We start from the raw sequence: 144,179 nt of genomic DNA on the forward strand, positions 1-144,179 counted from the left end.
TCTCTTTAATAATTAGAGTATTGGGCCTCTCTCTCTGGGTGTAAGAGGAGAGGTTTGGTTTGTTGGGATTTTTTTCTTTGTTTGATGGTAGCAGCTTTTTTGAAGAACAGTTTGGTTAGATAGTCATTGCCACATAGAAATGTGAAAAAGGCACTAAGTGGGAGGCATTAGAGTAAATGTGTCACAGAGTGGAATGTATGTCCTCTGTACTTCTGGCATTCCTGTGAGACTGTGCTCAGCATCTCTGAAAAGAATGGAATTCATTATTTATGAGGAAAATTTCTGAAAAAGTACTTCAGCTAAGAGGTAGAAGAAATTACTCTCTGCAAACTTTACAAGGCTGTTGATAGTGATATGCAAACAAATCATTTATTGATTTGAAAAAATATTACCTTTATTATATAATAAGCAAAGAGTGTAAAGAAAAACTGAAACAAAAAGCGAAATCCTCCAACAAACAAACAAAACTAACACTATCAAAATTGGAAAATGTCCTATGGACTGCATCCTTTTCCCTCTTTCAGTGAGACTGTCACTGTCACTAAAGGCTGAGAACCTTCTCAAGGGATTCATCCTGTGGCTTTCAGCCTCTAGCTGGCTCTGGCACCAGGCACGGGAGCTCTGCTGAAACCTCTGAAAACTCACCTCTCAGGTGAGTCTGCTGCCAGCATCAAGGTCTGCTGAAGCAGAAGGAAAATCAAATTGCCCTTTGGAATCACACACAGCTTCCCAGGACACTGAGAGCCTCTGCCAAGGGAGACCATGGCAGCCAGCAGAGGGCTGAAGCCCTGCCTGCATTTTTGCAGGGGATCAACCTCTTTCCAGTCCCCAGCTTCATTGCTAGACCTGAGAATGAGGTTCTGTTAGTCTCATGTTTAGTTTGAAAGCTTAATTATAATTTGATTGGACTGTTTAAGGACTAAATGGCTGACTGATGAATGAGGATATATTTCTAAAAATAGTTAAGGAAAAATACCCAGAGAAACAGTTCCTTAGTTACACATATATTAGACTGATTAAAATTCCAGTCTGTGAAAAATTAAATACCAGCATACTTTGATCTGCTTTGTTATTTCTGACAGTACAGAAGGATTGTATCTGCCCTTCCCATTGTCCATGCAGAATATGAGCATAGAAATCTTTGGAGGAGATATGAGATGTGATCATTTCTATATCAGATATGAATATTAGTTCTCTGAAATGTGATTTCAATAGCTATTTGCCATCTATGGAACTGACAGTATAATTAAAGTATTCCAAATAAACTTGATATTTTTAAATATCAGCTTCATTTACTGGATTGTCTTTGAGAAGAATTTTAGTTTTTTTTAAAGTAAAAAACTTCAGTTATTTCAGTTACTTTCCCTGGCTTACATTTTGAGTAGTCCTATCAAAGGCAGCTGAAGCCAGTGAAGTGCCTACTCTCTGACTTCAGCATTTTCATGTATAAAGAGAAGTGTTTGTTTACACTATACAAAAAGATAAATGGGAGCAGGGAAACATTTGTCAGTAGAATCCTCTGTATCTACTTTCCTTTATAGTGTGCAGGAGTCAACAGCAGCACTGATGGGTGAAACATTTTCTCTAGGGATGTCAGAAAACCATGTGCATTAAATAGACATGATACAAATTTAATAAGCATTGCAGTTGTAGAAAGAGCCTATCTCCAATCTGTGTTGTTGAAGCTTAAAAAATAATTAATGAGATTCAAATCTAACTTACCTGCAAATCTAACTGTTGGGATGGGAAGCAAAAAACAAGCCTAGCAACACATGCACAGAACTAAGCATGAAGTCATTGTCAGCTATTGATCCATTAGCACAGAGTTTGTAACTATATTAAGCAAGTATTAATTTAATACTTCAGTAATTTCCCCATCATTCACCATCCCCTCTCCCATCTCATCCTCCAGAGTTCTAATTTCTTCCCTGATTAATTCTTACTTTGATAATAATGAAAAATCTTCTGAGTTACCATTTCCATTTCTATCTATAACTACTCACATCCTTCCTTCTATTTATTTCATATACACTCTGATTATGTTACTTGATAATTTCTAAGTTTTAATTATGTTTGCCTGTTTCAAACTTGACATTAATTGCCTGTTTTAAAGTATATTCCCTTCTTTTATCAATTATATTTAATTTATAGGACTTCTACTCAAACATTTACATTTGTAAAGGAAATGTCTATATGATTTTTTTGGCATAAAATATAAACACATGCACACTTTTTCTGATTTATATTTAAGGGAAAACATGTTAACATATGCTACCACATAATATTGCAAAAAGATCAACAGGTCTTTTTTTACTTTCCAAAGACATTTAAAAATCCAGTTCTTAGTTTTTAACCTGGCTACTAAATAATTTGGGCTAAAGGTTATCCAAGTACCAATTTATATTTTAAGGCATCCATTGGAAAAATATGTCAAGTTTTAATTCTTTTATTCATTTTTTATGCTAAGACTTATATTGCCTTCTTCCCTTCCATCCCAAAAGGTTGTTTTCAATAAACATTACTTTCATAAAACTATGATTTAAGTGGAAAAGCAATAATTATCACATTTTTATCACTAAAAACATTTTTGCTGCTAACTTTGCTTTTTCTACTTCTAAATTCTTTAAATGATCTCACTTTACAAGATATTGGGCAAAATGTAATACTAGATCAACAGTAAAGCCCAAACTGATGAAAGCATTAATACTCATGTCATTAAATGCATTTCAAATAAGAAATTAAATTATATAAATTTGTTAAAGCAGATCTTTCTCCTCACCCAGACATCTTTCAGTATCAAATAGTTGTATCTGATGATATTGTTACAGTTCCCCTGTTCAATGGCATTCTTTTCTTGGAAGAAAAGGAATACAAGATCAGAGATTTTCTCCCTTTTGATTTTGGACACTGACTGTTTACAACTCTGACTCTCCAATTTTTCTTAGCGCACATAGATACAATAATTGTTTTGAACAGCTTGAATTATTAATATTATAGAATAAGACTTCTTGTTTGCTATGACTGTGGGTTTTTTGATATTTTATTTTTGGGGAAAATAATTGAGAGTGGTTTGTGTGTACTTTAATAACAGTATTCACAGCAATTATTCTTTTGCTCACTCTAAACTTGCTTGTTTTTTCTTGATTTTCCTGCTTTATAAAATGGCAAGATCACCTCTTGTCTCATGATGGAAACCAACTTTGTATAAATTTGTGATTCTTGATTCTGATTTCTCATTACTGGTTCATTTACAAATGCACTTATCCATCTGTGTTCTCTATCAAGAGATCCTCAATTGTCAGAGCTTTCAGAGTGAACACCTACGAGGTTTCATTCCTCTGCCTGAACACCTATTCTCATAAATTGTAGAGGAAATCAATTATCTCTAAGATTCCTATATCCCACAGACATATCTGGAAAAAAACTGATGAAAAATCTAGGAGGGGGATAAGCAGGAAAGTGGCAGGAGATACAGACACTACAACCACATCCACTTCATTTCCTAAAGAAATTAAGAGAAACAGCAGTGAGTGGAGAAAAAGCATCTGATACCTCAATCACGTGTTTAAGTTATATGACTTTGAACTTAGATTCAGCATTAATTAAGTAACAATTCTTATGTGTAGACTGTATGTCACATATTTCCAGATTTCTAATTTTTTAGTGTAGCTGCCAAAAGATCGAGAGAAATTACATCTCTTTGTATTTTTTATTTTCCAGCAGTCCAAAAAGAGAATACACTTTGAATATCTCTTTTCCATCTGCAATTTCAGAATTATTTCCAAACTGCTCTGTTCCATTTACAAAGACAAGAAACTTAATCTGACACCAGAAACAGAAAATTAGCTAGATGATTGTTCTTTGGAAATATGGCTGAAAAATAATTTATTACAGTGTGATAAATTAAATGACCATTTGCTTTCCTCGGAAAGACATATGAATCTACTATAAATGTAAAGTCCTGATATATGAATTTTCTATAAATTTAAGCATCTGTTTTAGTGGTCAGTAGCCAAAGGAAATATTAATAGCTACAAACCATTCAACAGAGCTTCCAGCACCTTCTAATTGGAATGGTCATTTTTCTCTTACTTTTTTTGCAGCCACATTATACTGCTCAAATTTCAAAGAAGTATTTTACTTAAAATGGTTCAGAAAGATGGGTACAACCATTTTAATGAACTAACCTCTCTATTTTAGCTCTTCAACATGGTTGCAGGATTGCTGTTGCTTCTGTCTTCTATTTTATCTCCTGGAATGCAGAACATTATTTGTTGGAAATATTCTTCCAACTTATACAAGAACTTGGATGCCATTCTCCAGGACACTCTCTATCCATAAAATTCTCTATTTTATCTGACTAGGTTTCAGCTACTTTTCTTCTCTTTCCAGGAAAAAGTGTTTAATGTCAATGCTGTTTAAAAAAAGATAAGCTCAGAATGCAGAAAATTTTGATTTAGCAGTCAGGAAATACTATTTTCAACTAAAAAGAAGTTCAAAAGAGTTTATAAGCATACTGTGTTTATCCAAGTTATTTTATAATTTTTAAATCTAAGTGTTTTAAAATGCAGGTTGCATTATTTTGGATAGGGATTATTTTGTGTCTCTAGAAGTCCTGTTGCTCAATTCTCTTACCAAGCTTAACCAAATAGAAATTTGTGTTCTGTCTCAGACTGCTTTGCCCAATCCTTCAAATGAAATCCCTTGATAAAATGTTTTATTGACAAACGCATTTAATCGTACTTACAGTAAAGTTCTGTCATAAAAAACTGTAAGATTTGGAGTCAGGTCTCACATTTTTAGAACAATCTTCCTGATGGATGGAAGAATTGTTTACTTCCAGACATGTTAGGGATGCCCCTGCAGTCTCACTAAGACTCATTTCGGTATCTTTGCCTCTTTCTTTGCTAAAAAAAAAGAAGGAGAAATAAGCTCAATGAGACTTATTACTTTGTTCAGTAAGAGATTATGTTAGTCTTCCTGTTTAATCCTGTCCATTCTTGATTTTATCTAAGCTTCACTGATACAATTTAAGGTGAAATTAACCTCCATAAAACCCAATGGCATGGTGTGCTTCTATAAACAGAATAATTATAATGTTATCCTTTTGTTACAGCTTCAAGGAAAAATTTATGCTACAAGCAAAACTGAAAAATGACCTTTTCAACATCAGTTTGCCAGGATATGCATTCTTTATGCTGTAAGGCCAGAGTTCTTGGTATGCTTTCCTCACCACTTTAACAGTGTGTTTGGACTGCCAAGTAATGCAAAAAATACCAAAGCTATTTTATTGAGCTCCATATATCCAAACATATTCTAGTACCTGAGTGTCAGGGACTGAAGTGATTCATGCCTTTTTATGAAGGAGTTTTGCCCATTATAGCAAAATCTGTATAAAGAAGTTACAACCACAGAAGCCTACACCTCCTTGAAGATTCCTGACTGGAACCTTGGACTAAGTTAAGATAAAGGAGACAGAACTGTTCAATCATCTCAGGTGAAACAAACAAGGCTGAGGGAAATGAATACATCCACAAGAAAGCCAAACCCAGCAGCTGTGCTGAGAATCATCCCTGGCTGGGTTTGGGGTGGGGGAGACCACAGCCCAGAGAAACCAGATTTACACAGACTCCCCACAACTGCAGGGACAGGAAGAGGTTTTGGATGTGTGGTGTAACCTCTGCTCAGACAGTGAACACCCATCCTCCCTCACACAAACCAGCCCAGCTGTGAAACCCCCAAACCCACAGGACACATCCCTGGGACATTCCTGTGAGAGGCAGCTGAGGGGGTCACAATCCATCAAAAACCCCCAAAGTGCCCCCAGAGGCCTTGAACCACAGCACTGCATGTGATGCAAAATAATAAACAGATCCAGAGTCTGCTGCAAGACACTGGCCCTCCTCTGGGAGAGGTACCTGGGCATTCCCACCTGGCCTGAGTGTATCCAATGGATTCTGTGCTTTTTGGGGGAACCTCACCACCAAGAATACCAGCTGGAGAGGATTATCAGGATGCTGGTGGGATCCATGGGGTGGTGATATTTTCTTTAATCTTTCTCTGTCATTCTGTTCCCCTACCTCTTTTCTATTTATTTATCTTCCTTCTTCTTCTGTCTGTCTATCTAATATTTACTGTCAAATAAAACCCAAATTGTTGACTTTGGCATATGGCCTCGTTTGCACCTTAATTCAGGCAAAGGCATTTCTAATAACTTTAAAAACTGGACTGCAACACTGAGTCAGCTTGTTTATCATTGGCTTGGAGTTCTTCACCTTATTGCAGAGACAGCATTACAGGTAAATCCGTGGTCTCAGCTTCTGGGAAGCAAATCATCAGCTCAGCATCTGTTTTTATAATAGCTGTTTTTTTTTCTCCTAAGAACATTAACAGTTACATCCTTCTATATTTAATCCACTATTATATCCCATTGACTGCTTCTGGGAAACTCCAATGCATCTCTTTATATGCACACTGTAATTTGGTAATTTACTTCAATTAGAACATCCAATAAAATATTCATGAAGGTGGCCTGTTGTTGAGCTAGACCATCCATTTGCTTAAAGATAGGGCTGCAGCACTCACAGGTATAATCTATTAGGAAAGCTAATTGACATTTTGACCAATAGATTTTCTGTGACCTCTCCCCATGAATCCTGACAAAGGCTACTGGTCACAGTATCAATTCTCACACCAACTAGGTGTCAACCACAAGTAAATTAAATGTATTTTTAATAGAACACTCTGTCTAAGTGACCCTATCTCAGTGAGTAGGCACTGCCATGAATATTTATTTAGTACTGCCTTTAATGGAACCTAATACTGAGGGACACTTACATTACAAAAAAGTCAAGCCCTATTAATTATCCAAACCACCACTTCTAATAGATAGCTGGGGAAAAAAAAGATCCTACTGTTTACCAGATTTTTATCTACCACATGATGATTTATTTGTATTAGTAAAATGAACTACATACCAATTTCTTGTGGTACAAATATAAATTACATGCATGGCAAATTTCTTATCTGAGATCAGGTCTTGACTCAGCAAGCTTTACCTTCAGTGTTCACGTTTATGAATGTGTAGCCTCTAAAACAACACATAGGGAATCAGGATAATATCTGTACAGGTGTGGATCAGGAACTTGGATGGGAAAGTGCAAAATCTTACCAGTGTGCTTTGGTTGCACATTCTTAGGAATCATGAAACAATCCATTCAATGAATTAGAGAGACAGTCACCTGTTGCCACTCGGTCCTTACACAGGACACTAACTGGATTGACTGTGGGCTCTTGACCAACACAAGCATCAGTCCCTTATCCAAAAGCTTTCATACCTTTCCCCTGATTGACAGGGGGCTCAAAAGGCTGATGCCAAAGGTGGTAGTAAGCATCAGCAGCTTATTAAAGTCTTCTGGACTTTTCTCTTTTCTCTCATGCAAGCCCATAAGCAGCACCACGCAGCACTGACTCCTTCCATCACAGCACAACCTGCTAGTTCCAACATCTCTCTCCTCCTAACCTTTCATACCTTTCCTCTCACATGCATAACACCTGCATGTCCTTTTACTCCTTTGTGCCAGGTCTATACACATCAGCATTCCATTTTTCTCCTTCAGTGCTGTTCACCATCTCACACAGCTGCACCCCAATAGGGATGAGGCTCAACCACAGCCCCATTCCCAACCTCCCACAATCCATTCTCCTACAGTCACCCACATCCAACAGATAATCTTAAAAAGTAAATTCTGTAAGTCTGAACTGAACTGCTGTATAGTATCTGGTTTTCTTTACCAAGATTAGGAGGATATAATTTCTGGACATATCTGTGAAAGGGTTTTTTTTTTTTTTTAATTTAATGATATATTTTCCTTACTCTTCTGTGAAAAATTATTACCTTAATCAAACACTTCAACAGAATGTGGATATTTCTCCAGGGAATATTCTACAGGAAACTCTCTTGGATGAAATAGAAGTATAAAGATAATCTTAAATTTCTTCCCATAAAGTGTGCTTTAAATGTAAACAGAAGTAAGAGCAAATATAAAATAATAGTCTTTCTTAATCCTAAAATTCTGAGAGTGGTGCAGTTTGTCAACACTCAGCATCATTGCTCATTTGAAATTATGTTAAAAATATACACTTTCTTTGATTTAAACTGTCTACTGAAATATTACTTCTTCTAGTTCATGCTTTTTCTAGACTATCAGACTGTTTCTTTCTACATGGCATTTCATTTCCCCAGTTATAATATCTTGACAGCATTTCCTTTGGAGATTTATTTCTTGTCTATTCTGATAGGATAATAGGGACTTGTGAGTGGGATTCATTCAAGAAGTGTTTACCTTCCAGAAACAGAAAGAATAAATATGTATGTTGTATGCATGGAAAAAAAACCTTTTCCTGTGTTCAATTTCGTGGGCCATCAACTATTGAACTGCTAATAATACTTCATAAAAACAACACAATTTTTTTTCATTTTTTTTTCTTATTTTATTAGGGAATATTAGAGGTATTTTTTTATCCTTAATAAAAGAATCATGGAAAATTCAGCACCTCAGATTTTACTTCTATAATGAAATTCTCAAGCACGTGGCAGAAACACAAATGGGTACCCTACAGGTCCTCTACAGCTCTCTTTTCCATATGCCTGAGTGAGAAGGGGAAAAGAAATGCAGGTCTGAAGGAAGCAACCTCAGAAGTTAGAAAAGGGATTCACAGTTGGCAAAGGAACAAAAACCCTGAACTACAGAAATGAGTAAAGAAGAAACACCATGCTGAGATGCAACAAACAGGGCTCTAGAGAGGAAAGAGAAGAACAGACAGATCTAAAGGATAAAAAATGAACTCCACCTGATACTTAGAGTAATGGAATGATCTAATAGAATCTGTATAAAGAGCTGAATCTCAGGAAGACGGGAACAAAAAAAAAAAAAAAAATAAAAAAAAAGACCTAGTTATTTGTTCTTCACAAAGCTCATAAAGGTTTTAAGCATCTATCAAAAGTCTGGAGGTTGACAGGCACGGCATTGTTTTCCAGTATCCTGGATTTAAAAAAACTATAGTCAAGTCCCAAGGAAAGAGAACGTCTTAAACCAGTACAAAATAAAACCCAAGTAAATAATTTGCATGGAGAAATGCAATCCTGTAGCTCTTGACAGCATCTTCTCCAAAGGGAATATAAAGATTATTGTGTTCTGACAGTCTTTTTGAAATCAAGGTGGGTGATAATTTACCCACAGGTAAATTATTATAAATAATCACACACAGGTATGAAACATACACCATACACCAGGACTACTCATATCTAATTAAGAAAGCAAATTTAAAATAGTTAACCGACACTGATTTATTTCCAAACAAACATAGTGTCTTCTCTCAATTGAACTGAAAGGGGTGGTTTAGAAATCTGTCACTTAGAATCATAGAATCACAGAAAGGTTTGGGTTGGAAGGGACCTTAAGGATCATCTCATTCCAGCCCTCTGCCATGGATAGGAACACCTCCCACTAGGCTGAACTGCTCAGAGCTCCATCCAGTCTTGGCCTTGACTTCAAGAAGAATGTCTCTCTTTTCCTAATCTTTTCATATAAATCTTTTTTCAGAGATTTGAAAATGCCAGGATATTTGGAGAAAAATTAGCCATGATATTTATAGGGGTTTTTAATTTAAAATAAACAAGTAAACTGATTTCCAGACTTGACTACAATTATTTCTGAGCTGTTAAAAAATATTTTTTAGATTAGCATAAGGAAGTTTCAAAGGGAAGAGTGAAATTTTTCAGAATTCCTGGGATGACACTTGTCCTAACAAAGATGGTAAAAATATCCCTCTAAATATATAATATAATAATCTTAATTGCTTCTATGCTAAAAAAGGGAACTGAAAACAGTTTTAAAGAATCAAATACTTTCCCTTTTAATAGACAAAAGCCATATAGATAGTAGTCTCTATTGGTATTTATGTAAATAAATCAGCAATCAAATGTAATGATTTTAACGTTTCCTTTTACTAGATTTAATGACCACCTACTTTTTTAGTATTTTCTAGGGAACTACAGAGAATTTTCAGAAATAAGTTTTCTAATACAACCTAAATACTTTTTAATGAATTTTTTATCATAATGAATGCTTAATATTTATAGTCCAAACATATATCACTTTTCTTCTAGAAGCCTAGAATTACTCTGTAGCCCAAAATAAAAATTACGTCTGGTGTCTGGAGGTTTAAAGAGAATTTCAGAAAAATTAACTTAAAAAAAAAACCAAGCACTTATAACTTTACTAAGAACAAAGATTCTAGGCATATTAGGGCAACATTTAGAAAGTACACTTGTCATGTTCTTTGAAGATATTTGTTCTCTAAATATTGGTAAAACTCCATGTTATGTTTCTACCTTAAGATTCTTTGGAAATATTAAAGGGTTTAGTGTCCCAGCTTTTTTCACATTATATCCCAAGATTCCATTGTTCTGGAGCTTTTTTTCTTCTCTATTAAACCTGCCTTCTTTTAGTATTTAGTCTATTTCTTTTGACTGAGAACCTTGGGAATACAGTGTACATGGAAATACCCATATTGAGGCATAATGGAAAGTGCTCTGAAACAACAAAATGCATAGAAAGGTCCAACACTTTGCCCTGTATTTGGAAGTGCTTATAAAGACCAATAGTAGAAAGTATCATCCTTAAAATAAATCTGCAGCAGGTTATCTATCTAGGATTACAAGCTTTGCCTAAAGACAGAAGTTAAAAAGCCTGATCTTCTAGAGCCTGGTTCCCAGAATTAATCCCCATTGTCCCTGCAGGGAGAAGCATATCACCAGAGGATTATTTAAATTGTTCAGAGACTGAAGGTGGACTAAAACAAACCCTGAGACAGCTCAAGTTTCCTAAACTCCCACATGACTTCCTATTTTATAGTACTTGGAGAGAAAGCAAAACTCCTGGATGAAGAGCAATGCAATATTGCACTGCAGATGCTGCAATAACTAAACCTCTGAACTGATTGGGATGGGAGTTTATATTGAAAATATTGTCTGCAAAGTCTAAATTTTGTGTGCTTAACATCCAGCAAACGTCTTTGTTCATCCCTAAAGTTACAGTGGAGTTCAAATCAAGTCTTGAGCCTTTCACATTGGAATCATTATTCAAGTTCTTCTCTACTCACTGCTCATGTTGCTCTTTCTCACCCTTCTCAACATACTCTGCAAGTCCCACGGTCCTCAAAGATCTAACATTAAATTTTTCTGGCCAGGCAGATTGGTACTAAACATATTTCAGAAGGCATCACAGCACCCAGTTACATACTTGATTTGTCCAAGGTGGCACAGGAAACCTCAAGGTTAAGACATGAACAGATGTTTTCTGAGAATCCAACAGAAGCTTATATGGAAGATGATCTTCTTTCCAAAAAACTACTCCTGCCCCAGCAACCTTCAGAAAAAAGCAACCTTTTGAACAACTCATACTAGGAAAAATAATTACAGTCCAAAGAAGCTAGGAGAAGGCAAGAATGCAGTTCCTGTTTCTTAGAAGTTAAATATTTGGAGACAAAATCAGGGAGATAAAATTTACAAGGCTTAGAATTGTATTTTGGCAGCACAACCTTTTTTTCTTCAGTTTCTCTCTTAAATTTCATCCAAAAAACCTTCTTCCCATTTTACAATCAATGTAAATTAAACAGACCAGCAACAATTCAAAAGATCTAGTCCAAAAGAAATATTTCCATTTCATGTTTTCCCTTGACTTTTCCTCTTCATCATGCTCTTTCCCTTTTCTCTTTTTCATAGCAAGTTTGAAGAGAAAAATAAAATAAAGCCTAAGTTATATCTACTAAGTATGTAAAACACTCATTAAAATAATTATAGTCTCAGAAGAAGTTAATGCTTGTTTGTTTGGATTGTTTTTATATGCACTGAAATATTTTTTTTTTAATTTTAAATAAATTAATGTTGGGCAGTGAAATTCTGTAGTGGCACACTAATATGATTTAAACACAAAGGGGCTTACAAGCAGTTACCAGGCCTTTCTAGAAGCTGCTGCTCCTCATCAACCTCATCAAGCACCTTTTTTCCATGAGAAAGTCCACACCAAAGATCATCTGCAGCCATAAATACCTATGTGAGAATATTTCAACTGGGCTGTGTGGGATGTGTGAGACTGTCCAAGATAAAGAGTAAGAAACACCTGCTATGCCATTTATTTGCTGATTGATTAATCTCCTAATCACTGGCCTTGTAGTTGATCCTAAAACTTGTACATAAAAGAAACATGTAACCGTGTTTTATTGACTGAACTCTTTTTGTGATGGATATGAATTGTGGAGCAGAAGATTTCCAAATAAACATTTCTCACTTAAACTGATTGAGAAACAAACTGGACAAAATAACATTGAAGTTGGCTCAGACATCAAGAAATCAAACAAAATTAATAATACTAAACTGTCCAGATGAGGAACTTATCAGGTGTATGTTGATTGATGGCTGTAAATTTATTCCAAGCTCAGAAAAAAAAAAAAAAAAATCCAAACAAAAACAATCCCAGACCTACTTAGCATTGTGTAGTTGGCAGCTCTACAGATCAAAGCAACAACTCATTGCTCATGAGACAATGATAGGAACTGATGCTGTATTTGACAGGTTCACCAGAGCCAGCTCTGGTGGGAGCACAGTTCAGCTCATGATCATCAGCCAGCAAACTACACTGCTGCTTGTTTGTAGCTCCTGGGGGCATAAACTGCAGGATGAAGATGTGCCACAGGGCATGGGTTTGAGGATGCTGCAGGCTATACATTCTGCAGCTGACATGCTTCTATTCTCAACTGATTTGCCCTTTGACAATTGTTTTTGGACAAAACTGAAAATCTAATAAAATATATTGAACCTCCAGGAAAAAAAGTGCACAAAAACAGAAACAGCAAAAATCCCAAATAATTATTCCAGCTAGAGTAAAAATTATCTGGGAAAGAATTCCAGCTGGTAAAAATATTCAAATACAAAGTAATATATGGCCTCAATAAGCACTGTCATTTCAAGACCAGTATTTCAGCACTGGCATTAGTTTTGATATTGTCAAGATTTATAGGCTGAATGAAATAAAACTTTCTCATTTGCAAGGTGAATATCTTTAGAGAGGCTTAAATAGCTTTTAAAGAGTTATTTTTTATCTTTCTCTGTCATTATTTGTTATTCATATAGTATCTTGCCATCTGCCAGAAGGATCAGAAGCACATAATAAACCAAAGGGAGTGAGGCTCACTAGTACCCTTGTTGACAGGCTCAACAATAACAAAAAAGGATGAAGGAATGAAGATGTGGATCTATAATTCTACTCTTTTAAGTAGTGGAACACCAAAGCAAATTTCTATCAGAATTCATAACACTTTTAAGAAATTAATTCCATGCAAGAGGTTTCCTCTTCTAAAATGAAAGAAATTTCAAACAAATATATATAGTGGATAATTCCATTATGTAAGTAACAATGCAGTAAGAAGGATTCTCTATTATATAAAGAGGTAAGTTAATGGAAAGGAATATTTTGTTTATTATCAACCCTTCAATTTTACAATTATGCAGGCTGTGTTAAAAGCTGGATTGCAAAGATCTGGAAAAACCTCTTGGCATGTAAACATTACAGGTGTAGCTGAAAACTGGAGAAAACCTGCAGAGCAGATAGAGATTTTTATCCAAATCAGCATTATGTTAACATTTTCTGTGAAACACCCAACCTGTCTAAGAATGTTTTTCTGCAAAAGGAAGTCTTATTTTTCCTGCAAGAAAGTCTATTTCTCAGAAAGAGAATTGTATGAAATTACTTCAAATTAGTTTGATTCATTGTTAAACTGTGTTTTCCAACTTGTTCATTGAAAGCTTCCACACCACTCACACACATATTTTTCATCTCTTTGGATTTGTTTGGCCTTTGAGCTCATAAACAAGGTATTAACTTGTTTTCTTGCTGAAACTTCTTTGTATTGTTTTGTTGGTCAAAATTATGCTTTATCCAGCACACAATTGAAGTATAATATTCAAAATTGTACTGAAAATAATTATATATTTTCTTAGTGATACAAACAGGCATGAGATGTTCCACTAAATTCATTGATACACTTATTAAATACTTAAACAGGTAAACTACTTCCAAATAAAACCATATTTTTGTTAAAATCTTACATTTACATGCAACTATAAGTGGTGTTTTGTTGGAATGCAGACATTCCTTTCAACATCCACTTTGGCAGGAATGCCCCTTCACAGGCTGTTGAGCACTGGTAGTTCTGGAAGCCCCCTGAGCTGGAAATCTCTTTGAGATTTGAGGATTTTATCAGATGATCTAGCAAACTAAAAGTACTGGTCAGAATTTGATGCAGGATGTTGCTCCTGAGAGTTAGTACTGATTGTGTAAGAAACACCCAGATAATTTGCAGGCTTCAAAAGAGTGAAAACTTACTTTAAGAACACCATAAAAGGCAGGAGTACAAGGAGTACAAGTACCTGTACAAGGAAATATGCTTTGAACTAACACAAAAGTTAAAATTGAAGTAAAAAAGAAGCTATTGTACATACTAAAAAATGTTGTTTTATTTCCAGTCATTACTTAGTTGTAACCATTTTAGGACTTTTTTTTTTTTAATCTTTGTACTCCAGTAAGTGTATTTTGCTTTGCTTCATAAAAAGTAATGAAGCCTAGAAATATAAAACCTCATTATAGATCTTTCCCATTAAAAGTTTGCTAAGATGTTAGAAGAAAACAGCATTACTGTGTGCAGATTATTATGTCAATGGCTCAGAGAGGTTTCATTGGATACACCTAAAAACCACTCTATTGTTGCATCATTTACGCTGAGGAAAAAGATTAAGCTGAAGTAGGTAATGAGAATAAAAATTAATATCAGTAATAGAACATTTTGCCTTTTTACTTTTCTCTTGAAATTCCACATTTTCTTTTGTTTCTATGGAGCTCTTTACCTGCCTTCTCATTTTTCTTTTAATGTTTCGTATACTTCTCCAGAAGCTTTAAATCTTAATGAATATTTTAATTACATGTTTTGCTTTAGGAAACACGTTCATTCATCAGGCAGCTTCTCCTACATACAGATAGTGCTAATTTTAACTTTTTTCTGTCCTATAAAATTGGTCTGGTTTTTTGAAACAAAAAGTATTCAATAAATTTTTATCTTTTCCCACATCAAAGGCTTATAGATACAGGTATATTACATTTTTAGTCTTAAATTCTTATTTAGTTCTAACATCCCTTATGCCCTTTTGTAACCCATCATTCCTATTATAGGAACTTAATTTGTAAAATGAAACTGCAGTATTAAAAGGCACCACACATCTGCTAGTCATTATTACTCAGGATATACAGACACAGTTTGAACAAACATAATTTTGAATGGAACCATGGTTAATTAAACTAGAGATGAAGAAGACAATACAGTCTTGTTTCTAAAAACAAAAAAGAGAAAATTCAGAAGCAAATCTCAGTGAAGCTCAGTTTAATTCCCTAGGATGATGACCATAGTTGAGTACTTAGTTCTAAAAATTCACATTTAAAATGGAATACAAAACTTTTTTTTCTGCAAAACAATGTGTATTACTAGTGCAACTTTTCCTTCCCTATAGGATTACATTTTGGCATTAGAGAAACCAACATATGCCTGAAAAATTTAACTTCTAACTCACAAATAAAAATCCTCAATTGCCCCCGCAACAAAATTTTCAAATCCTTCACATGGTAGTGAAAATTTTTCCACACAAATTGGTCTACTACAGTGACTGTCTATCAGATGTTTGACACTTTTGTTTTTGTCACCAAAGGACATTTTCTGCCCAGAAAGTCCAGGAACATCCTTTTAATACATAATTCTATTTTTAGTGTTTATTTTCCTGATTATTGTTGTCTTATTTATAAGAACAACCTTTCTAAAATATTTCACTCTTAGTTGATATTATGCACCTAAATAAGCCATCAGAATGCTTCATAAGAAGTATGAAATAAGTAATCTTTTTCCCTACTTGTGCTGAATCTTCTGAACAGAATCACAATTTTCTCTTAGCCTTTTGGCTTCTTTTCTGCTGTACATCCAGGTAACTAAAGCAGAACTAAAAATTATTGCATATCATAAGGAAATGGGTCTGGACAGAAAACTTCATCTAAAATTGTGGGCTGGGAAACAATTGAGATTAATTCTGGGTAATAGCTATAAAAGGTAATTACAGTTTAAAATTACATGATTACATTGTAACATGGCAAAACTCCAGGTTTTGTGTTCTTACAGTCTTTCCAAGTTTAAATATGTGTTATAATTAACAGTCTGAAGATCTGGACCTCCTTATCTACAAAACTAGCTTAATAGATGTAGCACAAATAATTGCAGAATTGCTTTTTTACCTTTCTAGATACTGGAATGAAGAATAATTATTTTTCAGAAAATTCCACTTAAGGGAATATCCATCAATAATCTAGTACCTATTTTCTGGTATTTTCCTATTTTTTGGTGGATAACAAATGACATGGAATGATGTGATCGTGACCCCTGGCTGAAATCCAGTCAAATGAACAATAAACACCCAGAAACAAAGCAACCAACACTAGTGCAAATGGTAATTACTAAGATTCTAACTGTTAACTGTTGAATTAAGATCCCTCCAAAAAACCCACTGATGTACCAGCTTGTATATACCCAATGATGGACCAGCATTTTTATTAAATATTTCGTGGATTTTTTGCTATTCACAATTTGGCAATTTTTGTCAGCATTTCCTTATTTTCCTGCTCCAGATGCTATGTAAGTTTTATACTATTACTCAGTCAACTACTTCTAGAACAGACAAATAGTTGTCTTTTATTCTCTCTTATAAACAAACATTCTGCAACATCCAAGTAGAAACAATGGAAACTAAAATACTAAGAGTCTACTATATATTAAAATAATATATTTAAACAAATTTTTCAGGAGATATTTCATGGGCACAGAGCTAATGCATTCTGCTTGAACACAAATAATCATCTAATTAATTTTTGTCATTAATTTTCCTTTCAGTTTTCTTTATATTAAATATGATTCATTGCATAACCAACCACAAAATGCACTGAATTGCTATTTAACTCTTATGTCCTCATTTCAAAGAACCATTTCTGAATAATCTTACCTCCTTCTAAATCAGACATGTGTAATTGAATTTTTTTTTCATTGTCAAATTTTGAATTTAAGCTACACTTCCCTAAATTTTTTCCCTTAGTAATGCAACTTCTAACATCATACTGGAAATACAAACCTCTGTGGGAAACAAGACTGCTTGGATCCATACAGAACACTGTTTTTCCTGAGCAAAGATGGACATAATTTCACTTTTCTGACCTGTTTATAAGATTTTGCCTTTCTCTGTGAAGAATGGATTAAAAAAAAAAAAAAAAAAAAAAGAAAAAGAAAGAAAGAAGTAAGCTTGCTACACATACTGATGGAATTGTGCAGGGCAGGTTATCAAAGCAAGAGTGTCTAATGTGTCAGGAATTAGATGGATGTGACTTGATTTTACTTCATGAGCATTTGCAAAGGTGATTCAGGATGACAGATCAGTCTACATCTCTTGTACTTAATACTTCAAACATGTGTACTGCCTAGTACAAGCTTTCCAAAAGTATACATAACATGAAAGCATATGAGAACAAAACAAAGGAAATGTTTGGCATTTCTGCAGATAATGAGCTGCTTTATAAAATCAGCTACAAGCATGAAAACATCTGTTTTCTTTCTGTAGGAAATGAAGATTCATGCTTTGTTGTAATCACTGAAAATTTAAAGAAGCAAAAAATTAGAGCTTTTTATTGAAAAGACCCTTTCAAAACTGTCATTTAAGATGTGATCATCATGACATTAAATCCAACAAGTATTTATCACTATCTACTTACAAATAACCTTTACTGGTATTACCCATGATAACAGAAGATGTTTTACAAGTCAAATCAGAGAGCAGCAAGTATGACTGGAATGAGAAAATATTTAAACTTCTTATACATTCTGAAGGTGCTGTCTGCCAGTCCTGAACTGAATAAGCTGCTCCTGATCAGCCCTTACTTAAAAGATAAGAATACTCTATGACTCTAAGTATTGCCTATCTTTTTACTACAATTTATTGCCATGAACAGCACTCTACTCAATTGTACCTGAATTTTGAAAAGAAAAAAAAAACAAAAAATGAAGAGGAAAAAGAAAAGAAAATAGGAAAAAAAAAAAGAGGAAAAAAAAAGAAAAAAAAAAGAAAGAAGAAAAAAGAAAAAAAAAAAGAAAAAGAAAAAGAAAAAGAAAAAGAAAAAGAAAAAGAAAAAGAAAAGAAAAAGAAAAAAGAAAAAGAAGAAAAAGAAAAAGGAGGGGAAGGAAAGGGAAGGGGAAGGGAAGGGAAGGGAAGGGAAGGGAAGGGAAGGGAAGGGAAGGGAAGGGAAGGGAAGGGAAAGGGAAGGGAAAGGGAAGGGAAGGGAAGGGAAGGGCAGGGAAGGGAAGGGAAGGGGAAGGGAAGGGAAGGGAAGGGAGGGAAGGGAAGGGAAGGGAAGGGAAGGGAAGGGAAGGGAAGGGAAGGGAAGGGAAGGGAAGGGAAGGGAAGGGAAGGGAAGGGAAGGGAAGGGAAGGGAAGGGAAGGGAGGGAAAAAGAAAAAGAAAAAGAATAAAATTTCTGGCAAAGGTTCATAGAAGAGAATTTAAAATTATGGTGGGTTTTTTAAAAATTAATTTCTTTCTAATCCTTTTCTCCTTTCTGGTTGTGTCATACTGTATTTTCTCCATCTGCTCCCTTGTTTTTGTCATTCCAGGAAAATTTGCCCTCAAAGGCTACTGTCTAACAGCAGACTTCTCAATTATCAGTGTAGAGATTCAAAATAGCACCAAAATACTCTATGCTGCCAGGAAAAGGATCTGGGTTCCTTTTTTTTCCTGAAGAAATAAGTGTGACTTCTGGCAGAAGCAACTGAGAATCAACAACTTTTTCCTGTGACTTCTGTTTTTGCCAAGATGACAAATAGAAAAGGTTAGTTTTACATTTTGTTTTGGAAATCCAGAGATTAAACAAAAGTAAGCAAGAAAGTGAAAACCCTAAACAACACAGAAGCAAATACAGTTTATGTCAGGAGAATGACAAAATTTTCCATGTTTGCTGTTTATAATTCTTTTTTGTAGGTTCTTATCACTACAGTCTAGTTGTACTTGTCACCTGTGAAAAGTATTCAAATTTTATACCCCCTCACCCTGTCTCTATATGCTATTGTACACAATGTCTCTCCAGTATATTTTGATAATATACAAAATATATTCATGAAGCTACATCTTCTGTTTAAGACAGAGCAAAACCACAAACGGATAAACACACTGCAACTCCTCTCCTCTCCTCTCCTCTCCTCTCCTCTCCTCTCCTCTCCTCTCCTCTCCTCTCCTCTCCTCTCCTCTCCTCTCCTCTCCTCTCCTCTCCTCTCCTCTCCTCTCCTCTCCTCTCCTCTCCTCTCCTCTCCTCTCTCTCCTCTCCTCTCCTCTCCTCTCCTCTCCTCTCCTCTCCTCCTCTCCTCTCCTCTCCTCTCCTCTCCTCTCCTCTCCTCTCCTCTCCTCTCCTCTCCTCTCCTCTCCTCTCCTCTCCTCTCCTCTCCCTGTAATTCCAGAGAAGTGAGTGGCACATATACTCACACAGGTTTGTCAGTTTCCTTGACTCTTTTGAGTGTTTTCATAAGCCAATGTTTTGACTATTTAGGGATGAATTTATTGTTCTTCAATGTGTTAGAATTTTTCAAGCCCATCAATTTTTTTTTCTATTTTTATAAATAAATTAAATACAATTTAATTATCTGTATTTAATTACAGGGAATTTATAAAGCAAAATAAATCCTTCTTCCATTAGAAAAATATATTGTTACAAATTCTCAATTAAAAAATTGTTATTTAGTGTACCAGCTATTAAAGCACTTCAGGCTTTACTGATCAGTTCAGAGTAGAAGATAATCAGTGTTGGTCATATAACAGAAATTTTCCATTTCAGTTGAAAGGAACATGAATCTTACTTTTTTTCCTGTGGTCCATTTCTTTGGTGCTACCAATGCCATGGTAGTGATTACTTAATGCCAAGGGTGCCCAATAGTAAGGGACAAACATTGAAATATTTACTACAGGGACATTGACAAGATGCATAATGAATTTCTAAACTGCATTAGCCTTTTATCTGGTCATTCAGTTATTTGCTTTGTCTGATTTTCTCATACTTTATGTCATGTTTTTAGCATGAAACCTTACCAAAAAAATCTATTGGAGTATACAGGCAGATTTTAAATAGAGAGCAGGCAAATTACTGAAGTGATGTTCCTAATGTGGCTGGAAATGCTCATAATTAGTTTTCATTAGTCTAATTAAAATTGTTGTAATTTGGAATTTAATCACATATGCCATCATTTTAAACAAAGAATTAGTTACTGACAGAACAATTACTTTTTTTATGATCTTGTATTCCATAATGGTTAAGACTAAAATAATTCATTTTATACAGATAAACTATTTTCCTTTGATTTTATATATGGAATACTTACAAGATAGATGAGAAGCACACTCCATTAATCTGTAGTGTTTATGTTGAGGGAGATTTGTGAATTACAAACTAACTAAAGTTTGCTGATATTAGTTAAGGTATGATTGAACAATGTATTTCTGAAGGAAATGTACCCAAAAATCATTACTCTGTTGAATAAAAGCTTGATAAAACTATTTCTATTCCCAGAGTTGACTATAATATGTCATGACAAGACTATTAAGAAGTAAAAAAAATCTACTACTTATTACTTTTCTATTTACATGTACAATTTCTCACTGGAATTTGAGTACATAGAAATGGGAAGGGAAAGATTGAAAAATAAATTCATAAACCAATAATTTAACTAGATTGCTAGTCTATTTTCCATAATTTTTGGAACTATTTTGTTGACCACAGGTTTACCTTTGACAGTTACGCTATACAAGACCTTTTCTACAAGAAAAAATAGCCAGTGGTACCTTATTGTTTCCAAGATTTCAGGAAATATTCTGGGAAGTTCACTACAACTATATTAAGGAGGGAATTCATGTATTACATGACCATTAAACCTACATTATGGAGCACTCTTTGTTTAAATGTCTTTTTCTGACACTGTGTGCAACTCGTAGCATATAGGATTCATTGAAGGCTAATAAAAAATATCCATAAAAATATTGGAGTCATTGTTTTATACAAAGCACTCTGGATAACATAAAAATATTTCCCTCTGATGCAGTTAAAAGTTTCTTAATTCTCTTAGAATACACTAAGTAGCTAGTAAGAGAAAAAATAGCTCTTCTCATTTGAATGAAAATGTCCAAATGAACAAGAGCAGACATTTTAAAATATATATAATGTAAGAAAGTTTAAAAAATGACAGAGTAAACACAGTGTCATTGTTTCTTGTCCAAGTCAAAGTGATTTTGGGCAGTGAGTTAAATAATGATGGCTGGGTGAAACCACCACTATCTTGTTTAGATCTGCCTTGAAGTGAACTCAGGTGTGTAATTCCTTCTCCTGATCTCTCTATTCATCAAATCCTACTGCAAAAACGTTGTTTTCCATCTCCTCCATGGACCAGAAGTCTCCCACACTTTGATCTCAGGTACACATCTTAACTGAGAATATGCTGAGAACAAAGTTCAGCTGCAGCATTTCTGGGGCAACAGAATCCATCTCAGTAGAGTTTAGTAAATCACAAGGAGTCTCTTTCACTGTCTCAGAAACTTCCTTATAGCATATTAAATACCCATAAACAGACCTGTCCACCACCCATCAATACTGCAGTGAAATGAGTTCTACTGTGTTTCTGCCGAGACATTTTAGAAAGGGATGACCAAAAAACAGTGGCTCTAGAACTGCAAGAAAAATGGATTCTCATCAAAATCATTATTTTATGTTTCATCTATACTAAAATAGTTCCTAATCCTGTAAGGACAGTATTCTCATTTTGAGATAACCAGGTATTTTTCAGGTGCATATTAATGTGTTTTCAATTTATGAAGTAAGTAAGCTATCTCAAATTTTGAGATATGAAGGAAATAAGAAGGAAAAAAATTTAAAATCTTAAAATCTTCACTATATTCACCATGACCATTAGTTAACCTGATATGTTTGGGAAAACATTTTTGTACAAGCAAACTAAAATAGAGAAGCTGAATTTCAAAGAACATCATTAATATCAGGTTAACAAAACTGAAAAAGAAAATAAACAAAATTCCCCAAAATTATTATATCAAAAGCACAGAAAACTTAATTTAGCTATTCATGCTATTTTAGTCAATCCATAATTATCCCCAGACCTCCCATTTTTCTGAAAGTTTCACTTCAGCAAAGTTTCTTATAAGCTGGATCTGTATTTCTACATACTCTTTGTTCTGATAGAATGTAATTTTCAACATAATTGGTATTCAGACAAAATACATTAGTAGGAATGCTGGCTGTAGGCCAAGTGCACTGTGGCCAAGTGCACTATTTTGAGATACTTCTATTTGTAAAGTCTTCTATATTATAAATTAATTTTGTGTAGTCTGCAAGAAAATGTATTATTCTTCATTATATAGGTATAGAATTGTCTCAGCCAATAAACCAATTTCTCTGTAACTATTTTGAATGCAAATGGCCTCTAGCTGAAGGCTATTATCAGTCAGAATGCAGGAATTTATGTAAGCATTATACAATCATTCCAAACACTGATTATGCCATTTGATATATTCTGATGGGCCACTGCTCTCAGAACTCTGCACCCATAGTCCCCAAAGTTCTCTGTTTTGGTTCCTGTTAGTGTCTTGTAATCCCATTAAAGCCAAGAGGCCAAACAGAACTAAATTTAAACATAATCTCATGCATTTTAACAGAATTTCCCATGAACGTTCATCACAATAACCTATTTTCAGTTGCTAACAATGACACCAACTTACACTGTTGAGAGTAATATATGATAAACATTCAGATGGGGTTGAAACTCCTTTGATGTAAATATTTATTTCTTCTAAAATAAAAAAGTAAAACATCTATATTTGTAAAGGAAGGCAGGGTAAGAGTTCACCATCAGTACTTCAAACAACATGCCTGCAATGCATTTACATCAGCTGAAACAGAGAGGAACAACTTTCCTTGATCAGTTGTATTGGGCTGGCATGCCAGGTTCTGGTAGCAGCAGGGGAATTACAGGAGTAGCTTCAGTGAGAAGCTGCCAGAAGTTTCCCCATGTCCAACAGAGCCACTGCCAGGCAGCTGCAGGATGGACCCACCACTGGCCAAGGCTGAGCCCATCAACAATACTGGTGACAGTTTGGGATTAACAGATTTAAGAAGGGAAAAAGTAGCTCTGCAGAAAGCAGGCAGAAATGAAGGATCTGTGTAAGAGTGACAAAATATGCTTAAAAAGAAAGGCTATGACCAAGACATGGAAAGCAGGAGACAATGAGACAGCACACAGCCACAGGTGAATGGAGGGAATGGTAGAGCTGCCAGACATGCAACTAAAACTGGATGGTTAAAAAGTCTGGGGCAAGAAGAGGGAGCAGGGGAGGGAAGTTGCACTGAAGTCTTAAAAAAAATGAAGCAAAATTGATGAGCTGAGATTATCAAGCTAAGAAACATATTATGAAATGGGGGAGTATCAGAGGCATAATGAGAAAGTGTCATAAGGAGGTACTGGATTGAGATAAGCAGCTGGCAGGAAGATCTGAGTCTAGGCAAATTGGAATGGCAAAAAGAGCATAAAGAGCTGGAGAAACAGGCAGACTGCCTTTTCTGGAGCTGCACACCCTCAGGAATTGAGTCTGGAACTAGATCCTGCCCCTCTCCACCTCCAGCCAGTGGTAGAGACTTGGACAGGAGCCTCTGTGGTGACACATTAATGAATTACCTTATTGAATCATATTCTCTTCTGGGAATCATTAAAAAAAGATCAAAATTCAGCAGTGAACTGCAATTCATAACCTAATGAATGATTTTTTTAGTACAATTTCACCTAGCTGTTGGTTATGAGTGAAATGTATTCTGTATTGGTGTCCCCTACTTGCTGTATCTCCAAGCCTCATCCTACAAAGAGACACAGAAAAAATAGTGGAAAGTAGCAACCTGTGAGAGTGTAGAGAACAATGGACAATAAAAAAGCTGGATTTTAGAGCAGCTAGGAGAAAATGGAGAATGCATTTTGAAACGGAGTAAAAACTACGTGTTCTTCTATGAATTTTGAAACCAAATCATTGTTTTGTATAATTTGAATTGGGGAAAGAATATGCAATTTGTTTCTTGTGGTTTAAAACACAGCCTTATGCAAGCTACGATAAAGAAAATTAACTATATCCCACCATAAGCAGCACATTCTTCCATATTTTCCTTTATATTTTTAAAAATTTTATTTCTCTGTCACATTAGCATCCAGCAGGGCTAGAAGAGGACTAAGAGGAAAAAGGTGTTAAGCCAATTGTTTTGATGTAGAACTGAAATTAAGGTATGCAGAATATGTATTAATTGCTCAGAGTGACTCAGAGGTTTTACTTAGGTTCATTTTTGGTTACTATTGAGAGGTAAAATGGGAAAATTTGTAGAGTAGGGACTTATAGAATAAAAGATAATACAGAGTTGATGGGCAATGCTTAGGCATGACTTCTTGCTTCCATTTATTTAATCACTTGAGTAGCCAGCACTACAAATATTTAAACTACAAGTATTTAAAATTAAAAGTACCCCATATTTAAATATTCGATCATAATAGAACATATCAAATGATGACTTACTTTATATTCAAATATGAAAGAGCAAAAAGATTTTTTTCTGTTGCAGAAATCTGTTTAAATAAAACACTAACAAAATTCACTGCCAAATTTTCATTGACCTTGCTCTTCTCATGAAAAAGGATTTCACACAATTTCTCAATTTTTGCAAGTTCTCAGCTAAATAATGTCTCTATAACCAAGATGAATTAGTAAAAAAAACCCAAACTCATCAGTTAAATTTTTATCATGGGGTTTTTATTTATTTATTTATTTATTTCCTTATTTGAGCATCCTCTTCTCAAGAATATGATGAACAGTTTTAGACTGATTAAGACTGAAATCAATATAGTTTTATCCACAGACCTATTTTATAATTTGTGTGTGGCAGGAAATGTTCTTTTTTTACCATTGTCTGTTATCTGAGTTTATACATATAGGTATACACATAAATACATGTAGTTACAATTGCCACTGTCTTATCTGGGGTGAAAGAATCTCCAATAATTAGTGATTCTAGTTTCAGGAACAGAAGCAGAAAAACCAGGAGTCTATTTTTTTTTTTTTTTTTTTTGTTATTTTTTTCTACTTCTTTTTTGTTGTTGTTTTTGTTTTTTTGTTTTTTTGTTTTTTTTGTTATTTTTGTTATTATTCTCTTTGCTCTGTGCCATTTGACCTTTTTCTCCATTTCTTTCTATATTGGCTACACCTACAACTGGCATGCAGGATCCTGACCTATTTTTTGCAAAGATCCTTCTATCAAGCAGAAAAGTGTGTATCTCTGTGAGGAAAAAAATGGAAATAGGTAAAACCATTTAGCAGAACATGGCAATGTAATATCAAAAAGCTAAAATTATTTCCCTTTGCATTCTTCAGCTCTAGCAGCTCTCTCATGGGCAGCACTTGTGTTTCTACATTGGCCAAAACAGCCAGGACTTTGTTGTCTCAGGTTTAATTTATGGTTAATCTCCCTTTCCCCAGAGGAACGTCCTTTGCTTTCAGTTTGGTTAAACCCTCAGATAAGCCTCCCATCATAGACAAATAAATTAATTGCTGCTCACAGAACAAGCAGTTGCTGCCACTGTGTTGCTTGCAGTGTGTCTATTAATTCATGGAGTAGTTCCTTTGTCTTTTGTTTTGGGGCTTTGTTTCCATCTTGCAATAATATTTGTCAGAGACTGTTCATTACTGTGTAGTCTTTCTTCCAATATATTGCTGCACACTGGTCCTTATGGACATGTGTAATAACTAATTTATAATCACATTTAAAAGTACTCTCTACAGCTTACTGGTGTCTTGTCTCCTAATTCTCCATTTTCTTTCATAGACACCATAGTTCTTGCTGTCTTATATAACTTAAAACATATTATTCATAACCAAAACCATATGGGAAAAAGGTTAAACATTAATGTTCCTAATAATACAGCTACAATATTTCACTAACTCATGAAATAAGCAATGTTCCAAGTAGCCTACAGATCCACTGAGGAGTTACTTTCCTTTTCACTCCAGAAGAAACCAGACAGGTTTAATTAGTCAAAACTCAACTATTTTTCTCTTTGAAAGTAGATAATCAGAAAATTAAGTATACGTGTTTATAAGATGTCTTTTTCCTCACAAGCCCAGTGTATTCTTCATGACTGACCTGTATTACACGTGATTTGCTTCCTAAAATGAATAATATTCTCAAAGTATTTCTACAGGAATAGGAAATAACTTTCTGGATCTTATAGTGATTTCCACAAGAGTCCTCTTCCCTTGGTACAAGAAAAGCAACTCTGGAGTGCTGCTATTTCATTATAAGCACCTGTAAGATTCTACCAGAACCTTATTATATTAACAGCTGCCTAAATATAAAATTATATAATTACTTGTATTACCATTTGGCAGATACTTTCCAGACACAGAAAACTTCTGCCTTTGGTACAAGAACCACATTCAATAACAATAGGAAATTAGTGAAGACACAGCAAAAATACTCCAAAGATACTTAAAATATAAATCTTTGTGGGTATAGCCATTGTTTTAAAAGTCTTTTTTAAAGGACAGTATCTTTTAAAAGGACTGCTTTTCTAAAAGAGCAGAGTCTGTGCACAGAGCTCAAAAAGATAATTTTATATATTGTGTATGATAGAACTACAGAAAAAATATTTTCGTCCTTACTTTTACAGTAATAAAAAGTGGTTTTTTTACCCTTTGCATTTTTTAATAGACAAAGTATGGAGAGATACTTAAGTGGTAAAATATTCCTGTGAATGTAGGCAAGCCTGTAGTTTAAGGTACAAAAGAAGAAATAAAATGGAAAAGCACATGAGTTAAGCAAACCTTGGCAATGGAACTGAAATTTAGCAATAAAATTTAAAAAAAAAATTTAAAAACCCCAAATCCAAATAGTAAACCTAAATATAAAACAAAATTAATTCAAAGGGTGAGAAAAGCATTCCTTCTAAGAAAGAGATACTCATATTTGGAAAGCTAAGAAAGCTAGAATTTGTCAGGAATCAAAGTAGAATAAAAGCAAAAATTTAAAAAAAACCCCTTTTTTCTGTGGTTAAGAAAGAAAATATACACCCATGAATTTTTGAGAGATTTTAAAACTTTGATGACAGCACAAAAACTCCAGCCATTGAGATTTTTTTTCATCAAATAGGTCTGAAAAACCACATTTCACTGTTTTTCTGCAGCACAGGGTTGTATATAATTATTCAATATGTGGTATTCTTTCAGTTACAAAATCAAACAGAACAAATCAAACAAAATCAAGCCCTCAGAAGGAGTTGTGAAAGAAACAAACCACAAAATATATAGATTTTTTTTTTAGCTAGATCTTTCACTTCAGATCTTTCTTCTTTTTCAGCTTCATAAATTATTACTTCTTTTAGCTTTTTTTTTTTTTTTTTTTTTTTTTTTTTTGTAAAATAACTTTTTCATTTGGTTAACAAAAAATTCAGAAACTACTTTCACCAATTTGAGATAGGAAATTAGCTGTAATTGATCCTTCCCCATGGAGAGTCTCAATGACACAGAAAATTCCACTAAGAGCTGTTAAGTCCTTAACAGCTCTCCTGCCAAACCTTAACAGCAATATTCTCACTTGGTATTAAACTATTGATTCCTCTGCATTGAAAGGTTGGTAATGACCCCTATAATTATGAAAAAAGACTATCCTATTATTTTTGCCCGAATAAAATATGAAAACAGGCTTTCAGAGAATAAACTGGCTTCTGTACAAATCATCAGTGATTTGTGTATATTCAGAATATTTAATTTCTGAGATAATGATACCTAGATTGCAAGAATAGGTCAACTTTGAATTCAGCTTTACAAAGTGTATGTATAATTTTAATTATCTTTCTCATTTGAAGATAATGGTGCTCTCTCAACACTTAGGAAGGAAGGCATCTTAAATTTGTTCACTTGGTATGACTGAAGCATATTTGCTGGGGATTTGAAATTTTTTAGGGATAGGAGGATACAGTGTACTATGCCATGGATAGAAAAAGACAAAGGAATCTCAACAGCTCAATTAGATTACTCTTCTCTTCTAAATTAGTAACATAGACACTGCTGCCCAGAACAGTGATGGGGAAGACCCAGTCCCCTGAGGTAAGCAGTGGAAAAAAAAAAAAATCATTGATTTTGGTCAAGAACCAACCATGGCAGATGTGTTTATGGAACAGGAAAGGGGAAAGAAGAAAAAAGAGAAAAAGTGACCTACAAATTAATATTAATCTAGTCTCCTTTCAATCAATAGGGTTCTTACCCTACTAGGGAACAAGTGAAACATGCTCTAAATTCCAACACAGTATACAGGTTATTCCTGGGAAAAAATAAAAAAACAAAAAATTCCACAACAAAACTCAGCTTCACCAAAAGCATCTCATCACTCCACTTCAGTCCTTTTACTGATTGTCAAAGTCAAATCCCATTTATGCATATTTCTTTTAATAAAATATATAGATAAACCAGAAGATACTGAAACCAAAAAACATGTATCCATCAGCTCAACAAATTAGAATAAGATCTGTACACAAGTTCTCCATTTGCTGTTTAACAGCATTTCCCATAGAATAAAGTGCTGTTGTTTGCTTTTTTACTCCTTTCCCAAAAATAAATAATATTTTTATGAAGGGAAGACATATGAGAGAAAAACAATCCTAACAATATATTGTCAAATGTTTTTTTGCCACTGCTGAAAAAAAAGTTCACAATTCTGGGAGGCAGTAACCAGAATCTCAGGTACCAAATTGTCTTGTATGTTATTGTTTTATTGTTATTGTATTTCTGCTGGAAATATTTTATGCATTTTGTTACTCATGAATATTTTTGCACAGTTTTTTTCTCTTTGATAATGTGTTTTAGAACATTCTGTAAATATTGTTTCAATCACATTTGGCATCATTAAAACCCTGAGAGATGAAAATGTGTACAAAACATTAACTTATGCTTAAGAAAAGACTAGGAGGTCCTTTACAAAAGGCACTCAGATTTTTTAGATTAGAGAAAGCTTACAGAGGTTGCTCATCATGAATCTCCTGCAATTCAAGAGCAAAATATTTATGTAGTATTTCCACAAACGAAAATATTTATTATCTTTATAATATTAAATATTCTATAAATTCATAATCTTATAATTATATGAAACTCATGGTTACTCTTATAAGAAAAATAACAATCAGCATTGGACAGACTCCCAGAGAAAAAAAGGAATGTATAAACATATTGACTAGTTGTCAAGTAGATCAGAAGTGTGCTAATCAAAGTTAGGAGTACTTACAAACCACTTTTATTATTTTAATTTTTTATTCTATTAACAAAAATTAATTTGAAATTATTAAGCAGCATTATGGGTCTGAATTTCTGGTGGGGAACAGAGAAGGACAGGAAAATCCTCATAATAAGGTGAAAAAACTGAATGACGTGGTTAAAACACTAACATTTCTCATAGAATATCTCCATAAAGATGATATTTTCTTTTTTGTAGCAAAATTAGCAGTATTTGAAATAATAAATATTCAAATATAATTTAAGATGCCCAGGTTACACTAAAATAAAGACATTGAGGGGGTGGAGAAAGTCCAGAGAAGGGAAACAGAGCTGGGGGAAGATTTGGAGCACAAGTCTGATGAGGAGCAGCTCAGGGAGATGAGCATGTTTAGCCTGGAGAAAAGGAGGCTCAGAGCTGATCTTGTCACTCCCTAAAACTCCTCGACAGGAGGGTGAAGCCAGGTGGGGCTTGGGCTCCTCTGCCAAGTAGCAAAGGATAGCTCAGGAAAAAATGGCCTCAAGGTGCACCAGAAGAGACTTAGATTGGACATTAGGAATTTTTTTTTCACTGAAAGGACTGTCAACCCTTGGAACATGCTGCCCAGAGAATGGTGCAGTCATCATTCCTGGAGGTATTTAAAAGATATGTGGATGAGGCACTTGGGACCTGATATAGTGGTGGCCATGCCAGTGCTGGGGGAATGGTCTTAAGGGTCTTTTCCAACCTAAATCATTCTATGATAAGAAACAGGATTAGATCATCCTCTTTATCTGCATATCAATTTATCTATAGCTCTCTAAAAAATCAAAGAAATTTAAGAGAGAGAGAGAGAAAAAGATGTGAGCGATGATGAACAAAGCAGAATTCCAAGGAAAATTTGACATGGTACAGAAATTCCTGGTGCTGGAGTTTGCAAATCCTATAACAAAAAAGGAACCCACCACAGCACAAGGAAGACATTCCAGATAATGGCAGCACAAACACAGACAAAAAATTGCCAGTAAATATGGACAGAGTTTGTTTTAGCAGTGCCCCAGTGGAGATTTTACTTCAAGCAGTCTCACAGCAGCAGTTTCAGGATTTAATAACCCAGAGCTAAAAGGAGAAGGAATCATATTAACCTTTCCTCAGCAATAAAAGCTGGACTAAAAGAATGTGCAGGTGCAACTTATTTGTAGATTTAACTTTTCATTGTTTTGGTTCTGATTTTTTTTTCTGATAGGTAATATCAATACTTAGTGCCCAAAGAAAAAAGATGTGAGTTCTAGCACTCTGTTTCAAATTATCAGTATGGATGCTTTGATGTTTTTCTAATATTTTAGGTCTGAAAATCACGTTCACTCCTTTATATCCCCAACAGTAAAACAAACCCTTACTGATAGATATTGCACCCTATTTCACAAAACCCCAAAAATCAGTTTGCAGTCTCCTTACAGGACAGTATCAAATCATACCTGACAGCAACAGAACAGAGTTATAGAATTCCTTCAGACACAGCTGGTTAGTGTGGAGTGTCAAGATGGTCTTGACAAAAATGTACAACATATCACAAAATTTTCATTTTAATTGTTAGCTACCCTGCAATATTTCTATTAAATAAATACAGATAAATAGCTGAAATTAAAATAAAGATGATTCATGCTTTTCACAGGTTGACATGCAACATTGATAAAATCAAAGGGATATTTTTTGTCAAGGACATGATAATAGAATGTACAGGTAAAAACACTAGTCTTGCATTCCAGTTCTTGACATTACAGTTTGCTCAGCTACATACTCTTCAACACAAATGTGTATAAAAGTCAACATCATGATGGCTCTTTGAAAATTTTAACCAATGTGTCTTTCATAGCTTATGCATGTTTTTTGGAAGTGGAAAGATATAGTAATGTCATTATTTTTATAAAGATTGCAACAGAGCATAACTGACTGACATGAATCCAGATTTCATTTTGAAACATGCAGCAGGTCACCTCAACATTTAATTGATTCAGTTAAAGGGATCCACGAGCTAAAGTCATTATGGATATATACTATATCCATACTTTTCAAATTAGTTTTACATATATACATTTGGGACTATAATTTTCTGCAGACTTTCTTATTTTTCATGGTGGACTTCACCTAAATGACAATTAATTTTATACAACAAGAATGGAGAAACAATACTTAGTTAAAAAAAAATAAAGGAATAAAAAATGGTAATTTGAAAGAATAGAAGACATTATCTTTTAGGGGCTTTTTTCCTACCATTCTCATTCTGTATCTGCCAGAAACTGTATTCCAGATCTAGCCTTTGGTAGGTTGAGAGGAATCTCTATTAGTCTTGAACAAAGTTCAATAAGTAAATAAATGTTTTGCAAATGGCATATTCATAATAATCTCTATCAGTCAATTTTTTATAAATTGCTGTGGTCAGGACATATCTGATTCACATTTATTTTATATGATCACCTAAAATCTTGACAACAGAACGAAAATCTTCCCCACATTAAATTCCCCCAACATTAAAATCAATTCTATAACTCCAAGAATATTAGGAAATCTTTAGTAATTCGAGGAGCTATCTGATAAATATCCTGGCCAGATTGAATAATTTATTTCAAGTTCGACTTGTCACTGGACTAATTGCTTCCTTTAAATCACGGAGAGCAAAAATAATACAGCTATAAATGTACCTGTGCTACAAAATACAAAGGGTTTAATAAATATCATAGAAACTTTCAAAGGAAGAAGAAAGTGCTTGACCTTTCATCTCTTATTTTTTGATAATGTAATTCAATTTCTTTTCACAAGCACAGTTTGGCTTCAGTTACAGTAAGTGTTTGAATACTGTGTAAGATCTTCAATTTTAAGTGTAAGAAAGGGAAGAAACAGTTATGTGGCACATATTTTTTATAAAGTATGTTTCTTTAAAAGCCATGAATTTAGGAGGCAGAGAAAATGGAAGTTAAAGTAGTTGAAAGCAAAGTGTGTCCTAGTTTTGAAGCTTGTTTAGAAATCTCAAAATGTTGTAGTCAAAGGAAAGGCATTACCATGTATTGCATGTAATTAATTATCTGTTTTTATTTTTCCATTATCGATTTTAATAATTTGAAAATAAAAATATGGTATTTCAAAAATGTTTCAAGAAACACAAACTATCACATAAGTCCATAATATATTAGTCTTTTCTGTTAAAACAACCCCCCACCCACATACACTTCCTTGGAAAGCCAGTGATTCCTCTTTGTCTTGAAATTAGGATACCTAGATCCCTCTGAAATCTTATTCAAAATCAGCTAATTATGAGCTGCCATAACATCCTGCCAGAGATTACCTTTAAAAAGTTGTGTGAGGAAGGCAGTAAAAAAAGCCAATTGAAGGCAACCTCTGGCCAATTAAAATACTCATTTCCAGCTTCTCATAAGAGTGAGGTGACAGAATTTTTTGTTGAAACTGCAGCCAGTTCAAGACTCTTCTCATATATTTATGAAAAGCAAAAATCAGTATTGTGATATATTAGCACACCTTATGACATAGGCCAAAAAATTAAAATAGAAGTATTTCTCTCAGTACTGGGCAGGTTTCTAATAATTCTCCCAACAAAACACCATTAACATTTATGTTGCTCTTTGTTTAACTATTTAACTTTACTGTCTGTGATGAAACTACATTTTCTGCTTTGCAAGAGGTGTCTGCTGGTTACTTAACCAAATATTTTCAAATTGCTTTGTTATTTTTGTATGAGAACTGCAATTTTTGAGTAATGCAATAAAGTGAAAACATTAGATTTACCTCTGTTCTCACCTTCAGCAAAAAAAAAAAAATTCTGAATATGTATTTTTCTTTGTGTTTCATCATGGTTTTCAGAGGTAAAGTTTTCAGGATTGTGAATATCAGATAAACATAAAGCAACTGCACAAGAGAACACAAAAGCAGTGTGTCTTTTCAGTTGCTGTTTATTAAAATAGGATTTATTTAGCTCCATAAACATACCTGTACCTATTCAGTAATTTTTTCCTCAGTATTCACTACAAAGTATCTCTACAGAATTTTCTTCCATGTTCATCTAATGATTATTATTTATTATTTTTGTTGCGTGCAACAAATGAATAGAAAAGGTAGAATTCTAAGCTTTCTTTACAGTTTACAAGTATGAGAGACCTATCATTACAATTTTGCCTATCAATCAGTGTTTAAACTCTGAATTTATCTTAAGAAAGACTAATGTACAATGTGTTCAATAATAAATAGCATTTTTAATTCCTCAGTATTCTACTTTGTTCCAAATTTTAGCCTCATTTCATTCTATTTGCCATAGATTATATGGACAGATTATTTTCCAGTTTTATTTGCGAACACAAAAATTCTTTCAGTTGGAGTTTATTCATATACAGCAGCAAAGTTAAAATCAGCTTGGATTTCCATCTTAAAAAGCCAGGAACTTTCATCAAGGAATTCATAGACAAAAGAAATTAGAACAACTTTGTAGCTTCTTTTCAAGATAATGTGCAGAAGATTGATAAAACAGTACTTTTCCATTTTTCCTGCACATGAATTAAACTGTGAATTCAAAGGAGTCAAGTAATATAAAGAGAAACTGTGAAAACCAAACAAGCACACAGGATGTATAATCAATAAAGTAAACTGCTATATAAACAAAGGCCTTGTAACAAAAAAAAGAACACTTTTATTCCCCAAAGTATTCAGAAGTGATCACCTGCAGGAATAGTGTATCTCATCTCATAATTAATCTCATGCATCTTCAGGTCTAGGGCCATATCAGATGCCAGTTTTAAAATTTTATTCCAAATATGCTTTATTATATTTAAAAATTCCTTTTTCTTTGACAAGCATGTCTACAACTAAGAATGCTGACAGTTGCAGGGTCAGTATCAACCTAAAACTGAGCCACTTGTATCTCAAAGGAATCTTTTATTAGGATGCATAGGCTTAAGGGAGAAGGTTTTTACTGTGGAGCTTTGCTATGAAGAGTCAATTCACACCTATGAACATCTAAAGGGAACAGCAGGAGATATTGTGCCACTTGAAGAACACAGAGGCCAATCTCTGTCTTCACTGCTGCTGCCACAATCCAAAAAATGCCACCAGGCTTTAGAATAGGCTTGTTTGGGCTATTACTGGCAGGATGTGGAATTTCTCCATTTAGTTCATTGTTTCCTGGGCATTCAAGATATTGCCACATGAATTTCATGTTCTACAAAATGTAAGGACTTTTCTGGTAGCTCAGGCTTGATAGACTCTCCTGCTTCAAGTGAGCTGCAGCTTACAACGTGTATTTCTGTAGCAGCAGAGAAAGGGAAAGCTGAGTACTACAACAGGATTTTTGTAATGCAGTTGGAGTAGACTGAGAGATTCTTGTACCACCATTTTCTGTGCTTTTCCAGGAAAGTGTGTGTGGATTGCAGAACCACTTTCCCCAAACTGAATTTAATTTTTTTTTTTTTTTTTTTTTGAGAAATAGGCAGAGAAGGAAAGGAAATTGACTTAAAAAACAAAAGCAAGAAAATAAATAACTTCTAAATACCTTTTCCTTCTTCAACTCCTTTCCTTTTTTATTTCAATAATAAGTTGTTTAATTAAACTTTTGCTTTGTTCTCTGCCATTTTGTTGGTAGGACTCTTCTAGAATTAAGATTTACTTGGGACAAGAGGCTAATGAGGCTGGCAGCAATATTGCAATTCTGTGTGGAAATGACAGAAGACATTGCTTCCACAATTAAACAGACCACATTTCAATACCTGTTTACACAGACATTTTCTTTACACACTGAAGAAATTTGGTTCCCTATGTCCATATAAACAAACCTCATCTTCTGCATATGGAGAAGTTCAGTACTTCCCAAAGAGCAGCTACCAGGTTCATCCATCCCTTGTTAAATTAAAGCTCTCACAGGCAGAGCAAAGTGTTAATATAGGGAAGAAACAGCTTTAGGACAAGGTTTGATAGCAAGAAGAAGGAAAGGGAGAAAATTCTCCCTCTTATATTATTTTGGTCAGAAATAAATAAAACCACCCAGGATATTGAAATAAGTCAATCATGTAGGCACAGACTTGGCAAACATCACTATGCTAAAAGGCCAATAAAACAAATAATTAGCTATAAATCAGCCAGCACTTAGTCAAAGTCCTTAAAGTAATAGAAGTACTCAATTCTCTTATTCCATTTATAAATTGTGATGATACTTTTTTAGTTTTTCTGCTCTGTAAGAGGGGACACTACAGAACCATGGATATCTCCTGACATGTGGAATCATCCCTACTGATCCATGTGAGTTACTGCAAAGCTGGTTTTTTTTGATGCTAATAACCCTAGTGCATTCCAATAAAATGTAGTATTAGGCTTAATTTTTTATGATTTTTACCATTTTCAACCTAAGATGTTGTTTCACATATTTCCTCTTTAGACACAAAAAACAATCATCCATGTAGTGTGTTAAAGTTAACATGTTGTTCCTTAGGTCAGTACAATTCTGACAAAAATTAAGTAACAATAATGTTGGCTTTTTCATTGCCTGTTATTTTTACTAAGTAGCATATTCAGAGGGCATTTATTACATTTAAATTCATTGTCTCAAAATACTCTCCAGAGACTGATTTTTAAAATAATATGCACGTTTGCCATACACAATTGAAAAGAAACACTGCCCTCTTCTGTCAAACCTAGATGAATTTCCATAGACTTGCTTTAATTTGGAAAACCAAACTGAATTAGAACAGATTAAAAGTGTTATTTTTCATAGAAATAAGACTATGTGCAATGTTCAAATATGAAAATGTTAGTTTCATTTTTTGTTCTTTCTACTCAACCAGTAACATTTTTTCCCCGGTTCAAAAAGAAATTTAAGAGCCCCTAAAAATGGAGATATATAGCAAGTTCTGTTCCATAAACAAGCACATCAAATTCTACAGTTACTTACTTGTGTGAATAGATCTGCTTATGATAGAAATTTCACAAATCCAAGTTCTATTTTTTCCTTCTTTAGAGATTTATGTATTGTCATCTCTGATTATTATTGTTGTGTTATTTTGGCACCTTTATTCATTTACCCTCATTTTCTAATATTTTGTTTTTTCAGAGTAGAAGAAGAGTATTTAATATCTGGTGCAAACCTAAAAGCTTTACCAGCTTTTGAAAATTGAGCAATGTTAATTTTTTAATAAAAAGCAATATTTAATTTTTAAAACAGCATCTTTCACCCAGCCTATCTTGAATATTCACTGTCTACAGTGTGCTTCTGACACCAAAATAGAAAACTTACTCTGTGGGTCCAATAGATCATTTCATTAACATATTTATCATCAAAGTTATCAACACAGAGATTAAAAAAAAATCCTCACTGCTTTTGCCAAGGAAAATAAATTTACAAAATAGCTTTACACATAAAATTCTGTACCTAAGGTCCCTCTTAAAAAACATGTGAAAGATAAGACAATAAGGAAAAAATCAGTTAGGTTTCACAAGCATTATAAACAAGCATTTCTAAACTAAAACCTAAAATATCTTAAGGTATTTTTGTATGTAATGTTTTCCTCTAAAGTGATTTCCCCACATTATTGAATTAAGATATTTTTGATGGCATTTGTATCTCATTCTTTCCAAGACTTTGAATTTAGTTTTACTTAGTAAAACCTTTGAGACATAACTCTTGGGTTTAAGATATTCAAACAAAGCACCTCACTACCTCCAAAAGTTGTTTCCCATGAACTGGACCTTTCTGCTGATGTGTACAAACATTTTCAACTTCAGGATAAAATTTTAAAAATTTAAATAAAATGTAACATACTCTAAGTTCTGTGCTGAAATATTTTAAAATTATATAAAGGCATCATAAGTAAAATTTCAAAATAAATCCCTCACCTTAGGTCATCTTTTCAGTAATGGTTAATATTCATGCTGTAATTATGAATTAGAACTCCTTTTTAAAACATGATAAGCAAATGACATTAACTGAATGTCCATTGAAGTACATAGCTTCAAACTGGTCTAATATGAACTCACAGAAAATCTATTTCAAATGTGTTTGGCTTTTAGTCTCATGTTTACTTTCAGAAATTTTTAGATAAGTAATTTCTACCTACCTAAAGCAGATGAAAAAAAGTGACAGAACTTTCCTCCTACATTTTTGTCTCTATATAATAGTGAAAAAAAAAAAGGCAGTATATTTTTGTTGCATCCAAGCCCCCTGCAGATTGCAGATTACAGACTCTCAGAGAACTCTACAGGGAATAAATATATGACAAAGGGTGTATTATTTTTCTGGTCTTTCTCTTGCTGTTCTCAGCAGGTAGTGGAACTTCTACCTCTTGTAGCTTCATACTGGCATTCAGTGCTGGGTCTAAACACTCCTCCCCTTTAGCTGCAAAACAGGATCATAGTGTTACAGAACATCATAAGAGTTAGGAAAATAATGCTGAAAATAATTGCATGCAATGTTTCAAGGTTTCTGAAGTAGAAAACCAAGAGTATTCCAGTCAATATTCCCAAGGAACAAGTATCATCTTTCACATCATGCATGTCAGTATTTTTAAGCTTTAAAAAATTCTAGAATTTTATGAAAAGTTATTCTTTTAAACATACTCCATGAGGAATATGTTTGGTTCCAGAAGAAGCAGGGGAGAAAAATTTACAAAAAAATAGACTGAGAAGTCATATCAGAGAAGAAACAAATATACATATTTAGACAATGCAAATTTTTTTAGACAAGCTTTCATGAATAAAGAATGTGGAAGTATAATACTTGCTAATAATAAGTAATAAAATAAATGGATTTGAAACAACTAGAAAAATATGTATAATGGTCAGAGAAATAAGGAAAACTAATATTGAAACAGCTGCCAGTAAATTCATAAAGCCTTAAACTCCAAGATGGAAAACTGTTTAGATATTTGAGGGGTTAGAGAGCTATAAGACTTTCAAAAGGTAGTTAGGGATTTAAAAAACCAAAACCACCCAAAACAAAACCAAATACTTATACTTACAGGTTAAAAAAGCAAGCAAACAAGAATGTGTCTAATTTATATTATTTAACCAAATCCTATCCTTTGTAAGGAATGTCAATGTAGGGTAAAAAAAAAAAAAAGAGTGCATGAAAGTTAGGCCCAAAAACCCCAAACCAAAACAAACAAAACAAACAAAACAAAACAAAACAAAACAAAAAAACAAAACAAAACAAAACAAAACAAAACAAACAAACAAAAAAACAACAACAACACCCCAGAACAAGAGATCATGCCCTTGTCAGATTTAATAAAATGCCTCCTATGAGTTTCAGTAAAGTCACTCTCCACTGTGATAAGATTTGAGGTGTGATTGAAGTTTTTGTTGTTTCCCTGCTCTTAAATGTCAGACTAAAGCAACAGAGAAGCCTTTTTTTTCTATTTTACTTCACTACCTTCTCTTCTCCCCACTGTGTCTTTCAAAATGAAATTTTACTAATAGCATAGCTGAAAAGAGCATGTGTTGCTTGTTTTTGTGTTTGGACAAAATAAAAGTAATTTTTGTTTTCTTCACAGTTTGCTGAGAGCTTGTCATACATAATCCTTACCCTCGAGGAAAGGTGATAAAAAGTTAATGAGAATAATTGCAAAAAAGTAGATTATGAGAATATTCTACTATTCAGAATCAGAAAATGAAAATAATTGCAGTGCATACACAGCAAATACATATTCAAAATAGCTGATTTTTTTTCCACAAGATAAAAGCAAATAATCAAAATCTAAAATTTTCAACTTAAAAATCTAAACTTCAACTGAGAGGAAAGGTATGAGGAAAGTATGTTTGTGATTAGACTGTTTTAAGTAAGTTGTTGCAGTTTTCTTAATCTATACTTCATAGATCAAAGTTATTTTCATGGCTTTTAGAAGCAGAGACAATCTGAATATGATGTCTTACAGTACACATAATTAATCAATAGGAAATGGTTTATGCAACATTTGCTGTTGTACAATGTGTTCTTGTAATAGTCCCATAGAGTGAAAAAATACAAACAGGCTCACAGAGACAAAATGTAGGGTTTGGGATCTGCTTTGTTCATTACTCAAGTATCTTAAAAGAATGTATATCCAGTCCTCTATGAGATTAGAGTATTGCCTATGCTGAGGCTTGCTAGAGTGAGGCTTAAATTTTAATTTGGAATATTCCTGACCAAGAGCTTTAGTTTGAAATGTCAGCTGAATGTTCACAGCCAAATTCAACAGTTGTTAAATACTTTTTATGGAAAAACTTCCTAACTTCATGAATCTCTCCCTGTCTTTGATGATTAGCTTTGCACAGCTCCCCATAGGAGCAGCTGGACTACAGCAGCAGGTCGCAGTGTCCCTTGTCCCATCTGGAAGTGGACATTTCCTGGTGACCCTCCAGTAGCAAAAAATTTTCTGGACTAAAATTTTGTAAGTAAATATTTAGTTTGGGAATAAGTACAGCCTCTTTTCACTTGTGCTGTGAAGAGTTGGCTGAAAAGCTTTCTGTGGTTTTCAAAGCATTTTCTTATCAAAGATGATGAATGATATTAAAAAGGTGAGACGTGCCTCAGGTGTGACTGTGTTCTCCAGTTGCCTTGTGGAGGGGGCTTTATTCCACCAAGATGCCTTTTAGACTATCACAATTAGGTTTAAAATCAATTTGAATGCATAAATTGAAAATATTACTACAAATTAACTTCCAGAGGCACCATGGTGGGATCAACAGGGTTCTAGACTGGGACACATGGCCCAGTTCAGTTCTGGTTTTGCTATTGGCCAGATGGGTAACCTTGAGCAAGACACTCCACATCTCTGTTTTCCTTTTTTCTTTTAATCTTTTTACACTGTAAGGGCTTGAGGAGGGCATTGTCCTTTGCTTTGTGTTTGTGTGGTGTTTAGCACAGTAGGACCTGCTGTAATCTGCTGCTGATGTAATTCATAAAACTAAACAGCTAATACAAAAAGCAAATAGTCTGATCTAAAAGATTAGATTCAAAGGATTATCAGGTTTTATTATGTCATTAGATTCAAACCAGACATTTGATAGGCAAAATTAAAGCCATCTGCAAATTAATTTGCAAACATGGAGTCTTCCAATGACCATACTATTAAGAAAATAAAAAATAAAATCATAAAAATTCATTCCTTTTTTTGTTCTTATCTTACAAACCAAGAGATTTGCTTTCTCCTGGCTCAGCCACCAACCTAGAAAAATAAAAGTGCAACCTGAAGATCAATTTAGATTCTTTGTACTTAAAAGAGGATCAATACAGTTAACAACTGTACTTTCAGTACACTTATATGCAGTCTACCACTGGTAATAATGCAAGAGCAAGACAATTAATTGGGGATCTTGCCATAACAACCCTGTGCTACTGTGAGAGAGAACCCAATTATTCCTTTGCATACACACACTGCATCTCTGAAAGGGTATGCAAGGAAAGCTGTTGGCCCACATGACAAAAATATATTGGCAGTGACAGGCTGCCAAATGTATATGTAAGCAAGCCACTTTTCTCACATATCCACAGATAAAATTAGTATGCTCAACACCATATAGCCCAGGATGAATGTCAATGATTGCAGAGAAGTCCCTCAGGTTAGGTTTGCTTCAAGCAGAAAGCACACAAATCATTCCCAACATACCTTCAAAGTCTGACTGCCTAATTGCAGGTATGAAGCAACACTATAAAACAGAGCAGACAAGAAAACTGTATGTTAAACTATACAAATGTGTTTATTTAGCACAAATTTTCTGGTTTTGATATTCTTTCATCAGGGTACAGAAATGCTACCAATTTGTGCAATGCTGCAGTCTTCTCTGAAGTATCTGTTCTTGCCCAAGACAACTAGTAATTCTACTCAATTTGTAACAAAACCAAAGATGAGCTTATCTGAAGAGATTGAATGGCCCTGCTAAATGAAAAAGTACTTACTGAAAAACAAAAGAACAAAAAGGATAAAAATTAACATATTTCAGGATTACAAAATCAATTTCTGGGAATCCAGCTCCTTTTCTGCAAAGCCACTTTTCAGTCACTTGGCCCAGCATATACATGGAGTAGAGGAAAATAAACACATTAAGGCTATTGTCATACATGGAAAAGTGCTCTGAATTTCTAATATATCTGATCTTAAACCAAGTAAGTTCTCTCTTTTAAATGCAGCAAAATTACAGGATAACAATGAGCTGAGTTGGAAAAGACCCTCAAGGATCATCAAGTTCAACTCCTGGTCCTGCACCATCCCCAAGAATCCCCCCATGTGCCTGAGATCATTGTCCAAAAACTTCTGGACTTCCATCAGGCTGATGCTGCCACTACTGCCTTGGGGAGCTTGTTCCAGTGCCCAGCCACCCTCTGGGTGAAGAATCTTTCTTAAATATCTAACCTAAACCACACATTTTTGTGGATAGTTAAAAAAAAAACCAAAAAATTTAGTGGTATACACCTGGTGACATATATGAGCAAACTTTGACAGAAGTAGAAAACCTCATAGTAATCAAACCTCTATGAGATCCACAGTGCCATTTTTTCCAGGGCAGAAAAGTTATTAGCTTCACTGTGTTGAATACTTTGGGAGCTGATTTCTATTAGAGTTTTTAAATCCCCTTAGAGTTTCTAAAATGAATACCTACTATTCCATTATTGCTACCAGGAAACAGATTCTAAGTGTTGTTTTTACACAGCTTTAATTGTTCAAAATGGTAAGTTTCTTTATTTCTTTCCTCTGGAGTTTCACATTTATCCACAGCTAGCTTCTTTCAGCTTCCTCATCATCACTACAGTAATATATAGTCACTTTGTGAAGATAAGATTTGATTTTTAGCCAAACAAATTATTTTTTACTGGTGAAAACTATTCCCCAAAGGAAAAAAAAAAAATTAAATGCAGTTTTTGCCTGTTTGCATGACAGGTTTTGTGATTTTATCCATTCTTGAACAGTAACTGTTTGAAGGAATAAATGTTATTCTACTAAACTTTCTAAACTTTCTCACTTCAGGTATCTTGCAAGCTAAGAATGGGATATGTTTTATAAGTTTTAGATAATTTTGGAGTCAAAACCTCTGCTTTACATAAGTTCTATATTTATAAACAATGTCTATTTACTGAAAAATGCTATAGGAAGAGTATTAGAACATATTTTTCAACACAGAAAAAAAGATCATCACCTCCACATAGAAGCCCTACAACAAAGTCTGTATTTCTATGGTCTAATTTTATAAAATATAAGTACATTAAGGTCTGGTATGATTTTTTTTTTTTTTTATGAAATTCTGATCTTATTAGAGTTTTATTTTTTTTCTCTGTGAACCAGATTTCATACACCAACTGCATGGACTTTATTTTTTACAGCAAATTTATGCATATACAAAATACTTTGAAGATCAGGCCATTAAGAAAGGATATACCACAACTTATTCAATTATTCAAGCTAACATTTATTTTGGTGAAATACTCAGCTTGTGTCTATTTTACATCAGGTAAATCAATTTGTACAGGTTCAGTATGAAATTGAAAGGGAAAAATCTCTCTGTTTAAACTTAGTGATTCCAGATGTTCTAAAAACAGGGAACACAAACAGTTTGAAGTATTAGAAATGTTACTTTTGTGTAGCATATGAACATAACCCTAAGGAAAAAAGTGACCAAAAAAAGCATATTCATGGTAAAGAAATAATTGACTATTCATAATAAATTTTATATTTTTGAAGCTGGGCTGGAATTTGAATTGAAAACATTACAATAGCACTATAAGTACTGTACCTCCTAATAAGAAAATAATGAGTACATCTTAAAAAAATAAAAAAAAAATTAAAAAAAGAAAAAGCTAATCTTTATGATAAAGCAATTTTTCAAACTCAAAAAGATTCCAAAAAGTCATGGGTAAACTTCAGAACAGCATTTGAACAGCTGGGTACCTATGCAAAGTATTTGACTTTTAACCTGTTATTAGTTTATTCCACCTTCCCCACCATGGGAAACAGCAAGATGCCTATAAAAATTTCCATCAACAGCACCTGAATTCATTCCCTTCCTCTCCACCTAACTCCTGATTTGTCTGATTTAACAACAGTGGAAAGTTCCATAAGATCATTAAACCCCTGTAGTTCTTAGCACCCTTCACATGCTGTAAGAAACCAAGATTCTATGGACCAGTAAAAAAGTTGCCCATTATCCTCAACTTCTCTTCTAGTCATGTCTTGCTTTTGACATTGCTAGGATGATGGAAAATACTTTTCCTGCCCCAAATCACCTTTTTGTACCTGTCACTGAAAGTTTTATGAAGCCATCTATCGCCATCAACTCATGGCAGAGAAAGAGAACTGACTCAAATAATGTGATTTGGGTCATGAAACATCTGCAAAATGGTCACATTATTCCCACTTCATGTTCAGAATTACATCTGTTTAATTTTCTTAGAAGAAATGGAAGTGAGTACTATTTGGTTGTTTTTACTACCATTACCTACTTTTGGAGGCTATATAAACTTCAAACTGAACAACTATGCTATAAAATAGCAAGTCCAGGTCTTTTTATAGGCAGATCTGTGAAGGAGAACTTTGCTCAGACTAAACTAGATGGAGAATAATTTCAGTTGTATAGGAACAACATTTAGCAGCTAAAACAGTACAACTTCATCAACTCTGTATGATAATTTCCCATCATGCCTCTTATAAGGAGAATATTGTAGGGTTAATGTGAAATATTTTCCAAGGCATTTAGATCTGGAAATTCTCTAGTACAAAGAGAATTCCTTAGCCATGTAAATGTGATAACATTTACTGTCTTTTAAGTGAGATTGAAGAAATTTAGAAATTAAAAGATGGAGTTCTATAAGAATTCTCAGAACTATATATTCATATAGATGAAGAATATATAAATCTTCCATACATACATATATGTGTGTATTTGTGTGTGCAGATGCAAAAATTCTCGTTTTCATTTGGCTTGAAAATGCATAGATGGGGTGGGCAGCTGCTTTTAAAAGGCCTATTGATATAAGAGTATCAAATTTGGACCCTGTCACAACAGAAACCTCCAAAACCATTTTGCTCTGCATCATAGTGCTGCATTTTTAAGATTATACACAGAGAAAACATCAGACTTGTCAAATATAGACTAAAATTCTTCCTTTTAAAAGTGGACCTAAGCTGCAAAACCTGAATGTAAATGATCTAATAAATTTCAAAATATTAGATCTGAAAAGGCAAGGATGTCACTTCAATCATATGAATGTTTAAGTAGGTGGGAAGATGAGACAGGCCTCATAAAACAGTACTTTCTTTGTACTGATCCCCTTTGGTAGCATTATTAAAGAAAGCATGTGGACTTTCTTTGGTAAAAGCCAACAACAATAAATTATTACTCTTTTATTAATAAAACTTCAAGCAGTTGTCTTGTTTCTGGAAAGGACAAAAATTTAGGACCAGATCAAAATATTTTAAAAGATAATAATTAGAAATGAGGAAAAAAAATATGTGTTACTGCTGCAACCTTGTACTGGAGACTTTTCCCTCACTTTTACAAGATCATCATCCTTGCTCCATCTTTCAGAAAATCAAAGAGGCAAAATGCATAAACACATATGAGAATCGTTATGCAAACTAGATAAAGTTATGTAAGTATCTTTAACATGGTAGAAAAATTTAGATAAAAATTTGTCTTCTCATTCCTTCATTATTCCACATCAGAGTCCAATTCTCTCTGACCAAGTTCTTGGATACATTCCATGCAGGTAGGGTGTAACACTTAAAATCGAATTTACTTATTTGAAGATATTTGATGTTCTATGGGATTTCTGGTATAGCAGAGATATTAAAAAAAAATGAAGACACAATAAAATGTAAGTTACACAGAACAAAATATTGCAATTCCAGCACACAATTCAATCACAATACCAACATGATTCCCAGTAACATGCTCATTTGCCATGACACTGGGTGTTTCCAAACTCCAGAAAGAAATAAGGGAGTTGAAGCCAGTCACATCTGTTACACTCTTCAAAATTATTTTGTTAGTTATCTAGTTTTAGAGAGATTTTCTTGTCTCCAAACATAATAAAAAGCCCATCCCAAACGGCATGGAGCTCTTTAGACAAGTAATAGTAAACACTGATCACACGAGTATATCTGAAAGCTGGATTTCCCTACAGAGTTTGTGAAGGACTGTAGAAGCCTAAGCCCATATATTAAGAAAAGAAATAGCTACACAGAGAAAGATAAGAGACTCAATACTAATGTTGAAAAATAAGTTGAGTTTTGCTATGGATACATGTTGAAAATACATCCTCTTACACAGTTGACTGAAAGATTTTTCTATGATTTCTCTTTAAATCCCTGTTTATTTTTTTCAGCATTTAGTTCCTGTCACTGTTACATGTTCTGACAACAGCACATTAAAAATTACCGTTGAGCAGCATAATATTAAGCTCTGTAAAGGACCTGGGGTCCTGGTGGACAACAAGCTGTCGCTGAGCCCGCAGTGCCCTGGAAACCAAGGAGGCAATGGGATCCTGGGATGCATTGGGAATAGCATTGCCAGCAGATGGAAGGAGGTGATCCTGCCCCTCTGCTCAGCCCTGGGGAGGCACCTCTGGAGAGCTGTGTCCAGTTTTGGGCTCCTCTGGACAGGAGGGACATGGAGCTCCTGGAGAGGGTCCAGTGGAGGTTACAGAGATGATGAAGGGATGGAGCATCTCTGAAATGAGGAAAGGCTGAGGGAGCTGGGGCTGTGCAGCCTCAAGAAGAGACAACTGAGAGGGAACCTCATCAATGTGTGTCAGTGCCTGCAGGGAGGAGTAGAGCATGGACCAGGCTCTGCTCAGTGGTGTCAGCAATGGGACAAGAAGAATGGGCAGGAACTGATGCACCTGAACATGAGGAAGAATTTTCCTGTGCAGTGACCAAGCACTGGAACAGATCACCCAGAGAGGGTGTGGAGTCTCCCTCACTGCAGATATTGAACTTTCTGGACACAATCCTGTGCCATGTGCTCTGCAATGACCCTGTCTGAACAGATTAGGACTGGATGACCCACTGTGGTCCCTTCCAACCTGACCCCTTCTGGTGCCCTGTGATTAAAGTTTCCTATTAGTACCTGTATGACCTTATTTGATGGCCAGTACATTGGTAGAGGGTTTTTTTCAGCCCGTATGAAACCATCAAAATTTTATGATAATACATTGCAAATACTTTGTTTAATAGAAGAAAAAGGTACTCAGGACTAACTGGTTGTTAATAGCACCTGAGATACTGACATCTTCAGAGGAAAAAACACAGAGCATAATATTAAAATCAGTACAAAAATACAACCCAAACCCAACCAAGAAAACCTGTGTAACAATCTTCTGTAGAAGTTGCATATAAAAATAGGTAATCCTATGAAACCAGCTGCCAATTGGAAATACAAAATTATAAAAAAGTAAATTAACCTTTTTCATTAATTCCTAGGAGTAACAGACAATATTTAAAATCCTCAGAATTAAGAGACTGACAGAAAATTTTAATGTTATAGAGAAGTATTGATGTATAAATGACCTAGTGAAAGACAAGAGACTGTATCCTGAACCCTCATCTTTCATCTCCATAAAAGTCCTGAAATGCAGACAGATTTGCAAGACTGGTATAGTGATATAACAATATATTTCTCATTAGAGCACTTGTTCACCACTTGGCTTTTGTAACTCTCCCAAGATGTTTTGCACAGTACACATAATAAGCTTTAAAGTGCTCATAATATCCATCATTGGTATTTTACATGATACAGTGCTAGTAGAACATTGTTGTTATGCATATTAGACATTCAATATCATACTTGATGTCTTTAATGTTAAAAGAAATAGAGGCAAAGGCTACTTTACTGCAGCTTGGAGAATAACTTTTTATTTCAAGTACTTAAATTTGTCATCCTTATTCAAACATACATACCAGCCTTTCTCCCAATGGTGTAAACTTTAGTCTGAGACCCAAACTTTAGTTTTTAGATCCAAACTACAACATAGATTATTTTTAACATTTGAGAAGTAAAAATCTGGCAGAGTTAAACTCAAATAATACCTCAGCCCCCCATTTTTCCTATACAAAATCTATCACTATGCTATTAAAAAGTTATACATTTCTGTGATATCACCAAATCCAGAATATTTGCCAATTGGGAAGGCACACTTCATCCTGCCAGTCATTTAACAATGGATAAATTGTTAGTTACTGTCTTTGGATATTACTTCTTGAGGCACTAAATACACTTCTTTTATTAAATGGAAGAACATATACAAAAAAAAAAATAATTCAAATTTTAAAAATACCCATTACACATCACTGTCTTAATATATCAAAATGCTGTTTATAGGAGAGCACTTTTGACTTATTCCTTTGTTCTTCTGCAGCTTTTGTAATTCTGGCCTTTATGCATCTTTATCTCTTCTAATATACCCACCTACTTTGTATTTTCAAAAAACGTGGAAGTATCCCTTATTTTTTTTTCTTTATGGTGAACAAGGTAAGTGCCAAGGCATTCTTAGAAAAGGAAATATGTAAGTTCATCTTGTTCTTTTCCTGTCTTTCATATTTTTCCTGCTGTAGGGCAGCAGTTACTGAAACCCCTAAGTGGCAGCAGCCTGTGTAGTTAAAATCAAAGTTCAAGGTGGCAAAAGTCCTAGTACTGATCAATTGAAGTTAATCCACCTCATCTCCATAGTGTTCATAAAACATGCTGTGACCAGCAAATACCTTTGCTGACATTCACTCAGCAATGCATTAAGATTATTGAACTGTTAACTTTGAAGTTCAAATAAAAGATAGCACACAATGTCATGACCACTCTCATTACCTTCCCATCCACTAAGAATTCCTAAACAGACAACTACAAAACTACAGGATACATCCATTAATACAGAAAGCAAACATTTTGTTTGAACAGAAGCCAGTTCACCAAGGGCAAGATGATGATGTGCACTCCTCAGCTTCTGGCAGAAATCCCTCCTCCTACCAGCAGCTTCAAGGGCCATTTGTCCTGGAGGAGATTCCCTTTCTCCCAGTGATGTGATCTGACACAGTTGGCTGACGAGACCATTTAGCCCCTCCAGTTTACTCAGAAGTACATCAGTCCAAGACAACTCTTCCTCTATATACACCAGGTTTTCTTGTCTGTCATTTTATGGAAGGGGTGCACCATTTTATGTCAGAGAGGTGTTGCTTGTGCTAATCATCATCCTCTCATTTGGCTCACAGCTTCCTTGATGCCATCATGCTCTCGTGCTCTCAGGCAGCCCTGTGCTGGATAGCAGGAAATGCTGCTGGTCCCAATGCCCCCAGAAGCACATCAGAAAGGCAAGTCCCTGTCATTACATGCACAGAAGGCTCTCCTGTTGAAAGAGCCATTCCTTGCAAACTTTCATACTGTGTTGTGATTGACCAACATAAATTTCTTGACACTGCCATATCCACGTGTTCTCACAGGCAGTCCTGCCATTTACTGCCCTTTCCTTTGGGACAAGAAATATTCAAATATGAAAATAAAATAATATAGTAAATCACAGAATTATTTGGGTGAAAGGGACTTCTCATTCCATTCCCCTGCCTTGTGCAGGGATACCTTCCACTAGACCACGTTGCTCCAAGCCCTGTCCAACCTGGCCTTGAACGCTAGCAGGGATGATGTCAGAGACTGAAAGGTTATGGTTAATGTCTTAAACATTGTTATGAAGGATTTTTTGCCCATTATAGCAAAACTGCATAAAGAAGCTTTGACTACAGAAACCCACTCCTCCCTTAAGATGCCTGACTGGAACTTTGCAGTGTGAGTTAAGCTGCCTAAGGGAATGTGAAATAAGATAAAGGTGACACTTCTCTCAAGCCAAATGTCCAATTATCTCAGGTCTAGGGAAAAGAATACATCCAGAAACACAGCAGCTGTCCTTAAAATTATCCCTGGTTGTAAAGGCTATAACCCACAGGCTCATCTGCTGAGAGCAGGTTTGCAAAGACTCCCTCACAATCAGGGCAAGAGGAGGAGGTTTCAGATGTGTGGTGTAACCTCTAATCACATCATCCTCCCTTACACAAACTGTCTCAGCTGTGTACTGCCCTCACCCTGGGAAGGCTACATCCACGGGACTTTCACATGAGAGGCAGCTGAGGGGGTGTCATAATCCATCAGATCCCTGAAGCTCCCCATAGCCTGAGGCCTTGCACCACAGCACTGCATGTGATGCAAAGCGATGCAACAGATCCAGAGTCTGCTGCAAGAGACTGTCAAACTTATCTACCCTCCAGGGGAGGCACCTGACCCAAATGTATATTAATCCATGGACCCAGCTACCAAGAAGACCTGATGGAGAGGGTGGACAGAACACTATTGGGATCCATAGAGTGGTGATATTTTCTCTTCCCTCACCTCTTTTCTATTTCTTTTTCTTTCTTTCTCTCTCTCTCATCTACTGTTAAAAAAAAATCTTTGGCATATGGTTGCAGAGATGATCTGAGCTTCCCTCTGGCTAGCTCAGTTACTAGAAAGAAGTCCAGAGCCCTGCAGGAACAAGGTAAAAGAACAAAAGAGGCTCCTTCTCTGGTGTTAATAGCTTTATTCCAGATGGCTTCCAGGGAGAAAGAGCAAGTGGGAATGCCTGGATCTTGGATTTTAAACCCCCCCCGCCAGGGGCGGAGTAAAACCAGAGCCCAGACAATCAGCTCAGAGAGGAGGGGAAAGGACTGAACCACAGGACAGGGTACAGGGGAAGTCAGGGAGATACCATTATTACTGCTACACACACCAAGTATATGAAATACAACATATGGGCTCATTTGTACCTTAGCTCAGGCAGAGGCATTGCTCTAAAAATTTTAATAATCTGATCATAAGGGATAGGGCAACCACAATTTATCTGGGCAACCCTCTCCAATGCCTCAGCACCCTCCCAGGAAAAGATTTCTTCCATACAGCCAACCTTCATTTCCTGATAAAGAACCTGTCTCTGGTTCCCCTGTTGGCCCACTTCAGATACTGGAGGGTTGCTGTGAGGTCTCTATGCAGCCTTCTCTTCTCCAGGCTGTGCAGCCCCAGCTTTCTCTGCCTGGTCCCAAATTTTTTTCCCATATGCATACATAGAGACACACAGAGATCTTTATGAAGGGCTATAAAAGATGTATGAATACATATTTTTCTCTTTATACATAGATACATAGATTATTATATCTACATATATAGTATACAGATATGTATATTATATGTATATTACACATACACATAGATTATTTAATCTATTAGCATAAAATCTGTATACTATATACTTTTTACACTTTATATGATTATTAATATATATAATTTATATAATACCTAAATAATTTTATCAACACCATCCTACTTTCAACATCTCGAGGGAAGTCATGACTTTTGAAGGTAAATCTTATTTGACTTATTTGTACCCCACAAGAAAGCTTCTTAGTACACTAATTAATAACCTTGTTTGTAAGAGTGTGGTATCTCATTCCCTGTGAATGGCTACAGCCTTCCCAGCACAGTCAGCACTTCTCTTACCACCCTCACAAGTCTTTGCCATACCACAGCTGTCAGCCCTTTCATCACTGGCCTCCTGCTGGCTATTCCTCTGTACCAGACAATAATCACAGTCTTTCAAGAGCAGTACCCCATTGCTTTTTCTTGTGGTGTTGTTCTTCATGCTGTATCTGTGATCTCCATGAGCATGAGACACATGCAGCATGTGCTCTAAAACCTGGGTGTTGCAGCTTTTTCAGCAATCAGGACAGTCTAACAAGACAGTCCTGCAGCTTATCTTCAGCATTGACCTAAGGACAAGGAATCACATAACACCAGCCTGTGCCAACAGGCTTAGAGGTAGCTCTAAGATCCCCCAAAAACATGAGGAAATGAAGCTCCCAGCCCTGAGCTCCCACTTAGAAAGAAAAGAATAATATTCATTCTACTGTGAAGCTATAAAGAGCTCTGTACAGAGTTCTCTACAGGTCAGTTCCCACTTGCCATAAGTAAACATCTTTCATTATATATTTATACTACTAGCTTTTGTAAGAGTGCAGATACACTAATCAAAACTCACACCTGAGCAGCTCAGCTGCTCTAAATGACTATAGAAAAACAATAGACTGCCTGAATATTTACAGCAGTCTTCCTGAATATTTCCAATAAGCATTAAAAGAGCTTGAGGTCTTCAAACAGCATTCAAATAAAACCCTCCAAATATTAAAATTATCTACATATTTCTAACTTCCCACATTTCAAAGCCTTATACAAACACCCTAAGAACTTATGCAAAATAGACCTAAAGAAATGAAAGGTTAAACTATAGCTCTTGTGCAGCTAGAAAAGCAGAGATAACATTCCCCTAGCAAAAATGATGAAACTAAAGTACCTTGAAAAAGTTTCTTGTTAGGGACGTATGAACAGCTTTTGAATTTATATTCCACTTGTACTCTGAAAAAAAGCAAAAGGAAAATATAGATTGAGGGCCCATAATACTGTAGAAATAGATAATGTAATCAGGTTGTCAGTTCTTTCCTCAAAAAACTGTTTCACAACGCCAAAGTGTCTGCAATCAGATCTAAACTCTGGAATATAGCAAGAACACTTTCAAAGCCAGCAGACTAATTATATGATTCTTTTGAATCTCATAAGAACTCCCAAAATTACCACTCATATTTTGTAGACAGAAAATAATGACTTAAGAAAAGAGACAATATATTTTTAAAAATCTGATTTAGTAAGCTGTGGTCCTAAATACATAGCACACCTTCTTCAAAAGCTACTTATTTCTAGGGTGCTACAGCTATCACCTTTTGTCAGGACTTTTCAAAGCATCCAATGCCAACAGAGATAGCAATATCTAAGTCCTTACAGATACTGTACTGATGTTCCAGGTCACAGTGTCAATCAAATAAGGTCAATGTGAAATTGCTGAACTTAACCTTTTGACTTCTTTGCACAGTATTTTTTGAACTCTGCAATTCTGGGGTAAGTTTGGGGGTTTTTTGAGTTTTCTTTCTCTCCTGTCACTAACATGAAGAGCTTTTCATTTTGCCTTTACAAGGTTCTTCTGTGTGACTGTAGCAATTTTACAGTGACATTCATGATGAAAGCACTAGCTTCAGAAAAAGTCAGTTTCTAATCACACAGTTTACTCTGTGTATTCTCCCTTGTTTATCAGAATACTTCTAATAACTGTGGAACAGTAATAGCATCTCTTTAATTAAACATCTATTGGAAAAGCAGAATAGAGACTTGTGTCCAAACTTTGTGAGTGAGAAGGGAAACAGAGGGAGGAAGAGATGAGTTGTATTCTTATAAAGACAGATCATACCTGGGAATTCATTTCCTGTACCAATAAGTTTTGAAACATAACTTGCCTGCAAAATTCATCAGAACAAAAGCAGATCTGTTGTAACTAAATGCTATAAAATTGTTTTTCAATCAGTTATTTCAATTCCTTCTTGAACACCTTGCATCAAAAAGACAATTTAATAAAAAACATTTCCACTTGAATCTTATTCAAACCCAAAATATGAAATGCTTATTTCCACAGAGAAATGAAGTTATTGTACCCAAAGCTATATTTTTGTGAGAATTCAAATGCAAGTGAGTTAATATTTGAAAACACAAAGGACTTTTTCTAATTTTTTTACTATCTACCCTCAAATTTCATATGGAGATTTTGTGAAAAGGTTTTTTATTGACATAATAACACAGTGGTATTTTTCTAATGAAAGCATGTATTTCTAGTCTTCAATTAAACACTACTTTTTAAACTACTGTGTATTATTAACAGTATTTTTAATAACATCCTTGCTTATGTTTATTTTTCCTTCCATCAGGATCCCACAATGCCAGCATTTGCCTACACTTAAATTGTAATAATCACAGGTTGAAACTCTTGGCCAAAAGCCTCAGTATTTGATGAGGCTAAAGGTGATGCTCATGTCATAGTTGCATAATCTATTTATAACTATACTTGATTGTTTCTTCCCTGCTAAGAAAGATATTTTTCTAATCTTTAATAATTTCACAGTTCTTTATGATCTTAATAATGTACTTTAAAATCAAAAAGTCTAGAAAAATACCAAGTATTTAACTCACACTTCACCAACCCCAATGATTCCTGTTTTTGGAAAACACAAAATGAATCCTTATTCTCACATGACTTCATGTTCTTTGTTCTGTTAGAGTTTTGGCATTTTCAATTATGGCCAAAACCTCTTGGGTATTTGATTCTCACAACAAAAAATTGTAGTTTTAAATTAGATTCTGAGGATACACCAGACAAATAAAAACTTAAAGTTTTTTTGTTTTTTTTTTTTTTTTCAGGAAACCTGCGCTGTACCACAATTAAATATCAATTTCAATCCACAAACACCTCCTCCAAAAAACACAGTCAAAATCTTTATCAATGGGATTACTTTGCACCCAAAAATAGAAATTTACTTCTTTCAAATTAATTTTAATTGTACTTACTGAAAATGGACCTTCAAACTCGTTTTTAATGCCCACAAAACATAGCACAGCATTTTACTTCTCGTACTCTTTTGGCTGGATATTGGAGTCATTTCTCTATAATGCCATATTCCAGCAAGCTTCTACCATCAACAAGAGAGTTTTTCAAATGTATTTCAGTCTTTTTTACTTTGGGGTGATTGGCGTGGACTTGAATATTCAGAAACCCTGATAACTTCATTACCCACCACTTATCAGCTTCTTCCCCAGCACCCATTTTTCCTCATAACTCACTATCTTCACACCAACATCACTTGTGAGTTACAGAACTGGCTGCAGGCAGTTTGTCATTTGCATATGATCCCCTGAAGGGCAGTGACAAAAACAAGAGTCAGTTTTCACCTTGTCTCAAGCTGTCAGCCTCAAAGCCTAAGTAAAAATACTGAAGCTGGCATATGCAAGAAGTAAAATCATTGCAATAATTGCTATCAACTCAAGCTACCTCACATTCAGAATACTAAGTAGAAGTATTTATATGCAAAAATATGTAGTCTGTACCAGCCAGATTGGTTGACATTGGAAACTTCTTTATTTAGCATGAATAAGAGAAGCTTTAAAGAATTGCATTAAAAATGAAATGGGTCTACTAGACTGCCACACTTAGTTTAAATAATGCATTTCTTCCACTTGCATATTCAGAACGGCCTTCATGGTCATAGGTATTTTCTCAGTATAAAAATTTTGTTTCGTCAATACTTTTATAGATATAGGACACTTCTGATGTTCCTTTTAAGGAACAAATGTCTAGAACCTGAAATTAATATCAATGTTTAGTTTTTTCTGCCACAATATCATAAGAGAATGACAAGGTTTGAGGCTGTCAACTTCCAGGTTACTGTTTTCTCTCCTGAGACTGAAATTTCTCTAGTGGTCATTAAAACAATCAAGATATTACAACTGAATTCCATAAAACTGTGTAATTCCACATAACATGAGCAATATGAGATCTAAACAAAAGTAACATTTTCATCCAAATTTTTATTCCAGTTTCTATGTCTCTCCAACATACTCCCCCTCACCCCTTAAACTGGAAGTGGGAAAGATCTTGGGAGCAAACACAACCAGAACAGCTGACCCAAAACTGACCAAATGTGACATTTTCTGAATTATAAAATCTAAGTGAAAGGAGGAGTGGTGGCATTTGTTATTATGGCATTTGTCTTCCAGAGCAGTCACTCCACATACTTCCCAGGAAGTGGCCAGATATTGCCTGTTGATGAGAAGCAGAAAATAAATCCTCTGCTTTCCTTTGCATTCATGTTCAGTCTTTCTTTTGCTTTATTAAACTGTCCTTTTCTTGACACACAAATGTGGGGTTTTTTCAATCTTATTTTCTCCACCCTGTGCTCTGATGAAGAGAAAAGAGACAGAGTGGCTTGGTGGCCAGCTGGCATCCAGTCAAGGTCAGTCCATCACACTCTTAACACATTACCTATCTTCTTTATTACCTCTCCTCCATTTTCTCAATACCTGGGTTTGGTTACAAAGGCAAGGGGAGAAAGAAGTCAGAGGAAGGTAGTTAATGAACTTGGGATTTCACTGTTAATGGAAGATCGATCGGGTGGATTAGTGAACATTTGAATCCATAGTTCAATAAAGAAAACAAAAGAAAGTATAACAAATAAACTATAAGTTTTGGTATCTATGGTAAGACATGAAGGAGAGGTAAAAAAATAAAGTTTGCTATTCATTGCAGTCTCTACTTGTTGATCACAGTGCCATAATGAAAAGTTCAATTGTAAGAAATGCTGAGTCAGACAACAAGAACTTGGCTTAAGAGGAGTTGAAGCATCTCACCACAACTCTGCTGATTCACACTGTCCAAATATAATCAAACATATCCATAAACCCTAAACCCCAAAGCCACCCAAATCAAAAAAAGCCCCTCCAATTCTCCCCTCACCCACACACCCCAACCACCCAAACCCTTGAAATAACCACTGGACATAACACCTTAGTAACCTGGATACTATTTCCTGAACCTGTCTTGACAACTGTGCAAACTAAATTAATTTCTCCTGATACTTTGTCATCATCAACTAAGTCTTGATTTCACATCCAGAGGCCGAGATTTATTTTATAAAAAATAGTCTTTGACACTAAAATCTTTCACACATAAGCCCCAAAAGACATTTAATTAATGATTCTGATAACTGATGAGGCAAACGATGAGCTCTGAAGTTAACAATCTTCTTCAGAATTTATGTAGGTGATTAGAAAAAAACCCCTATGGGCCAGTATGACTGGTGATAGGCTATTTATCATAAGCCTGAACACTGCAGATTGTAACACATGAGGTTTTAAAAAACATATTGTGCAGGGATAAAGCTGATACAGTTTAAGTATGAATTCATGGCATGAAAAATTTCCAAAATGGGAAGACATAACCAGCACCACTCATGTAGGACAAAAACATGAGAAAGAATTTACTGTATTAAAAATGAAAAATTTTATGTGAATTTGCTATAACACTTATATATTATATATATATTTAATTGTTATGATGTGAAAGATAACACAAATTATATTACACCAAAAAGGGGGAAAATATTAGGAAAGAAAACAAGAACTCCTTTTTCATATATAGACAGAATTTCCAGCACAGAGCTGTTTATAGCTTTGAGCAATAAAAGCAGAAGATTTTTGAGTGCTTAAAATAAGTTAACTAAAAATTAATGCTTTTCTGGTAAAATTAATTCAAATATGTAAGCATATTCTGAACTAGCAGAGAATCATTAAAACACCTTATACAAGCTCCTTGATGGTTGAAAACAATCAATCATTTGGTTTTTATAAAGTAAATCAGATCAAGTAACTAGATGCACCTTTCTTTTCTTTAAAGGAAATGCTTTTTCCCTATCTGCAATTTATAATGATCACACAAATGAACATGCATATATATACTTAAAAAATTCTGACTCATCACACTGCTTGCCATGTGCTCTCTCTGGTAAAAGTAGAGGCATTCCCTGGAGGCATGTTCTGCAAAACATTCAGAGGTAAAAGAAAATATTAGTTTTGCTAATAGTGTGGTCCCTCAGTCCAAGCAACACATGGATGTGCTGGGGTATGTCCAGAGAAGGGCAACACAGCTGGGGAAGAGTCTGAAGTACAAGTTTGATGAAGAACAACTGAGTGCAATGCCATCACCCACTCAGCAGATTTTTAGAGGGTTTATTGTGGGTGGTGCATGGGAGAAACAACAAAATTCCCAGTAGGTTCAATAGCAAACTTTTACCTGTAAACTTTAGAACACCCAGACATAATAAGGCACTTTGCAAACTTTCACTTGTCAAACTTTAAAAGATCCAAACAGAATAAGGCACTTAGCAAGGCATTGACTGTTTTGGTTTTATTTTGGTTTTTTTTTTTTTGGTCTGGATTACAGATATTTCTAGATGAAGTAGGTAGGGAAAGAAAGACTCCCTCCTACGTTGAGGTAGCTAGGAGTCTTCATCCTGGAGAAAAGAACATGTGTAGCTTTTGGTACATTGGTGGACAAAATTGACCAGTTGGCCAATATCAGCAAGTTTTTGATGATCACAAAAAGTTGACATCAAACACTTGCAGATGTTACAGCTATCAGCAGTGATTCCCTCCACATGGACCTTCAACAACTAGATTTCAAGTGAAAGCTGAGCAATACTTGGAGTTTTATAGAAATTAGTCTTTTATAATTAAGAAACAGATTTATAAATTATTAGGGACTACAAGAACATCGAAAGTCTTCCATGATTTCATATATGCGTGTTGCAAAACATATTTCCATATTCTCTATGTGAATACAAAATTTTAGCTGCAGCATACTTTAGCAAGGATAATTTAAGGGGACATTTCTGAAGGGATAAACTGAGTTACAACCAGTACATCTTGAAACCAAGGTAGTGTGAAAGAGTAACTATTGACTTACAAAGACAGATCTTAACAGCTCTCCTAGAGTTTTCTTACCCTTTACAGTTTCTGATGTTCATAATTTATAAAGTGGCCTTACTATATTTAGCAGGTAGTGGAGATTCAGAGCTTGAAAAACAATTTGGGAATTAATTATATTGCTTTTACTTCCACTCACATCTTTCAAAAATGCAAACATATGTAGCTAAATCAACTGCTTGTTCCTCAATGCTGCACTGAGAGAATATTCACTGATCAAACATTGGCACAAATAACAACCACACTACTGAGTGCTGGAGATACATGTCTGCATTACAGGTCAATTATACTGATATGTATCCCCATGTGTTTCTCTCTCCAGGATCAATTGGCATTTCACAAGCACACTGAAGGAAGAGTTTATATTCACTAATTTAAATACATTTCCACCAGCAAAACCCACATGAATAAAGATATTGATCACAATTAGACTGATGAAAACAAGCACAGTGTATTTTTTTTTTCCCAGTAGAGAAAGAGTTATTGATTCACTGTAAAGATGGTTGACTTAGAAATTTTAAAATGTAGTGGAGCTTCCAAAGAATAATACAAAACTAAAATCAATGTGCATATTTATTATCTACTGCAGTGAACCATTAAACACTATTTTTACTGTGACTGAATGGTTCATGTGAGGTGTAAGCTCTCACTTCTGACATTTAGAAATTGGAAAATGATCATAGTATAAAGTAAAATGATAATTAAACACCTCACCTTAGCTAGTTAAGGTCACAAATCTTCTCCCTGACCCCTATTCTGTCATTGCACAGGTATTTTGACACAAACACATGACCTAATGAATCTCTTCAGGATCACAGAACACAGGATCTCTTTTAATCTTTCTTTGAAAAATCCATGCTGTTGGAAGATCTGAATAATAAAAATTTTGAACATAGTTACCCTATGATCTGTAAAGAGGTTTCCAATCAATGAAATAGTCTAAATAAATAAAATGTTTTTATAAAGAGAGACTAAATTGATATATATTTTTATCCCTCCATTGGATAATTCTCATGAAAATGGAACATAACTCATTCTTAGGATATTTGGATTCTATGGCATACAAAGATGAGGTCTAAGACACAGTGGTGTATGCAAAAATTAGCCTCATTGCTATTTAAGGAGATTGGAAATTATATTTGAATTGTTGAAATTTTTTTCTTGTTCTGGTTATTCAAGAATATTTTTCTAGTATTTCAATGGTAAGTCATACTCAATAAGCAAATTGGAAAAAATTATATAGTCAGGCTTATGCAATTGATGCAATAACTTTTAATTAATGATTAAAAACACTGTGTTATGAAATATGTTCTAAAAGCCTTCATAAATCTTTTCCCAGACAATTTTTTTATAAATCTGTATTGATATAAAAATAAGTTTTGTGCATTGTAAAACTTTTCTTCATTACTTATCACAGAATTGTACATTTGGAAGGAGTAGATAAACAATCGACAGCAACAGACTCAGTTCTCTAGAGATGCCTGGTATGGTGTCTCTACTATCACCCCAAACAAAGAGCAACAAATCCAATCTCCTCTGCTGTGTTTTTGCACTGGTAGCACCAGCCTTTTACCACATTTCATATAACATGGCAATTACCTGAGAAATAGATTTACCTTTATTGCTGCTGCTGAGAAATGGATATTTCAAGAGTGGGCTTACCCTAGACTGATAAATTGCAATATTCAGAGCCTTAGCAGTCATTTGGAGACTCAGCTGTTTTGTTTAGCAGCTGCCAAAGCCAAAGTGCTGTCTGTTTGCCCTTCTGTCACCAAGCAGAAAGCTGGGAAAAGAACAACTGATGAAGTTGACATATTGATCAAAATATCATCAAGGGAACAGAGAAAATAATTTATGACAATGACCCACACTCAGAAGAATTCTACTATGGAAATATGCACTGTGTAAAAGGCCAACTAAACTTTTTCTGCTGTAGTTAGCTAAATATATAAAACAATGATGAAAGAGTTTTCACAGTCTAAAAGAGAAGAAAGTCATGTCCTGAAACAACAGCAATTTAAGTAAAATAAAGTCTTCTGCTTTATTTAGACAACTGCAGTATTTCATTTCATGCATAATTAGTTTCATTTTAATTGAAATAGAAAAGTTAGCACACAGGAAGTATTGCATAGAAAATCCCACACTGTGAAAGTTCACAATGTTTATCACTATTGTGTTCAATAGGTATAGATGCAGATTTATTTGATTTTTATTTGGTTTTAATCAGTTTCTAAAGTATGACAACAAAAATTTTATTCTCAAGTTATTATATTTATCTTGTATCCTTTGATCACAGTAGATGTGATCCAACATTATTAATTTTCTTTTCAACAGTGTGTGCAAAATTAGATTATATACATCACCTTCTGAATATTTCTAGCTGTAACATTGATTTAAATCTTTCATAATATCTCCATTAAAAAGGCAAAATATGGAAACAGACTGGTTGGCACTTTTTTTAGCCCAAGTAAGAGATAAAATTTCTTTTAAAAGTGTTGAACTCATACAATTTTTGTTTTCCTTGCTTATATAGGGGGGATTGTTTGGTTTGGTTGTTTTTTTGGCTTGGAAATTCACTCAAGATTCTCTTGAGATAATGAACTGAAGATTTAGTCAAACATAACATTTAGTTGCTGGACTAATATTTGAATCTTTACTGGTACAGAAACAAGAAAATTCGAATTGTAATATGTGAAAAAAAGTCTTTATACCTGCAAGACATTTAAGTTGAAAATTTCTTGCTGTGGAGAAGGAAGAAACTTCCAAAGAAATGTTTTTCAATTACATACTTTGAAAAATAAAGGCTAATATTTTTTGTCCATAAAGCAACAATGAAGTCCAGATATACTGTAATATATTTTAATATTTATAAGACTATAGCAACCTTTTACAGCCTTAAATGAAATTGCTGAATATTTTCAGTATCTTGGATAAGATAGTTCTTGTCCACCCAAAATTACATAAAAACATAGAGAATTTGAGAACAGAAAGTCCCTTGTATCTCATGCTTAGCTGAAAACCTAATCAGCATCTAACTTTCCTTGACAACCTCACAGAAAAAGAGTCAAGTTGTATTTTGAGCTGTTTTGAATTTTTGTTCAATCCATCTCAACTAACTCTTACAAGAGTTAGTTTCTAATTGTATATTTACATAATTTGACAATACTTCAAGATTTTAGGTGTTACTAGAAAAAAGAAAGAAAATGTCTTTTCCTTCAGTGTTACTGTTGTATGGGAATAGATTAGGAGGCAGCAACAGAAGAAAGCAAGTTTATGTTATTAAAGGGAGTCTACAATGCAAAGATCCTGAGTACTACCATGGCTTGCCTGGTCCATTAAACAGGATGTAATTCAAGTCTGCTTGAGTTTGCTTGGCTTTTAAGAAAGTTTAATCAATCAAAACTAAGTCATTCTCAAAGATAAAATGATTGACTCTTTTTTATGAGTCAGAATAGAAAGTTTATGTTCTAGGTTTCCAGAAATTAGTACATCAGGAATGACTGGAAAGGAGTTACAGGATTAAAGACTACTTTCTGTCTGAAGAATCCTAACAAGCACAAAATGCTTTGCTAATCCTACCCCTTACCTATTCCATGTCCAGGATTTGAGGTCGTATTTCAAAGGTTAAAAAAAATATTAAATAAATAATTGATGTCTCTAATCATCATATCACTACACCATCATTTTAACTTATCATATATTACTTACAATTTTGTATTGTACCTTATCATGTAATTTCTGTCAAATTAAAACTAAAGAGTACAGAGTAGGTGGACACAATGCTTGACACTTTCAGCAACTACTGTATTTTCTTCCAGTATACAGTCACTCCTCCAAAGTTTCCAGAAAATTTTTATATTTCAAAATAATCAAAAGACTTAATGGGACTTATGGTATTTCCAGTAATTTATTGACATTTACAGAACAATGTGCAATTATACTCTTCAAGCATAATTTGCCTTAAAATTCTATAAATGCAGAACTTTCAGTTTCACTGTGATAAAATTGATATGCCATTGTATTTTGATAGAAAGGCTCTTAGAGAAAATTATTTATTTTTCTGTTTATCTCATGCATACTTTTGATATCAGTTCACGGTCTACATAAGAATAAAAATTTCAGTCACTGAAAAAGCTATGAAGAATCAAATTTACTCTAATGAATTGTAAAGAGTGACAGGGTAAACCGTGGAAAAGATTAGCTATGTAGAAATCAGGTTCTGCCTAGAAGCTGAAAAGAGATTAAGCCATTGGATTTACAGGTATCTATAATAACACCCCTGGGGTAATCTTTCCCACAGGGTCCACACCTGGGTTTGTAGAGATAGGTACACATAATAAATACCAGACTGAAACTGTCAATTTTCCATTTGATGCTTCCATTAGTATCCCAAAGAATAAACCTAAGGAGGAGTGGGGAAAGAGCTATCACTGCCCTGTGTGTGCTCTGAGAGGTAATCCCCACAACACTGCCAATATTTTCAAAGGACATGATGCCACTCCAAAAGGGCCTTCACAAGATTTGTTTTCCTAGAAACCTCTGTGGTTAAAGGTGTTTGAACAGATCATCTTAAAAGACATTTAAAAAACAAAACATCTTTTTTAAGACAGAAAGATTGTCTCAGACAGCTATTCTTTTATTACATAATTTATTCCATATTGAATGTCTCTACTCAGTTGCTGTAGAATCTTATGGCTTTTGTTGAAGATAAAAGCAAGTACTCATGTAAAAAACATACATCAATCACACTCAATGTAAGTGAAAATGATGAAAAATTAATCTATACATATTATTTGAGTTCAAGTTAGAACACATAAGAGAAAAATAATTATGATTGAGAAGCCATGTTCACTTATTTGCATCATTACAGAAAACTCAAATAAAAAGTGAGGAAATTGATTCACTTTTATATCGTTTGTAATACACCAACCATTTTCTGCAAGTCTAGATGCCTAAGATATGAGTACAAATAACAGGAAACATAGGGATGTATCATATTTCAAATAGCAGATCTTTATATGACTGACGTGGTACTTAGTATTAGAACAATAAGTACTTGATTTTTTTTTTTTTTTCGTGCCGAAAGTTAGGAAATATGGAGTAATTGCATTCATTTACTGTGAAAGTGAATAATTTATGGCACTGTTTCACAAAGGTAAGATGCCATGAAATTGTTATAGTCTGCTTTTTGATGTGGTAGTATATGCCCCTCTTTTATTAGCAGGAGAAATTTTCCCATCAAACACATTTTTACACTAATAAAATATTAATTTTTACAGTCTATCACATGCAGGATGAGATCCCTGATACAGTAATGAGCATCATCTCACCATCACAATCACACTTAACCTAATCTTTAAGCTGAAATCAACCTTGAATTACTTAATCACCTAATGAGGTCTGCTTTTCTCTCTCATTGCTGCCAGTCACAGGCAGAGGACTGCAGGTGTGGATACTCAGACCTTCAGCAGGAACCTCACCTGTAATTCAGTTTTATTTTCAGGGATTATTTTGGCTATGCAGCGATCATCTGCAGGATAATCAGAAGGGTTTGGTTGTGCCTTTGGCTTGAGCACAGCTGAAAGCAACAGTCATCCCAAACAATAGAAGAATAACCTTAAGATTCTAAGCTGCTTGATTTTCCTTTTGGTTTTGGTGAGAAGACCTAAAAGAACTCCTAAAGCTGAAGTAAAAACATGATAAGAGTTTGCCACAGAAGTGCACTTGCCAGATGTGGAAAAAGAACCAGAGTTACCCCTCACTCAAAGCAAGTTCTCAAAGGAAATCACCACCAAGTTATGCTCATACTGCAGGTTCACTGCAGGGACCAAATGGTAAATTCTTACATAAACCAAACCCTGAAGTCTTGACATATTTTTCTGTTGAAGTTATTTACACATTTGGGTCTTCATTGTATCATTAAAATTCCAAAAGACCCAAAGATTTTTTGTTTTAAATATATTTAGGTGTTTAAATGTTTTATTTTCTACTTGTTTATAAAGGATTTAAATATGTGGACCCTAAGTATACCAAGAAACATTCATATCTTCATATGGTTGGTAAGACTGAAAAAATGTTTTGAAGTTTTCACTGTACAGCTGTCTTTATTTACCTGATTGCAATAGCAGCTTTAAACACTTCTCTTAGTCTTTACCATAAAGGCATAGGCATTGCAGTTTTGAGCTGAATGCACATCTGAAATGCAATAAACTGATCCTGACAGGATATGTAAGAATTTTGTGGATCAGACCTTCAAGAGAAACAGACAAAGTTTTTTCCTTTAATAAATTCTCTTAATTTTTTTCATCTCCCCCTTATTTCCCTTATATTAAACACTTCTCCCCTCTGTCATGTGGAAATCTGAATCCTTCCTTCAGTTCCATTTCTTTAAGGCATGGACACTTCAGAAGTTTCTTGTGGGCAAAGTCTGGTTTGGTTTCCTTTGTGTCAAGTTATTCCTATCTGAGATTTATTTGAGACCATGACTATTTTCCTTGTCCCCCTTTGTTCTTTACCTTCCCAAGAGTCCAGTACATTCTACCCCACAGCATCTTACTGAAGCCATGCATTCCAGAAACTTCCATTTTAATTCCAAGTCAAAAGACATTTCACTGAATAAAATGATATAACAAACATATTTTATTTCCTGCTTTTATAGCTATTGAATATTCTTTTACATATCCTAATATTCAAAAATGAAAATGTAAAATTTGGAATTCAAATTGCATATTTCAAGTATCAAAAGTGTGTTTAAGTGTGGAATTTTATTTTGAAGAGTTTACATATTTCTATTAAATTATTCTCCTAGGGCTGCAGTTACTTTAACTCTGTCAGCTCTGCTTTTTTCTTAGTTTGTTGTGAATTAATTCTATTGTTGGCATGTACCAGTGAATTATTGCGTGACTAAAGTTTGTGCAGGAGCAATTCATAGAATGCTTTCACAAACTAATTGCATTTCTTTCTAAAATTATGTGGGGTTTTTAATCCTCATTCATCTAAATTTATATTCTTAAGCACAATATATTGCTGACTTAACTCTCCTTAGTGTGATATTTAATTTCTCTGAATCATCCTTTCCAATATGTTTAGAGCCTTGCAGACAGACATCAACCTCATGTGCTGAAGTCTCAGTTATGGGGAACAAACCAGCTCCAGCCATTTAACCTTAAAGCATTAATGCAGTATTAATGTAACTTGTAACATTAATGCACCACATTAATCTAACACAACATGATATTCAGGAATCTACATTGACACAGCATTACACAACAGGAAAGCAGCTGAAAAGTGGACACTAAACTACTCATAATGAGAGGATTATGCTTATCTTTGAGAGGATCATATAAATATTTTGCTTAAGCCATCTAGTTTGGAAGAATGTCCAAAATATTTGTCTGTTAAACCATGAAGTGTTTCCTGTTTTCCTTTCCTATCCTCTTTGCTTTCTTACATTGATGACTAGCTATAAAAACAACTTTGGTGATGGAATGACTTCAGCAGCAGAATGACTCCAACATAAATAATTTAAGTATTTAGTTATGTTTCATTTTGAAGTAAGTTAAATACTTATCAAAGTGAACTATTACTCTAGAATTTGGCTGCTTAATCTTTTCTACAAGGTTTCAAACCTGTCTTGTTTCCTGTTCAGACATTTAGCTGATAACTTCTGCCATCCTTTGGAACTTGCAAAGACCTGCATGGAATAAATGCCAGAATTAATCTCAATTTCTATCCAGAGAAACTCCATATGATTTTTTAAAGCACTTTTCACACATTATTTATCTGATTTAGATATCCACAGCAATCAGAAGTAAATCCCAGAAAAACTAATGATGTTCAACAGGCTATAACCAGTGTAAAACTTAAAATACAAAACTGACAAGGTTTGGTGTATAGCAGTCTATGGAGTGACCAGGTAAAAGAAGAAGAAAAGTCCAAGAAGTATACTACAATGACAAAGGAAACAAATCATTCTAAGTGAAGAAACAACCAATTCATATTTTAAAAAGTTTCTATTTTAAAGTAATATATTCAAGTTAAAAAAAGGGAAAGTTATATGTGCTGGATAAAAGGGTCAACATGATTTTCTTCACAAGGTAAAAAATTTCTGTATGTCACCAACATCTAGAAAAATATGATCAAAATATGAACACTGCTTTTGAAGATTCCAAACGTTCTTGAGGTCAAAGTAGAAAGTATGAGATTTTACACATTCATAGCCTCCAGTAAGCACTGCAGCTCTTAAAAAGGATTGAAAACAAATGGCATTGAAACCTCAGAATCTATTTCACACTGATATGAATGCAAATTAACATATATATTTCACAGGAAATATTTAGCAGTAGCAATAGGTAAGGATCAAGAAAAGCCAGGGCCTAAAGACTTTGGTTAATCTAATAGAAGATCTCTGAAAATTCAGAAAAGTGGATGTCTCTGTCTTCTGAGTAAATTCATTACCATACATTTAGTGATCATTAACAGTTCAACTGCTCAGACAGTGGTTGTGTACAACTTCAGTAAATAAAAGATTGCAGAAATAGTGGTAGTTTAATTTACAGAGAAGAATCAGATTAAAAAAATAGCATAGTTTATCAGTGTCAATACTACAAGGCTGTGATTTTATTTATTCTAGGTTGCAAAGTGAACTGGCTCCATTAAAAATAGAACGACAGGTCATTTACTTTCTTCATGGAATGCAAAGCAAGAAACAAGTAAATAAGTGTGTTTTGGGAATGCAATTTGTCTTTCAGGAAGAAATCTTTTGGAGCAAGAGATGGCTGAGCAAATACTGTTTTCAGAAAGAAGCATCAAAAGAAATTGTAATAATCAAAATTGGCTTCTGCTTACAATTAGTGTTACACACTTTGCCTAAACTTACATCCTCTAAGTAGCCATTACAGCTCACATCAGTCAGACTTGGAAAAACTTTTTTTTTTTTTTTTGTTAAATCAGAGACAAATGCTGAATATGCAGGGATGAAAAAAAAATTTCCATAGGTGAAACATTTATTTTATTTTTACTTAATTTAATTATTTCTATTTTCGTTCATCACTATGAATGCCACACAGTGTTTTTACTGACACCATAAAGATTTCCAAAAATATCACACCTCCACAGAGAAGAAAATAATTTCGTTATGAGGAAGTGATTTAGTAAATTAATGAGATTATGATCCACCTGAACTTTAACATACTTTTCTCAAGGGCAGGAAGATTGATGGATCAGAGATTACATAGATCTACATGGGGTTTAACAGCAAATCTTCTGATAAAAAGGAGAATGGACTGGGGAAGTGAAGACTTATTGCATGACAACATACAGCCTTTTTAACCATTAATCAGTCATTAGTCAATTTTGAAAGGGATACTTTGAGTATTCGTTTGTTCAAATGACATGATGCCAATGCTGCCAATATCTTTGTTCTGTGTGTTTGTAGTTGCTGCATGCATATACATATATAAAGTTATGCATATTATAGATGAATGTATATATACATATATATATATAAACACACACATAGAGAGGGAAAGTATGTTCATACTTAATGAATTACAATTTTTTTTACAAAACAAGCACAAGCCATCAGATTCACACAAACAAGTGCTATCAAAACAAGTAGAGCTTTAGTTTTTCATGATCATAAACCAGCATAACTTCTGATAGCATATGGCAAAAACATAAGGCCAAAATTTCAACTGGGTTACACAATGGAGTGCCACTTCAACTATCAAAGTTGCAAAGAGGTGTGGAATTTAGCCAGTTTGATGTCTAATTTTAGGGCAGGAATAAAAAATGGGGGCAAGTGCATTTCTGAGGTAACATATAAGAACAGATTTTTAGTGCATGTTCCTGATAATCCCAAATTACTTTTAATATAAGTCTTGTGAATTTGAAGCTGAGCATCATATTTCACCTGCCATTCATTTTCTCCCCTCACATTTCCCCTCTCTGTTATCCATGTCCTAATTAGAGGCAGAACACAGTGGAGTGTGAACAAGCACAGATGGCAAATCAAGTACAACAAAAACTTGAAAGACTGCCCATGCAAAGCAAGCCATACCAGCTCATGTTTACAAATTGCAAAAGAACAACTACATAAATGGTACTTTCCCCCCTACTCATATCTCCATAACTAACTCAGTAAAATGAAGTTTTATAAATATTCTAGATCATAAGTGAGAAAAGTTGAAGCTCGTAAAAGAGGACTTATACAAAGACAAGACTTATCAGGCAAGTTCTTTCTCTAGAAGAGAATTCTTGAAAAAGTCCTGGAGAATACTCAGAAGTAATAGGGCCCCAAAATTATTTAATATTTGCTCTAGGAATCTATGGTTCAGTTCCAGTACAGACCAATGTAACATATGAATGCAGTTGGTTTTCTCTGGAGTTAGATGAAAAGAAAAATATTTTCAATAGGATATTATTTGTCAATGTAGAACACTCATTAAGAAAGGGTACAGCAGGAAGCATTGAAAAGGACAGTTTTGGCTCAAAGGTCAGCATTCAGCTCTAATAATCTAGGGAAAGGTAGGCCTATCTTTTTCAGTAGTGTTTAATTTTAGTTAAGGTCAGAGATGCTGCAAGGAGTGGACAGGTGTTTTTGCAGCAGCTGTCCTGGATTCCACTAGTGATCTTTGTGCTGGGCAAGGTTTTAGTTATGAATGTCAGGAATGGTGTCTAGACCTGAAACATTTGAGATTTATCTGTTAAAAAGAAAGTAGGCAAGTCCTTAGGTCCCTTTGAGAAAGCAGAAAACTAAATCAGTGTATCCAAACCTGAAATGAGAAGAAAGAGAATTTTAATTAAACATCATTTTATAACCTGATGTCAACTCAGTTTTAAATTCAGATTGCTGTAGTTCAACTGAGTTTACTAAAGTAAAAACTGAAAAAATTATAGATGTGCAAAAATGTGCTTAGAAAGACTCAGTTCCTTGTAAATTCTTTCACAGTAGTGTATGTATATTGCAAGCTGTTACACAGACTTCAGCAGTTCATGAAAAGCAGGACTATAAAGAAATATTGAAAATACTGGAGAGTGAGTACATCCACAATGTTTTCTGCTCCTATCCTTAAACCATGTATGTGTTTAGATTAATGCTCTGTGGATGCAAAGCTAAACTGGTTGTTCCATACCCACATGGTGGAAAGGATGCAAAAAAACCTGAAAGTTATGACCTCCAAGACCTACAGGAAACAAACAAAAATAAGACAGACATTCCACAAAAAAAAAAAAAAATTAATGTGGTTTCTCTTAAGAATCCACTCTAATATTTGTTGAGATGGCATAAAGAATATATAAACATGACAGAAACTGCCTAGCTAATTAAAGATTTTATATTTAATGAACATAACATAAAAAATTACTTGTACACAAAGTCTTTCAAATCCAATTTGCATGTCATAGAACAAGTTCAATAGCCCTTCAATTTTTTAAGGATGACAAATGATGAACTTTCATTGGTGATGGGAGCAACAGGTATTTCTGTAAGTTTTGGTTTTTTCATGCCCCTCAAGTGCTACATTTGTTCCTTGTTTAATGCATAGATTAGCCACTGATGCTCATGTCATTTCTGAACATAACCTTCAAACAGACCACAAGCTTTCATGGCTTAAATGTCACTGATTGTATCCAGTAGCTGTAGTGTCAGGCTTCTTCCTCAGACAGGTTTCAATTAATAGAAATAAAGAATACTACCATCTCTCATGAATTTTCTCTCATGAAATTCACACTGTCAACACTTCTGCCTAACTGCTATTGCCATCAGCATTCCCTTATTCTGTACCAGGTCCCTCATATCCCAACACAGAATGATCAAAAAACTCCTTCAGGAGTCCCTTTTCTACACTGCATTTAATACCAGTTTTTAATGATTATATCACCTTCAAGATAATAATGTGGTTTAGAATAGTCATTGCATGAAGTTTATATAAAAGAAAAGTAAATTAAGTGAGACCCTATGGAGGAGATCATGTACTTGTCAATATAAATTTTATCTACCTCATAGAAAACAATTGTGCAATCATACAGTACATGCAAAATATCAAGAAAATTAGAAACATCTTACCCAATTTAAATGGTACAAAGATTTAAAAAGGATTTAAAGCATATATGTTTTATGTACCCTATCTTAGGGTGCAGAATCTCATAGTTTTGTGACCAGAAAAGTTTTAACACTAAAGATAGCAAATTTTACTTAATCAATAAAGATTATGTAAGATTATTATCATAAATTAAGTCATCTAAATACTTTTTAAAAATATGAGTTTTCACTCAAACTCCAGCAAGAAGTGCTGGGGGACTGGGAGAGGAACAGGCTGCCCAGGAAGCAATAGGGATGGGGCCAGAATCATAGCAGCAATTTATCTGTATGTAATATGTATATACATACAACTTAAAAAGCTATTCACATATCTATTTTATAGTATTTAGGGACACACAAACAGAACTGGAATCTTTTATGAACATTATGACAATATTCAAAATTATCATCTCATCCTCAATTTTAAAAAATGGTTGAAAACCTGCACAGAATAAAATCAAACATTAAAGAAGTAGAGTGAGTAGATATTTTTTAATCCAACTCACTGGCTTGAAAATATAGACAACTGCAGGGGAAGAGAGAAGAATTGTTCAAAATTTCCTTTCCTCTGTTCAAATCCTTATAACACCCACACACAGTTGAGAAGTATGCTGGTAAAACTAGCAAGCATTTATATGGTAGCTTAAGAAAGGAAAAGTGTCCATACTTCTCCCCCAAGTTAAGGCAGAAAAAGACCTATTTAATTTTTGAAGCCATTCAAAAATTGCAGGACTTCTTGCTGAAGTTCCAATCCCTCAATACAAGTCTGTAGATCCTTTAAATACTTTGATTTTCTTCTTCGTCTATAGATGAGAACATTTTGCATTTACACTTCTGTGTCATTTTCTTTTCTGAAGTAGCTAAACTCATTATATAAAACAATAGCATGACATATGAAATTTTAAATTTATTTATTACTTATTTGTTACTTATACCTCTTAGTGACTAGGGCATCCCAACTGCTGTCTGGGTTGCAAATGGGGAAATCTCAAGAGTGGACAAGTGCCAGAAGCCATTGTGGGCAGCTTGGAGGCACTGTGTCTCCTTGGTTACAGATTACACCATACTCACCACACAGCTAGACTCAGAGTACTTTGAAATTAAAATTTTAGCTAGAAGACTCTTCTGAGAAAAAAAATAAAATGTGTCCATTGAAACTGAAGAAACTTTAGTTTCTTTAATAACAATAACTTCAACTGATTGAAGACTGTTTAGTGACTGAATTATACACATTTCAGTACCAGCAGAAGTTTCATGGATAAAATTTACTTGAGATATGACAAAGTAAGCCATTAAGAGTGCTTAAATGAGAAATTTCTCTTTGCTGCTGGATTCCTTATTTTTCTCCTTTGCCAGTACTTTCAGGCATCCAAGTCATTGTCCCACCTACCTATTGTATGTAAGTTACTACTTACATGGATAAAGCAGTTGACAGTTAGAAGAATTAATGGAATTCTGTTTTACTGGGAGAAGTAAATATGCAGAACATTCACTGTCATTCAACACACACCTGGATAACATTGATTAGTCTTCCCATAAATACAGCTGCAAGTACCTTTAGATATAATAGTATAATTGCATGTTTAATGAGAGGAGAGGAAGCAAAAATATTGTGGTTTATGCTCCTGTCTATTTAGATCCATCAGCAATGTGCTCAGTCTCTGGGAACATTAAGCAAGATCCACAAAACTACATTCTCTTTTTTTCCCTTGAGAAGTTGTTAACATTTCAGTGAGAGCTTGGTCTCAGATTGCTTATGCCAATGTTAACCTTATGAAAGCTGCTGCCTTTTGCATATTGAGGGTAGCCATCTCTAATGACTATTTAAATGCTGCATGCTCTTTTTTCTTGTTGATATTTTATGACTGCAATACAAACAGAGATGTGTGTATGTATTCTTAGTGGGCTACTAAACGCCAGCACAAGATTTTATTCCTGGAAACAACTAATTACCAAGCTCATCATAAACATTTGGAGATGTATGAGCAATTTTAACTTTTTTTCCAAACCAAAGAACTCTCCATTATTTACCAGCACACTGAGATAATGCTGTCTGTAGAAACACATTAAATGTCAGCACTGAGGAAATTTTATTTTCACAATCAACATTTTTGTGATTGTAGCAAACTTATTATATAGTTTTCAAGATGAGCTCTGCTTAATCTGAATTTGTTTTACTGTTTGTTGTAATATCATAAAGTTATTTATATTAAGGAATTGCAGTTGCATACCCTTGTCTACCATACACAACACATGCATTCTCTAACAAGCAGAACAATCTTTTGGAAAACCTGGGAAAATTCCTGGTTTAAAATATTTATTCAGCAGACAGAGCACAATTCTTTGAACAACTAAAGTTCCCTGCCACAGCAGTCAGGTTGAACAAAAGATACATGTGAACATAAAGAAAATATTGCTAACATAACAATCCCAAATCATGAAGATGGAAAGAAATGCTCTGAGTGGTTTTGTCACAGCTTGGCAGGTGAGAGGAGAAAGTTGGAGCCAACTGTGTTACACACAGAACAAAACAGAAACACTGAATAAATCACAGCACTCTACTCCTAAGTGCAAAGTGACTGTCATATTAAACCAGACACCAAGAGAAAGCCAAAGATTAAATTGCATTTAGGTGCTAGAAAAAAAAAATAGAGCTGTTCAGGGGGAGGTACAAAACTCTTCCCACAATAAAAAGAGTTCAATGAAACCACATACATAGTAAATAAAGGGGACCAATTTACTAATATAGACATGAAGGAATTCAAAATTAAAGTGTTGAAAAGGAACTTCAGGAGAAGGGACATGGACTCTATATGATGATCCCTTGATGTGATAAATGCTCCAAGTGCACCAGTGCATGTGGAACTAGACAAGGTGTAAAAATAGTTCTTCAAAATGCCTATAATGTACAGGAGTCTATCAAATTTAAAAATTAAAAGTAAAACAAGTATCTTTCAAACACACTTTCAATTTTCACTATGTTCCTCCAAAAATCAGAATATGCAGGAAGGTTGGGTTTGGTTGTGGTTTGGGGTTCTTTTTCCCCTTTTTATCATACAAAAAGGAAAATTTGTGATTCAACTCCATCAAGAACTCAACATTTCACAGTCTTATAGAGAGTTCTCTGAGCCTCCAAAGTGTTCATAGAAAGTTTCATTTTGGGTTATGTCCTCCCCACATTACTATGCTCTGTCTGTTTCCTCTCCAAAGGCTGACTTTGAATCATCCTTCTTATGTCTCTTGGAAAAGTAATTTAAAGTTGCTTCAGAAATTCTGTATACAAGTATAATTACTATCCATGACTCCCAACAATTTGGGTAAGTATTTTCATTATATGGATTCAGCTGTCATACCTGTGGTAAATCTTCAAGAGCACAGTCAAAAGAGTTGAACTCACCATACCATCCTTTAACTGCTTTTTGCCTTATTAAGACAACCAGTTGCTTATTTGCAAATATATGATTTAGACCTATATAGATGTTACTCAGTCCTCATAACTCATTCTTGAGTCCTCAACTGAATAAACAGCAAAAGCTTCTCCTGCAGAAATTGCTGGATTACTCCCTTGTTTTGTTTGCAAGCAGATGGCACCTCTCACAGACCTAACCAACTCAGCCCTGTTTAAGAACAAAATGTAGATCTAGGTAATTCTGCTTTAGGAACAAAAAGGGCTCTCGTTGTCAATAATTTCTTATTGTTACCAAATTTTATTTTTCTTTTAACAAGCCGCTTAGTGCTGCAGAAAATTTTCCTTTTTTGAACAAATCTAATTCTCCTCATTCTAACCTCACTTTAAAGTTGCCATTTCAAATGCCAATTGCCTAAGGACACAGTGGAACACGTGCTCATATGTGCCCATTGTTCTCTAATAAAAATAATTGCTTTTGATCTTCACCTCACCCAAATCCTCAAACTGTGGAATTTCCATGGAATACTCCTTTGTCTGATGAACAATGACAACTCATTAACCTTCCAAAACCCTTCTAACAGAATGTGGTTAACCCAGTTTTGCCATACATTGCTCCACATCTGCCACTTTTTAGTGAATCCAGGTTTCAGGGAATTTGTCACTTGGTCATTGCTTTGTTTCTTAATTGTGTTTTTGGGTTTTTTTTATTCATGGGATATCTGTTTTTGAAAAGCACTGACTGTTCCTTGCCCTGGTGGGAATCCAGCTTCTCATTAGCATGAACTTGCAAGCATAGCTGTGAAAACATCTTCCCCTAGAATACCAGTTCTGTGAAGTCCCAGTATTCCCAGACATGGCCTTGTTTGGATTAATTTTGCATGCAATGCTCTTTTCAAGTAATGAAATTAATGCTAGTTATGCCAGGCCATCTGTGCCCACCAAATGCACATGACACCATCCATCTTGATGCTTCTAGAAACTGAAGAAGCTGAGCACACATATGAATTGTACCATCACTGACAAATATGTTTATCTGGAACAGTTCTTTGAATGAGTTTTTTATCTAACATGTTCTCCATCTCTTGATGTTTCCACTGAGCTTGTCTTTCTCAATTCATAATGGCATTGACAAATTAAATTAGAATCATGGAGTTAATTTCTTTGCCACAAGTGTTAGAATGAAATTTATTTCTTTTCTATGAAACAGCTGCAGACAGCAGCCCTATATTTTACAATTGTAACTACTCTAAAAATTTGGTATAGTAAACTGTCAATTGAGTGTATTTTATCTGTCACATTTATTTAAAATGATCAGACTACATGCATATCCCACACTCTAATATAATAAAGTGAAGGATTTCAAAGACAACAATTTTATTAGATGCCAAATATTTCTTTCTTTTTCATAACTAAGATTTTTTTTCTATATAATTTATGAAGTAACCATATAATTAACAATTTCTATGTGTATTTTTCACCCTTTTCTTCACTCCCACAAAATGACTGAAGTCATTAAGCTTATAACTGTTAAAAATCTCTTAGCAGTGATAAATCTGTGGGCAGTTAGTGCTATGAGTTTGTTAAAACTCCAAAATACTAAAGGCACTAAGCTAATAAACTCATTAATATGGAACTGCTGTCAAGAGACAAGGTTTGTAAAGGTACATTTTTTTTTGATTCTCCCATTTATTGTGATAATATGAATTTATTCTCTGTACTCTTGATAAGAAGGAGTAGCAACTTTACAATCTAGTCACCTGAAAAATACATAATTTTTTTCCCTTGCAAGGGCCTTTGTGATTGCTTATCTATGATATGGGCAATAACATTCAGTTATATAATTAGACTATAAAGTTATTTTTATTCTTACTCTAATTTCACTGGCATTGAAACTATTAACCATGAATAAATTGGAGAGCTCCTAGATGTAAACCTATTTTTCAGGTAAAGTAAACAGTGGTTTCAGTGGTTTTCTAAAGAATCCTTTGTGAGTTTCAGATAAATTGTTCAGATTAGTTGTTTGCTTCATATTATATGTTCCATGATCTGCTCCTGATGTATTTTACACACATCCCACTTAATTATAGAATTATGCTTAAGAATTTGGTTTTACATCAAAAGTAAAGGAAAGAAGGATGTATATCCAAATCAAATATACAATCACACAAATAGCCTAAGACTGCACATAGCTTGCCAAAAAAATTAACAAATCTTGAGGCAATATGGGCTGCCATATTCCATACTGTCTACTCATTACATTTTATGTATATTAGATCAGCTTCATTCAGTCAGCCTCAATCAGCCTCTAAGATCATGGAGCATGTCCTTCTGGAGGATATGTCCAAACATAAGAGAGACAGGGAGGTGGCTAGAGATAGAAAACCTGACTTCATCAAGAGGAATCCATGCCTAACTAATCTAGTGATCTTCCACACTGGAGCAACTGCATCAATAAACAAGGCAAGAGCTGTAGGTGTCATCTACACAGATTTCTGCAAGGCCTTTAACATGGTCACACACAATATTCTTGCACCTAAATTGAAAATATATAGATTTAAAGGGTAGGCTGTTTAATATGTGAGGAATTCTCTAACTTATGCAAACCTCATGGAATTCATTCAGTAAGGCCAAGCTTAATCTCCTGCACCTGGGTTGAAGCAATCCCCCATGTCACAAAGACTGAAGGATGAATGGGCTGAGAGCAGCCCCAGAGGGAAGGACTTGGGGATATTGGTGGGCACAGAACTGGGCATGAGTCATTAATGTGCACTTAAAGTCCAGAAAGCAAACAACACCATGGGCTGCATAAACAGAGATGGTGTCAGCAGGTCAAGGGAGGTGGTTCCTCCCCTCAACCTGCTCTTGCAGAGCCCATGTGAAGGGCTGAATCCAGCTCTGGGGTGCGTAATGAAAGACAGGCATGGACCTGTTTTTCTGCATCCAATGAGGCCACAAAGATTATCAGAGGGCAACAGCACTTCTGTGAAAACAGGTTGAGAGAGTTGGGGCAGTTTAGCTGGGAAAAGAGAAAGCTCTGAGGAAACCTTGCTGTGACCTTTCAGTATTTAAAGGGGGCTTATAAGTAAGTTGGGCACTATTAAACAATGCCTGTAGTAACAAAAAAGTGGCAATAGTTTTAATTTGAAAAAGGGTAGATTTAGATTGGAAATTTTTGACAGGGAGGGTGATGAGATACTGGAAGAGGTTGCGCAGAGTTGTGGGTACCTCTGCCCTGAAAATGTTCAAGGTCAGGCTGGGAGGAGATTTGAGCAGCTTGGTCTGGTGAAAGATGTTCCTGCACACTCTATGATTCTACAAATCTGTGAGAAACATTTTCCAATAAAACCTCATTACAAAGTAAAAGGTTGATATCTGAATGTTCCCTATTAAAAATGCTGGAGTCCTCATTCTATATAAAGTTGGAGTGCTTCAATAACATCAACAAAGATACAAGAAAAAAAATCTGAATAAATGTTTTCTAAATAATGGTTCATTCTGATGGAATTTTTATTAGCTCGTAGAAGGATATATAGCAAACAGGAGTGCATATGAGTAAACAAGTTACCAAAAAAACAGATTAAGTGGGAGTTTACAGCATACCAACCAGTTCATATATTTTGTTCACATATTCTTATGTTCTAATCCTGACATAAGTGGAAGAGAGCTCACTCCAGAGGCTACCTCAATTTAGATTAGTCATGATTTGTAAAGAGTATCATTAGGACTGCTATTATATCCTGCCTTTCAAGTTTATGGTAAAGTGCAAGGCACCTTAGCTAACACATTATAAACTACTTATTTAACAATAAAAGACATTCTTAATGACAGGCTTAGTTAACTGCATGCTTTATGTATCAGCTTGCTGAAATTAGCATGACATCAATCTTACCAGCACAAAAATGAAATTTTAGTTTTATAATATGCAACTTCTTGGTTCCAGTGGATGGATAACAAGAAAGAAAGAGACTTTGTCCTAGAAAAATGGTATCAATCTTCTGCAGGTATTTGCTGACATTTGATACACAGATAATATTTATCCATATATGGATAGTAACACATAAGTACATTTATTGGGGAGCATTAATATTTCCCAGCTAAAGAGATGATTGAGCTAAATTTAGCAACAACTCAGTAAGAGAAAGTAGTTCTTAAAATCCCTGACTCCAATAAATGCATAGGTACTGAAAATGTAACCAAATGCTACTCCAAGGACCCAACATTTCACATCTGCAAATGACCAAAATTATTATCACTTTATCAGAGTTTAGAAGTTTGATGTACACTCAAATGGAGTGCAACAACAAATCCTAATATTAAGCAATCCACTGACTGTGATAATCATGTAACTCAGTAAATACAGTAATAACATTGCTGATAACAGGCTGCTGGTCTTGTACCAATTTTGCAAGTAGTCAGTACTGACTTCAGTGATCAGTGAATTCATCCACAGCATAAGAATTTTGGGGCTTGAGTCTTGCTTAATCTACCAGTGATGACATTGGTCCATCTCACATTGCGTTTTAATCTGAAGGTGTATTGATCCATAAAGAAAAAACCAGAAAGATACAGTCCTAAATATTTTACACAATTAAGTATAAGGATGTTGTGGATTCTGTTCTCTGCTTCAGGAATTACTTATAGGTTTTGCACAAAAAAAGTATTTGGATGAAAAACATGCAAATACTGAAAGACTGGAAAATCTGCAATAGCTTTAGCTGATAACTGGAAAGACTATTCTTCATTTAACAATCCTCACACGTAAAATGACATGCAAGTCCATGGTATGTGACACAATTTTGGCTATTTTAGAAAAGAGATTTGATTATTTTTAAGTAGAAAGGAACATAAAAACTATTGCCGTGATTTCTGAATGCATTTGATGAACAATAATAAAAGATATACTGTATGCCTGCTCACTCCACTCAGAAAGGGAAAATAAAATTAAGCTTGTGGACTGACATAAAGATAGGGAGATCATACACCAGTTACTGTCATGGGCCAAACAGACACAGTCATAAAAGTAACTTAATTTATTGCAAATTAAGATATACCTGAATGGAAAGAAGAAAATAACAAAAACACCACCTTCCCTTAGTCACCCTCTGCTCAGGTTCAACTTCACTCCCCATTCCTGCCTCTCCTACCTCCTCTGAGTGGTGTAGGTGGATGGGGAATAGGCAGTCAGTCTGTAACTTCTCATTTCTGATGTTCTTTCCTTTGAACTCTTTTCCTCGAGGTCTGGTGAAGTTTCTTGTCATGAGCTGCAGTCTTCTCAGACAAGCCTGTTCCAGCATGGACTAACAAGTGTCCTGCTCATGCTCCAGCTTTAGCACAGAATTCTCCACGGGCTGCAGTGCTGAGATCTGCTCTGCTGCAATCTGTGGGCAACTCAATCCACTCTGACCTCCTCCACAGATTGCAGAGAAATCCCTGCTGGGACACCTGCAGCATGTCCTTGCCTCCTGCTTGTCCCCTGATCCAAACCAGGGCTCCCAGCAGCACTCTCACTGCCAAAGCCTTGGCACCTACACACAATAGAGGGAACTAATACCTTCACATCAATAAAATGTCTGTGTCTTCACTGAATTAAAGAAGTGCAACAAAAAATTGGTCTCTGATTCAAACTATAAAAGTACTGTGATTTCCTTACATATTAATATCTTCTATATTAAGATACAATGAGAGAAAATAATTGTTTCCTATAATGAATAGACCCAGTAAATGATTGGAGAATCCAATCATTTTGTTCCCCTTTTTATCTTGCTTCCTTTTAAGAGAGATGTTGTATCTTATGTTTATTACTACAGTCACCTGCACTTTCACCTTGGTTCCTAAATTAATGATGTGGTGCTTCTATTTTCAGAATCATCTGGGCAGCCTTATCTTCTGAGTGATGTAAAAATGCACCTAAAGTGAGTAATTTTAAAGAGGACACTAAACACTTCCTTGTGCTTCTGTTGTAATAAGTGAAAAAAACTCTTCTGTCATTTAGATTCTAATACAGACAACATCTTCAGAATTATCCATATGTGAAAAAAATACAGTTGCAAAAGCTTTGGAAGGACACTTTTGCACTAGCTAAGAAAAGATCTGGATTCCAGTGGGTCCTTTAATTTAAATTAAATCTCATAAATTCAGAAGGGCCAAAAGACCAAAATAGAATGTTGTTACAAAAACAGGATACAGCAATATAAGTTAGCTTTCTTAGGCTGTACAAGTCACTGAGACTATCAGAAAAGGTCCAGATTTGCTATTTGAAGGTGTAATGTAATGTAAATTCCAGACATATGCTCTATTTTTAAATTATATTTTTTTTATTTGAAATTTACATTAAACCAATATAATTTTTAATTTAAATGTTCTCAGAGTGAGGAACGAAGGGAATACAACTGGAGAACATGACTCAGAGCACTGCTTAACTCATGACTGAAGTGGGTGTGCTAAGCTTAGTGGGCTGCAAGACCTGGCAAGTCAAGGCAGAACCCTGAAAGAGGAAGCAAAGGTCTGTGCAGGTCTGTGCAAAAGCTCTGAGCAGAGCTCTGATTAACTAATGTTACTCGGAAACACCAGTTGTACGATTGTTGTTGTTTTTAACTATAGATGAAAAAGTATAAAAATTGTAGAATCAATAAATTGGCTTTTTGCACCCATACAACAAGCCCCCTGTCTTGTCAGTTATTGATAAGGAACAGTTGATTCTCTTGTAATGGTCTTTTTTGGCACTGTAACTAGATTTTTTTTTCCTTGGTGTGGTGAAGTTTTATGATTAATTTTCAGAATCAAATATTTTGTTCCAGAGAACCAAAAACAGGAAATGGATAACCAATCCCTGCAGTATGTTGTTTTGGGGTTTTAAATGTTATTGTATTCTATCCACAATTATTTTTATTAGTTCCTATAAGTTGACACACTAAAAAAAAATCTATAAGGTGAAAAAATAAATGAAATTGGGCAGCTTTTACCCTAGAAGATAGACAACTGATGCACTGGAAGCAGTAACTACCTGATCTTCACAAGCTTCATGTAAGTCAATGTTTTGACATTTGGTACTTGGTTATACTGTTTCGGAGGTTAAATTCCCTGCAGAGTTATGTAGGTCATCCAATGTGTTACTCCCAGTCCTTACTGGAATCCATGGTTCCTCTGCCTTGTGGTGCTGCAGCCATACTACAGAGATTGGTGATTGTTTGAAACATCTCAGTTGTTGTTCTTGGCACAAACCCGGGCTCATAAATCAAGAAGATCTGAGAAACTTTTTTTTTTTATGTTTTTTTATCATCCCTGAATTTCAAAACTTTCCACGTTACTTTTCTACTGTTCTACATGAATAGCACACAGTGCAAAATAAAAATTCATCAAGATGTTGCTTTTATGGCCTTTGTGCTCCTACCAAAGCTGTTTCAAATAGTTCAGCATATTTTGGAAAAAAAAAAAACATAATAAAGAAAAGCAGCTGGGCATACATACTGAAAGATTTTGAAAAGATATAAGGAAAAGTAATTTATTTTTTAAAGTGATTGACAATGAAATGTATTGCTTTCTTGTTTTGCTAGCAATCCAAAGAACTTAGCAGGGAAAAAAGAATGAGAATTATACCATACCCATGTCCCACCTGGATTTGCTGCTTGATCAGAATGTTATTTCCATTTTGAAAGCTTGTAGAAATATGTCTAAGAAATCAGTACCTTGTGGTTTAGGAGGAAAATTCCAAGATTCCTGTTTTTCAGAACTGAATGCTACTTATTTCACTGCTGAAACTTTATGCCCAGACACTGAATATCATGGGTCTTTACCTGGATATAGGACTCCATCTAGGGCTGAGTTATCTTTTTTCTAGATTTATCCAGCAAATAGTCCCAAAGGTAAGAATCTCATCATATAAACTGATTTGATACCTCAAAAGGTATCAAGCCCTTCTCTGCATCACATAGAAAAGAAAGTAAAGGACATCTAAGTCTTAACTTATATTTATCAGTCAGGTATTTATAATTAAAGCAGATTTTTCCATATATATCTTATAGCATCTAAAAAATGCATTTTCCACATTTTTCAGCACTGTCATTGCTAGTATACTACATTATACTCTCTGCTGTAAGCAGATAAGAGATGAAGAGATGAAGCAGCTTGCAGTGCTTCATAATTCACAGGAAAAAAACAAGTTTAAGCAACTGTCATTGAAAAACATATTGAGAAAATTATCAAAATTATGACATTTTACCTCCTTATTTATACAGTAACAAAATTTCAGCTCAGTTGAAGCCAACAAAGTTCTACAAACTTTCAGAGAAAATGGAAAAATGTCCTTACTTTCAAGTCAACCAGAATGTCCCTTGGGGTTTGTGCTTGTATCTGTGTGAAGGTAACTGGAAATTAAAAATTAGCTCAGTAGGAAAGGCTAGTGCAGCTCTATTCTTCTATCCAAAACTTGCAAAGCAAAAATTAGAAGTGAATACTTCCATCTTGGGAGTTAATTTGCTGGGAGATGTGAACTCTGCAAGGAATAATGGCCTAATGGCCATGATTAAGGGTACACTTAAGTGCAGCACTACCCATCAATCCTTTTGATGCTCTAAAAATTATATAAATTGTTAATCAAACCCTAAAGTAATGGACTGAATTCAGCATCCCACATCAAAAGGTTTTCTTGGTTTTGTCACTGCAAGGAGATAGAAATCCATGAAGAATAAAAAAAAAAAATTAAATTAGGAAGATAGGCCACCAGTTCATGGGTGATAATCTCCTAGGTGGAGGAAAGAAAAGCTTCATTCATATGACTTCTAAAGGAAAGAAAAGGGATTGGAAGTAGGACCTCCTGTTCTTTTTGAACTGTGCTATTTTTTCTGAGATCTCTAGAGAATTATTTCTTTGGAACATGACTGTATTCCTTCCAGCACCTAGTCAAGAGTTTGGGTTGCATTCTTCAGCCTAAGAATAAGTTTTTCATCTCACATGAGAGAAATCCACTTTTCTGCTTAAATTTTAACAGGTTCTTTTTTTCTCATTATGGAAAAAATAGTATTCAACTTGCTTAATGTCATGTTGTATGTCCCTCTAGATTTTGTGGAAGGAAGAGACCATGAAAATTTATTTCAAAGTGCTGTGTGTTCTGAGAAGCAGAAATCTTGTAAACTGAGATATCTTATAAACTCTCTTATCTGGCATTATAAAAACATACTCTTGGAGATCAGCAACCTTTGTGCTTTGCACTCATAAATTTTCAAAAATTTCCAGAGAAGATTTTAGATGCACGTAATACTGATATCAAGCATTTCTCACTTGGTCTATCTAGGCTGCATTTCCTTTAAGAATTCTTTGAAGTTTGAACTATTGTGATGAAAATTATCAAACTGAAAGAAAAAAACCAAACCCAACCAGCTTTGTTAAAATGCTTTCCTCAAGTAAAAAGTACTTATTTGTAAAGGTGACCTTTAAGTGAAAACACTTCAGTGTTAAATGTCAGTGGCAACTTTATTTCTACAATGAATTATGAAACATGAATTATGAATCATGATAAATTCATGAGTTTTATGAGCTAAATAAATCTATTGCACATGAAAATTTAAGAGAAGCAAGAGGCTCTTCAGGTGAAGAAGAATAAATGCACTATGCAGTGCACCTTAGAAATTCATCTACTTATCTAGGGCCCAAGCTTATTAGTGAATCTACCAGGCAGGGCCCATCCTTTGTATCTTTTTAACTTTCCACATCCTTAGTTTTAATTAGGGTGGAATCCTGCTTATGGAATATTCCTGGGTAATTATTGAGGTTGTCCTTCTCAACGTTAAAAAGCATTATGTGTTTCTATGCTTATAAATGTGTCTAAAACTCACCAATGTATCCTTACTAATTACTAATATTCCCTGGTTTGTTTTAGCCCGTTAGATGGGCCAAAAGTGACTAATCTTGATCTAAATAGTGTTCAAATTTCCTAGAGCACTGTCATAAATTTATCCTTTCCATAGATTCCTTGACAGTAACCTCATTAGGTTTTTACACCCCCTGTTTCACAGGTCAAGAACTGCAGCATGAGATTTAAGTTTCTTTCTCCAGTGAAAACATCAATCAACACCAAAGACAACTTTCTGAAACAAATCAGCATGTAGTAGCCACATAGAACTGCTTTTAAGGTGCAAAGCAAGAGAGCTAAATAATCAACTCCTAAAGCCAGAAACTTCTTCTTCTAGTTATTGCAATTGTTCCACGTTTCTAACTGGCAATGGATTTCTACATTTCATGGTGAGACAATTTTAATTGTATCCATATATTGCTTTAAGCCACAAATAAGCAAACTTATCCTAGCTTTTGGAACCACAGTTAAAGTGTTTTCAATCCAGATAAACCAACAGAAGTTTTTCTTTTTCTTCCTTCCTTCCTTCCTTCCTTCCTTCCTTCCTTCCTTCCTTCCTTCCTTCCTTCCTTCCTCCTTCCTTCCTTCCTTCCTTCCTTCCTTCCTTCCTTCCTTCCTTCCTTCCTTCCTTCCTTCCTGTCCTTCCTTCCTTCCTTCCTTCCTTCCTTCCTTCCTTCCTCCTTCCTTCCTTCCTTCCTTCCTTCCTTCCTTCCTTCCTTCCTTCCTTCCTTCCTTCCTTCCTTCCTTCCTTCCTTCCTTCCTTCCTTCCTTCCTTCCTTCCTTCCTTCTTCCTTCCTTCCTTCCTTCCTTCCTTCCTTCCTTCCTTCCTTCCTTCCTTCCTTCCTTCCTTCCTTCCTTCCTTCCTTCCTTCCTTCCTTCCTTCCTTCTTCCTTCCTCCTTCCTTCCTTCCTTCCTTCCTTCCTTCCTTCCTTCCTTCCTTCCTTCCTTCCTTCCTTCCTTCCTTCCTTCCTTCCTCCTTCCTTCCTTCCTTCCTTCCTTCCTTCCTTCCTTCCTTCCTTCCTTCCTTCCTTCCTTCCTTCCTCCTTCCTTCCTTCCTTCCTTCCTTCCTTCCTTCCTTCCTTCCTTCCTTCCTTCCTTCCTTCCTTCCCTTCCTTCCTTCCTTCCTCCTTCCTTCCTTCCTCCTTCCTTCCTTCCTTCCTTCCTTCCTTCCTTCCTTCCTTCCTTCCTTCCTTCCTTCCTTCCTTCCTTCCTTCCTTCCTTCCTCCTTCCTTCCTTCCTTCCTTCCTTCCTTCCTTCCTTCCTTCCTTCCTTCCTTCCTTCCTTCCTTCCTTCCTTCCTTCCTTCCTTCCTTCCTTCCTTCCTTCCTTCCTTCCTTCCTTCCTTCCTTCCTTCCTTCTTCCTTCCTTCCTTCCTTCCTTCCTTCCTTCCTTCTCCTTCCGTCCTTCCTTCCTTCCTTCCTTCCTTCCTTCCTTCCTTCCTTCCTTCCTTCCTTCCTTCCTTCCTTCCTTCCTTCCTTCCTTCCTTCCTTCCTTCCTTCCTTCCTTCCTTCCTTCCTTCCTTCCTCTTCCTTCCTTCCTTCCTTCCTTCCTTCCTTCCTTCCTTCCTTCCTCCTTCCTTCCTTCCTTCCTTCCTTCCTTCCTTCCTTCCTTCCTTCCTTCCTTCCTTCCTTCCTTCCTTCCTTCCTTCCTTCCTTCCTCTCTCTCTCTCTTTGTCTCATTCTCTCCCCCTCAAACTTACCATTAAATAAAATACATACAAGTGACTTCAGCATATGGTCTCATTTGCACCTTAATTCAGGCATAAGCAAATCTATAATAAAAGAATTGTAATTTTATCCCCTGAAGTTACAGAGTTAAGACTGAAGTTACAGAGATGAAGGCTCAGAGCACTGGAAGTGTGAGATAAATCTGGAGTGCTCATAATTGTATAACTAAACTCTTAAGATTTCAGCTATACTAAAAATAAATGCTTGGTTTTATATTGTGTCTCCTTTTCATACATAATAATATTTTGAGGTTGAAAAGAGATAAGGGCTGATTTAGAAGGCATTCATGGTTTGGAAAAGAGAAAAGACTCAATCATTTTCCCCTATGGTAGAGTTTCAGGTTGGTCTGGACCTCCCGGCAGTAAAGTTCCATTAATTACAACAGCAAAATATCTTAAAATCTCTTCTGATTTCCACAATTAAATCAGTTACTGTGTTTGCAGTAGTGAAATGCATAAAGTACAGAAGAATGAAGAAACAAGATATATTTTTGGTGCTGTTACTAGTAAGAATTTTTGGAAAAGGTTTAATCATTGTTTGAAGCTGTGAGATAGGCATTCAAATATTTAATTTTAAAATGTCAAAAGATACTGTTAATTTCTACTGTTTTGATGAAACAAAATCCTTCATTATTCATCCTCTGTGTTTAGTATCAGTATATTCAAATATATGTTAATGAAAAACAATAAAAAACAGTTTCAAAATAGTTTCAACCATGAAAGTTGAAAACAAACATAATTTTAAAATCTTATAGAAAACCACACACACAAATTTTGGCAACTGTAATAGCTATTCACTTTTAATCACTCACAGATGATAGCAAAATATTGTTGTTAGACTTATGCATTATTCATCCATAGTAATAGCCCAATATGATTTGTACTACTTACTCATTAGTCTCTTGCACTTACAAGTAATAGCAGAAATCAAGTAGAAATGTAAGACGGAGCAGTACACAGACATGTTCTAAGAGAAAATACATTTTATTAAATAGATGTAATTATTCACCACTGAAAACAAGTGCTAAAAAAAATTTACACCTTCTGTGACTGAATTGATTAATAAAAAAAGACTATGGTAAAAAGTGCTTCAGCTTTAGGATCTGTTTAACCAAGAGGAAGTGGGAAATGATGATGGTTGTATGTGGTGTGCATATGTTGGATCACAGAGTAACTTATTGCACAAGCCACTAGATCTGGTTTCAGCATTTTTCACAGAACTTTTCCACAGGTGCTGGGCCTGACTCTACTCCCATTTCCAGGAGCAGACATACACTTACAATCACTGTGTTTATAACACCCCTAAACAAATGCTGCATGTACCACATTGAATTTTCAAGACTACATTTTGTATTATAAACATTTGATAACACTCCTAATATTGCCTTCATGTATCTCCTCATAAGAGATTGCATGGAGATGTCTTGTTCTGCCCTGAAAAGGTAGTTCATTGCTCACCAGAATGTTTGTGTGACTGTATTTTACATATATACTGTCTCACTGTCATCACAGGTGACTACCACCAGTCGACTGATGCCAATGGATGTACCTTTTAGGTTTTTTAGGATTTACAGGAAGGCATCCTTTAGATGAGTGAGAGAGCAGGGGAAAGGCTCCCTGGAGACAGGAGATAGTTGAGAGGGAAGGGTCAGGATTAGAGGGCAAGACTGGTGTGCTACTGACAGCTTAAACAGGAAGAAGATGCAGATAAGAACTTCTACAGATAAATGGAGGGAATCTTGCATTTGCAGGCTCTAGTCCTTATGGAGGACTTGAACCATCTTGATATCTTGATAGCAGAGGATAAGCAAACAGTGAGGTTTCAGGAGTGTATTGATGATAGCTTGTGGATTAGCACAGTCATTAAGCAACACTTGAGGAGAGATGAACTGCCAGAGTTTATAATTAGAAACAAGAAAGAAGTGGCTGGGGATTGAGGGCTAGGGCTGGCAGCCATGACTTCAGTGACCATGGGATGGTAGTATTCAGGAGGGGGAAAAACCAAAAAAGCATTATTTCCCTGGATTTAAGGAGATGGTTTTTGGCTTATTCAGAGACACTTTTGGAAAGGCTCCATAGAATTGGTTCTGCAGAAAAGAGCTATCCAGGATAATCTCCTCCACACCCAAGGAGGGTCCAATCCCATGCAGAGCAAGCCTAAGATAGCAGAAAACCTTTTTGAATAAACAAGGATACAATCTGGGCACTTGAAGTTGAATGTATAAGGGAATAATAATTAAGTGAATAAAATTACAGGTCAACAAGTCTTTCTGCAGCTTTATCAGTAGCTAAAAAAGATTGGAAAATCTGTGACCCCACTGCTAAATAGGGCAGGGGAACTGATGACAAAAGACACAGAAAACATATTCAGTACCTTATTTGTCTCAGTCTTTACTAGAAAGTAAAGAAATTCAGAAATCTTAGGTACAAGAAATCTTTGGTACATTGCACCCACAGGACTGTCTTCAGTGAGGAGCACTTGCTCTCAGTGGAAGATTGAGTTAAGGAATACCTAATCAGTCTGAAATATAGCTCCTGGGATCCAACAGGGTGCTCCAACAAGTGCTGTGAGAGATGAACAATATCACTGTAAGGCCACTATCAGTCATATTTGAAAAGTTGTGGAACTGGAAAAAAGAAAGAGTCAGCTCTACCTTCAAGAACATCAAGATGGAAGATCCAGAGAACTCCAGGCCAGTCAGGCTCACATTGATCCCACAAGGAAATAATCCTGCAAACCATTCTCAAATGTAGGAAAGACAAGAAGGTACTTAGGTATAGTCATTATAGATTTATGAAGAGGAAATCATCCTAACCAACTTGATAATTTTCTGCAATGAAAAAAGTAGCTCAGCTGAAAAGGAAGTGGATGTTGCTAAACTTGACTTTAACAAGGCTTTTGACATTGTCTCCCATAATATCCTCATAGACAAATTGACAGAATATGTAGCAAATATTGTTCAGCATGTTTTTTGGTTTTGTTAAAATTGTACAGGGCTTGATGTAATTTAATTTGCAAGGGAAAATTATTTTTAAAATGCTAGAGAGTTTATTACTTTTAACTTTAATGCTTCATAGATCAATGAACTGCTATTAATTATTTTTACAAAATGATCAAATAAAAAGAAACCAAGTGGAATATAATAAAATGCAAAATTTCAGTTTTCTCAAAGCATTTTTATCCATCAATTTTATTTTATAAAAATATTTAGTTCCTCATTGAAATTAATAATGGGAAAAAAAAATCTGTTTAAATCAAAAATATCATAGCCCAGAAATACCTTATCTAATTAGTTCTGCTAATGTTGCCATTATGTATATGTAAGGGACTAAAACACAGAAAGACTGATTACAGATGAATTAAGTAACAGAAAATGGGTTCCTAATTCACAGAAGAATCCTGTAATTTGGGTCATGCAACCCATGATTCCTCAATGATTTTTTCATCACATTTTCTTTTTATATCCCTAAAAGACCATCTAAAGAGGTCCTTTCTATAGTATTAAAAATTAATTGGTCTCTCTACTTGCCTCCTGAAAAATTCTCAAGACCACATGTTCTGCTGACATTTTGGGACATTTTGTTTAACATCTAATTCTTGTTAGGTATCAAAAGATGGTATTTAAATCTTTGCACCCACTGAGTATATCAAAGTGCTGTTTCAGTGTAATTCCCTCTCAGTACCAGTTGACAACTTCGTTAACAATTCTAGTCCCAACTTAATGAACTAGCAGGGCCATGGTATTTAAGAGGAGTCTTTACCTTTTGCTGTCCTTCAGAACTCATCTTAGGCTTGACATTTCTATTTTAATGAGATATTCTGCATTTCTGATTCCTACTCTGAAGCTGAAGAAAGGTCTGACACGTAATTGGAGATTTATTTTATTCTTAGTCTTGACAAACTTCACAGGAAGAAAAATACATTTGTTTTTCATTATGATCGTTGACCATGGAAAACATTTTCTGGGTTGTTTTTTTTAAATGAGTTATTGCCATAGGAAAATCTTAAGGAATATCATAGATGCAAGGGTAAAATTTATGGCAATTAATTTAGTCAATTTCTTGGGTCCCTCCACTTCTTCTCACCATATAGGGATTATACCTTCCTGTATCTGAATACAATAGTCATCACTTCTTACCTTGTGTGAAAGACCAAGTAAATATAAGGAGGATGGGAAGGCAAAGGCCTGTTGAAATCTTCTTAAACTCATCTCTTAGCTGTGCTTCCTCTTGGAGGCCACTCCTGGCCTTAACCTCTGCAGAAATGCCCATATATATTTTAAATTCAAGTTTAATAAATATTTGAAAACTGTAAATCCATTTTAGAGAGAGGAAATATTAAAACTTTCCTGTGGTTCCTATGAAAATGCAATGAAGTTTGACCACATACAATGCTTAGTATCTGAGCTCCATAGAAGATCAATCTCCTTTATGATCTGGAATTTCAAAGCTGCTGAAGCAATTTAGGGCTGTATGTTTCATTGTCATCTGGTAAAATATGCTCTCAGCCTCAATTCCCAGCTCATGTCAAGGAAAGGTTGGACACATAATTTTATAAAATGCTTGAAAAATTCCTATTTTGACCTTTAGTACCATCTTTCAATAATTGAAAATCTTCAGGCCCAGAGGGTTTGGATTCATAGGTTCACACTGTTTATTATAAACTATGAGACAGAAACTTTGGAAGGCAGGAAAACCTTAATAACCATAATGAAAAGAAAATATCTCACAAGAAGTTGGCAACTGTGTCTCCCAGCTCTGTGTTACCCTTATGAGTTGTGCTCTCATCTATTTTAATAATTTAGAATTACTTACTGCACACTGTATCTTAAATCATCTCCCACATAATGTGCTAATTGAGATACAGACAACCAAAGCAAAGGTATTAAGTAGAAATTAATATTTCAGCAGTATAAGGTCCTTCTTTATTTCTTGTAAATGTTCCTGTGTAACCAGAGAGCATCTTTTCAGAAATGGACAAAACATAACTGCAGGAGCACTAGCCGAGAAATTAAGAACAGATTTAAAATTTCTGGATAAGAGTGCTTGTGTGTGATTAGGAAACACATTGAGAAAGCAAAAAGAAAAAAACACTCCTCATGGCATAAAACCTGAGAATACAAGTGCTCAGCAATCAGTTATGTCATCATTTTGTGACATTTCTGGGGAGTTTGGAACACTCCTTGCATGATCTGATGGGCTGGTCCCAGCTGGCAGCCATGGTCCCACACAGCCACTCACTGCTCGTCCCTCCTTAGGATGAGGAAGAACATGAGCAAACATGAGAGTGAGAAAATTCTTGTGTTGAGGTACAGACAGGAAGATCTCTTAATGGGTACTGTTGCAGGCAAAACAGACTTGACTTGGGAATATTAACTTGCATATAAAACAGATAGGAAATTATTCTTTAACCACAACAAAATAAGCAAATATTTACTCATTAACGGAATCCACATCCCTTCTCCTTCCCCAGGCTCAGCTCCCCTCCTGGACTCCAGACCTCTCTCCCCAGTACACATAAGAACATTGATCATATGCCAAAAGCTTTTTTAACAGAGTATTATAATACAGGAAACTTTATATTGTGCTGCAACAACTCCTATTTTTGTCAGTAATGAATTTACATTTTTCCATTTACCCTGTCATAGAGGGGTGAAAGTGTAAATAACATCAAACAGAACCACTTCACAGAAAATGCAAAACTGAAGAAAGAAGGGTCTTTATAACCTCATCATGTCAAGCAATTTAAACTTTGAAACTTAATGTCTCAGGATTTATTAATACTGACAAGACAATAAAGAGGATAAAAAAAGAAACCTGAAAAAAAAATGTTGGGATAATTAACTCTGGTAGGTCTTCTTGCTTCTTACTAGCAACAACATGATGAAGAGGACATGTCAGTTTTGGAATTGAGCAGGGATATCCAGTATATTTTGGCAGAGCTTTATTTGAGAGAGACTGTCAGGCTAAGCAACTGAAATAGAAACCAGAACCTCACCATATCTTGCAGGGATAAGTGTGTAAAATATTACCTTATGTTGACTTTGGTCTTTCATAACACCTAAAAGAAAAGTAGAACATAGGAATCTCCAGCCTTCTGTTTCAGCAGAAGGTGTTATGAAACCTTGAAGAACTAGGACTCCAATACTATAAATTAGATTTTATAGCAAACTAGCTGAATGATAACAATTAGAATGTTTATACAGAAGCATGCAAGTCATTTTGAAATTTTGCTGGGACTGTGTAGGAAAAGTTATCTTGTAGATAATAGCTCCAATAGGTCCAACTATCAATGCTTTTTCTGGGTTATGACAGAAAAAAAACGTACTTTTATTATTGTGGTGATTTGTGATCTACTGTATCTGAGGAAATTTTGGGCCGATGATGCTGTTCCTTAGTATGTGATTCATACAGAGAAAAGGACTTGATGATGATTGATATTTAAGTATTTTAACTTTTATTAGAAAAAGTAGACAGCAGAACAGTCTACAAAGCAAATTATCACAACTAATTAATCACTGCTTTTGACTAATTAATCAAAAGCCAAACAAAAACTTACAGCAATATGTGCTTAGAGATAAAATTATAAAATCAAAGGCTCACAATGGTACACAGCAACACGGGATCAAGAAAAACTAAACACTATCAAAGCACTGAAAGTACAAGAAATACCAAGGAAAAGACTCAGACATTAATCAGTCCAATGGGAAATAAAAGATAACCCCTAAAATGCAAAAGTACTGATTCTTTACAAATCAGTCTTCACTAAAAAGGTCATCTACTGACATACAGCTAACACAGTTACCATCACTGACAGCATCAGCTGAGAAAAGGAAAGGTTACCTAGTGTGCAGACAGGAGAAATATGTCACACATACAGCTGGACCTTGTCACAAAAGTGGCTGATTAAATCTTAGATTAAGACTAAATCTTAGACTGCTTTTCAGCACAGAAAAATATGAAAAGCATCAGGAGCCCATAATGGAAGCTTTTATAGAGCTGAAAAGAGAAGAATCACATTTTGGGAAATAGTTTAAATTCCCAGAAATACTGTTGTAAAAAGAATAGATTTTTTGGCTTCCAGCATAGAAGAAAATAGCACAGATTAATTAGAAATGTATCTGGTTAGATCACTGTAGGTGACTCATTAACAGGGAGATGCTAAATTCATTGGTAAAGTACATTCAAAGAACAATTATGGTTAGTTCACTATAAAAAAAGGAGGATGTTACCAAGTACAGTTCTGATGTGATTTGTCTGCATTACCACTTCAATTTTCCCTTCTTAATTATCTGGAAGATTGTGTAGCTATGTTTTATATTTTTAAAACATAACAAAGTGGGTGTTATTGTTAGAAGGCACAATTGGAGTTCAGAATTATCTCAGTAAATTGGAAAAGAGATTCTATGAATATGTGATAAGAACAATTATTTAAATAAAATTTATATAGTAAAGGCTTGAAGACTCCAATTTGATTACAAAATTATCAAATATATAAAGTGTTTCTGAGCTGCATAACCATCCTGATATGTAAATCCATCATGAGTCATACCCAAAACAGTTAAGGGCTTTTCTGGACTTTCATATCAAGAAAGAACATTTGCAGAGAATCTATAGAACAATTATGAGGATCTAAAAACCCTGATAGAAATCAACATCAGAGAGCCTCAGTTTGAATAACATTAGGCCTAGCATAGTATAATATTGCAGTATTAAGCATTAATAGCTGCATCTGGCCAAAATCATGATACCGTGGTGTAGACAGAATGGAATATACTGTAAATTTTCAGAATAGAAACTTCTGTTGATTGAAAATTACATTAATACAAAATAAACTTGTTTAGTAACTTTGCCAGTAATACTTACATTCTCACAGGTCTAATCAGGGTTTTATAATAATCAACTCTTTGGAAGTCTTTTTTTAAGCTCTGAAACTTAATGTCTCAGGATTTATTAATACTGACAGAACAATAAAGAAGCTAAAAAAAGAAAAATAGAAAATAAAAAGAAAGACCTTTCCCTCTTTATTTTGCTCTCAAACATACAAATTAATAGTGTATTAATCAGACAATAACAATACACAATTTATGGACTCTTGCTTATTGATCTATCTGAAAATGTGCACCAAAAAAACCTGATATGACTACAGATTTATCAATTCAGTTCTTAAAAATATGTATGGCAATGCTACAGAAAAAGGTGTGAATGGCACACAAAAAATCTGTGATTAAATTAAAATTTTATTAGTGCAAAATAATTGTTGTCTTCCTATGTAGACCTTTATCCACTCATGGATGCTACCATGCAGAATTCATTAGTGTTTTTGAATGTACTGATCTAAAGACCTTTTAATATTCTTTAAAGTTTCTATTCTACTTATTATTGCAGAAGATAATTTGAAGATAATGGAGTAGAGTGGTGACAGTGCTGGACAGTGTTTCTAGGATACCATGAAAATAAATTTATAAGGAATTTTTTTTATTCTCTTGTACTAAGATTTTTTGTGTCTGCTGAGAACAGTTCTGTCTTAGAAAAGTAACATCTGTGTCTCTGCTGGACCATCCAGAAATGCAAAATGTGAATTGCTTGATTGAATTGCAAAATCCCTTTCCATTTTCTCCAGTGTTTAAATGGCTTTTAAAACGGATTACCTGTTAAGAGTTACACTAGTGACAAAACTAACTTTATAAAAATCTAACATTTAGGTGTCTCTGATGAAGTGTCAATGCTTGTATATAACAGGATGAATTCAAACTGATATTTTGTGAGATCATCAATAAATGTCTTCTCTGAATGTCAAAAAATATATGCCAAGCCTTATGACATCAAAGTGGAGGGCTTTGTCATTTTACAAGAGTATTGCACGTGACAGCAGACAGAACAGACAGAGATTTCCTTGTTTCCACAATATGTCTATAAAGCCAACAGACCAGGAAAAGATTTCTGACTAGAATGAAAGCAATTCCAAAAAAGAGCTACACCTTTGTGGGTGATTTCTGAGGGATGAATGGATTCACAGTAACCCAGCCTTTTAAATAACCCCAGCACGGGTTGAGTTTGCATATGCAAAAATATGAAATATTACAAGCGTGATTTCTCCCTTCTATCATATTTCATGCCCTGATTTTGCTGTACTGAAACATTTTAAGTCACTTTAAATAGCTGCAAAATGAGTCTTTGGCATTTTACAGCTTTGTGCATTATCAAAACATTTTAGTATGAAGTTTAAACAAAAAGGATACAAATGATTTAAATTCTTGAACACTACTGTATCTGTAGGATGATTCTGGTTAAATTTCCTTCATTCACATCTTAATATTAAGAATTTTAGACACTCAGTGTATGCAAGTTTGTTTACACAGTATTCTTAAATGCTTCTAATTTTGAATAAATGTGTGTATTTTCACCTGTAGTGATAATCACTTCTGAAAGCTAATCACCAGCAAGGGTAATGAAAAACTTGCAATTAAAGTAGCCAGTCACAATCATCTTTTTAAAGGATTAGTATTAAAAAAAAATGCTCTTGGAAGTTTATAAGTAATCTTTTTCTGTAAAAAAAAAAGGTAAAAACATTTTTGATTAGTGGTTCATTCATTATGCCCATGCTTGAAGAGCATAGCAACACCCTTTACAAAGCAATATCTTTGCTTACATGTGATATAGACAAACTACAAGTGAATTCTGAGAAGCTAATTCTGATTCTGACAACAGGGTGGCCCTGGCAACAGGAAACAGGACAAGCTCAACACCTGGCTCTGTGCCTCTTTTATAGCCTGTACCTGTCCACATAAGCCAAAAGTCAATATATAAACTGCACAGTTGCTGTGGGCAGTTACTTTCCTGTAACTTCTTGATTTCTTTTGTTTCTCAGGTCTCCTCAGTGTCAGTTGAGGTTGTTAGTTTATCCTACAAACACATTGATTGTATCAAAAAGCAGCTGCTTTCTGAACTAGTTTGTCAAATATTTTGTGCTGTTGTTTTTCTTAACTGTGTTAGCACCTTCTGTAATGTGGGGAACATATGAAAAAAATCTGACTCTAAATAGTGTTTCAGTGACTGAAAGAGAAACAAAGCAAACCTGATGGAGATTCACTTTTTGAAATGGGGATTATTGATGCACTGGTTGAAGCCATCTAGCACAAGAAACCATCATCTCGGGCTCTGTTTACCTCAGGATGTTTCACTAAAACAGATGTCTAAGAGATTTTCAGAACTTGGTATTTCCACATTTAAACATGTTCATTATAATCAAGTAACATATTTACATGGCAAAATGCAACCATTTTCATTAAAAATTTTCTTAAGTGACCAAATCAAGCCCTTTGAAAATTCAGTGTGTTTCTTCTTGAAAAAATACAAATGGTTATCACTCTGATGCCAATAAAAACATGCCAAAAAGCAAAAGTTTTTACAATCTGAAGTGCTAATACTTATTTTATATAGTATATGATGACCATGTAAGAACATTAGATCTTCTTAACTTTATCATAGCTTCTGACTATATTTTGCTTACTCTATTTTACATCCAATACTTAAGACAGATGTTATTTTTTTTTCTAGACTGTTTTCTGCTTTTGATTGGTACAGTAATTTTCTTACCTGACTTTTCATATCTTTATTTTTCATAAGAAATGGGATGATTCACTTTAGGACCACTGTGGATTTACAATTTGTTTTTAAAATTTTCCAAACAAATAAGTTCTCAAAGTGTACCATGTGTTCAATGATGAAACAATATTTGACTCTATAAGGAATTGCAAATCCTCATCGGATTTACATATTATTACCAGCTGCCAGTACATGCAAGCAGTCTGAGACATGATTCTTGCTTTTTCCATGAGTATGTCCAGAAAAAATTTGGAAGTCTAACCCCAGAAAGTAATCTCATCTTATGGCTTTCTGTCTTGAAAAATGGCTACCTTAAATTGTTGTTTGCTTCTTCTGAAACTACATTTTACTATAGAAAATATAATAACCTGGCTTTTCTTTAGCTTAAAACATCAGTGATACTTCCAGAAAGTAGTGGTTTTAAGAGAACATTCATTAAATCATTCTACCATTTTTGAACAACCAATCCATATTTTAAAAACTTTATTCCAGCATATTTAAACATCAGAAAAACTGTAATTCATATCTTTATATTTTTTACCCTGGTAATAGAGTTAAAAATATTTTGAAGATACTGTATAGCATAATTTAGCTTTAGTTTATTCTTCCATTCATGTTTCTTGTTTTCTTCTCTTGTTGAAGTCAACCTGCTAGAGTGACTCAATGAAATTAAGAAAGCACCAAAAACACTATGGTAACAATGAAAAGCACTATGTATTTCAAAAGAGAACTGCATTACCTATTTTCTTCAAATCCATATTAGAGTAGATACCATAGTCTTGCCTCACAAAAGATGAAGGTACAAAAAACTGAGGAAAAGTATTCTGTGGTCTTTTATGTGTACATGATAATTGCCACTTCATACCTCTGTTTAACAGCATTTAGATACATCTGTCCACTCAAACAAAGGTAATGATGACTGGCCCAAAGGAGCTTAAATGAGTGGAGCTGAAGTGAACGATTGTCATTTTCATTGATACTTTATGCCAGGTTTTACCAAGGACTTTCTAAGCCTGTAATATTTTAACAGTTACATTATCTATACATTACAGGAGCAAAACTGACCTATAAAATGAAATCTCAGTGAGATCCAGCTCTTGAAAAATTCAAATGGTCTGGATGGATTGATGTCCCTACTGCAGAAAAGAACTAATTTGTAGACAAAAGGCATATGAGTGAATACTTTTGTCTTTTAATAACTAGCTTATTTTAAACCAGAGTTCTACGTAGAGTTCAGGGCAGCTCTGTCAACACAGACCATCTGAATACATGGTCTAATGTATTTGTCATATTTTGTAAACATTACCATTCATTTTTAGAATATTGAATTTCTTAAACTAATGTTTAAAAACAGAATGTGTGAAGCATATGAGCAGCACCATAGCCAACTCAAAGAAAATGTCTCAAATTATGAACCAGCTTACTCTACATATTGCATTTATGAAACATTCACCTTTTCTGCTGAATTCACAGCATGAAAATTCTTTAGAAAGTAGTCAAGAAAAGAAACTGGAGAAATGCATTTTATTATATAACTCTTTCAACAGTGCAACCTAGAAGTATTTGAATTGTTTAACAATTTTTTTTCCCAGCATTAGTATTAGAAAATTTTTTGAGAGCAGATTCTTCTCCAGATAACAGGGATTTTCACTTTCATATACCACAAAATGTCAGAATGCAGTGGAAATGTTTTAGCCATTTGGAATGCAGCAATGCCATGGAATTCTTGAACTCTAACTACAAACTGATTTTCTGGGACTGATGTTCACTTTGCATTGTTTGAATAAAGAAACCTGACTTGAAAAACAGGCTGTCCTTCCTGTTCATGTGAAGTTAACACTTGAATCCAATAGCTAGGGGTAAGGATGTGAATCAGAAGACCCAAATTACATGTGTGTGATTAGAAACTCCTGGCTTTTCAAGATGGGCTCATTACCATGGGAATAAAGCAGTTCTCAATACTTCTTTGGTGTGCTGAAAAGCTGGTCACTTTGAGAGCTCATGAAAGGAAAGGTGGCAGTGTGAGCCTGCAAGAAGCATCCCTACATTACCAGGACCTTCAGAGTGTCCTTTGATCATTACTGTTGTTTGTTGTGGCAATGCAGAGTTTACCTCTGCAGTAGCTGACTGTGTGCTATCAACAGGAAACATGATAAAACACATAGACTACAAAGGAAAGATTGCCTGCTCAGACTGGAATCCACTAAATTTTAAAAATCAATACTAATTCTTATTGAAATAGTGTCATATAAATCGTGTTTGTTTAAATTCTATTTTGTTCAAAACAAATCACCCTTAGTGGTGGGATTTCCTTTTAAAATGAACATATAATTCCTTTCAAAATCACAGACACTAGCAAATTCATTTAAAAAAAAAAAAAGGAATCCTTTGCTGTTCTCTTTTTTTTTATATAAATTTATCCGGAGAGGAATTTACTCAGACAGGTAGTAATCATAATCAGTTTGACAGAATTTAGATTTAATTCTATGTCCAATTTACAGCTCAGATTTACTTTCTGAACAGAATTTCCACATTGTTAGACCCAAAACTGTTATTTTCTTCACATCAATAGTGGTATCATATCAGACAACTGCATCCATGTTTTAATGATAGGAGCTGCCCAGCAGAAGTAATTCAGCTTTATCTATACTATGTCATGAAGACATCAGTAAGAGTTACTTATTCTTGAAAAGAGCCAATCAAAACTCTTCAGGGTTCAAAATTAGGTCAACCAGTGCTTAATACAATAGAATTAAAAATTCCCTCTGTCTGCTGAATACAACTCAAGTGGTACAACTCATGCATGTTTTTATTATGGATGTAAATTATTATTTTTCAGCAAGAAAAGGACTCTAGCTTTCACTGCTGTTATTTATACAGAAGCTACACTTTGTACAGTGTCCAATGCTATATAGTTCATGAAAAGAAATAAGTCTGTTCCTTGGAAGGGAATCTTTTATCTAAACTTCAAAGCTCTAGCATTAAAAAGAAGACTTCAGAATCCAAAATACTGAGTATTTGAAGAGGCTTTATTGTAAACTATAAGATTTTAAAAAGTTTAAATTACATTTCAGATTCCTTATTCCAAATTATACTTTCTGTTTATGTGTCACTGGAACAGATCTAGGCTTTTGATTATCTCTCAGTACAGATTGTAAAAAAAAAAAATGGGGTCAGGACTAACTTCTGACATTTGATTCCACCAATATTTGCTACATTTCCCATGACATTGTAAGAATGGCTTTCTTTACAAAGTTGACCTACAAAAATTAAGCCATATAGTTGTGGATGACACATAAAATAAGTCTAAAAAATATCACAGATTGTTTTCTCAATATTTCAACAGAATAAGTGCTGGCAAAAAAACCTATAAATTCATTACTTGCTGAGTTTTGCATATTCTATAGAAGCATTGTGATATCAAAGAAGTAGTGAAAATTAGTTTTTCTGTTCCTCAAATTCTTTTTAATAGACCATCTTTGTTTAACCCATTCAGACATCTCAGCTTGTTCACCTACCACAACTGCAGAAGTGGCATCAAGGAGAGAATCAGAAGGACAGGAGACTGAGAACTAGTGAATTGAGAAAAAGACAATTTAATAGAGAAATCAAAAGCTGTGCACACAAATAAATGCAAAACAAGGAATCAATTCATTGTTTCCCATGGGCAGGCAGGTGTTCAGCACTCCTGGGAGAGCAGGACCCTATCACATATAACAGTGACTTGGGAAGATAAATGTCATCACTCCAAACAACCTCCCTTCCTCCTCTTTCCACCTGCTTTCTATATGAGCATGATGCTATGGAATATCCCTTTGCTCACTTGGGGCAGCTGTCCTGGCTGTGTCCCCTCCCAAATTCCTGCACACCCCTCAGCCTACTCACTGTCAGGGTGATGTGAAAAGCAGAAAAGCCCTTGATTCTGTATTAGCTCTGCTCAGCAGCATCTAAAACCCTCGTGTTATCAACACTGTTGTAGTCACAGATCCAAAACACAGCACCATTTAAGTTGCTCTGAAGAAAATTAAACCACAGTTAAAACCAGTACAGAGATTCAAAACTGTCAGTACTGGAGACATTTACACCAAGACACCCCTCCAAAATACTCAATCTGACTGTGTACTTTATGATTCTTTCTTTTAATGAAGTAAAAAGTCATGGGCAAGAGATCAGCACTTTTTGCCACACAGTGGTGTCAAGAAAGATTTGTTGTGCAAATTTCCTAGGGGAAGTATGATTTCACCTAATTAGCAAATTGTATTTTCCAAGTCAGGTTATTTGTGGCCAGAAGATGAGAATATTTTACTATGGCATCTGAGTGCATTAAACATTCATTCATTTACTGTGGCATAAAAGCTTGGTGAGATTGGAAATATTATTGCTCTCATTTTAAAGCAGGGAACACATGACTACAAATCACAAAATACATACTCTGCTTCAAAAAACATGTAAGTCCACTTGGTGTTACCCTCCTATTGAAGGCTGCATGCACCAGAGACTCTTACTACACTAAAAGCATTTGCTCACATATACAAATTTCAGGTTGGAGCTCATTCCACCTTTCAGAGTGAGATGGGCAAGAGGGAAAAAAAATGGTAACATGTTCTCTAAAACATATAGTTCTATTCAAATTATTTAACACATAAACTGGAAGTCTAAGAAGTAAAGGGGAGGAATTCTACCCCACCAAGATTTCGCAGTGACTGTGAAGCAGATAGAGTATGAATTATTCCTGAAAATTAAAATACATCTTGCTATTACAGATAACACTTATTCAATCATACATTTTTGAACTTATAGGCTGGGTATATAATACTTTATATTTTAATTTTTATTGTAGTGTACCATTATATGTTGAAATAACATAGCTATCATGCCAACATATAACTTAGATGCCCTCTGGACTGAAAGGACAGGTTTAATGAGGAAAACACGATTATTATTTTCATATAATGACATCATTATTTAAAGTGACCCAAGGATACATTGAGGGAATTGTGAACAACTCACCAATATTGGTAAATTGGTGGCAGATCTTATAAAGAATAGAAGTAACAATCATTTGGCTAGACAGGACTGGGGGAAAATAAAAACAGGCTTAGCATAGAGTAGGGGAGCCACAAAATTCAGGGATACCTGGTCTTTGGAGGCTTCCACCAGGTGCAAATGAGAGGGGGTTTGCTGTGGCAGGTCCCTATAAACTCCCAGCAGCTCCTCACCAAAAGAAAGTTGACAGAAGAAAAGAAAGAGTGTCCTAATGTGGAAAAAGAGTAGGTAAGAAATGAAAACTCATATTTTTTTCCCAGAGGCAAGCAAACATTAGTATAGCATAGTTTATCTCTCCTAAATCTGGAAGATTTAAAGAAGGTTTTTTTTTTTTTTTTTTTTTTTTTTTTTACTTATTCAGAATCTCAAATGAAACAAATGAAACTTATGGGCAGGAAATTCACAACAAAAATAGCAGTATTTCCAGAGAGTTTGCAACCCCTATCCTCTAGGGGATATAAAAACTCAAATCATTTATTTGGCTCAGAGATCATAAATTTTTATTTGGCTGGACAAACTTGTACAGATTAATTCATTTGGGATTAAATACAGACACTACTGTGGAATTATTGATAAATAGTTCTATTCCTTTATTTTTCATTGCTACCTAGCAGATATTACTTCAGATTACTGTTTTAATTTAAAAATTCTCACCATGAGGGAAATGAGTGCAGATTTAGAAATATAAGAATCTTTAATTAAATTTGGAACACCTTTTATCATTATGTGATATTTTCCCATTTTATTTTTTTTAATATTATGCAGTAACATTAAAAGCAAGTTAACTGATATTTTTTCAACAAAACCACTACTTTTATACATTTACATTTACATTTTCCATAAACACCATTTAGAGAGGATAACTATATTATATTAAAATTATGTACTGTAATATGAATATGTTGATAAAAAGAGAGTTGCAGTTTAGTAAAGTAATTCAGCCTTTAGCTATATTTGACTTTTCCTATTTGTAGAATTCAGATCTAGATCAACATGAATAAGCTATTTTACAAATTAAATTTACAAAAACGAAATCACCACATTTTGCACAAATTCAGGAAACAGAATTGCTTTCCTTTTTAATTGAACTTTTGTATAGTGAGGTGATAAGCATAGAAATTTATCATATGGAGGTAAAAAATTATATATCTGAGCAGATAATCAGGTAGTTTTGCACAGTTGGGTATTTTTACAATTAGAAGTAGGTTTTAAGAGAATGCATATTTCTTGGATTTGATATAATATTTTAACCTACACTTTCACATAATCTTTGTTTTTCCTGGCAAAGCCTTTTCTATTATTTCTGCTTAAAGAACATAAAAATTTAAAAAATTACTGGCAAATTGAAATGTAATACTTTTAGTCCTTTCTCAGTTATTTTAACATCACTCAAGATTTTCACATTTTCACCTCTAAAATTGGTTCAATAGAAAATGATGCCATATAGAAAACAGTAGAATGGCAAAAACCTGTAGGTAAATTCATAGTAAGAACAGAGATCTAACATATTAGTCTCATATTAATGTCACATTTATTATTTTATTTTTCTCTCTAAACTCTACCATAGCTCTGCCTGCTTCATTCCATTTTGTTTTATGCCTTTAATTATGCAGATTGCTGTGGTTTGTCTTGTCTGTTAATTTTGGGGTCAAAATAGCTCTTTCAGAAACAGTGTCAATATTCATGTATGATACCAATTAAATTTAAGATCAAACTTGTTCCTGCAGCAGTCTCTTTTCAATGTCAGGATCCAAATTCATGTGTCAGGATTCAAATTCACCTGTCTCCTCATACAGTTCATATTAAAAGTGATAATTGATATTTTGATAATTTTCTATCTACCTGTAAAGAAACTGGAAAATTGCTCTCAGCATAGTTTAACAACTGCAGAAATGAAGGGAAAAAATAAGGTTTACTCAAACAATAAGGTTAACAGCATGGAATAACATTTTCTTTCTGCAATAAATGGCACATCTGAAAGAGACTTCACATCTTTGAACAGCCAACACCTCTCTTTCCCCCCCAGAAAAGCCTCACCCAACAATACTGGGAATATTTCTTCAAAGTAAATAAACCATAAGCACACCATCCATGTGATCAGTTTGGATCTGTCCTGCCTGTGTCCCTTCTGAAACTCTTTCCCACCACCACCCTACTAATGTGGGGCTGTATAATCATCAACACCAGTGTGTTATCAACCATTGGTGTTTCAGTCACAAACCAAAAGCACATCCTCAATGAAGAAAATTAACTCCATCACAGATGAAACTGGTAGTGTCCCCACCCCTTATTCTATACCATTTATTCTGTCCTCACTTGTGGGTCTTACACTACCCAGTTCATCCTCATTAAACACCTGCTCCCTCCTCATCTTGTGACACACACACAGGTATCAGCCCCTCAGCCTATGGTTCAGCCCTGAAAAATATCCACAGAATGTCCAGAGCCCATACAGCCCATGATTTGGGGTCTATCTCTCATGGAAGGTGCTCAGGACAGGAGAGATGGTGTTTTATTTTGAGTTATTGCATACCAAAATCAGCTCAGATTTAGTCACTGCTTCCCTTTCCTGGCTTCTTGCAAAGCTCATCCTCCTGCTTTCCTGCAGTTCAGATCGTGGGTTAAACAACTTAAAGGTATATTCTTTGCAAGTGAGTCCATATTTGCACACAGTTTTTTTATCTGTTGTTTCTTTTGCCAATATTCATAGGCTCTTTAACCACTTGTCCTCTCTTACTAAAAATGAGTATGATTTCTCTAAAAATGTCTCCATTTTTTGTTTGTTTTCCTAGTCAGGCAAGAGACTCATTAGTATGATCTAACATAAATCTAGCATGGTTTTGCTGCAAAGTTCATTTCTGACAGAGCTTGTTTTTACTAAAACAATTATACACAGTAAAAATAAACAAATACATTCCTTTCTGCAGAAAAAAAAACTCTTTCACATGCTTTGAAATCATATGCAAACAATTAGTATAAGCTGTTCACATTTCTGTTGTTCTATATGAAATCTATGTTGTTTGTGGAAGCTTCCAGCTCTGTTGCTGTTGTCATTTGGTATTTGACACCAAAACTCCTCAGATGTACTTCCTTCAACTTGTTTATATTTCCTGCTTTGTCATAGCAAAGGATATTCTTGTATATGATTCCCCTGTCCTCCAGTAAACTTGTGCTAGTAGGTGTCAAACACTGGAATAAATTTACATTGTATTTATGTAGTGTCCTGCCTTATTCAAGGCCAATGAGGTATGAAATGAATAATATTATAGTGTTTCCTTACTTCAGGCAGTTACCCCTGAAAATAAGTGCATCTTTCTGTCTGCATCCAGAGGGCAAGATAAACATAAATAAAGTTCAAAAGGAAATTCATTTAGAGATCACCAGGGTTTAAAGTTAGGGCTTGACTTCTTATTTGTTGCCTCGGTTTCCTCCAGGGTAAAAAAATGGGCTACCTTTTATTTAGGTTTCCAGTTCTCATTTTCTTTTGAAAAGTAACACATTTTCTTTTTGAAATTTCTCCTTGTCACATTGCTGCTGGTCGAAGTAACCCTTTATGAAGAGGAAAGACAGGCATGATTAAAATGTCCCTTAGTGGGCTTGATGAAGACATGATAATGGCAGCAATTTCCATGCAATTTCTGTAAAATACATGAGCACTTATTGAACACCTAAGTAGTTCTTAACTACTAGAACTTCTAATCCACCCTAATTATACACATTTCTATTAAGAAATGTTCTTAACAGCTCTTACAAAAAGTAGAATGTTATAGAAATAAATGTTGGAGCCTATGCCATACCATTAGGAAAGCTGCTAAATTGTGGAGAGGTGAGGGTGAGGGAGGAGTGGGCCCTTGTAAAAACCATACCTGCAAAAAGAAATTTTTAAACTTACATAGAATATAAAGCAAAACTTTATTCAGAGCCTGTGCTAAAATAAATCTTATTTTAAAAACTGGAGAGACACCAAATATATCTGCTTTTAGTTGGTCAAACCATTTGATATAGACCTTTTCCATCAGTTATTACTCTATATCTCTGAAGCATACCTGAGAGAAAAAACTTGTCATTTATGTATTTTTAAAAAGAAATCCTCATTTGGTACCACATCTGAATTACAAACTGTATAACTGCTGTTATTTTTATTAAGCTCTTGGAACAAGAACAGATCTGCCATGGTTGAAACAAAAGGCAGTGGAAAGAAAGAGCAATAGTTCAGTAGTTAAACTCTTTTATGTTGACTGTGCTTTTTCATTCACTGGCTCCAGTTTCTTTAAATGCATTCAAGAGCAATTTTTCCATTGACTTTTGTAGGAGCTAGATAAGAATTTCCAAGGGCAAAAGCTATTAAGTGCAACGTGTATTATTAATGTGTTTATGTCTCCCTCACCATATTTATTATAAGCACATTAATGAAAATGCCATGAATATTAGGGCTGATTTATAAGAATGTGTTTCTGTTTACAGCCAAATTACTGTGCACTGAAAATATTTTATTTAACTTAACTACATGCATTTGCAATTTATTAAGACACTTGTATCCCTCCAAAGAAAAGTCTATATTAATAAGATTGATGACTTACAGGTTTACAGTGTTTTCTTCTGAATCTGGGTGCTGAGGGGAAAAATTCTTCAAATATTTTTGAGAATCTATTTTTAGGCAAGGAATTTTACCAAATAATATACATATACTGATGAGGTATGTCTTTAACAAATTTTGAGATAGTGAAATATAATTTAATAACATGGCCATTGTGCACATAAACATGTAGAGCCTAAAGAAATATTCTTGTTGGTACCACCTGGTTTGTACATTCTGGAAAGCATGTATATGAATCCACAACCTTGCATGGGTGCAGGGGATGGCTCAGGACTTCATACATTTCTGAAATAGTCTGGATATGGGTTTGCTCACCTGAGTTATTTAATAACAGTTATAACCACTGTTGTTTATTTGTTCATATCCACTACCCATCCACCATGGTCATATATAGTTCATTCAACCATGCATGAAAAATAAGTATTTGGCTTCCTTTTACATTTTCATCTCATATTCTTAATGTAAAGTCAACCAAATTTAAGCACAAGTGTAAATGTTTAAATGAACAAGGACACCATTCCACAATATATACATAAAATAAATAATATGGATGGATGGATGGATGGATGGATGGATGGATGGATGGATGGATGGATGGATGGATGGATGGATGGATGGATGGATGGATGGGTGAATGGATAGATAGATAGATAGATAGATAGATAGATAGATAGATAGATAGATAGATAGATAGATAGATAGATGCATTAACAAAGCCTCCAAACTTGCTAATAAATAGGTATGAGATGGAATGGAAGATAATGGCAGCTAGAATAGATGGTCTTTTCCCCTTCAAGATGATCAAGGTCCCTTCCAACTGAAAATATTTCATTCAATTCTAGTCTAGTCTAGTTTATCTAAATAATACCATTAGACAAAACACTTCCAAAGGAGACTTTGGTTTGCATCATAGAAGATATAGCCTAAACAAACATGGCCTCACAGAGATATATTCGGATATAAGAGAATGAAATTACATTTCTGAGAATACAGTACGTGCCTGTCAAATACTTTTAAAATAATAACTGCAGTTGAAACTGCTGTTAAAATCAATATAATTCTACTTTTTTTTTTTTTTCCCACCAGACCATAGAGACTTTTTACAGAAATAATCTTGTTGTGGCCAAAACTCTTGAACCACATTTTATAGATTATACATTTTATCCTACTGTCCTGTATCCCTGATTTCTCTATAGAATGAAATGCTCTATTGTATTTAATTAAGTAGACACAGCTCTTTTAAAACCCCTACCCTCCAAGAACAAATCATGGTGGATAACTGATAATTAAAGCTAAGGAAAACAGGACTGGATGATGAAAAACTACTGTGGGAGAGGGAATTTGCTTTACAAATTCCAGTAAACAGTGCATAAAGAGCTATATTAATGAAAATTAAGAAGCTTTGTATGCTTGATGGAGCATGGTCACTGCATGAGTGTACAGAGCTAAGGAGGAGGTAATGAGCTCCAGATTGCTTAGCTGCCACATGAAATGCTGAGACAACATTCCTTGCAGATGGAGGCATTCCAGAGATGATGTTTCTTTGTTAAAGGAGAGTCACAGAGAGTCTGGGAGGGTTTGAAATAAAGCTAATGCCAAATTTTATTTTCAATAAATGCTGTGAGAAAATTATCAGATTCACTCCAGACAAATGGACACCTTAAAGTGACATGAAGACCAAGGACAGAGACATTATATCTTCCCTGGTTTTGTCACAGTTTTTAGATGCACAGTTTCCTAACTTAAACTGCAAATGTTAACACAGTATTTATCTGCAGATTAGTGTAATGCAACCATTAAGCACAGCTGGAGAGAGCAGCAAACCAAAAATGAAGCTGCATCAACCTCCAGCAACAGATGATTATGAAAATTAGAAGGAGGAGAAAAAATAATGTCTGTTATAAAATCTACACAAATAATACCTGCAGGATTTGGGCAGACTTATCAGAAACTAAAATCTTTGTTCCTTCTGAGATTTATGAAGACTTCAGGTCACTGCCATCAGTTTGGAATGGAGGAAAATATGAATTGCTCCAAAAAGTAGTTATCAACTCATTTAAAGAAAAAAAGAATAACTGAAATCTAGATTTTTCTTTTTATAGACATATAGAGAAACAGAAAACTTAAGTTTTAGTATTAAGACATTTTTGATAAGTATATTTCGTTTGTGCTCATATTACAGGAGAATAAAAAGAGAAAAGAGTGTCCCTTGTACTCTCAAGACAGTAAATTACTGCTGGGATTCAGGTTATTGACCATAAAGCACCATTCTAAAACAGTCTCTGCAGTCTTGGTTTATTCCCTTACCTTACTTGCCATAATATTTAAAACACTTCTTCACTACTGAAAGTTTGATTTACAAAGCTTCCTGCTGTGAGCACTTAATTGAGACCAGTTGTATCTTCTCGTAATTTAAAAAAAAAATCTTTTCAATTTTTTAAAATTTTATTTCATTTTATTGTTTTTTGCACAGTGGGTCAAAAATCAAGCAAGCAAGCTTGAATCAAAGAGAAAAAATATGATATTGGTTCCAAAAAATAATCTTAAATTATATGTAATATGCCCATTTTTATTCTTTAAATGAGTGAGAAAGGATTATGATTAATAATACACTACATCATACACTATCAGATCAGAGGTACTTTCAAGTTTCATTTCAATTAGTTTGTTTCTGTGCCACAGATTAACTTTCTTCATGATAAAATGAAAGGTCATTAGTAATAGCATTTTAAAAATCTGCCAGTCCAAAAAGTTTAGATTAAATTAATCTCAACATTATTACATATCTAAAAAGGAAATAAGTTTGAAAAAATGTGTATCTTTCCATTCTAAAATTAGATGTCATTTTTATTTTAAGATAATATAGTGCCTATTTTGGGTCTTTGTAAAACCCTTGAAAGTAGAAGAGTCATACATTGATAAAAAATGCAGCAGATTTGAAATGCAAATTGACAAACAATTCTAAACAGATTTTGAAAGTGACCTCTGTGACTTTAAAGTACATGTTCTGCAAGACTAGAAAATTGTTCTTCAAAACAAGCCCATGTATTAATGATTGTACTTTGTATAAAGGCCATCTAAAATTCTACCCAGTTTTGCCTGTTCATTTCAGTCTTAAATCCTCTGTGCTTTCCACTGAATTTGGGACTTAGATAATGCATATACAGGGGGCCTTTGGAAAAAAAATCAGCTGTTACATGATTAATACCTCCATATGAGACAAAATGTTTTGACTCACTGAATTGAGCTTGTGTGTAAATGTCTCACATAGCCACTTGCAGAATATATGGAGCTCTATCTTAAATCAGGTAAGTTTCTTGCTGCTGACACCTGTTTGAGTTTCTCTAGGCTGTTCCAGATCCTCACTTCTCTAACTGCTAGAAATTTTGTTTACTTTTCAAACTAAATTTATCCACCGAAAAAATTCTCTCATTTTCAGTTGTGCCTCCAAGTTTTCTTTGCTTCAAACATTTGCCATAAAGATGCATCCATATAGATCAGTGATATTCCATTCAGTCCTTTCTTTTTGTCATAAAAGGCAAGTTTGTCTACTCCCCATTCATGCCAATCATTTTTATGACATTCTTGAAACCAAAAAAAGGCTGGAGTATTTCAGCCTAAATTTCTTATTATTGTGATAGATAACAGATAGCCCAGTCCTGGGCTGCAGCCAGAGCCCCGTGGGCAGCAGGGCAGGGAGGGGATTGTGCCCCTCTGCCCCTCTGCTGAGACCCCACCTGCAGGGCTGCATCCAGCTCTGGGCTCAGCACAGCAAGGACAGGGACCTGCTGGAGCCAGCCCAGAGGAGGCACCGAGGGGAGCAGAGGGATGGAGCAGCTCTGCTGGGAGGAAAGGCTGGGAGAGCTGGGATTGCTCAGCCTGGAACAGAGAAGGGGCTGGGGTGAGCTAATTGTGGCCTTTCTGTACCTGAAGGGAGCCCACAGGAAAGATGGAGAGAAAGTATTTATAACAAGGGCAATGGGTATTGAACTGAAAGAGTAGGTTTGTTTGGATATTGGGAAGAAATTCTTCCCAGTGAGGATGGTGAGGCTCTGCACAGGGTGCCCTGGGGAGTTGTGACTGCCTCAGTCCTGGAAATGCTCAAGGCCAGGTTGGATGGAACTCTGAGAAACCTTAAATGTGTCTATATCCATAGCATGGGGGTTGGATTTGGAGGATTTTTAAGGTCATCTCAAACCCAAACCATTCTATGATTCTGTGATTGTCTTACTCTATATTTTGAATGGAAATGAATATCTACTTTATATGCAGTTATGAGTAATACTTTCCCACCGGTAGTAGAAATATCAGTACTGCAAAGGGTAATAAGCATTTATACTTTCAAAAATCCTTTTAATTATTTTAATACCCTTTAAAAGGGAATGACAAAAGCCAGAGTACTATCCTACATAAATACAGGTTTTTCTTCTTTTTTTTTTCCTAACATATTTATTTTGCATGCAAGAAAGAAAAACAAGAAAAATTAACAAAAACTAAAATGTTTTGTTACAAATGTAATGTAATTACTTTTGTAATGCAGTTCTTTCAGGGTTACTATGGATTATTTTCTTACAATCTTGTGAACCTCTCACTACACTGCATAAGATGACACCAATTCTAGTAACCATTTAGACTTTTCCTTATTTTAAGGCAATTGCTAATTGGTTATGGCATCATGGAAGAAAAATTTCTTCTTTACTTCAGCATACACCAAAGCTAACTATTTTCTTGTTAAATTGAGATTCCTGAATGGCACTTTACATAACACAGGTTTTATGTAGGTTTATGTTGCTGACTGTATACAATGATTCATGCAAGGTAGATGGAAGATTTACCTTCACAGAGAAGATCAACTTGCCTTATCATTGTTGGGTAAAAATAACAACCAAAATTATCCTCAGAAATAGAAAATCCAGCTGCCCTGAATTTAACCAAAACCAAAATGGAACATTTGCAGTTCACACAATATAATTGACTAATATTGACTAATAATTTTTGAAAAACTGTTCTTTCACAGAAATATATATTTTTTAATGAAAGTCCATTTATACCACAATCTATGAAAAATAAATTAAATCAGGCTCTCTGCATGTCTCACTTTCCAAATGTGCAAAGATTTCAGCAGATTTCCATATGAAACCTTTGCATTGATTTAATTTGTATTTATGAAGTTTAAAGGAAAACCTTTCTGAAAGGAAGAAAAGGAAGATGTGAAACAGTTTGCCCCTGTCTTTACATTCCCTCAATATCTGCTGGAATGGAAGAAATAAGAGATGCTGTGTCAGTGTCCATTATATCTTTCAGCAGAATGTTATTAAAATAAAAAAACCCAAAACCAATAATATTCCCAAGGAACCACCTGGAAACCCTCATACATTTTCATAAGGTAGTTTACATATTGCATCTGCCAGGTTTTGTTGATATAAACAAGATGATTAACTTTATGTGGTGGTTTCTGTTTCTCAATGTTTTTCAGACCTACAGCTTAAAAACTGTAATTCTAGCTTTAAATTCCCTGAAATGTATCTCATGGCAGTTATCATTATTCACTAAACATGGGATTAAAACTAAAGGCAAAGAAATAATTGTATGGGAATGAGTTCATATTTTACAAACAAATTATTATGGAACAAATTCCAAAATAATCTACATTTATGGGAGGATTTTATAAACTCTGGCTAAAAAAAATAAAGAGAGATTTCCAGTAAGGTTAACTAGTTATCCTAGTTCTTTTGATAGCAGTACATGATAGAATCTGTCTGATTAGGTGCTCTGTTCCAGCATAAAATTATTTCCAGATTCATCAATGCATTTTTTTCATAAAAATATTTGAAGAAAATTAAAAATACCTGTAGGGAAAAAAAAAAGGACCTAGAGACAAAATTAATTTTATATAACCAATGACAAGTCTGGATACCTCTAGAGAAGATCTATAAATAGTTGTAGTGAGTGAAAATACAGATTCTGTTATAATGCAACAGATTTGCTTTATTAAGCATGTGAGCTTTTTGTATGTTTTACTGTTTACAATTTAGGACCAAAACTATGCAGACAGGCAGGACACTAACCACCAACATGCAAGCAAGTGGCAGAGCAGGATGTTTGTGGCTCCTACTGCAAACACTCTCACATTCCTCACAGGTCCATTCTCAGATAAGCATTTATGGCCTGGTCATGATCCTTGGGTTTGTGCTTTCTCATGCAGATGTTAAGGTCAAACAGGGGTCACTTCTACAACAGCCATAAAAGATAAGATGAACTGAGGTGATAAAAATCACAGACAAGAACAGAGAGACCTTGCCCTCAGGAATGCAGGATGGTACAAAGACTGAACAAGGTGATTGTATCTAGGAGCATTTGGAGGGAGTTTCAACATTTCCTTTAGCAGTTCTCAGCAAGATGCTACAGCTCAAGCAAACTCAAACTCATCATTTATCCTGCCCTGAAAAGTGATCTTTTCATGTGCCCAGCCTCCCTCACATGTTTGTGATGGGCAGAATGCAAACACTTTCCATTTTAAAGAATCCACTGGACACAAGTGTGCTGTCCAGACATTACTGCTTCTCAATCTGTGGGCTGATGAGTGGCCTTTAACTGGCCTAAACCCTCTCCTCTCTCATACAAGGCACAGAAGGAAAGGAGCTGAAATCCTTGAGTGTGAGAGCATCTCTGCCATCTGCAGCTCTGTAGAAGAAAAAGCTGTGACATACTGGCTAACATCAGATCACCCTCTTCAGAGATGAAAGTTAGCTCAACAAAAGCTCCTGGTGAATGAACTCCAAAAAGCTGTTGATAGACTAGGAGAATTAGCCTGGTCATCTGGCATCTTCCTTATAAAACTTCAATCTTCAATCAGCATGAACTAACTAAATTTCATTTCATACTTACATCTAAAGCAAAATGAAAAGGACTCTACAATTGCTCATCTGCAAACCTCACAGAAGCTTTGGTCCAGAAAGATCAGAGTGAATGGTAGAAGCAGAGATTTACTTAAAAAGCAGCATTGTGTTGCTTGTTTGTTTTGACTAACCCAAAACCACATGTTTATACACAACTGGCATCTATCAGTCAAAAAACTAATTAAGAACTTTTTTAATATAATGGGCAAAATGCACATTTCTACCATAATTATTCATAACTTTTTTCTGCTTCTGACACCAAAACAGAGTACAGTTTCATGGACTGATGATTAGGTTTTGATATTTCTTACTATTAAATTAAATGTCTTCTGAATAATCTACTCACTAAAGGGTTAGTTTGGGGGTTTCTTTATGAAGTGTAACTAGAGTTGTCACCACTTCTTGCCCTTAACAGTATCCCAGCTACCATAGCTAAGTTTTTAAGAAGCTATGCCGAATAATTAGTGCTTTTACTAAGGCTAAAATGATAAACAGGTTTTTTACAAATTACTATTCTATTTTATTACAATTAGAGGGTTCACTATGCTAACCATGAAACTGAGATTTCCCAATTATAAACCCAATTATGTCTTCTCCTAGTAAACTGTTTCTGTAGCAAAGTTAGAAATTTTTAATATCGTAAAAAGAGAAATGACAAGTAATAGCAAAAAGGGAAAATGTACTTTTTAGCTTATTCAGAAGAATGTCTTATCTTTTCTCAAAGGCAACATGCAGAGCAACTGACAAACATTCCATTTATTGCACACAAAATAGATTATGAGATTACTCATGGTCATATGGAATCACAGTAAGTAAACAAGACATTTTTGGTATCTTCTACACCCACATTTCATTGTACTATGAAGTTGAACTGCCTATCCTATGGTCATCTGTCCAGAAGACCAAAACATTGTATTTCCTGAGAATGCATTGAATAACACTTTAATAATCTTAAACCATTAAACCAAATAATAGACTTGTCTAGATAATGCCATAAAAGTGTATATTTTTATTTTGAAGATTATATAGCATCCTTATATGTTACTCTCTTTCAAAAAAATCATTCACCCTCTTCAGTTGTTCTATTAACAAAATAAACTATCAGTAAGGGATTTATACAGACTAGACAAAGAAAAACCCCAAAAGAAATGTACAGTGGTTATTCAAACTCCCTTATCTGTAGAGAAGTTAGAGGGCTCCTTTTTTAGAAGGAACAGAATAGACAGATGGGGACAGATGAGAACCTCCTGGCAGAATGTCTCAAAGCTGAGGGACTTTGCCATAAACTCCTTAATTCCTGCTACAAACTTTGCCTTTCAGTGCTCTTAAGACACCTACCAGTACAAATTTATATGATGAAATATAGTTGTCTTTAGCTGAGAATGTTCCCATTATCTTCTGCTGGAACTTTTCTAAAGTGTCCGTTTCTTTATTGTTTTAAAGCTGCATCTTTATTTGATGTTAAAAATTCATTTATAAAAACCCAAACAAAAAACAAAAAAACAAAACTAAACTAAACCACAAAAACAATCAAACAAACAAACAAACAAACCCATCAAGCAAAGCCAAAACCTGAAAGAGAAAGAACTATTCTGAATACATTGTTTTTTTTAAATGCTACTATCCCTACAGAGATTATTGAGCAGTTTGCCGGGGTTTTTGTTGTTTAGTATGATCAAAGCACTGTAAAAGCAAATATATTTGAATTTTATTTCTCTTCAGAAAAATTGTTTATTCCGAATAACCTGGTCTAAAGTGGGTAAATTATAAGTCAATTAGCATAAGCCTTCAGTCCTTGGAACTAGACCTCCATGTACATTTAAAGAAATTTTAAAGGAACAATGTGAAAAGAAGTGGTGCATGAAAGTTGAGTGTTCAAGAAAAGACAACACCTATCAAATTCCCCTACTTGACTGGAATACAAAGTAGAATATGTAACTTTGCAGAGATATTAGTGTTGGAAAACCCTAGAAATCTCTTTCACATTTAAAATTAAATGTTACAGAACATCATATTGCAGCAGTGAAGTCCTTTTTCATCCCTTCATGACAAGTTCTCTCTGCTCTCTGGCAATACCATGTATTATTAAACAAACTGCCCCCCAATTGAATAGTATTACAATGGATCAAAAGTTTGGAAATCGCTATAAACACCCACAATTACCCTAAAAATAAAGATATGTCTTCTTATTTCTAAACGCTGCCTGTTAATGTCAGAATCACAGCAGCAGCAATGCTTTCCAAGAGGAAAGAGCTCCCCTGGGTGTTTGCTGGAGATTCCATCCTGCCTGAGCCTCCACCACTGCTGCATTGCCCTGCCTCTCCATGGCTTGATCTGCTCTTGGCATTCCAGCTCTCCCCTTTTTTTCACCTGCTTCTAGCTGTCTGGCTTCTGGAGATAATTTTCTTTGAAGTCAACATTTTCTGTTTATTTAATTACATGGATCTCTAACTAGCTTATTGCTTAATGAATAGATTAATTTATTGATCATTCACCTGATGTGTCTAGTACCAAACCAGTTAGCTAATATATTCTGTGATTTATACACTCTGAATTGCCTATTTTTTACCTTGTCTTGGATTACATGATATTTAATTAATCCATTGTTTTATTGATTCTTTTTTTTTAATCACCAATTTAAAGTTAATTACACTCCTACTCTGCATAAATAATTACCTACCTATTTATTTCTTCAATCCTTTCTCATTTCTCAACTTTTTGCCCATGATATATAGCATCTGCAATGCCTTCTGTCCCTCAGCATTTATTCTCTGAATGGTTACTTTCCCCTCACATTTCTACCAGCTTCCCATAAACATAGCTTGTCTGCATTTATCAGTTAGGTGCTAACAATCTTTCAATAGCTCTCCAAGGGAAAAAGGACCAAAACAATCAAAAATCACTGCAAAACCTCTCAGAAAATATGAAGAAAAGATGGGACTGAAACTCCATGGTACTTTTGCACTGATGGATCTATATATATTCAAATCTGTCTCTTTTTAGCTTCTAATCTGTATTGTCAAAATTCTTTCTTTTACTTGTCTCCTCTCCATATCTCTGTTCTCTATCTTTCTGGAATTAAAAAAAATCAAAATGAAGTGGAATTTTAGGCAATTGCATATGCTAGATTAGATCCTTGTACCTTGGCAAAACTTTGACAATATTTGCAAATCTTCTACTGAGTTAATATGAAGATTAATATTATTTTTTAAGACTTCTTGTCTTTAGGCCCCAAAGGTGTAGTCTATATTGTACTCCTCTAAAGAGGCAGTGGACCCTACCATCTCAAATGGAGTTACCAAATCCAGATTTTTTCAATTTTATTCCCAAGTATTTGCGTTGTTCTGTGGACTAAAGAGAAAATATTTCGAGCTAAAGAAATAGAAATCAGACACACGTAACTCTATCTATTCCTTTAAATGGAAATTATAAAAACACCTACCCAAGTCAAAAAACAGTCCTGCCATGACTGTGGGAACCTCACCTTCTTTCCATCTCCTAGATCTCAGCCCACACCTTTCAAAACATTTATAGAATGTTTTGAAATATTAAATTCAAAACACAGACCGAAGTGAAAAGTCAAATTCAGCCCTCAACATTTTTAAGGGCTGAATAATTGTGCCTTTTAAGGAACAAGAATATAAACCACAGGGGTTTTCTTGAATAAACTTTGGACATAGTCTGTCAGGAAAAAAAAAAAAAAAAAAGAATTCCAGGTCTAATGTTTCTTCAGGAAAACACCAAGTATCATACAGAAGATATTATATATCTGTTTGTGTAAATGGAGTTTTCTATTACACAGGTACTTGCCATAAGCCTTGGCTTCTGTAAGTGCCCTCTTCTAAAAAGTAATTAAATCATCTCTGTCTCACTGACACACCATCTTATTATTCATGTTTAATTGCTGATATATCCCAGATTATGCATAGAGTGGCTTAAAAGCAGATGACTTGTCTTTAGGGTGCAAACTGTAGAATGCATACCTACCCACAAAAAGTTGAATAATAGGGGACAATGGAGGAGAATTTAATCATGCCACCAGCCAGGGACATGATTAATGCATTAGCAAAGGGATATCTAATGCACCCCCTGGGAAATGATAAATCCTCAGGGTTCTGTTTTAATGGGCTAAATCTCACTCTTTCAATAACTGGGAAGTTCTGAACTTTTGTTTACTTCAAAGCTACAGAATTACTTTAGCAGGCTTGTTATAAGATGGAAAAACATGATCCAAGGTTTGTTTGGTTTTGCACTCATTAGTCTTGCAACTTGCAGAAGAAAATTAGGAGGAACTGAGAGAAAAGGCAGAAACAAAGCAGAAAAAAAAGTAACGATAAGTATTCAGTGTTGTTCCTTAACTAAAACACTTCTCTAAGAGTAATTCCCAATGTCTCCTAGCAAGAAAATTGCACAAAACCAATGTGGTCTTGTGCATGGTAATGCATTCTCAGAAGTAATACAGCGATTACCACTGGCAAGGGTGTGAGCATTTCTGATCCTGTGAGTTTAAACACAGATCACAGACCTATTACTGCAACTTAATTTGAAAGTGCATTTTATTCCTTTTATTTCATGCTTCATGAGCTAATCCATTAAAAAAAAAAATATACCAATGGTTCCCAAACTGACCCAAATTTTTGCACTTTTTTATGTTATTAGCAAGGACTGAGAGAGGTTGTCATTTTCTAACTCCTAGTAACTTGGAGAGACAAAACATTAAATCTTTAATTTAAATGACTGATGAGAGGAATGTTACATTTGTTTTTACAAACAAATTGTAGATCTGTTGGTAGGTAAAGTTAGCACCTGGAGATAAAAGAAACAATGGGAGGGATTACAACTGATTGGTGAATGGAAAAAGAGATTTGCCTTTACAAACAAACTGTAGGTTTGCTGGTAAATAAAAATTGGGTAACAGAAGATGAAAGAAGCAACGGGGAAGGGGAAAATTGAATTCTACAAGAATTAAAAATTAAAAGGGAGGGTTATACATTAGAGGGGAATGTCAGGTGTCAGGCGTTCCGGGAAGTTTGTGCCTCTCGAGTACCTCAGCCAATGGGGAAAGAGAGAGGGAAAAGCAGCCGGGAAATTAGGATAAAAGGGAGGCTGCGTCCTCCAAAAATTTGAGAGATCCCAGGGGAATGCCCCATGGCCTCTCCCTTTATTCGAATAAAGCAAAAAGGACTCCTCTGTCTCCTTTTTGGACATAAACCTCTGGTGTTTGTGGGTTAATTTCCCTTACACTGATGATTATCAAATCACCATTTCTAGCAATTTAGTCTGTTTATATTTCTTATAATATGCATAATTTAAAGTTTATGCTTTTAAGTTTATAATTTTATGTTTATGCAAGTTTACACTTTAAAGCAAAACTAGAAAAGTCAAGTAAACATTTTTGTGGTTTTGGTAACTTCACTTCTAGTTGAAATCTCTTTGCTAAGTGGATTCTATTTATTAGAAAAGGAATAAGCTGAGCAGAAACACTTAGTGCTCTGCACTATAAATAGCACCATCAATGTGGAGTTTTTTTATCTTTACATTTTTTAAAGCACTACCCATTTCTGTTTTAACAGACAGAATTTCCTGCTTATGTCTTTTTGTTCTATTAAGTACACTCTATCAATTATCAATACCTGTCCCTTACCAGAAGAAATATATATTCAGTAGCAGGAGATGTTACAAGTTATTTTAATTTGGTAGAAATTAGAACAAACTAGAAGTTAAGTAGCATTTGATCATTAGACACCACAGTACCCTCCTGGAAGAATCTAAATACTTTTTTGATGATTGCTTCTTGCCTTCCAGGTATAGTTGCTTCAGAAAAGTATTTTCTGTGTATGATGTGTACTATCTCTTAAGTCAAATTCAAAATATTCACAGCTCCAAATGCAGAGGCAGGATCTTGCATCACAGAATCAGTGCACATTAAAATTATGTTTCTCTGAGTAATCAAAAAAGAGTCTGAAAGGTTAAAAACATAAAGTAGTAACTTGGCTTAGCAGTTAGTAATATGCTGTTTTGCATGAAATAGCTTGTTTTCTGTCTGAGGAGCTAGGTTATTTCAACCTAGGTTTTGTAAAATCTTCTTCAATATTCTTAGTAGCTAACATGCTTAGGAAAGCAGAATACTTCATGTATTCTTTAACTGTCCCTCTATTTCCCAATATTTGTTTCTACCTCTGTTTTCTATCTGCTGCAAAGTGTCAAAGTCTTTAGCTTATTCCTTTTCTCTGAGGGAGAGTGTGCAAAGACTTGCAAATTGAAGGAGTTTGGTGAAAAGTAACAGAAGTTCCTTGACATGAACATGAGGACATAACCTCCAGCCCTCAAAATCCAAAAAAGCCCAGCAGCCAGGCACCACTAAATATTGACTCTGCAAGTTCCTCCATTGCAATCACAAGCCAGTGGTAGAATCACTCCCCCTTGTTTCTTAGGTTATCAGGACTTTGGATTCTCTCCCCCTAGAGGAAAGCAGCCTTAAAGTGATAAAAGTGATAAAAGCAATAGAAGTAATAAGAATGAAAAAGATTACCACCATCTGGGTTCCCACTTATTACTCTGTCATTGGAAAGATTTCTCAGCTGATGCCTCCAGGTAGATAATAAAGTGTGTTAATGCTATCTTGGCCAGTGGATTACTCCTCTGAACATCTCAGCTCTATTCATATCTGTGCTTTCAATTGCATGTGTAATTTAGAGCAAATTACTGACAATCTCCCTGTTCTTCTCCTAAAAAGCTAAAAGTGTGGATTTCCTCATTGTGCAGCACTTTAAAGCTTTATGGGTTACAAATATTATATGATCAATTATTGCTAGAAAGTTGAAATCATATGCACATTTATTGCATTTGTTTCCTTCCCTGTTAATTTCATGTATGGATTTAAATTGGAATTTATAAATACATTGTTGTCTTACTCTAGTACTTTCTCTATCCTGTCTAAAAAGTCTGCATTGTTTTGCCAAACAAATAACTTTGTACTTTTTTTTAATGCTCATAATTATATCTTAATGTGCATAATTCTATTTTCTACATAAAAACCATAATCCTCAATAAAAGACTGGCAGACTAAATGGGTTTAATTCAATGACTTGAACAGAGTACACTGGCACACACATTAGCACATGCCAACCTCACTTCCAATAAAACTGACATTCTGGAGAAGTTTTCCAATACTTCTGAGATTACTTGTCTGCATTTGAACTGGTGTTATGCCACAAGATACTAAATCTTCTACTAAATGTTTGTGTGAACTTTCATAATGGACATCAGCCAAATTCTTCAAAAAATTCTGTGTACAGATGTAATTATTCACCTACAAACCCAATTGACAGGGTGGAAAATGTTCAATTTTGTGTCACTTATGCTTTAACTTCACTGTAACCTGAAAACAAGTATGTGCAAAGGAGTAAATTTCTCATTAAATATGCCCAGCAGCTCCTTTTCTCTTTATATTTCTCAGACAGACTGAATAATTTATCTTGGAGATGTTGAGAAAGGCTTTAAAACAAATGAGAAGAAAATTTGGTCTCTAGTCATTTGGAACTCTCAGTCCAAGGAAAACTCACACTCTTTCTGTGACTTCTTTCTTGTAAACACCAAATTTGGGGTTTTTTTTCCATTTTTGTCTTCTTCTCTAAGAAAAAAGAAGAAAATCTCAATCTTTTGGAAAAGATGAACTTTCTTAAGATTTACTTTGCAATAAAATCACATCATTAAATAGGAGACATATTAAGATAGAAAAAGCATTAGAAAAGTGCATATTTTTTATGTTACATTTTTCCTAAATTATTAAATTAAAATAAATTTTAAGCTTTAAATAAATTGATTGTATCTTCAATATTAAAAACATTGCAAACATGGAGATGTTTGTTTGTAAAAGGGAAAACAATGACTGATTACTAACTTTTCCCAAAGGCCAGTACTTACATAAATTTAATATGATAATTTCTTTGCATCTCAGCAGACTGCTCAATTATTTAAAAGGAAATATTAACTCCCTCTATGCAAACCCTCAAGTTTCCTTTATGTTGCAATTCTTCCCACATAAGAAAGTCATTGGGACAGAATCATCTATGCATTTTTAACTCAGAATGTCCTCTAAATAATCACTGAAACCAAACTTCTGTGTGGGTTACATCAGGTTCAAAAGTCACTAATTAGTGAATATTTGAATTACCTACCAGGTGTTAATGTCATTTTCATGGCAAGAGTTCTTAAACCTAAAACTCTTTGTTCTTTGCAGGCTACATTCAGAATGTAATCCATGAACAGAAAATCTACTAAATAAATTAGAAAATGGGAAACAAATTCATTTTAAGGTTGTCTCATCATTGGAGAACACAATTCAGGAAAACATTTAAATACCTGTATTTATTCTGCAGTAAGTACAATTTTATCTTTCCCTTAAAGAGAGGAGTTAATGTACTTTTTACTAACAATTCATCAGTTCTGCACTGTGACATTGCAATTTAAACAGTTAGCACTGTGATAGTAAAGTGACTAAAAGCAATGTTTTTTAGGCTTTTATTAGCAAGTCATCCCATGAACATCATGTCAGCTATAACAAACAGAGTATTAATAATTGTTTAGACATCTCCAGTGACTTATTTTCCTTTTTAAGGTCACAGCTCTGAAGAGTAAGATTGGATTGTTTTCCATTTATCTGAAAGATTGTAAATAGTAATATAAACTTAAGGTTATTTCTGTGTTGTTTAAATTCCACACTGTGATGTCTGTGCTTATATTTGTAATAAAAGCAGTGGGACATCATAGAATTGAGTCTTAAGAAAAGTATAGGAAGTATGAGATGCAAAGATAATCTTTACACCAACAAAACTTCAAATTAAATCTGAGACAGCTTTGCCAGAGCAGTCTGTGCAGGAACCAAAATTTGAAATATGATTTTTTAATCAGTTAAGGAAATTATAAGCATAACGCTCTCTTCTCTTTCACTCTTTCTTCCTTCACATGCCCACACACATATCCTTAGAAGCTGTAGAAAAGGACAATTATGTTGGTGCAATTCTGCAATTTTCATTTGTCCAGTAAGATTTTTGTTTCTTACAAAGGCTTTTATATCCTAAACAAGCAAAGGTTTAAGTTTTGTTAAGAACTACTGAATGGTCCCTAGAAAAATACACTAGGTAGTCTAATAAAATTATCAGTAATAATCTAGGAATTTGTGATGCTGTTGCAGATTTTTAAACAGCTTTATTGTCTTTTACAATTATTGTATTTAAAAAAAAAAAAAGTTTATTACAATAATCTGTTACCTGGTATGTAAAATTTAGTGAGTTGTTGTAAAGAAGTAAATGAAATTACTTTAACTACTTTTAGCTATCTGTATCACCAAAGTATCTACAGGCTGACAGTCTTTCGCAATAAACTTTGTATTCTGTTCATAAATGAGCAAGGACAAAAACCTAAACTTGCATTCACAGCAATGGGACTTTAAACAAGGTGGTGGCTCACCAAAAATTCCAAACACTGAGTTTTTTGTGATGCCTTTAGGTTACCAGGGTGATTCCTGTTTTTAGTATCCTTGACTGACTGAGACAGACTTGATTCCCATTCCCTTCACAGCCGTTAAAACACCAACTCTCTGGACATGCTTTGCTCTTAATCACTCCTTTCCATCACTCCCCACTGCTGAGCCTTTGCCCAGCACAAGTGATCTCTTAGCTTACATTTATGTACCTACACTCATCAGTGCAGCATGTTAGAGACAAAAACACTTCCTTCAGGCTCTACAGCAAATATACTACCAGGTAATCACCATTACAGAATAAGCAAAGCCCTGGGAAGCAATGCTCCTTCTTTTTGTAAAAGTGCAGGAGGGCATGTTCAGTGAAGTGAAGCATATGCCCCACTAGGTTTCCTCTGATTTTGAGTGATGAGCATGGCTGGATAGAGGCAGGAAATCAGCTGGGATTCACTGCTGCTTTTCTTCCTCGTTGTTCTCAGCAGGGTACAGGCTGTAATTCAGGGCAAACAGTCTCAGAGTGCCAGTCAGCTGTGCCAGTTCAATTGGCTACTGGAGCACACGACAGGCTTGCTTGGCTAACAGGCTCAAATTAAACAAACAAAAAAATAAATTAGTCATGAAAGACACAGGGAGTTATGTTATAAATGACTCAGACCCTGAGTGGGGATGAGTTATAAAAGTTTCATTGAGAACCAAATAAAAACAGACAAAGCAAAAGGGGCAGCTCTGGGAGCGTGGCCCAATGCCAGGGCCTCACCCACAAAATCCTAGCTCCACCTTTTACACACACGGTGGGGAGGGTTTGCATCAGACATGTGAATATTATGAGTGGTCATACATATTTTAATATTTTCCTTATTTATACCTGACCCCTCCCAAAGTCTGCCAGTTCTCTATCCTCTGTCATTCATCGGTGGAGACCTTCTCACAACTTGATTGGAGGGGTGGTGTTACACTTCAGTATAATTTCTTTTGTAAATTAATAGGAATCTTTTACATTAAAAATATATGTTAATCCTTATTCACTTACCACAATAGTGAAAAGACAAATGTAATGAGGATTTGGCCAAGTGAGAAGAAACCAGCTAATTCTGTGTCAGAGCTGAACCAACATATGCACAAAGCAACATATGCACAAAGGAGGCATTCTTTTAATTTGGTTTTCAGTGGCCCACTGGACTAGCTGGTGCTCTACAGCTCAGTTGTCCTGTCTCCTGATGCAGGTGGCCGAAAACAAAACCAGGAGAAACCTGTAAGCAGAATAAAACTGGGATGGATAGAGACCTCTCTCCAGGTTTGATATTTCCAAATGTGATTTCAAAAGTATATCTGAGTTAAGGAAGTGATCAGAAAGCACCTTGCTCAGCAAACACTCACAGGGAACAGTGCTACTTGATAGGGATTACATGTGCAATACAGCTGGGATTGGAGATGTCAGATTGGAGCTGGCACAGAAGGTGTCCCAGGTTTCCTTTTCCTTTCCTTTCCAAGAGAGCTGGCACCCTATAGGAGAAAGTGCAGCACTGGATTTCTATGCAGACATCCTACAATTTATACAAGAAATGCATTTCTATTGCTGAAATAATCAGGTCTAATGCCATTGTTTTGACATGGAGCCAGATCTGAGTCCAAAAGCAACAGTAAGGTAGATGTGCATAGAAGAGGAGCAGAACTGGAGTTAAGTGACTGCTTTGTTCTGTCTTGTGCACAGCAGTGTTATGTTACTGGGTAGTCTACAATGACAAAGTCTGATTAGCATATATAAAACTGATTATGTGAAAGATCCAATACATACAAAATACAATAAAAATCCAAACTGAAATAATTAATTCTTGTTAATTTCGCTATTGCAGATGCATTGTCATTTCTAAACAAAGTAATGACAAAAAGTCTTACTTTTTTGTCATCTTTTTCCTTTGATGGAAAAACAGTGAGTGAATTATAGTGATTTATAGTGAAAGTATGAGAAATATTACTCCTAATCACTTGAGCCATGCATGTTACCCAATCTCTTTTAGAGAAAGAACAGATTTCAGCTGTTAAAGGTATTATTTCCAAGAAGAACAACATTTAAAGCAATTCTAAGACTGAAAACTCCCATTAAATTATAATTAGATGTCAAAAGACATTCAAAGGCTCCTGTCATCATCTTGTTGTTCATTTGTAAAGAGCTACAAACTGGAAAAAAAAGGGACTAAATCATTACTATGACTTCGGTCGTCTTCCCTGAAACAGTGTTACAGGTAATTTGTGTAATGACATCCAAAGGAAGCTAAAAATTGCTACACTGTGCTAGTACTAGAAAGCTAGAAATAATCTGTTTTATTGCTTCATGTACAATTATACTATAAAAGAATTAGGGGCCAGGAGCTGAACTGGATGATACTGATGGATCTCTTAATTTATTTCGTGATTCTATGATTCTATGTACCACTGCTAAAGACATCCCATCTGTGAAAGTCCATACACTGTGATGAAAAAAAAAATCACTTTCTTGCTGCTATACATTAATTACTTTGTGAATGAAAATAATATTTTGAGAATATACTAAAAAAATGGATTCTTAAAAATTCACAGAATTGATCAGGATTTTTACTTAGCATATGTGACTAGTGATAGCTAATGACCTTTTGATAGCTGAAAACCAAAACACAATGTTTTGCAAAATAAGTGAGATATAGATTCAAACAGGACATCCTTCAAAATAAAGGATCAGCTTTTATTAGCCATCAACATGCAAGCACAAAGTAATGTCAGCTACCATTGGCTAAAATAATAATCTCTCAGGGGATTGTGGGTTTAGGGGTGAATTTTCTTTTTATCACTGTGTTTAAAAATATCAAAAATTAAATCTATCAAGTGATTATGGAGACAACTAGCAACATTCTGGGGAAAAAAAGCATTCATGCTTACAGCAGCAAATTCATCAATTATCAAGTTTAAGAAAAAAAAATTAATTGCCTTCCTGAGGTCTGGTGCCAATAACTGAGGTTTGGGCAGCTTGTTTACTTAGGAGTCTTGGAAAATCTTTTCCTTAATCTTGGGGCATTTTTCATACCTGCAACTGCAAATCTCAGAGTACTGAAGTCCTATGATACTATAAGCAGTTGCTTTCAGAAGTATTAAATTATGGTATTGCTGCAAATATTAGAAATGTGTTATGATTTCCCTTCTTTTTTAGGTCCCCCAAGCTACTTTTAAATATAATGACAGGAGAGGATTTTGTTCCAGGGCTGAAACAAATGCTGTACAACCATTTGCACTGACAAATAGAACAGATCCTGCAAACTACTTCACACATGTAGTAGTCTTGAATTACTGGTGGTGCTCACTTGCAGAAGTGAAAGATGCATTTTTCATCTAACCCTTAAGACCATAACTGCATTAGTCTCTCCTGCTCTAATCCAATCAGTGACACTGTTCCTCTCATGGGTAAATGGCCATGTAGTGCCACTCTATCACTAAAAACAGGAGTTATGAAAGTTCAGAATTTCTCTTCCTTTAGTAACTTGCTTTCCTGAGCTTTGGGAAGCCTGAGAGAGAAGTCCATATCAGGGATGGAAAGTTGATTAGAAGAAGACATTTTATCTTAATTTCAGTTCCTCAGTGTTTGTCTTAAAGATTCATAAAAGGCATAGAAAAAAAGGCATAGAAACCATCAACTGTGATTAAAATGGCAGAACAAGTGTACAAATAACTTCACAACTGGAAGTGACTGATACTTATTCTGGGCTGATTTCTCAAAGGCCACACTAACTTTTCATCTCAATTTTACACAAGTCTCTCCTTTCTTTCTTTTTCTTCTATTCATACAGATGAAATCTGCCCAGATCTAGTATTTGATGCATGAAAAACTGTGCTTCTATGTATAGATGTGAGTATTTACATAAGAACCATAAAAGCATGTGTTTTTTATATACTTACATGTAGGAAGGACAAGTATTTAGCAGATGATGGGCTTTTATTGCCTAAAGCAAGCTGTGAAGCATGAAATATTCTGAGCAGCTATACCTGTCATATGTCACTGACTCTCACCCAAATCTGTCATAATGTCCTCTAGAAATACTGTGGAAGAGAAAAATGGCACTGAGGAGTCATCAAGGGGGAAATCTTACATAGAAAACCCAAGTATATTTGAGTTTACAGGGATGTGTGTATCTATATCTATATCTGTATATACACTTATGTACTCTGATATGTAATGGATCTTTCATAATAATTACTCAGAAAAATACTACAATCAAGTTTGAATCCACTTCAAATTCTGTACATCATCTTGTTTCATATAATAGTGTTAAAATGCATGCATTAATTCCATTAAATTTAATAATTTTTCATTATTTTATATATAACATATTGGCTAATTTCATAGTTTATATATAAGCAATTGGTTAAATGGTATATATATGCAATTTAATGGTACATATAAAATAATAGAAAAAAATTTTGCATATTCAATTGCCTTTCACCTGAAAATATTAAAACAATATCTGTTCATGCCATAAGAATGACTCTGAGCATAAATCTTATATTTTCCTTATGTCTTATTGTTTTAGTGTCATGTATGCAGTAAAATAATTAGATCTTTATAATATTTGGCACCATATTTCAGTAATGCTGAGCATGATCAAATTATATGAAAAAATATATATTTTACAAATATTTATAGTATCAATCACAGAAAACTTGACCACATTCTTCCTGAAATCACTCTTCATAAACATGGGACTGTTTGTGCTTTATGGATAAAACTGTGTGGAGGAAGAGAAATTGGAAGATTTATTAGTAACTATGGTAACCATAGTTTCCCTCATATTGCAGTTTCTCTAACAGAATTTGCAGACTCCACCAGTCAGAGAACAGAAGCAACAACATAGGGTGGAACCCACCAATTTCTGCTTTGATAGACATGAGCTATTAATGAATGGCTACAGAATATTATTTTGAGGTAATTTTCTTGGAATTAAATAGCATGTATGACATAAAATGATACACTTCCATTTATGCAACAATTTAACAACCATCACAGATGTTCTCAAAGATGGAAAAATGTAATATATTTGGTTCCACTTCTTTTGAAGAGTATGCCCTCACAAGGAGCAAATTTGTTCTTGAAACAGAAAATTTCTCTAAACAGCAAAACTTTCTTCGTCATCCATTTTCCTTAAGAACAACAAACTTTTATCTTCTGCCTTTGGCATTAGAATGAAATAGAACTTAACTAATCTAAATGCATAATTCCACTCTGAAAAGCTATTCATTTTTCATAGCAAATGTGACCTACAAGTGAAGGAAAAAGTATTTTTATACAAAATGAGTATGGATTTGCCTTAATTCTGATGGCAGAATTCAGTGAAAATAAGCTTTCCTGTATTTATTTGTTGTCTGAATGTTATTCAACTTTTCTATTAAAAAAAGCAGAATATAAGGAGAATAGAGGATCTTCAGGTTCTGCAAGGCCTTTGATTAGCTACACATCCCTAAAATAATGCCTGTAAAATATAGAACCAAACATGATTTTTTTAGTGCTAATGAGCTTATGCATGCTATTCAGGAGATTAGGCACAACATTTCAACAAAAGCTGTTGTACATGTTTTCTGTGACTGGAAATGTTAAGAAATCTTTATTTGTCTCAGTTCACAGTAAGGAAACAAAGGATAAGCAAAGCTGTGAACCTTTCCATTTGTTTTTTTGTACAACAATCATGGTGAAAGCTCTAATGTTTCTTTATGCAAAGTTGGTAACTCATTAACCAAGCAGCACAAATGCACAGGTCACAATTCTTTTTACTTTCCTATTCTATTCTTTCTGTCACTGTCATTGCCATCACTAATTCCACAAAAGCCATAGTCCTGATTCAGCTTTGAAAGGGTTCACATTCTGTGAATTTTCTGCCCAGCACTATCCAATTAAAAACTAAAAAATGTAATAAAAGTAGAAACATATCCTGAAAGCCCTAGGTATAATTGAATATTATTTTAGGTATTTTTTCTCCTCAGGGCAATAACATAAAAAATTCTTTGCCTTCAATTTAATTATATGTTTCATCTGTTTAAATGTGTTTAAGGTAAACTTGCTATTAAGTTATGCAGTATTTTTTTGCTTCTGCAAGTGACAATACAGAAAATAACATCTAGACTTAAAACATAATGAAAAGAGAATTATAACAATGTAAGGGATTTCCCACCACTTCTTTGCTAACCATGTACATTTGCCTAACTTCTTGGAGTTCTAAATTAAGAAGCTCAATTTGATTGTCTTTATTATCCAAAATGAAAGAATAAAAAACTATATATCTATTAAAAAAAAAAGTTATTGATAATCCTATAGTTATCTGAAATCAACTGATCATTTGAAAGGTAAGTGGTCCACCCATCTTTGCCTATCTTCCTTATGGACATGAAATAACAAGTGAAGCAGTGTCTTTATAATGGTAATTAATTTTTTACTATTAAAAAAAATCCCTGACAAGATTCAGTCTATAATTTGGGGAGATTTTCAAGAATTTACTAAAAAATAATTTTATTACTGAATACAGATTCTAATGAAGGTAGGAACCCAGGAGGTAAGGAACTATAGTACATCATTGCAGGCTATACCTGAAACTTCACATTTCTGGAAAGCTGAGAATTTATTTGTATATTCTTGCTAGCAAAAGCAAAATACACCAAGAACAAAATACAGCTTACATAATCAGAACATGACAATTATTAGGGTTTTTTTACTCCAGGAAGAAATTAGACCATATTCCCTTTTACTTTCTGAGAGACTGAGTTTGATAGGCCAGGTAGTTGTGAGAAAAATTGATATAACAAATAAATGGACCTCGTTTTTGAGACAGTTCCTAGCATTTTAATGATTTTTATTATTTTCATCATTCATTTCTGAGTTAATTATTGTATAGTTTCATTTTTATGCCCCTTGTATTCTTCCCTGTGTAATAATATGAAAATCAAACTTAGCGTTAAAATTTTCTAACAAAAGCTTTTTCTGAGATTAATTTTATTTCTTCCAGTTTTGGAGGGGGAGAGGGGGGAAATTAGCATATGATATGAAATTGTTTTCCAATAGTCTTACTGATTCTGTTGATCTCTTCAGATAACTTTGGGGAATTTTGTTGCTGGTTTCTGTGTTTTCCAAAATAACACAGAAAAATGCCAAAACTTTATCACAGAGTTTTAAAACAGGTAAGATGGAATTCCATCTTTATTTGGCCATCACTACAAATTTAAGTGTTATTTTTCTTCTAAAGAGAATATTTAAGGATACTTTTAGTTAAAAAGCCCTACTAAATTTGTATAATCTCACTGTGAAAGGCAAGAACACATAAAACACCTGAAGGAGCAATCTCACCTGAGGCATTAAATACTTAAGGGACAGAACTCCTGGATATGCCAAAGGGTAATTCACAACCCATAATCTATCACAATCTACCAGGAAGTTATGAATATTTTTTGCAGTGATTAACTTGTGCCCTTTCAGACTCCCACATGAAGAAGAGCTTATCCTAATGCTTTCCCCTGTCAATTGAACTTGAGAAGGATATAAAAGCCCTTCCTTTCTCAAACATAGAAATTTATTAAAATGCTATAATTTTTTTGTATACTATAAAAATGTTTTATATTATTTTATATCTTAAAAAATAAAATATAATTGAGATTACTGAGGGGCTTAGTTTTTGATTTCTTTACTTGCTTCCTTCTTTGCCAATAGTAAATGTCCAGAGAGAGAAAAAGACAAATGCCTCTTTTTGGACCAGTCTACCATACCAAATTTTGGTTTACAGTGCACCCCCACACACTCTCCTCCCCCTCAAACTAATTTCACTGTATGCCTAAGGACAAAGCTGATACCCAATCTTAATTCAGGAAAAGATTTCCCTCATCTGAAACAGACCAACTAATTATTTTTAAGGATTTGCTTCTCTCATGCAGGATGGAATTTTAATCCAAGTCTCAAAGCTTCTATGTAGCTTCTGCTACATTTAGGAAGATGCATGAAGGATATGAATCTATATTTAAAATTTTATGCTTGAATTCATAACTTTTTGAGCTGATTAGAAATTGAGACAAACATCTTTCTGATTCTATAGTGATATTGAAAAATTATTTTAATTTCAGGTATGTAAAGTAGAATTGTAAAATACTCATAGTCAAAAGGCAGGCTGGAGCCAGGGCAAAAAGGACAAAAAAAAAGGTGTAGCAGGTTGACTGCTGCACAAACACTAGTGAGCTCATGAAAATCATCTACTCATCTTCCAGTTACAGTAGGGGGGAAAAACATTTTAACTAAAGCTCATGGGGTTGAGATAAGAATTAGGAGAAAATGCTTTAGGGGCAAAAAAGGCTCAAAACTTAATAGGGTTTAAAGAAAACTTTATTAACAGAATTCAGGAGAATTATAAGAACTAAAATAAACCTCTAGAACATCTTTTCTCCCCCCAGCCTCTCTCTACTTCCCACCAACAATGTAAAGAGACAAAACCTGGAACTTTGAGTCAGTTTACTACTTCCAAATAATAAATCTTTCTTCAGTTCTCTTAGGGAAAGGAGTCTCTCCATGCCACAGGAAACTGTTTCTCATGGGTTTAATTTCTTTATGAATAGCAGCCCACCCAGAAATCTGTAATTCTGAAGTCCCTCCCATGTTTTGGCAGTCTTTCCACAACTGTCTCCATGGATCACTGGCTCGTGGGGTGCATTTTTTTAAGGGTCAGCTGTTTTAGCATAGAAGCAAAAGTTTTCTTCTTCTATCTCTGAAAGCAAATGTTCACTCTCTCTCTCTGTTCAAGATCACAACTTTTTTCAACATCTGTATTCTCCAGTTGTCTTCTGAACTGCAGACAAATGCTGCATCCCATCCATGCACTTTATGAATTTCAGGGAAATAATCTGGTGTATTATATTCTCACCTCAGCTTGCAAAAGTGTTCAGCTCTGAAACTGGAGCATCTCCTCTCCTTTCCTCTGGGCTTCATCCTCTCCTTCCACACTGACCTTGGTGTTGCCCTGTTGAACTTCTGAGTTTCTGTTATTAGCAATCTCAGCAACAAGAGAGGAAACGTTTGAATGTGAAATTGTTTTATAAAGGGGGTTTTCCCTGGCTAACAGAGGACTACTTAATTATCTACTGTATGTCAAAGAACCATAGAATCATAGAATGGTTTGCATTGAAAGGGTCATTAAAGGTCCAGTTCCCACCCCCCTTCCATGGACACCCACTAGACCAGGTTGCTCAGAGCCCCATCCAGCCTTGCTTTCAACAGTCCCAGGGAGAGACCATCCATAACTTCTCTGGGAAAGAGAAGTTCTGTTCCAGTGCCTCACCATTCATTTATTATAAATAATGACTTTGTTCAAGTACCCTTTATATATTTTTGTAACTTTGACCCAGAAATATAATACAGTTACATGATTGTTAAATTTCTTACAAATACTTTCCCATTGTGGAATTCATTGACATACTTGGTTCTAGGATTTGATCCACATTTTCAAACTATTTGATTACTCAGGTAACTGCCCTCTTGAGAGCAGTGTGGGTTTTAGCTTTTGTCATACTGTCATACTGGATAGCAACAGAATTTTTCATCAGATTAAGCCTAAAACACTGCACTGCAAAGGGAAAAGATTTATGGCTCACTGTCTCTGGAACCATGAGGACTTAAGGGACTGAGCAAGGTCTTAGTCATCCTAGTAAATTTGAAATCATTATTAATGGAGAGACATGGTCCTTAATAACCATCTTGGTGTTGCTTATGGTGTAGCTGCATATATATTTTCTTCAAAAATATTACCTGCATTTGGCATTGAAGAAGAAGGGGGAAAATGTTTTTGACACATATTTGATAGGTTAAATCATAAGCTAAAGGCTTGCTATTTCAAGCTGTAGACTATAAACATATTTTATATCACAGAATATAGAAATATGAAAATATCATATAAATTTAGAAATATATGTGTGAGTATTATTGCAAATATTTATTCATAAATATACGACAAGCTTTGTGCACAGTAGGGGGGTGCTAAGTCAATAATCCCAAAATGGGATTGTGAACTGAAACACTTAACTGACACATTTAGCATTTTGGCACTGCATCACTTGTACAGATTATTTCAGAAATGCATCTATCAGTTCATTTATGTTAATGGAAAAGGTGTTTCAATTAGACTGAGTAAAATTGTAAAACCATTTTAATGGATAAATTGGAGTGCCTTCCAAGAAAGCTGTACTTCCAGCACCTTGTAAACATAACTGGTAAAATTTCTTCATGTATATAAAGTCAAAGAAAACAGATGTATAATAAGTCACCTCAGGATGAGACCCACAGATGTAGGTGTCATTACACTGCATCATAAAGGATTAATTTGCAATAAATTTTGAGCTCAAATAATTCCAGGAGATCTGCCCAGCTGGAGTTTCACAGACAACCAGAGCTAAATGCAAGGTGAGGGACTTCTCACCCTCTCCAGGCAGACCCAAAATGAAAGATACAACCAGAGACATCCATCATTGACAAACAAGCTGCTCTGTTTTGGTAACTATTCTCAGCATGTCATATAAATAAGGGGTTTTTTTAATATGGAGAGTGATCTGTTAGGAATTAAAATAAGATTAGTAGGTTTACCAGCATAGCCTGGCAGGCAAAGGATTTAGAGAAAAATAAGAGCAAATAAGTAGAAAACAATGTTGTTTGTCTCTTTAATCAGGTAATTGCAATGAAGCCATGGAGAAGTATGGATTACTTGTCTTTTACCTTATTTAAATAATCAAAGGACTAGTCTTACACAGCTTCCAAACAACAGTTTTACTGCTTATTTTCTGTCTTGCTTTGAGATTACTGCTCCTTTTGAGCATTGGTAATGCTCATGAATACCCAAAAATCTGCCATCTTAAAAATCTAATTTCTATTTGTTTTACTATTGAAATCTACATTGAATTAATGGAGGCAGTCTGAGGAAAAGTACTTTTTGTTTGTAACAATCAGTTGCCTATATGAACTATGTTCATTCTGTTGGAGATGATTAAAATTCTAAGTATCTGAAGTATTAGTACAGTTGGTGGATGGAATTTAATTAAAGGCTGGTATCTGAATAATTCTAATTGTTACTAACTTACATGTATCCAAATGACAGTCAATGACAGTAGAACCAAATAGCAGAAAGCCAAATCAGAGAATTCCATTTATTAAACATTTTTATAGAATTTTGTATGGCTATTCTTAAACATAAAAATCAGGCCCAAAATTATTATCTTTTTTCCAAAAATATAGCTATGGACACGAGAATTTCTACAAGTATTAAATTATTGTTCATGCTTAGAAGTGCTCATGTAATAATGAAGAAATTCAGATGTGTTGTTGATGACACAAGTATATGTCAAGCCAAGGAGTTCAAAACTCTTCCTAATTTTCATGTTGAAGGATAACAGAGGCCGTGGAAAGTCATGTATAGAAAATAAATCAGGAGTTAGGCATACAAGTCAGCTTTCCTCCAAATTTGTGTGTGCAACAACCAGGCTCTACCTCTCCCTAGTTCCCTGAATTTGTTTAAATTCTTTGCAACAAACGGCCTGAGAGAAATTCTGTCTGCATTGAAACACAGCTGAACTCAGGCAGAATAAGAAAACGTCCACTATGATATGTTTCAGAGACTCAGCCCTCTGGCACATGAATTAAAAATAACCCTTATGAGCACTTTTATTGCTGCAATTCCTTCTCCAGGCTCTATGAGGGGATACAAATTCTGCTCAATTAACTTGTGGGGTTCTTTTTTCACTCAATGTCTTGACTTCAATGCACAAAAATGAGCACCTGAGCTTTGCCTTGTAGGCCAATCATCATGTTAATTGGCTGTTGTGAGGAGCAGTTGGGCATCTGTATTTAGAAAATGAGAAGCTCAAGTCTGCTTTTAAAAGAGAATATGAGGAAATACTGGGGAAAGTGAAACTGGCATTCACAGACCTCCAGATTTAAATGGAGCCTCTGGCACACTGAGGAGCAGCTGCAGTTGTACTGAACTGTACCACTGTGCTGTTGTAAAAGCAAGTTTTTAATTTAGGTTCTGTTGGATAGTGGGATATAGTCTGGGGAATTTTATTTTTTTTCTGATTACTAAATTGGGTCAGGACCTTCTAGTACTTCTACTTCCCTATCATATACCATTCTCTATTTACATTGCTTGCACCTTTTCCTTGTTTTACTCATTAGAAACATTTGATATCCTCCTGTCTTGCAGAGCTATGCAGCCCCTAAAATATTCTTATTTTCTAGATTCATAGATTTCACCCAGTTCTTCTCACTTTCTATTATATAGTTACCACTTGCTTCATATCCATCACAGATTTATCTTTAAATGAAGTAATATTTTACCAGCAAATATATACCAAAAATACAGGAGAGAAAAAAGGACTAATTTTAAAAATATTTATTCTGATCACCTGTAATTCATTTTTATCACATTAAATATAATATACTGGTGTTTTGCCAGGTAGCCTTCTCACCATATAATTCATGATAATTGTAAAAGAAAAATTGTTATCTTTCATTTTTGTTATATGTTTAAGTGTTTTTGTAGCCTCCTCTTCTTTTCTTTTTATAAGATCTTTTCTTATTTTATTTGTTTATTTTTACACAGAGCAAATCCCAAGAATATTTTCTCGAATGCATTTCCCCATTTGTGTCTCATGAGCTGTGAAATATGGTTTAGATAAAAGGAAGAAAATAAATAGTTTTCATTTAAAACCCACAGAAAATGGTTTGTTCTGCTCTGGTAACTGGAAAATCTAAAAAAAATATTCTAATATAAATTCTGTGTTCTTTTTAATAACAATAGTCATAGCAGAGGATGGCTGAGCTTGCATAACCTTCCTGTTATGCATCAAGTCAAATCCCATTAAAGCTTTAATCTTACAGGGACTTAACACTTAGAAGCTGTCTTACCTGTGGGATAAAATTATCTGATATTCCCTCAACATAAAACAAAGAATCAAAATTATAATAACTGCATATGAACAGTTGCCTGCTCTGTTTATCTTTCTGATTGGAAATTGTGTTGTGGTCATTCTGTAGAAAGATACACCAAGTATATACACCAAGTACTAATTTCATCACTTCTGAAGTTTTTCCTGTCATCCACATCCTTCACACTCTTCATTTGTAAATTCTTCATCCTCTTGTTCATGACCACTCAGTGCTCATGAATTTATATTTACCATACTCTTCTAAGGACAGAGGTAGTAAGAGTCAATTTACAGATCAGGAAACAAAGCAGAGGAGAATAACTTGTTAAGAATAGAGATAAATCCATCAACTGTGTTTAAGTGTAGTGTCAAATTTTCATTTGAGGCTATATGGGTAACATTGAAAACAGAGATAAAAATGATTCATTATCCTTCATAGAGCATTTTAAAACAAACATGTAAAAAACCTTTCCTCTTATAAATATAAATACCTTATGTAATGGTTGGATTCCAAACTAGTTTTCCTAATCTTGGAGTCTTGAAGATGTTATTTAATCCTAGTTTACAATTTATTGAAAGTTACTCTAATTAAGAGTCAGGCACATTATAAAACAGAATGATTAGCAATATAAGTAGAATTGAGCTTGGATCAGTTAAACAAATTCCAGTTAGCTTTGCCAAGAAAATCTGTGGATAAAGCCCTCTTGGGAAAACTGGCAGTTTCAGTAGTAGTTCTGGCAGTGGGGGTGTGAATGTCTTTCATTTTTATGACATTAATACGGATTTTTTGAGCAATATGTTGTTAAAGAGCACTGGAGAGCCAAAAATCCTCATCTAAGAAGAAATTAAAATTAAAAAGTTGAACACAAATTGTGTAAATCCACAACAGAGTAAGGAAAAGAATCAGAAATTCATGTATAAGAAAATCATTCACTTAGTCTTTTCAGTGCAAGACACAGTGTCTCCTTCAGAAAGGGAAGACTCAACAATAATCTTGATTCTGTTCTGAAAAAATAAAGCAGATGATGTGTGAGAAAATGTCTTCCCTCAGTCAAAAAAGAGCAAGTTGTGCCTGTGTTTTCTAACTTCCTTTGAAATACTCCCCTATTTCAAAAGAAAGCAAACTGAACAGGACAAAGCAGAGGGAAAGCCATGTTCAACAAGAAGCAGCATTTACCTGCTGTCCAGAAATTAGGAGAGAGTTAAATCAGAGCTTCCTGATTATTTAAAATTCTTATATACAGAACAGCATTTTGAAATAAATTTCCTGTCTACTGTTGTGGAAAAAATATAATCAGAAAAACTGCCCTAAAGTGCATTGTCAGCTTAGAGTAACTGTCAGAAAGCACCAGAAATTGCAATAAGATAATGTAAGAATTTCAACACTTTTCTATTTGAAGAGTTTTAACGATTTGCAGATATAAGCCAGAGTTTTAAGTGACAAAAAGCTGCAGTGGGTAGGAACTAATAATTAAGTAGTGTGCATGTGTGTATCCCAATCTCAGTAACATGATAGGAAGAAGCCAGTTATGAAAAAAAAGAAAAAAATTGACTGAGTATTGCTCAGAAGAACAATACCAACAGCAAATTCACCACATCCTTCTAGACAGTACAGCACAACAGAAAACACTGGTGGTTTTACTTATTTTCAGAAAAAAAATCACAAAAGCTGCTACAAGGTTCAAGCCCGAAAAGTATAGACAAGTGTATCACTATATATTGAGCAAATAAGTATCTTCCAGCTTGCCTGAGGATGGGTACACCACAGCTTTCAATACCCAAACCTAGGAACATTTTCATAAATACATTAATATGTAATTAATATAATAAGGTTAATAAATAGCTACTAAATGTTTCTATTATATCAGTAATGTCTGAACCCATAATAATGACCACCATTTCCATATTCTTGTCACTGTACAAACACACAGAAATAAAATACAATGAAAGGTCTTTCCAACAGCCAACATATAGCATATCCAATAAAGCAGCCATCCCCAAGAGACATTTATCAAGACATGAAGGCTACAAAGCTTTATTCACAATCAGAGAAAATACACAGTTGAGTAAAAGCTGCATTCTTTGGTCAGTGCTGCTTCTCCCTGTTTTTCAGTCCTATGAATGACATCTAATGGCATCAATATATACATAACCCTACACAAACATGTAATAAAATCTGCCCAAATTAGTAAACATCTTAGAGGCACAATAGTTTTACTGTGAGAAAACAATTCCATAATATTACTGTGCAGAATAGTGGGGAGACCAGTGGGTGGCACAAAGCAGCTGAGTGCACAACTGCTCATGGTAATCAAGGTGCCAAATTTAGATTCAATCAAGTTCTTTCCACTTAGTCCTATCAAAATAACTCACCTCTATTTAAGACCAGAAAGTAATCTCAATAGGTTGTGTGTTTTTGTTTATGCTTTACTCTCATAGTACCATCATTAATGTACCTTAATTTAGGAAGCCACAGTAAGGTCTGTATTGACTAAGGTTATAAGACAGCTGGTTAGATATGTTCTAGTGTTTAAATTTTAATGTCCAATACTCACTACTCAAAGACAGCTGCATTACTGTCACATTTACTGGTTGAGAAGCCCATGTGTGAGCATGATAAGCACTCTTAAGATAAACTAAACAAGCAATTAAAGCAAAGGACATGAAATTCTCAGTGGCTAAACCTTTAAAACGATTGGTTTCATATGGTAAATTTATTTCTGAAGGGCTAATGCAGAATCAAATAGACTAACTGCCACAGTGTTTAAGAAAGAAATCTGGTTGCTCACTGGATTACGTGCTGTTTTTACATATAAATGAGTAATCCTATCTTAGTAACTTGAGACTATCAGAAGTTGTTTGAATAACTGATGGAGGAGATATGATACATTTTCCAGTTTCATTTGGTTCTGAAGCATTTTTCCACTACTACATGAAAAAATAGAATTTTTCTTATAATGTGAGAACAGAGTTGCAAAAACAATTAGTATGGTTAAAAAGTATTGCAAAAATAATTTTTTTTCTAGAAATTTCAAATAATAATTTCAATACTTAGACTCAGATAAACAAACAGACACCTTGGTTGGATTTGAAATCCATTTTGTTATAAAGTTATTAATAAGAATGAGGACTACCAGTGCCTCAAAACTCAGTCTAAGATGAAAGACTAACACATCACCTTCTGTAGATAATTCTATTTCCAAAGGCTGGCTTATTCATGCCTCCATATTTCAGCAAACACTGAGGAAAAATATATTTACAGTTATAAAATATGTTATCCTTTTTGTTACTTGATATGAAAGATCCATGGATACTGATTGAGTTTGCAGAAACTCAATGAGAAGTTTTCCAATGACCTACAAAACATTACATCAGGGAATATGGGAGATAAACCCTCTGTTTGTATAAATATGAATATGCATAAATACAGATATGATTACTTCAGTAACAGTCCAAACAATCAGCAAATCTAACTTAAATATTACTTTAAAAGATTAGTTTTCAACAAATTTGGTCTACTGATAGCAATACCAAAACTGTACCAGGTTTGTTGATACAATTTGGTGAAAGTCATACTCAGAGTCAGTTCAAGGTTTGTGAACCATATAGGCAAAACTCAGTTTTGGTGGTGGAACAGACCAAGGCAATAAGACTAAGCTGAGGTATCCCCTGGAGCAGGGTAAGGGCTATTACAGCTAGAAAAGCAGAGAGAAAATTTTGGGAGAACAGCAAACTTTCGAGAGAGATGAGAGTCTCCCAAAAGGCTAGGGTGAAAATTTACTTTTCTTCTCTCCTACAGACCACTTGCCCTTCTGAAAACCCCATTTTCTTTCTTCCCCCACAATTCCCATCTGTCAGTTGATATTTTTCCTGGCAATCCCAGTCTCTGAAATCTTTTCTCATCACTGCCCATCCACGATTTTCCCTGTGCCTGCTCACACCTCCAGTGCTGGCACCATGTGGGCAGCAGGCATAAACCTGCTTGTGCCATTCATTCTTGTCTGGCACATGGAAAGGACACAGATTTCTGACTATTCTCTTTTTCAACAATGCCTTGAGTGGGCTTAAGTTGAAGAGTTCAGATGCCCTGGCAGTTCATTCTGGTGGCAAAGGTGGTCAAGGATTTACCTTCCAGGGTGGTAGAGCATGAAGAGAACTAATGGGTTTCTTTGTACACCTCTAAAAGAATCTCTATCTGCCACCTGTACTGACCTTAGACACAGAAAATAACATTCTTCCCAATATAGGGAAGATGTTGCTCATATAGGATGCTCAGGAGCCATAGCTAGAAAGACTGAGCAAATCCCCAGTTTCAAAGAAATAATCCAAGCATTCTACCAGACAACTGTGTTCAAAAACACTACAAGTATTTTCAGAGAAGAGCTGTATGTAATATACTAGATCAGATCTGCAGGCCTTTCCAGCAGCACTTCAGTTTTCTCCAAATTTGAAGTAGGATAAGTGAAAAAGGAAACAATAAATTGATGTGCCACACTGCAGCAAGTAATGTCTCACCCAAATCACTGAGGAGCAAAAATGAAATTATCTTGCTTCTGAAAGCAGTCTGAAACAGTGTTTAATTTTTTATGTCCAATGCCAGAACCATTAGTCAAAAAAATGTGACAAGAAGGTTAAATAAAAGATTTGATATGTTAAATTATATTTTTTCCTTAAAATGAAGTAATTTACAAGATCACATTAACAGAATTGCACAATGAAAATAGAAACAAGTTGAACAGGAACTGCTTAAGGAAAACAAAATTATTCTGTGTCTGAGAAACAAGGCAGAAAATATCCCACCCTCTTTTCAAAACTATCCCTTCTAAACAGAATTTTTTAAAAAGCAGGTAAACTGAAAACCCAGTGAATTCCTTCTCTTTCCTTGAGAAGTAAAATAATCCCCAAGACATATTTTTCCTCTGGAAAAAAGCATAAAGAAATAGTACATTGCAAGGCCTAATACAGAAAAGCACCACTACCAGAGTACAATGCTATCAGCCCATGGTGTTGCACCATCCATCAGTGAGGAACAGCCTCCAGATTCCCAGTCTGAGCTACAGAGCCAGAAAATGTGGTCACTAGAGAAATCCCTGCATGGCAGAGAAAACTTATTGGGGCCACTCTACTGATGCATCTGCATTACAGCTGAATCAAATTTTTATTGTCAGCTCTGGTCCAAGACAAAAAATACAGTCTGAGTTACAAATTAAGTAGATTTTTGGTTTGTCACTGTAACAGGACAAAGAAATGGTCTTTGTCCTTACTGCTTTGTTATTTCATTAAAGCATCTGACAGCTTGAATTGGTCAGTTGTCACTGAAGGGACTGCTATGATTCAGGTAATTACACCACGGGTGATTTCCAGACTTGAAAATCTCTTACTTTGGAAGCTACAGTTGTGAAAGTGGCAAATATTTCAGAGGTCATTTCAGATGCATGCTACAGCGGAGGAATGCAGTCACATGCCCTCCCAGTTGTAACATGTATTGAGAACTTTTGGAATCCATAAGGCTACTGGAAAAATTTCTGCGTCCTTGAGAAGGGTGCAGGATGCACCTGGCAGGGGCATCAGCCCAGAGGTGGTGCCTGGACAGAGTCACCAAGCTGCTGTGGCTCATGCTCATGGATCATCCTATTTTTAGACCAAGGTAAAGTAGTCAATGGTCTCTAATTCCTTCCTTCTTCCTTTGTATAACTTTGTATACCTTCCTCAGCTCCTATCTGCCAGCAGAAGTATCAGCAACATGTCAGCAAGAGTTCTGGGAGAGTTGCACATCCTCTGTTTAACTTCCCAGCTGTGATCATCAGGATCCCAGAACACAGCACAGCCTGTATTCTGCCCCTATGGAACCACTCAGCAAAACCAGCCATCTACAGTAATCAGAAAAAAAATCAATATACACACAGTATTATGACATGTATACATACAGTATGATGTACTTACTAAAAACATTTCTCAGCACAGAATCACAGATTCCCAGAATAAGTCAGGTGGGAAGGGAGCACAGTGGGTCATCTGGTCCACCCTCCCTGCTGAAGCAGGATCATCCCAGAGCATGTGGCACAGGATTGCATCCAGATGGTTCTGGGATATCTCCAGTGAGGGAGACTCCACACCCTCTCCAGGTGGTCTGTTCCAGTGTTTGGGCACTGCACAGGAAAGTTCTTCCTCAAGATCAGGTGCAACTTCCCATGCATCCATTTTTGTCCCTTGCTTCTTGTCCCATTGCTGACACCACTGAGCAGAGCCTGGTCCATGCTCTGATTCCTCCCTGCAGGCACTGACACACATTGATGAGGTTCCCTCTCACTCATCTCCTCTTGAGGCTGCACAGCCCCAGCTCCCTCAGCCTTTCCTCATAAGAGAGATGCTCCATCCCTTCATCATCTCTGTAACCTCCACTGAAGCTGCAGTTTTGCACTTGCTGTAGCATCACATCAGTAGCACCAACATGTATTAGAAGTTTACTTGTTTATGTTAGTGATGTGGCAAAAAACAAATAGAAATTGTGTGTCTATGGTCAAATCAGTGTAAAAGCGTGTCCATTTTAAATTTGTGAATAATACATTGTACCTAAATTGTTGCAATATATATTTATGCAGTTCTTGTTCCTGAGATGGATGGAAATATCTCCCCTCTTTAGTTTGCTAATTTCTCTGTAATACAAGTCTTGTCCTCATTCAAGGAAAAAATGTGCTTTGCTAACTACAAATAAAACTAGGTCCAGAAAATTATACTATAACTAGACTTGATCCTTGAGGAAAAAATAAGAATAATCCCCTCCTGAACAAACCAGGAAGAAAAGAACATGAAATCTGTTGGAACAGTGCAGGAATGACCGCTTCTTATCCTTGTACACTATTATTAGTAAATGCCATGGTTGTAACACCAAAACCTATAGACAGAGCAGGTGAACAAAGCATAGTGAGGTACATTCTCTGATCCGAAGGGTACACAAGCTCAGCAGCACAGTCTCCAGTGGGATCAAAGGAATGTTTGACAGAGAAACCCCTCTACTGACAATGTTGTTTGATCTATGTCTCAAGGACAGAACAGAAATGTTATTTCCATTTCCAAGCTGACATACAGGAGCTTGCTAGAAGGACGTTCTCATAAACAAAGTGCAGCAGACCATGTTGTCATCTAGCTCGTATATTTTTCCAGATTTCATGGTGGGTGTAATTTATAATACAGAATATTTTCTTGTGAGACTAGGGTGTAGAGAAGTCCAGTCATTATAAAATTCACATAACTTTGGGAGATACTCATCAGCTATAGCAACTCATTAGCTTTGAACAAGCAGGACATGATATATTTTTTAATGCCTGAAAAATATACCAGTGTATTTATGTCTTATTATTTATGAGTGGACCAATTAAGGCTTTGTAATAATAAACTTTTTTGCTTTTTGCTTTGATTAGCAGTGTGGTATTGGTAAGAGGATTTTGACAACACATTCAGGGATAGTTTAATTGCTTTGGCTGTTATAAATACCAACAATGCCCTCCTGTTACAAAAAACTCGGTAAAATAAATAAAAAAAAAACCTTCTTAATACAATGTAGCATTAAGAAGCAGGTGTTTTTTTTTTTCTGCCAGATGCACAGGAGGAATAGCTCATCTCAAAAGCCATACACTCTGAGTAAAGGAAATTTTCTGTTTATATACTGGGTTTTGTATATATATTCATTGATTGTCCCAGACTAAATTTATATATAATAATTTTCCTGAAATAATTAACATATTTCCCCTTCCCTTTATGTGTTCCTCTGTCCTGGGGGTCTCTCTGGTGGTCCTTGGTGGTCGTGGACCCCAGTGCTTCAGGTGACCAGGCTGAGTTGGCAGGACACTGGAGCTGGTGACTTTCCAGTTCTCCTTACTCAGTGGCTATTGTGCAGTTCCATAGGCCAGTGGTTGTGGTAGAACAAGCATTGTGTGAGCTCACCACATCTGGTAATATTCTTAACCACCACACTGGCCCAAAGCATTTGGACCATGCTTTCAGGCACAGGCTGGCATTCTTGGGAATGATCCTGTACAGGGCCAGGACTTGGCCTCAAGGGTCTTTGTGGGTCCCTTCCAAGTCAGCATATTTTGTATCTTGTGAACCTGTGATATTTCTTTTTGATAATTTAAAGTTTATGGTCAGGCAGTGTATATTTAAATTTCAATGACAGAAGAAATATAGTCAATCAAAATTATAATTTCTGTTTAAAATTCAATAGTTACCTCAGAGTGCTAAACCAACTGGTGGCTTTGACATGAGGAAGATTCATGGGCAAAATCCCTAATCTGCAGTGTTCAGGCCCCATTTTCCCTTTTCACTCTTTTTCCCTCTCCCTCTCCTATCACTTTTGTTGAATAAAAATTTTGTCCTGAACCTGAGAAGACCTTCATATGAATTCTTTATCAGCATGACATCTTTCTGCATAAAACTGGTATTTCATTTCAGTAACTGGTATTTTCCCTGACAAAAGTGTTTCTCTGAAAAATCCTAAGCAGCTATGTTACTGGATTTCGGTTAACTAAAGTCTCTGATTTAGAATTATGCTTATGGAATTACTCAGAGTTTAATAACAAATGTGCAGATGAACTGACAGAGCTGGGTGAACAACTCAGGGCATACAGAGAGTCGATTAATTTAGCTCTTAATTGCTAGTAAATTATTCACCAAGTAGTGTTGGGTTTAGACTATTTTTTTTTTCATTATTGAAAACTATGCAGTGGTTCAGTCATTAGAAAGAGCAGTTTGCCATATAGTTTACTTGCAAAATATTGGTATTGCTTGTCATTGCCAGAAATGATGCTATGCCTTCCTCACTTCCTGTTCTCCCTTTATTTTTTTAGGAAATAAAAATATGCATAAGGACATAAAAATAGAAGAAGATTATTTGAGGGGAGCAGGGAGATTCTGCATTTCATGGAACAACACAGCTGAGCATATAAATTTCTTCTAGTCTGGGGATCACTCTTCCTCTGTTGTCTCTTGTCTGTATTTCTTCTCTTTGTTCCCTTTCTTTCCTTTTTCTTTATACTGGGGCTTGATTAGGTTTGATTTTGTGGCTCTTGTTTTTTCGTATCTGTTTGGCAGTGCTACCCAGAAGACTTGGTTACAGGTGGAATAATTTACTAAACCAAAACTTGTATAGTAAAAGTTAAAGGCATATTTCAATGGAAATAAATTGCTCCCATTTTGTGTCACAGCATCCAACTGTAGAATGAAGGCATGAAGATTTTTGTTCAGTATTCTGCCTTAAAAACTGCAGTGTGTAGAAACACATTCCTGATAAAATGTCAACAGGGTGACAAACAGCATTTTCTCTATATGACACAGTGAATATCACCATCTAGAGACATACACGCTAATTACTGATTTTTCTTGGGCTTGAAACCAAGTATTTACTCCTCAGTTGTATTTCTGGAATAAGTTATTTCTCTCATGTGCACTTTAATGATACCTAAAGTACCTGCAAACCATCATGTATAAGCACATAAATGCAAGTGGCAGCTGCCTTGTATTTATAAAACAGAAATCATGACAAAGCAATGGAAAAAATGTTGGTTTTCACAAAAAGAAATC

The sequence above is a fragment of the Erithacus rubecula genome, assembly GCF_903797595.1.
Source record: "Erithacus rubecula genome assembly, chromosome: 1".
NCBI lineage: Eukaryota > Metazoa > Chordata > Aves > Passeriformes > Muscicapidae > Erithacus > Erithacus rubecula.